At 35.3% G+C, this 144,179-nt stretch overlaps 2 protein-coding genes across 3 annotated transcripts in view; one reads left to right on the top strand and one right to left on the bottom strand.

The window, feature by feature from the left end:
* Positions 1–38,057: 38,057 nt before the first annotated feature.
* On the top strand, positions 38,058–131,168 carry APG10 (Aldolase-type TIM barrel family protein). Of its 2 annotated transcripts, none has more exons than XM_089793290.1 (8): positions 38,058–38,284; positions 38,362–38,432; positions 41,282–41,489; positions 70,273–70,358; positions 109,822–109,923; positions 116,264–116,397; positions 130,085–130,133; positions 130,277–131,168. In XM_089793290.1, the coding sequence occupies exons 1-8, from the start codon at positions 38,110–38,112 to the stop codon at positions 130,454–130,456; spliced, it is 1,005 nt and encodes a 334-aa protein (XP_089649416.1). In that variant the 5' UTR covers positions 38,058–38,109; the 3' UTR covers positions 130,457–131,168. The 2 variants fall into 2 exon arrangements, with proteins under 2 accessions (XP_089649416.1, XP_089649417.1); XM_089793291.1 differs by having other exon boundaries at positions 130,085–130,137; positions 130,277–130,439.
* An 11,794-nt stretch (positions 131,169–142,962) lies between these two features.
* LOC149550186 (alpha-humulene synthase-like) overlaps positions 142,963–144,179 on the bottom strand; it is a 2,752-nt gene continuing 1,535 nt past the window's right edge. The window contains exons 7-9 of the mRNA XM_089795040.1: positions 143,747–144,104; positions 143,355–143,606; positions 142,963–143,259 (exon numbers count right to left, since the gene is read on the bottom strand). Coding sequence (XP_089651166.1) covers positions 142,963–143,259; positions 143,355–143,606; positions 143,747–144,104 — 907 coding nt within the window. The remainder of the gene's footprint in view (positions 143,260–143,354; positions 143,607–143,746; positions 144,105–144,179) is intronic.

Below are 144,179 nucleotides of genomic sequence, written 5' to 3'. Positions count from 1 at the left end.
TGATATTAGTTGTTTGATATTAAAGATCTGATTAGAGGTTGGAAATACCATACAAAACCAGAAAAGGGACATTTCATCAATGGTGGCATGCAATCATCCATGTCTTCTTATGTTGCTTTATTTCCTCCTTTCTATCACATTGACGGTGATTCACTGTGTGGATGACTTAGAAACTCTGGTATTTATTTCTATCATCTTGCCAGTGGCTGTGCCAAAGTGTATGTTGGTGTGTATCTCAACCACTAACTCTAGACATCTTCCTCCTATTGCTTTCTCTTCAACTAGTTGTCACATATTTTGTCGAACATGTGTTTTTGGCCATCAATGACAATACTCACTACTTCTCTTACTCTTCATGTCAAAGATGCATGTGGGGCTCACAATCTCCCCATTTGGAATTGATGACAAAACATAATTTACCACTATGCTCCCCCTTTCTTCTTTTTAAAGTCCCTTACTCTTGATTTTTCTTGTACCAGTGAAAGATGTCAATAGGTGGACTTTACGAAATGTGTTACATCAAAATGTATTAGATACTTGTTTCACAATGCATGTCTCCCTTGATGTTCTTCACAACTCATATTCTTATTTTCCTCCTTTCATATATTCTCCCCATTTGATGGTCTTCCAATTTTGGTAGTCTCTTATTTTGATCACATATGCATTCTCCATATGTTCTTTCTTCTATTCTCCCCCTTTTTGTCATTAATGATGAAGGGTTCTTATAGCTAAAGGTTGTTGAATATGTCTTGATATTGTCCCTGTATGGTGGAGAGATGGGTGTCCCATGATGACTTAAAAGTTGTGAGAGCAATGATCTCACTCTTAATTTTTCCCAAGTGTGTTTCTAGTTCACTCATGTTGTAGCATGGTGTTTTGGTGATAATAGCCTCAACACTTGCAATTTGTGCCTGAATAATAAATGTCATTGGAGATAGTTTGCATTGTACCTCCATAAGCTTGAGTGCTTTCTTATCCTGTTCATCCATGATCTCATGAATGAGATGTAGCGACCCTTGTGTTTGTTACTATTAAACCTCAGATAGAAATAAACAATATCAGAAAATAATAGATCACACAGAAAAGAAAACAAGACACCAAGATTTAACGTGGTTCACCCAAACCCTGGGCTACATCCACCAAACAACAAATCCAATATTATTACGATCCAGTGATTACAACTTCATTACAATCTGTAATCCCTTACAACTCAATATCACCGCAAGAACCAATTTTCGCATTACAGACAATGAAACAATCTCTAACCCTAAGCCCTTTTATACAAGTAGTTTTGACGCTTTAGGGTTATAATTAATTACATGTCTGTCCAACGTCCCAATAAAATAGAGCCTAAATTTATTTATTTTTTGGCCGATGCCCCAAACCCCAAAGAATCTATGAAGTATGTATAGTACTTCCCTGATCAGTCATCATAAACTAACAATCTCCCACTTATGGACTAATCAGACTCCACACTAGACAAAAATCTCACACTTGGAGAGTGATCCTATAGTAATACCACTACCACATGGGGCTTCCACTAGATCAAACCACCTTGGACTATGTTATTCATTGATTCTTGTTCAGTCTAGAAGACCAACTGAAGCTGAAGAGGAATTTAGCTTCTCCCTTGTCACTACCTTTGTAAACATATCCATTGGATTATCATTTGTATGTATCTTGTCCAACTTTAACTATCCATCATCCAAAATGGATTGAATGAAATCGTATCGCAACTGTATGTGTTTTGTCTTTGAATGCAGAGCTAAATTCTTTGCAAGATGAATGACACTGTGACTATTTGTAAATAAATAATCATCCTTCTGAGGATGTCTCAATTCTTCCAAGAAGAACTGAAACCATATCATCTCCTTAGCTGCCTTTGTAGTAGCAACATTCTCTATCTATGTAGTGGATAAAGTGTTTACCTTATGTAACCTAGAAACCCAGCTCACGGTGACCCCACCAATAAGTAAATACATAACTTGTACTATTCTATTTGGTATCAATATCCCTTGCCAAATCTGAGTCAACATATCCCTATAAATTAGTAGTAAAGCCCCCAAAGTGTAAGCATTTTCTAGATGTTCCTCTCAGATATCTAAGAATCCATTTGATGGCATTCCAATGCTCAATTCCTGGATGACTCATATAACTACTAACGACTCTCATTGCATGTGCAATATCTGACCTAGTACATACCATAACATACATCAAGCTTCCTACAGCTGAAGCATAGGGTACCTTAGACATCTTATCCTCCTTTTCTTGTGTCTTGGGACACATCTCCTTAGTCAACTTCAAATGACTAGATAAAGGTGTGCTGACAGCTTTAGCATTCTCCATAGAGAAATGTTGCAACACCTTTTCAACATAATTAGCCTAAGATAGTATCAATTTTATGTTCTTCCTATCTCTACAAATCTTCATACCAAGGATTTGTTTTGCTGCCCCCAAATCCTTTATAGCAAATGCATGTGCTAATTGGCATTTCAACCCTTTAATATGATCCATGTTAGACCCAGATACAAGCATATCATCAACATATAAACATAAAATAATTTAGCTATTATCATCCAACCTCTTAAAGTAAACACAATGATTTGAATGACACTTGCTATATCCATACTTATGCATAAACCTGTCAAATTTTAGATACCATTGTCGAGGTGCTTGTTTCAAGCCATATAAACTTTTCTTCAATTTGCACACTAAGTTCTCCTTACCCTTGACCTCAAATCCTTGTGGCTATGCCATATATATCTCTTCATCCAAATCACCATGAAGGAACGCTATATTAACATCAAGCTGCTCTAAATGCAAATCTTCAGTAGCCACAATACTTAAAACAGTATGGATAGAAGTCATTTTGACAACTAGAGAGAATATCTCATCAAAATTGATGCCTTTTTTTGTGCAAATCCTTTTACAACTAACTTGGCTTTAAATCTTTTCTTACCTCCTTCCTCTTCTCTTAACCTATAAACCTATTTATTATGCAAAACCTTTTTACCCGCAGGCAACTTACATAAATCCCATGTCTTGTTTTTTAGCAAAGAGTCCATTTCAACTTTCATTTTAGACTCTCACTGAATCTTAGTATCCACCTATACAACTTCATCATAACATTCAGGTTCACCAACATCTATTAGTAAAATAGAATACAAAGAAGGAGAAAATCTTTCTAGAGGTCTACTCATCCTTGTTGACCATCTAACATTCACTGGGGTGTGTGGTATTTGTTGTTATCGTTGTTGCACATGATGAGGTATCCTTGAAACATCATCTTTTGGAGTATCATCCAACACTACATAATCATCTTCTTTCTTCTCATGTTGCTGCAATAGATCTTTGTACAACACTTTCTCATTGAATATGACATCCCTATTTCTTACAATTTTACGATTTTCAAAATCCCAAAGCCTATAACCAAATTCATTAATGTCATACCCAAAAAATACACATTTCTTTAACTTAGCTTCCAACTTGGTCCTATTTTCAAAATTTATATGAATAAATGCTTCATAGCCGAAGGTTTTGAGAAAGAATAACTCACCTTCTTACCAGTCTATGCTTCCTCTGGAATACCAAAACCCAAAGGAGTAGAGGAACCTCTATTCATCGAATATATAGCAATATTGACAACCTCCTCCCACATGTGTAAGGGCAACCCAACATACAACCTCATGCATCTTGCACACTCCATTATAGTCCTATTCATGCATTTAGCCACTCCATTTTCCTGTGGAGTCCTTCAAAGAATTTTTTGTCTATGAATACCATTAGTGGAGCAATAATCTTCAAATTCATGACTACAATACTCACCACTATTATTAGATCTGAGACTTTTTTTTTTTTACCAGTCTCATTTTCAACGAAGCATTTCCATTTCTTAAAAGTTTGAAATACATCGGATTTCTATCTAAGGAAATAAACCCATATTTTTCTAGTTGCATCATCAATAAATGTAACATAATAATGAGAGGCTCCAAGGGAAGATACTTGAGCCAGTTCCCATACATCAGTATGCACAAGCTCTAATTTCTCCCTTTTATTTTCCTTTCCAGTCTTCACAAAACTCACTCTCTTTTGTTTTCCATACACACAACTTTCACAGAAATCCATATTAACACATTTTAGACCTGGTAGAACTTTCTTTGAATGAAGTACTTTCATATCTTTTTCACTCATGTGCCCAAGTCTATTGTACCATAGTGTTGTATGAGAATTTATAGATGCTTTTTGTTCCCCTTGCTCAATTGTAGCAATTGTTCCTGAACATTCATATTTCTCTGAAACAATTAAAGTAGAAGGAATAATATGACTTGTACAAAGATATAAGGTGCCTACTTTCACACCTTTTGCTACTACAAGGGAACCTTTTGAAACCTTCCAATTTTTATCATTAAAAGTAACTATACAACCCTCATTACCAAGTTGTCGTGCTGAAATTAAATTCCTACTTAGCCTTGGAACATGTCTTACCTGATGTAGTAGCCAATGATTACCATTCTGCTGTAGAACAAGATCTAGTATGCAAAGAACATTAACAAATAAAGTAAACATTCACAAACCAAAAACTAAATTCACATATATGCTTAGACAAAGAAAGCAAACAAGAAGTGGAAACCTCACAAGATAAAACACTCCATGCTTTCTTGATTCTGTAGATGTGTCCTTTTGTTGTGGATGTATGCTCAAGATGCTCAAAAGCTTGCTTCAATGGAGATGGGTAATGGCAAATTGGTAGCTTTGTGAACTCTCAATTTGGCATTATAAGGGTAAGATTGATGGCTTTGGTTCTCAAAATAGCATGGTAACTTTTAGCTCAAAGATTGTTGATGAAATGGCTTGGGATGGGATTCAATTTATAGGCTAAGGGGTAGAGGGATGGAGGGCTTAGATGCAAGGATGGATGAAGCCTTAAGGAGGGCTAGGATGCACTCAAAGGAGAGCACATGGATTGTGCTTGTTTAGCACCAATGGGAAGGTGACACTTGTCATAAGGAGGATGAGTGTTAGAGGGTAGGGTAAAGGGTTGGTTAAAGGCATGATGAGTGGGGTTGAGTATGTAAGAGGGATGGAAGAGGAATGAGTGTGGAAGAGGGAAGAGTGTGGAAGATGGGTGTAAGAGTCATGAGTGGGCTTGTAAGAGTCTTTTATGTTTTGTAAGAGCACTCATGACTTAGTGGTTGGGTTTTTTGAGGAGAGACTTTGGTTTGGATTAGGAAAGTCTTAAACTTGTTTAATGAATGTGACAACATTATGGGGTGGATTAGGCTTGGGTTTAGGATTAGATTAGGGATGTTAGAGATGTGCAAGTGGATGGCATTAATGAGGGTGGGTGAGTTAGTGGCTAAGCTTGGTTAGTATGGGTGGATGGGGTGGATTAGGCTAAATGGAGGATTAGAGATAGGTTAGGGGTTTTTGAATTTGAGGATTTCATTTATCAAATAGATTTATTTAATAAATGGGGATTTTTGGAATTAGATAGGAGAAAAGGATTTAATTGATAAATAATAGATTATTTGATTTATCAATTAGGACTATAGATGATTAATTAAATTAATCAACTAGGGATGGCAAAGGATTAATTAAATAAGAATTTAATTAATGATGCCTTTAGAGATGGCTAAATTAGATTACCAAAGTAGTGTAATCAAATTTAGGTGTCTACATCTGCAACTTAATCTTAAATTTTCTCTTTCAAACAATTTGACAGGGTTCATTATCCCCCAAATAAGTAAGTCCAAAATCCCCTTGGACATAATCAATGAAATAACCTCGATGATGTGTAGCATGAAATGAAGCACTAGAATCTAAAACCTATGAATCATCAACACTTTCTAAAGACAAAAGCAAAGAATTCTCTTCGAGTTTTTTACTTACCACATTTGCCTCCTTATCTCCATCTAGTTTAACTCCTTCATTTTTCTTTCAAATCCAACAATCTTTCTTTTTATGCCCTATTTTACCATAGTACCAGCAGTTGTTTGGTCCTCTCGATTGAGACCTCCTTCCCTTTGACTTTCCTCTCGATTTCCCATATTTCTGGAATTACTTCCTCTCTCAGTCATTCTGCCTTGACTTTGTGTGTTCAAAGCACTTCCTGATATAGATCCACCTGAGGTTTTCATATGAGTTTCCTCACTCAAAATAACACTGATCACAGCATCATATTTTAGGGTATTAGATCCATAAACAAAATTACTCACAGTCATTACCATGTCACTCCAACTTTCAGGCAAAGAACACAAAATCAAGAGAGCCCTAATTTTTTCATAAAAATTAATACCCATAGAAGATAACTGACTAGTAATAGTATTAAACTCATTTAAATGATCTGCAATAGATCCACCTTCTGCCATTTTCATATTAAATAAATGCTTCATGAGAAATACCTTGTTTGAAGTGGAGGGTTTTTCATACAATTTCTTTAGGGTTTCCATCAACTCTTCAGTCCTCTTTGCTTTTGTAATATTAAATGCCACCGACAGTGCTAGGCATAATCAAATGCTTCCAAGTGCCTTTTTGTCTAAAAGATCCCATTTGTCATTTGACATAGATCCCTAATTCTTGGTTTTTCCTTCCAACGGCTTCCAGAAAACTTTCTAATAAAGATAGTCCTCCATTTGCATTTTCCATAACTAAAAGTTCTGTCCATTAAACTTTTCAACCCTCAGCTTACTCTCATCTATCATCGCTCCCACTCAACCATGAGACTCTTATTCAACTATGAGACTTTCCTACCGAGGATAACTGAAAAAACAACTTGGCTCTGATACCACTTGTTAGGATTAAACCTCAGATAGAAATAACAATTACATGCAAATATAAACAATATCAAAAAAAATAGATCACACAAAAAAGAACACAAGACACCAAGATTTAATGTGGTTCACCCAAACCCTAGACTATGTCCACCAAACAACAAATCCAATATTATTATGATCTAGTGATTATAACTTGATTACAATCTATAATACCTTATAGCTCAATACCATCGCAAGAACCAATTTTTGCATCACCAACAATGAAACAATACTTAAGCCTAAGCCCTTTTATACAAGTAGTTTTGTTGCTTTACGATTATAATTAATAATTACATGTCGACCCAAAACCCTGATAAAATAGGGCCCAAATTTAGTTTTTAGAATTTATGAAGTATGTACAGTACTTCCCTAATTAGTCACCATAAACTAATAGTGTTTAGGACAAATAGCTAGTTGTAGAATCAATGACTATATTGTAGTTGTCTTTCAGACTTTGTAGCTCTTGTTGAGCTTGTTGAAGTTTTTTCTCCAAATCCACTAATAGAGCGTGTAGATCAAATGACTTTTTTAGGATAGGGGTTAAGGCTTGTAAGGTTTCTTTCAAGTTTTCTTTGATTTCCTGTAGACTGGTTCAATTCTTTATCACTTGTCCTTGTCAAATACTCATTTGTTTAGTTTCAAGATTCTTCTCGACCAATGCTTCTACACTTCCTTGGTCATCTTTGACTTTATCAACTATGGAGAGTTGGTTGATGAGATTCGTGTTAGGATCATATTACACATCAAATGCTAGTTCTATAATGATGTTTCTTGTTATCATTAGTGTACTAGCTCATTGCTTCTTTTTGATTTATGCTTTCCACTTCCAATGTTGTTTGTATTCATTGATATCTTCTAGATCTATATTCTAAATTTTCTCTCTTTTTTCAGTAATAAGTACATCTAACTCATCTTTTCCTTCTACTAGTCCAACATCTTTTTATAAAATTCTCCTTCATCTTATGAGCTAGAAGATGTTGAGGATGATGATGCCATCATGTATTTGGATGGTTTTCTTCTTTTCCTTGTTTGTTTTCCACTTGTAGTTCTAGATAGGCTTGGTGCTCTCTTCTAACTGTCTAGTCTGTGTGTCTTGCTTTTGGATAGCTTTGATTGCAACAATTCAGGCGTAGTTGTAACATCTCATTTTTCCTTTTTTAATTTAGCTCCTCTCCTCTTGTCTTGAGTAGGGATTCCACATCCTCTTCCATAATTGGGGAATTTTTTTTTTCTTGAGGCTCTTCATCTAGTATCTACACTACAACAAGTGATTCCTTCCCTTATTCTTCTTCCTTTTTTGTTGACAAATCAATGAAGGTGATCTCTACCTTGATTGTTTCTTCAATCTTTTGTTGAGTTATACCTTTTGGTGACTCAACTCTCTCTTCCATTATGTGTTGCTTAGTCTGTATAACCGTTGGGGTGTTTTCCAATTGATCATCTTTCTTTGCTTCAGTTGCAAATTTGTTTGTTTTAGTTTCCTTGGGCGCTACCATGTTTTCTTAAGTTGCCTCTTTTGATTCACGTTCTTCTTGTTTTGACACATCTTCCTCCCTTAAAGGACTAGGATTTTCTTTCTTTTCTTTTTTTCTTCTCTCTTCTTCTTTCCTTGGGTGGGTCTTTGTACATATTTTCTTGGGTCTATCTATTCCCACACTTGTTTCACCTCCTATTAGTTGAGTTCACTTCAGTAAGCATAAATTTTTGGTGTTATCTCTTTAGGATTTTATTGATGCTCATTTTTATCTGGTTCCTTCATCCTATTGTGAGATCATTTACATCCCTTGCATTGTTGAATTTTCCTTTGTATGCTCCCATTGTTTAGTTTTTTTTAGATTGGCTCATTTCGGGTTTCATCTTCACTAGGGAATCTTCCATTATCTTCTCGTAATCCTTTTCTCTAGTGCTCCATTTGTCATTTAATAGTTTTCTCAAATCTTTGGGAAATTCCAACCCAACATCATATGGCCTTATGTCTCTTATTCTTAGACTAGACAATAAAACATTTCAACTTTTGTTTTGTTTTCCTTGGTGAGCCTTGTAAATCTATTCTTGAGAATAATGTAATCATGATTCTTTACAATAATGTCTACATCCTTACAGATAGGAATTGGTTTAGACTTTTTCTTACCTTTTTCCATGTGTTGGTGATGCTTCCTCTTCACTAGCTTCATTGCTTGCACCTAATCTAACTATATTAGCTTATGATTCCTTTTCTTCAACTTCTGGTTCCTCGAACAATGATTCTTTCCTTCTCTTAGATACTTGACTCCTTGTCATCATTGGTAGAGCAGGCTTATGTATTTCCCTTTGCTCCAGTAAGAGTTGGTTTTTGATTTCTACGTAGGTACCAAACCTTGGTATAATGCTTTCCTCAGAGGCTAAAAAGCCTTTCTATGTGGTCCTTGGTTTCCTCATCCTTTACTTTGTAGAGAAAAGGTGTCATCCACATAGATTTGGGTTGTGTTAAGCATACAACACACTTGTTTGTGCTTGCTAGAAAGCAAATCTTGTCCTTGTATCTCTCAAACAAAATTTTAGATTAAGGTAAAAATAGGTTTTAAAGGGACCCGAAACCCTTAACAGAAAAACAAAAGATGTTAAAATAAGCACAACCAGGTTTTACAAGGACTTGAAACTTGCAGTATGAAAGTAGCAAAACCAGGTTTTACAGGAACCTGAAACCACAAAAAAGTACCAAAAAATGAAACCAAGTTTTACAAGGACCTCAAACCTAGAGTTTAAACAAAAGGAAGAAAAACCAAGAAACCCAAACCAGAGACCAGTTACCAAAATCACTACTAGTAGCTACTGCAACTCCTTGATCCTTTTCACTACCTCCTTGCCTACCTCTGCAGTGTTTTGGATAATATTAGTAGTAGAGAACCCAGATCCCCTAGTTGCCTCAGTCGCCTTCTTCCTTGAACTCAATTTGTTCTTTTTCTTGGCCCTCTAGGAGACATGATTTCCTCATTATTTTTCTTACCCAAGCTAGCAGCAGCTACACAAAGGCTTGAAGTGACCTACTCCATCTTGTTACCACTCTCTCTGATCAAAAGATAGAGCTCATGTTCATATTCTTTTAATTTCTCTAGGATATTGCCAACCTAAACTTCCAGTTGGATGATCTTAGCCCGGTCAATTTCCTGGTCTTGCTATCTTTCCCATATATATTTTTTAGAGTCATTAACTCATTGTTCATCCAAGAATCACCTTGGAGAGAGGATTCTACCAACAAAGTTGTGGCAAACCTTTCTCATTGATTCATTTCTTTTAAAAAAATCTTAAAGTCATCCCACATTATGGCCTTTCCTTTTCCTTCTAGTCTTTTGTATAGCTCACTTATCTAAGCCATGACTGTCTGGCCTTCAATCCATTTGATCTGTGGGGATCTAGGGAATTCTCCCCTTAGATAGAAGAAAATGCATACCAGTATGGACCCATAACTCAAGATTTGATTATGATGATCATTCATTATCTTTCTAATATTCTCCAATATTTGTCTATTAAGGTATCCACATAGGTCAACCTTTGACTTTTTGTATGATATAAATAGTTGTGTAAGCTACATTTTGTGGAGTGTAGTCACTTTTACTAGTGTGGTACAACTCGTATCCCAACATCATTATAGAAAACTTTAATTTTGAGCTTGGAATGTCGCATATGGTGTACCCCAATCCATCTGGTGTTGTTCTTCCTCTAGTGAGTGAGGTTGATTGTCTTGTCGATCCAACATTCATGGACAAGTCAATACTTAATGCATTAAACCTAGTTACCCTTTCAATTAGGGATTTGATGATCTTATACAGTTTGTCCAACCAGATATATTGGTTGTGAGTTCTATAGAGAACAATCCTTACCCATTCATCATGAAAGAAATTGGGTATTTCCATTGCTCTTTATAGTGTAGATTCCACTAAATCTTTGTATTTTCCTTTTAGGGCTCCTTCCATACAGAATGTGTCATACAACTCCCTTTATCTCTTTGTCACCAATTTCTCAAATCTCGACTTCTAGATACACACTGACATCTTTTGTGAGAATGACATCATCATGTAAGGATGATAGTGCAATTCCTTCTTTGATATTTCTTCTTCCTACCATGATTCCTTAATACTCTAGGTGACTGCTTTACCTATTGTCAATTAGGTTTACCTTGTTGATTTCTTCAACCACTTTCTCTTCACGATTCCTTACTAAAAAAAATCATAAGATTTTTTCTTTGTAGATGATACTTTCACAATCTCTTTCTTTTGAGCTTTTAGGGTTTCACAGTTTGAAAGCACAAACATTTTCATAATGCAAAGTATCAAATAACTCTCGATCCTTGTATTTATGTCACCATATTTGCACCGTTAAGGTTGCAATGGTTGACAAGTGCCTTACCTACTAAAGGATACACCGAGACATTTTCAATAGTTACCTTTTCAGAGATTTGATCAACAAGTTATGCTTAATGTCTCTATTACTTCTCTTTCATCTCTATTGCTACATGTTTTGTATTAGGGAACCAATTTCTAATTGTTATCATAGTCTCTTAACCCCTTTAAGCTACATGAGATTAGTTAGTTTGAGAGGTCTCATCGATGACCGATGATTTTTCTACCTCAAGTGGCTTGGTATCAACTTCCTCACTCGTCTTCATCCACTTACTGGTAAAGTCTTTCTTGAGTTGTTCCACAGTCATAGTCTTCTCCTTTTTGACTAGGGATTTTCTACCTTATCTTCTACTACATCTACAGTCCCTTGTAAGATTCTAAATTTTGTGGCAAATATAGAAAGTCATTCCAGTACCCTTCCATGGTTTGGTGTTATTCCTTCGATTTATACTCAACTTGCATTGAGTTGTTGTTTGTCATTCATTTCCACAGGTCATGTAGATTAGTGTGGGAAACCTGTCACTTCCAATTGGACTTGTTTCTTTGGGAGACCTCTGATTGTCTCAAGCGTTGGTTCAAAAATCTTCCACTTTATGCCTATACTTTTTGCAATAGTAGCAATGTCTCTCTGTTATCTTCTCATTAAGATGAGATATGCATTATTGTGTAGTGCTGCCATAGAGATGGCACTTTTTAGAGTAACCTTCATAGGTACACAGCCAAACTGGAGTTATCTACCTAAACCAACACACTCTAGAGATGTGTCCTATTTGACCATAAAAGTTACAAATGGGTTTAGCAACACCCTTTACTTTTGGAGAATTGATTCCTGACCTTCTATTGTTTAGGTTCTTTGCTCCAGAGGTCTCTCCCTCTTTAGTCTTGCTGTCACCCTGGTAACCAAGACCAGTTGTATTTTTTTCTCCTTTGAACCTTCAATTTCTAATCATCTTCTTAGAGATCTCATTGGATCTCCTTAGCTTCTTATTTCGTTCATTTGTGCTTCTTAGCTCTTTAGTGAGCTTGTGCACTTGTTTGGTTAGTTCCATTAATTGTTCCATATTGGGACAACCACATTCTTCACTTTTCAATTCACCTACTCTCCTTGTCACTACAATGACTTCATCTCTTATTAAGATGGCAACATCTCGTTCGGCTTGAGCTTTAACAACTTCTTTGATAAACTCATCTCTTTCTTTGCTTATCTAAGCATGAGTTCTTTTTAGTTGATGTATCTTAGATCAAATATAACTTCCTTTGACTCTTTAGAATCACTATGTCGATGTTTAATGACTTCTTGACTTTCACTGAGTTTTTCCATCAACTTCTTCTTTTTAGCCGAGGACTTTCTTAGCTTTTCTTTAAAGTCCTCTATTGTGTCCAAGGAATCTTCCCACTATCTTCATAGTGATGTCATTTGATGTTCCATCAAGTTGGTAGACTTGTTGCAATAGGGATCTGAGCTCTAATACCAGTTGTTGGACCCAATCGATGCTGGGGCGGGTGGGGGGGTCAATCAAGATCGATCTGTAAATTGGTTATCTTTCTTTCTTCCTTCTAACCTTAACATGATCCTTTTTGCACTTCAAACATAAGATAAATGCATTCAGATCAAACAAGTTATTTCACATACACAAAATCATTCATCAAGTGACACAAGTATTTTGTACTTCAAAAGATGTGAGGATGAAAACAACAATGGGGATACTATACCCATTATAATGCATGTAAAGAGGTACTTTTCTAAGAGCTACAAGTGCTTCTTCTAGAAGCACATCCTGTAAGGCATGCCTATAACCTATAAGGGTTACTTAAGCTTTATTATAGCTACCTAGTTAAAGGATTTACAAATCTCTTTCTAAGAGACACCTTGTAAGAGGATTTTACAACAAGCTTACAAATGAAGTTGGTCCTATTAGGAACTTACAAAGCAATGCAATGGTAAGAAAGCATACTAAGCATTTGACTTGAATGTGGAATTGATTTTCCTTGTAGATCTTTGTTATATCTCCCTTGAAGATGATTCGATCTTCTTGCTTGTTTGACGAGTGATTTATTATCACATCTCCCACAGTTTCCTTCAAAAAAATTTGCTTGTTGTTTATTCACTCTATTGCTTGATTCTCCCCCTATAATAGTTACTCTCCTTCTATTTTTTTTTGTTTTTTGTATCCCCCTTCAACAAAATTTACACTTCATTGCATATATCCTTTTATTGATGTCATGGTACAATTACCCATAGCTGAATTGTCTCGATCATTTTGAATACCAGGTTTTCTCGGTTCATGAAAGACCCATGAACCCTACTCCTAGGATCTAGACTGATAGCTTTTAATAGCCTTGTCTTCTCATCAATAGTTGCATGTCATCCTTGTCTTCTTGCATTGCTTTATCTTGTCCTTTCTATCACATCGATGCTGACTCATTGTGTGGATGACTTGGATCAACTAGTATCTATTTTGATCATATTGTTAGTGAGTGTGCTAGAGTGTATGCTGGTGTGTATCTTGATTGGTAGCTCTAGACTTCTTCCTCTTGTTGCTTTCTATTCAATTGATTGTTGCATATTTTGCTGAACAAATGTTCTTGGCTTTCAATGACAATAATCACTACCTCTCTTACTCTTCATGTCAAAGATGCATGTGGGGCTCACACCCTCTTGGTATCCTTTTTTGAGCACTAAAATATTATTTAGGTCTCACTATCCCATGCATCTGTACAATTCTAAACCCTAGGTTAAGGGTTTTTAGGCTTTTCCAAGCTTACTTTGGTTTAAGGTTTCATAGGCCAATCAAATGGATTCAACTGATCTTGAAATTTTTTTCACTCATTATTCATACTCCAAAAACATGTTAGACTTATTGGATCGAGTCATTAAATCCACTCCTACAAGAACCCATGCTCTGCGACTTGTTTGCACCTAGTCAGATTATCACTCAATTTGCCTAGGGAAATACATTAAAATTCATAGCTTGAGGTTTCAAGGTTAAAACCAAATGATGTACATTTCCTCTTCCTTAAGACCTCCAATGGTCGTTACAAACAAACAATTTAGATTTAAGAAAGAGGTATTTTAAGAGCAAAACCCTGATTCAATGCAAATAACTTCACTGTAGGTTTTGAATGTATTTGAACAAAAAAAATTGTACACGCACACTCACTAAAACACACAATGGAATAAAATATGTTAATCTAACTATCTATGGTGAAAATTAACAAATTTCAATTAATATGTTACAAGATACTTGTATTGCAACAATATTGTGCAAAAAAATGCAAAAATTGTCAATGCTCTTTCATTCAAATTTGCACCACAATGACATCCAACCTTCTCACAATGACTTTGGACACAAGTTGCACTTTCCTATTCCAACTATTCCAACTATTTTCCAAGTATCATAACTGATTGGACACAAGTTGCACTTTCTTGCCAAGAGTAGTTAAGTGAGTTGACAAAGTTGAAAAAGTTGTCATTGGCAACTTTTTGCAACTTTTGACATTTTAAAAGAATTCAATCTTCCATGTAATCAAGAAGTGTAGAATGATTTTTTTTAGAAATTTCAACACATCTAACCCCTAAACAAGACTCCCTAACTATTTCATCCTGATTTTGCACATTTTACCCAATTTGGCACAATTGATAATATTTTGCCCAAATTAGAAACATCTTACCAAACTTGGCACAACTTCAAATTAAACTCACCAATCTAAACCAAAACACAAATTAGGATTCATAAATAGCCCTTATTCTCACCATGACCTATTTGAGGTCTCATAGACCAAAACTTTAAGGGTTTTTCATCCAACTCTAAGGTGCTCTTGCACCACTTGACAACAAATTTGAAAGTCTCTAAAGCCTTTTCACTTGCTCTGTTAATGCTTCCACATTTTGCATGCATATATACAAGGCCTATGATGACTACAACATTTGACAATCAATGACTGCATTTATTCTTATCATCTTTGAGAAAATGTTTTGATAATCTCAACTATGTTAACACATTTGTTAAACTATGATTTTTTATTAATTTGATAGGAGGAAAACACTTCCCCCTAGAAAGAATTCCCATATTTAGACACAACATTAGGTTTGGCACCCATTTGGTTGTTCAAATTACATAGTGTTGGAATTATGTAATACTAGAATTGGCCAATTGAGGAAGTTTTAAAATTGGAAAGTATTTTTAAGAATATAGATAGAACCATTGGGTTCACTTAGAAGATGAGTGAGAAGATGCATCTTTTGTGTTTCGTTCCTGAAATTGGAATTAAAATATGTTTTTTCTTTTTTTGGATATGGTTAATTCGTAGATTTTTTCAATCACATATTGTGGAAGATTGAAAATTTTAATGTCTTGAGCAATAAAACCCACAAGATACTCATAAAATCTCTTTGCATAAACACATGAGGGATACCAAATATTTTCTTCATTTTTTTAACAAAAAGGAATCACACATGAATATGGGATTGTCAGAAATTCAAAGGGTTTTTTCTTATTAGAACTTTGTCTTATGATTACAGAGAGTCACCAATAAAATATTTAGAAACCCATCTTCTATAGCCACAAAACAAAACATTCATACACGGTGAATATAAAGAAGTCACAACGTGTAAGTGGAAATTCTTAGTGATTTAACATATATGCACAAGAAAGAATTTAATTCTTTCCAAAAGTTACTAATAAAACCCTCAAGGTTTTGGTTCCGTGTACATACAAAGTACTTGTATATGCCTAAATCATGCCAGAATATGTATGTGGATATGAATTGAATTTTTGAGAGCGAATATGTGCATAAAAAATATAAGAAGGAATTAAAAGAAATAGAGAATTGTAGAAGCATAAAAAGCCAATTTCTTCATTAATTTTTTTATTTTTGAGTAGAGCTTAGGTAGTGAAGAGGAGAGGTCTCAAAGGAAGACTGTGAGAACTTTCCATAGAAGACTACAAAAATCTATGTCCCAAACAATATAGAGCAAGTCAACATCGACATAGAGCTCCAAAATAACAAATGAGAAAATGAAAGGAAAAGCCATGTCTCATTACAATGACACATTATAAATGCCCATATCCTAATGCCCTAGAATCACAAACTTGAAATAAGTATAAAATGTTGTTTACCCCAATTCACAAATAAATGAAATTTGAATTCATTTTCCAATTCTAGGTATTTATATGGAAGATTAATATCTTGGATTTGAGATAACATTAGAATTTGAAATTTCCAATTCTATTTTGCCCCATATCAATTCTTGTATACAAAAAAACCAATTTTATCCCATTTCTAGAAATCAAACAAACCTTAGATATTATGTCGACTTTGAAAAACATTATCTAGATCAAATTAAGTTTTGATCTACACAAGGCCTTCAAAATTATCTATTTTTTTTCTCCAAATGTTGGTCATTTCAATAGGAGATGAGTTGTTTGACAAATAGATCAAATTCCACATAGTTCACATAGGGTTAAAATTAACTTTTATGGGGTGGCCAAGGGAAAAACTAGGTTGACAAGGTGCGAGGTAGTGATTAGGAAAGATAGTGGAAAGTTATTTTTGGTTATGGTACTCTCATTGGGTTGTTAAACTAACCACATGGCCAAAGCCATAGGTGTCTTTAAGGGTTTTAATTAACCCTGACAACAAAATTTTAAATATGTGTGGTTGGAGGGGAATTCAAAGTTCTATTTCAATGTCTTAAGCATAAGCATAAGCTCTCATGGACCATAGAAAATTGGATTAATATGTCCAAGGAGATAATAACTTCAACTGATAAATGTTTTAAATCTAATGCTTATAGGGAGAAAAACATGGGTGTTGATTATTATGACAACAAAGACATCATTAGAAATTGGCTTAGCTAAAGGAGCACATATCCAAACACAATTCTATCTGATCATCTTCATCTTATTCAATGTTTTAGTGATATCCAACTAGACTTGATAGGTCTTAGTTGGTATGAAGTCATAATCCTTGCTATTCACTTTTCCCTTTTCTCTACAAGGGCATTCAAAATATTAATATCTTCCATAATAGCCCTATAATTTTTTTCTTAATGTAATCTTAGGTAGAAGATACTTATCTCTAAGAATGTGGTTATTGCATTCTTTCCATATCCTACAAACCACAAGTGGAAAAATGTATGCACCAAGTTATTTCAACACATGATTATCCAATGATGATCTCCATTGTAAGAAGTATATAACTGAGCCCAAGATAACCCAAGAAAGGTTCCATAACTAGAAAATATGACTTCGAATGTTTGTAGAAAAAGAGCAGTGGAGGAACAAATTTTTTATGTGCATCAACCAAATAGAGACACCATCTATTAGGAATATAAAAGCTTCTCTTAGATAAATTATTATTCGTAAGGATTTGATTTTGAAGCACAAGCCAAATAAAGATGTTAGTTCTAGGGACCAATTTTTATTTGAGTCTTAGCCCAACAAGGAGAAGAGAGAGAAGAGTGAGACATCAAAGCAACAACTAAAGCCATGGAGAACATGTTTGAAGGAGAGCCTCTCTAAAACATCGCATCATATTGTATACCATGCTCGAGGGAGAAATAAATTAAAGAATTTTGCAAAGGAAAAAGTAAAGGGTTGAGACAAGGGTCAACTCAACCCACTTACTGTTAACCCAATAATCATAAATAAAACTCCCAAGAGTTGTAATATAAACATCTTTGAAAGGGCCCGATGAGAGCCACTGACAACCTATTTAATGTCATATTTTAATCCATTTCATTTAGTTTCATACTCACTTCCCTATTTCATTTCCATCCCATTTCGTCCCATTTTACTGTTTTATATTGCATGTGATTTAATATATAAGTAGTATTTAATGATGTATTGGGATTACAATATGGAAAATACATTATTGATTTATTTTACTAATCTTTATTATTGCAGCATGTTGAGTTTTGGATGCAGATCTTCTTCCTTTCATTTAATCTGCTAGAACTTCCTGTCACATTTGGGGTAGAAACTTTTATACATGATTGATTAATTATTTCTTTCATTTCTACATCAGAAAATAATGCAAGCATTGCATGCCATCTCTATGTTGACAAGTAATCTCAAACACACAACAAAGAGGATAAGTGAAGTAAAATCGGGTATGAGAAATGTTATAAAAACCATAATTTGTTATGTATGGTACAATTGTAACAAATATTAGATGGAAATGGTATTTGACTAAATATTGTATGGACGACAGATGGAGAAGGGATTAACTAAATATCAACCATTGTTGTTTAATATGAGTGGTTTCTATGATCGGTAAACACGATCTATGTTCTTCTATAACAATGGTCTATGCCACAAATTCCACATGTACCATTTTGCATCAATTCACATGGATACATGCATGACAGGGATGCTAGGAAACACATGATAATGCAATCCTCATGTATTTTGTTTAAACAAATTGTTTCAATCTATGGAAGGTAATATAAATTATTATTCCTTCTAGTTTATTGGCCACAATTCAGAAACAAACCATGCTATTCTATGCCTCATTAAATAGAGTTCGTTATTATCTCAAAGTTGTATATTTCAGCTTGAATAGAGAATTTGTATGAAAAAATTTGATCAGAAATATAAAAATTGGCATGATTAAGACAATTTAAGATAGAAACGTTTAGATTTCATCACTTAGCAAACTGAGGAGGAAGGGCCTACTGCTCAGAATGCTGGTGATTTTTGCAGTTTGATTCTAGTGTGTGTTTACTATAATTCATTATTTTAGTATGGTGTATTTTGAAGTCTTAATTTCAAAACAATAGTTAGTTTGTATGAGTACTTTTATAGTTTGATTAACATTATAATTGAGAAAGATAGTGAGACAATTTACAATTTTTTTATTCATTCCACTGAACTAATTAATATTGTGAATTTCTAAATTTGAATCCATATAGGATATTGTCATTCTTACTATGTAGATTATTAAAAGTTTCCTATTTTGATGAAGAGACAAAACATTAAAGCTACATCAGATTTGCATTAGTAAATTATTGTATTAGATTAGCTATATGCATGGTGTTCTGTTGTTTCTTCTAGATTAATTTTCATTAGATTTGTGAATTGTTACAGTTGTTATTATTGTTGTTTTAAAGAAAATTTCCATCGGTAGGAAGTGATAGTTCCTATAGCCGAGATTTATTTGGTTTTCGATAGATTTACTTTCGCATGTTGTAGCTACATTTATAATCCCTCATCTCACAACTAACATCCCTTGATGACATATTGCCTGGACACCTTTCACAAGATTACACCCCTAGATTGACATGTATAGACCAAGTTGAACTTCATCATAAATTGTTCTATCTTTCTCTATTATTTGCCCCAGTGTTGGCCTATTAGGGCCATAGTTAGAGTTATTGGTTAAAGGCTCCTTGCTGATGCAACAATAATCCCAATAAAGGGTGTTCCTTCTATTGCCAATTACCCAACAAACCCTCGATTGATCAACCTTCCTCACTTTGATAACATTAGTCTAGAATGAAAATCCAACTGATAGATTATGAAAATGAGGGGAATCTTTTAAATTGTGAATATTGATGTAGTGTTCCTAAGCCATATGAGAAGGATGAGTATGGGGAAAAGATCGTACAACAATGTTTTGTGTATGAGGTGTATGGTGCAATGTAGAATGCAACCAATGTATGGAAAATATAGAGAGGTGTATGGGGAATGTAGAGGGGTTCTGTATGTTGTGGAGGAGGCAATAGTGTTGTACACTATTGGCAATGAGATTGTGGTGGAATATTGTACAGAAGGAGGGTGAACGCCATGCAATATATGGAAGTGTAGAAAAAAATGGTTATGACGAGTAGAGAGGGAGAAGTCGTATGTGGGGGGGAGGAGTGATGTGAGGTCGTATGGCTAGAAAGTTGCACAGATTGGAAAAATGACTCTTCTTTGAGGAGGGCTTTCAGGTGGGAGCCAATGATGTGGAAACAATAATGATTTAGTAAATGCACTCCATATTCACCAACTATAGATGCGTATGCCAAACACAAAGATAGAACAAATTGTCACTAAAATACAAAATATTATATTCTAAAATATAGATGGTGTTCTGATTTGCTAGATTCAAACAAGTAATACAAAGAATAAAATAGGGTGATGGTTGAATCCCACTGAAATTGTAATGGTCAAGTAGGGAACATCTGTCACTTTCGAAATGGCGAACAACACAGGACTCCAACAGGAAATCACAATATAATAAAATAACCAAATCACATGCCCAAAACAACCTACAAGATGGCCTTATAAATGGATTTGAGGAAGCTTCCTAAAGGATTACAACAAATGTTGATAGGTTGACAAGTTGTAACAAAATAAAATAAAGAGTGGGCCTGAGAGATAAAAAGATTGATTATTGGCCATATAACCAAAAAATATTATTTAATAATATCAGGGACATCATAATTGAGAAGATATTTACTATGCTTGAATATATTCCATTTACTCTTGTTATTAAATTGTGTCTAAACCTATATGCTTCTCAAACTAAGTCCATCTCTCTTTGGTCTACAAATTGCCTCTTAGCCCACAAGGGAAATCCTCTTTCCATCATCCACCCAAGACCAAAAAAAATACTCTTGAATTCTCTTAATTATGTCAACATACTTGGAAGGAATTTTAAACAAAGTCAAAGAATAAACATGTAGATTTTGAAGAGAGGCTTAAGAAGTTAAAACTTTATGAATCTCCCTAAAATAAAATATCTTTTTAGCCTACAAGTTCTCTCTAGAGTAAATCGAACATTCAATTAAGTCCAATAGAAGTCTAGAAGTTTATTTAATATAATTTATTTTTGAAACATAAAAAAATATTTGACTCATAATTTTTACCAAAAAAAAAAAATCACTTGGAGTTGGTTACAATTATTATATATAATAGCTATAAATATATCTACTGAAACAATTTAATTCTTAAAAAATGACCACTTTTTGAGCTTTTTGTAATGCCCCGCTCGGGAACCCAAGAGAAATAAACCTAACATGTTACAATGTTTACTGAACTATTTTTTTTTTTTTTTGAAGTTTAAACAACATCAAGATAATATTAATGCGGAAGCAATAAGAACATACACATCAAATACACATTTGCAATCACAGATATAGTTTCAATTCCTCAAGGGCTCCTTTACGCTGAATCACATTTAATAATTTTAAATTAATTAGTTTAAGTTTCAAGTACAATGTCTCATGAACATAAAGAAATAACAAATACATAATCGCATAAGCAAATACATAAGTATACTAATACAGTGAATGTACGTCCACTAAATAACATCCACTGCACATGTGGTAGGGTATGTGAAAATAGATACAATACATCAGAATACATGATAACATATATACATCATCAGAAAAGAAGTCTCCGAGATAAGAAATAAGAATGATAAAGGTACATCTTCTGCAACAAACATCCAATAGCTGGCAATGTAAAGGGAAACCCAAATGGTAAGAAGACACTACCTCCCGACCGCATGGTTACCTAGTTAGGCTTCCACTCCCATCATGCAGGAAAGATAATGAACGATCCACAAACGGCTATCAAACATAAAACATTCCTAGGCAAGGTAACCCTAATAGCCAAAGCTACCTCAAAGGTAACACATTCTACTCAAGAAGATAAAATAATCCAAGAGTAAGACCACTCAATCCAATACCAACAGCTCATAACCAAACATCATTCACAAACCAAGTATAAACCAAATACCAAGATCATAAGATAAAGTCAACGAAAGATAATCACCTCAAGTCAAAAACCACATATCAAGAGTACATCATCCATGAATCACCAATCATCCTCAATGAAAGTAATAACCACAATAAACACATCCAACAATAAATACACCACCAGAGGTATACAAAATCTACAGAGGAGACTCATGCTACATACTAGGGAGTGTCGTCACATGGCTACTTGAGTTGCCCTGGACTGATCTCTTAATAGACCCCAGACCCTCAAGCGTTGAGTTACCCTGGACTGGTTACTCTGAACCCCGGACCCTCAACATCACACATGTGGAAACTAGAAGCCCTCTCAAAAAGACGAGGCAAACATCCCATTCCCATCCTCAGTCTATACAAGCACTCAAGGCATGGGTGGATCAAATATCTCTAACTTATCTTTTTAGTGTGTTTCCCCCCAAAAGTTTTAATTATTAGATTATCACTTATTACATAACTTGCATTAGGTTACCCTGGCACTGACCACTTTGGGTCCCGGACCCCTACTGCAAGCCACTCCCAAAGTTATGTACCTAGACAACATTTCCTAAGAACATAAAACACGGTTGTGTCCCATACCACAACACCCATAAAGATCAAACTCGGTTCCTTAACAGGCAACCTGATAGTAAGATGGTTCTCCCATCCAAGTACACATAAATGCTCCACAAGTAAATCTCATAAATATAATCTCAATTTGAATCCCAAGACATATCATGACATCCAGCCACATAAATGGTGTAAAAGAAATCTCACAAAACCTCTGGTGTACAACCTAAACTGGTCAACACCTAATCGACTCTAAAATCCAAAAGCATAGATATTACAAACAAACAATATAGTTCATAGTTGGGTTTGATTTGATAATACACAATAAAGTCAAAAGTAAAGTTTCAGTTTTGTGTTCAATATATATTTCAAGTGTAGAAGATTCTCAGTTTATCCCACCCAATAACCCATCTGTTTATTCAATTTAAACTTATATAAAGTTACCCACGTTATTAGAGCCCATAACCAAAAAAAATAATAGTCAAAGAATAATTATTCATTTATTTAAGTTATAAAAATTAACACTCTACTAATTGTAAAAGAATCCCTCCAATTTTATTAGAATTAATATTATAAATTAAATAAATAAATTTACATCTTCGTTAAATAGCTTTTATTATTAATCATTCTTAATTAAAACAAATTTAATTAAGTTAACTAATAATTTGTTTAATTACTAATAAAACATTATTAAATAAGATTAGATTTAATATTAAAATTTATTAATAAAATGAAACTTGTTCATAATTATTATTAATTAACATATATTAAATTAAATATTAATAACAACCCAAACTCCATAAAATAAAACAACTCATATTATAATTGGCCGACGACATTCCAGCCGTGCGGTCTCTTTTAAAAAAACTATCGCAGGTACTGCGATCTGCAGTACTCTACGCATCACAGGTACTTTGTGCTGTGAGGTAAGATGGGGTATTCCCCAATAATAAAAAAAATTATAATATATTTTTTTAAAATTTAAAATTATAATATTTCGTAAAACGTTTTATTATTATTATTATTATTAAAAGATTTGTGTATTCTATAAAATTTATTATATAACTTTCTTTTTATCTCTCTCTCTCTCTCTCACACACACACACACACACACACACACACACACACACACACACATACATATATATATATATATATCATTTTTACACTATACTTCTTCCAGTTCATATTAAAAATATATATATATTTTTAATCCATGATTGAAACTTTAGTCTAATAGGAAAAATAAATCGAACCCTTTGAATTTTCAATCCTAAGATTTTCATTTCCAAAAACAAACCCTTCCAAATTTAAATTTCTTAATTTCTTCTTAATCCAAAACTCAGATCCCGATTTAATACTAATTTCTTTCAATTGTAGAACGAGTTTATCTAAATAGTTTTCCAATCTCGATTCCCAAAAGAAAACAAATAGCAAAAGATTCATAAGAAAGGTAGCAAGATTCATTCAATAAAATTTGAGAAAGCAATTTTCAACAAGCACGAAGAAGACAGAGATCTGTAAGTATTCCTACAATGGTTCACAAACCCTACCTTGATCTTATGCTAGCAATCTGATGAAATCCTTGCTAATCCAAACCCTTCAAAGCTTCCAAAGATTTCTTTGTTTCCCTTCTAAAAGTGTATTCCCTGAAACTTGTGTCCATAATAATGACCCAAAAACCCTCTAATATAGAATCTAATTACCTTTTAGGGTTTTTGTCACCACCAGTCTGAAATTATAATTAATTCTTTCATGCACAATTAATTCGCTTTTAATTAAAATATTATTTTATTTTCCTTCATGCACTTTAAGTGAATTATTAAATTACTTTATTTAATCTTTCCACTAGACTTTACTTTGATAAATTTATAACTTTAATCTCATGCGCACTTTATTAAAATATATTAATCATGTGCACATATTTTATCTTTTAATTAATTTCTTATATTTTAAACTCATTCATGCGAACTTAAATCTTTTTCATAATTTAATATCTTTCTCCTTTTAACATATTTTTGAACGTTTAATTTGATAAATATTTATTAACTTAAATAACAATAATATTTAGTATTAATTTAAAAAAATGAACTCTAAATATATTATTATTAAATTAAATAAAAATTATCACGTTCTAAATTTAATCTTATAGCTTTTATCTTCGAATTCAATTCTTTTTATTTAATTAATTTCTCAATTAATTAAATATAATTAGATATTCAAAATGTCATAATAATTTCCATTAAATTAAATCATTAAGTTAATCCTTTAATTAGACTTAATTAATAGAAAATTCACCAAAGACTCACAAAACAACATACGCATAAAATACTCACGGGTTTTAAAAAGGTAGACAGTCTGTTACGAGTCCTCCTTGCAGGACAAGTATTATAGGCTTATGGCTAGGATTGGACCTGATCATTATCTTCCCATTCTCACCATTTGAGTATTTGTAATAGGGCACACTCATCCTGGCAATTCAGGGAAGTCGATACCCGGTACCTGCATCCTGCATAAAAGACAAGCATGTACATGTATATAATATATCTAAACTAAACAGACAATGGCGGGGAGTGGTTCATTGTGTAGATCCCGACTAGCAGGTGACTACGACTCCCTCCCCTAACCACATCAAACATGTCAGACAGAAAGATAAAATAAACACGCACACCATACACATGCAATTATGGGGTAAGTATCGTAAAAATCACAAGTCTAACATCAAATGCATACATATAATAATGCATCTCTTTCAATACAACATAATCATCATTAAAGACATCATGTTAACATTTTTATGAAAGAAACCACATTTACTAACTAGGATCATCAAAATATCATTAACAACACATGAATGAAATCAACTAAGCAATAATAACTGATACATTTGTAATCAAAATCATGAAATAATATCATAATATTACAAATCTAGTATCTCTAAAACTAATCAATGCATAAAATCAACCTAAAGCAAATTGACAATGATAATAGAAATGTGAACCAGGGGCAGGCACTACACTTTTTCCCTTCATAAGAGATACATCTAAAACAAAAGATGATAAAGACTTAGAGAGGGGTCCCATCGGAGGGGCTTGGGCTCTATTTTTGTGGAGCAAGTGGCTCCATGATAATTTTTTAGGAGGGTTAAAAGTTTACGAATCTTTTCCTACAAAATAGGAGCCCCAAATTTTTAGCCCTCTCAATTTGAGAAGGTGAAAAAGGGGTGGGGCTAGATTCAAACCCACAAGCTTAGGGCCCGTATGGTTCATGGATTTGAGGTGGAATTAGAATTCTGTATTCTAATAACTTTTCAATCCTCTGTTTGGGTGTGCAAAACACGAATTAGAATTTGATAGAAATGGGATTCCGTATCCTCATTTATAGCCCATTTCGTGGATTTCGTCTTCCATCGAAATAGCTGGAATTGGTCATAAACCCGTTCTAATTCTAATTTTTATTAAAATGGGCATACGATATTTGTTGAAAGGCATAATTTTTTGCATCCACGAGGAGCTATTTCATTTCCCGCTGGGAAATATCTGTTGCCATTTTTGACCTCGCAGAATTTGAGGCAATTTATCCGGGCTACCATGGCCGTTGGCTGTTATTCAGAGGTCTTCATTTCCATCACATCTACCAGGGCTCCATTTCAAAGACAGTGGTGAAAATAAAATGTGTATGCTATTTAATAACCTACAGGGTTGTGTTTCTAGTGGCATGTTAGTGCATGTTGCAAGATTGTTGAAGGTCTCCAATGGTAAGCTTTGTTTTTTAAAAGATCGGTGGGATTTTCTCTCTCCAGGCCATGTGCTCGAGTTCCTAGTTATGTGTCTAGTAAGATGCAGTTTCTAAGTTGACTTTAATCACACCATTACCACATTTTAATTGGGGGAGGCTTGCTTGTTTTGTTGTTTCCTTACGATTCATTTTCTTCAAGTTGCAGAGTAGAGGAGGTGATTTATTGTAGTTGCAATCTTCATCAATGGGTAGGGCTTTCTTAGTGGGTAGGGCTTTCTTTTCTAGAAACGACGAGAAATCTGGTTGAGCATTTGTTTGAGCTTTATTGTTAAGGTTAGGGTTTATAAGTTTAAAATAGGTTGCAATATGTTTAAAGACGGTTCATGCTTTGAAATTTGTTTCCAGCGTTACAGAGAGTAATTTTTCACACCATTTGGCCATGAAATATTCCAATGGTTTAAAATGAACTGTTTGAACTGTCTTATTTGCTAACAATACAATGTTAGTAGTGTTGTTAACAATATTGCTAACTTAGCAATACAGTATTTGCTAACAATACAGTGTTAGCAGTATTGTTAGTAGTATTGCTAACACTATATGGAGAAGAAGAATATAGTGTTGCTAACACTGTCTTATTTGCTAACAATACAGTGTTAGCAGTATTGCTAACAATACAGTGTTAGCAGTATTGCTAACACTGTATGGAGAAGAAGAATACAGTGTTGCTAACACTGTCTTATTTGCTAACAATACAGTGTTAGCAGTATTGTTAACAGTATTACTAACTTAGCAATACAATATTTGCTAACAATATAGTGTTAGCAGTATTGTTAGCAGTATTGATAACATTGTATTGTTAGGTTATCCCTCACTAGTTACAAGATTTGAGTTTGTTTCTCTAAAACACTATAGATATTTACTTGAAAGAAAGGAAAAAGATATTTTAGTTGGGGGAGGGGTTTGCCTCTCTCAAACCTTGATTAATGAATCAACCTTAAAATGATTAATCATGTAGCGAGAAAGACTAATGCAAATATTCAGCTTTTTTTGTCAAATCTCCATGGATTGATTCAAATACACTGTCCGCTAAGATGTATCAATGCTTTTGTGTAGATGATTATGTAGGATGCCTTAACCAATGCAAACAAATCCACCAATCCCAAATTGTAGATCGATGAGTAAAGACATGCTCTTAAATTATTGAAGGATTAAACTCTTGAATGCTTCTTTATTACAAAAAACTAAATTGTAGAACATGTCATACAATATAGAGAATAGAACAAAATCTTTTAAAATTTGAAAATAGATTGCAACTGTCTAGTGCATAAATTGGTTGGGGAATTCATCTAAGCATCACATCTTGTTACTAGTATTGTTATCAGTATTGCTAACACTGTATTATTAGCAATACAGTGTTGCTAACACTGTCTTATTTGCTAACAATACAGTGTTAGCAGTATTGTTAACAGTATTGCTAACAATACTGCTAACACTGTATTATTAGCAATACAGTGTTGCTAACACTGTATGGAGAAGAAGAATGCAGTCCATGCTAACACTGTATTGCTCCTGATCATATAGATGTGTGAATGGGTGTACGCGCAATTATGTTTTAACATGAACAATGAACATTGTCATTTATATATTTGATTTAACATGAATATTTTTTTCACTCTATATGAATATGACAGTGCTAGCAATACAGTGTTGCTAACACTGTCTTATTTGCTAACAATACAGTGTTAGCAATATTGCTAACTTAGCAATACAATATTTGCTAACAATATAGTGTTAGCAGTATTGTTAGCAATATTGCTAACACTGTATGGAGAAGAAGAATACAATGTTGCTAACATTGTCTCATTTGCTAACAATACAGTGTTAGCAGTATTGCTAACATTGTATGGAGAAGAAGAATACTTGTGATAAAATGCTAGTTACTGATTGATAGATTTCTCGTTTAAACAGAGTATATATGTCATACACAGTGCTCCTTTATTACATATTGTATTATATTCAGCACTAACAAGTAGTTTCTCTCACCACTTGATAGATTTCCAGTATTTTGAGGTCAAGTGATTATGTTGGGTATTTTATATTCACCAGTACCATGTTCCTTCCCTCACCACTTCAGAAGTTTGCATTATTTCGGTGCATGGGATGTTGGGATTGCATGTGTTACAGTCATGGAGATATGGGAGAATATGGGAGATGAACAGTGGTGGGGATGTTAATAATGAGAAACAGGATACGAGGACAGGAAGTACCTATAACAATGTAAAACTTTTGTATTTTATGAATGCTGAATTCATGAATAATGTTTCTATAAACCCTGCTGGGGGCACGTCCTCCACTTGTGGCATGCCTTGTTTGGCACTGGGTTTCTTACAGTGAACCAATAGTGGGTGAGTGCGCTTATTATTAACCTTCTTCCTCCTACTTCACAAATGAGGTTAAGATTTGGGTTGCAAATATGATTTTGAGCTTTTCCTCTTAACTTCCTTGTTAATATTTTTTTCAAAAATACATTCTTGAGATTTCCCTTCCAAGCTTCCTATCTTTTAGGAGGCTAATATTTTCAATCAAAATATGTTTATGGAGAGCTTTTCAGAACCTCTTTATGAGAGAGGTTAATGAATTCATTGAAAATACAAAATCAGATTTCAAAAACTCTAAGTGTTGGATACATCTAAGTCATGTGAACTGTTTGACAGGATGCCTGATTGTAATGTGGTATAGCAGGCTTTGTTTCCTGTAGCCAACCAGAATGCTACACTTGTCACATTGTCATGACTGCTATTACTGCAATCTTATAGGGCATTTTGGTGTATTGTATTGTATTCTATTGTATTGCTGCAATATATTTTATATGCTTGAAGAATAATAGATTTATTTCTTGAAAAGTTATTAGGTGCAATATATTTTAATCCCAGTTCTATTAAAATGTGCAATTGATATTTTCTCCTACCATTAATCATTTCTTTACATGGGATTAGTTGTATTTTAGTAATTCCACGGATCTAATAAAAAGTTTCTCTACATTGGTTTTAGGGTGTTGATGGATGTACTCAAAGACAAACGTATTCTAGGGCACGTTGCTAAGAAGAGACGAGTCATTTGTGCTCTTGTAGTTAGTCTTGCAGCCTTTTCCGCATCAATAGCAACAGTTGCACAAGAAAGTAGAAGATCACTATGCAAACGCAAAAGAGGCGAGATTCCCTTTTATAAACATATTGTCTATTCAAATGAGACTGATTGTCATGATCAAATTCGAATGAGTAGACAAGCTTTCTTTCATCTAGCAGATATTCTTAAGCAAAAAGGAAGCATCACAAATACCATGCACTTAACTCTAGAAGAACAACTGGTGATGTTTCTCCATACTCTTGGCCATAATTTGAGGAATTGTAAGATTGCTCACAACTTTCGTCACTCAGGAGAGACAATCAGCCGATATTTCCACAACGTCTTGATGGCAGTGTTGGCACTCCATGAGAATTATCTTTTACCACCTGGTCCACATACTCCTCCAGAAATTAGCGGGAAAGACCGTTTTGATCCGTACTTCAAGGTACATACCCTATTGGTACACTTTTGTTTCCTTGACTCTAAATTCTATTATTGCATGTCCTTTTGATTATAATTTTTCCTAATGTAGGATTGTGTGGGAGCAATTGATGGAACTCATATTCCGGTCACTATTGATGTCGACATGCAAGCTCCATATCGCGACAGAAAAGGAATCTTGTCACAAAATGTTATGGGTGTGTCTTCATTCGATTATAAGTTTCAGTATGTCCTTGCTGGATGGGAAGGGTCAGCTGCAGATAGTCGTGTTCTAGCTTCGGCCTTGTCAAGATCCGATCCATTGGTAGTCCCCCCTAGTATGTCAAATATATTTATATACTAATGCATATGACATTTTTTAATAAAATATATTAATATACCTCATTTTATGTAGGAAAATATTATTTAGTGGATGCTAGATATCCCAATGTACCTGGGTTTCTGGCGCCTTATCGTTGCACACGTTACAACCTAAAAGAGTTCTCAAGGGCAAACCCAATAAACACTCCACAAGAGTTGTTTAACCACCGGCACTCATCGCTCAGGAATGCAATATAGCACACATTTGGCATTTTGAAGCAGCACTTTCCTATCCTAAGACATGGAACGTCATATCAAATTAGGACCCAAACAAAGATTATTTTGGCATGTTGCATACTGCACAACTTCATCACCATAGAAGACGGCATTACTTTTGAAGTTGACATTGAAGAGGAAGATGACCGTGAGGGGATAGATGTACCAATACTTGATACATATGGGATGAATCAACGTGATAAATATGATTGGGGGAGGTTTTGAGATGAAATAGCAAAAAGGATGTGGGATGATTATAGAGCTCAATCTTAGTTGTGAAAGCATAATATTTAGTACTAGTTGTAAACTCCATTTTTCATTCATGCATCTTGTTACAAAAATCAAGACAATCTTATTGTACCTCTAAATTTGAAAAATCATTTTGAATCATATTTTGAATCATTCCTTCTTTTTTCAAAAATTACATGTGCTATTAATCAGCAAATTGAAAGAGAAATTCTTGTGTTTTTCCATATCTCAATTCAGTACTCAATACCCTGCTTAGTTAGTATAAATATAGGAGCAAGATAGAAGTTATTATTTTTATTATGAATATTGATGGGCACTCAGTGTCCAATACAACAAGAACAACATATTTAAAAGATAAAAATGCAAGATGCACATACACAACAAGAAACCAGATTGAATAGACACTTTCTACAATAGGCTACAAAATGCAACAGATTTGGCATCATTTCTCAGCCACCAACCATTTCCATCAAATATTAAGAGGTTTTTTATAGAGATTCGCACAGGAATTGGTTTAACTCACATACATCATTTATGTTATAGGGCATTTCTCCTAAGTTAAAAAAGGCTTACATTGCTAGGAGATGGCTGGTGGCTCAAACCTCCAAAACATGGAGGTTCAAATATTTGAGATATTTCAAGTTTCAACTTTGCAATTAGATAAGTGACTCCAAAATGAAAGGGCGTATCTCTGATTTGGGCTGACTTGGTCGATTTAGACCAGTAAAATCATTTTGAATTAATCCTTTATTCATGCATAAGCCGACCTTGTTTGAACAGGAAATGCAAGTTTTCAAATTTCAAACTGTGTTATGCAATCTCCTTTTAACCCCTCACCGATCTAATTTTGAGCCCAATAATTCTTATGGAATTCTTGTGTGGAATCATATGCAATCTGCATTAGGAGCCATTTGATTTGATTGTTGATCATCTCTTGCTCAAGATTCTCATCGTCATTTTACCTCTAGTCTTCATTTTATCAAGTTTTGAATGATTGGGAGTTTAGAACGAAATTCTAGCATGAGTTGAGATTTTCATAAAGTGCTGGGCAGAAATATGGGATGTCTTGAGATTAAGAATCCCAAGAGGAGATCCGACTCAACCCCTTCCTTGGGATTATCCTTTTACCCTTTGAAATTCCCTAGTCTAGTCGGCTCAATATAGACTCCCAACTCCATCATTCTATTTGGTCTTGGTTTGATTTTATAATAGATTTGAAGTTTGTAAAACTCATTGTTGTTGCCTTAGACTTATCCTCAACTCCATTTCACACTCCAGGCTATGGATTTAGTCTTCGCCTTTCCTCTTCTGATGAAACTCGCCTTTCTGAATGGCAAATTTTTTTATTTATGCTTGGATGTTGAATCTTGAGAGGGAGCGGGTTCTGATCTCCTCTTTGGATTATCTCCTTGTTTCATTTAGTTTCACCGACTCCCATCCAACTTCATGTCTCCACTCATCTACTCTCTACCTCAAATTTCATCTGATTTGCATCATTTACTTTTTGCAAACTGCCTTTCCAAAATCATCAGTTTGTTGCACTTCACTCACTCTTTTCATCATTTCACAATTGAAACCTGCCTTGTGATGACTTGGAATCCATCTAGGCATGGGAGAAATTTTGGGGATTTCCAAGATGGTCAACCCTAAGGCACAGTTTTATTCTGACCTAGTGTCGAGATTTTCAATTTTGTTAGAGGTTTCTAAAAGGTACGTACTAGAATAGCCGCTGCTAATCCATATCATAATTAGCAATTACAAAACAAAAAATTAAAAAAACCAAAATGTGTAATCTTCTGATTTAAACTAGACTATACTATTTTGGGGAGAAAACTACAAGCGGCTGCTAGACAGGGGTGTTGATGATATGCAATAGAAGCTTAGGGGTATTGATGGCATTGATAGTATTTAGTACTATCTTTATACTAACTAAGCTAAAAATCTAACTGAGCAGAATCTTTGTGATTAAATCAATCAGATGAAGAAGGCAAAAGATAAGCATGATAATATTTAATGAAGTGGGTACTCTTAATTTTTGCAGAGATTCATACCTAGAAGTCCTGAACTGATCTGATCTTAGAGGCCCTCATGCACAATCTGCAAATATGCTAATAAAGTGTAGGCAGGATTATATTAATATAGGCTTAAACATAGTAAATTTATTGTTTGCTGCTATCCACAGACATATTTTCATTCACATTTATGCTTTCCATTTTCAGTCATGTTTGATATGGGATATAGAATCTTGGTGAGCTGCTACTCAAGCATATTTCCCCATTGAGTTTTTTTCTGTTCCATCCACCATAGGCTAACTATTTTTTGGTATAACTTTAGATGTTGCCTCCTTTCGAGTTGTCTATGAACAATTATGTTTTCTATCTTCAAATGAGTTTTAAAAGATTGTGTTTTACGTGTAATGACTTTCAAGACACTATAATACACATGTTTTTAACTTACCCTCTGCAAATTTACACAATAGTTGATGTCATATACAGTGCTTCTGATGAGCATGGATAATGATGACATTCAAGTCGCTGAAACACCACCTTCTATGAAAAAGGTATTTTGGAAACCATGTATGGAACGTAAACTTTTGGACTTGCTACATGAACAAGTCACGCTTGGAAGGAAAGGAGAGGGAGGCTTCAAAAAAGAAGCCTAGACAGCTATTGAAAGAAAGTTTAATGCAGATATGAACATGAGCTTGTCTAAGGAAAATTTCAAAAATAAACTAAAAACTTGGAAACAAGGTTACAGAATAATGAAGGAGCTGAAAAATATTAGTAGTTTTGTGTGGAATGAGTCTACGCAATCTATGGATGCTGATGAAACTGTTTGGGATGAGTTGCTTAAGGTAACATGTCCATTTGGATATTTTAATGTTATTTAATGACTAATTAAGTTATTATTGATAATCAAATGAAAAATTCCATATCTTTGACAACATGCAGAGGAAGGAATTTAAAAGTGCAAAAGTGTTTAAAAGGCAATCTTTCCAATACTATAATGACCTTGCCTTGATTGTGAGCAATGATATCATTGAGGGTGCCATTGCCGGCATTGCACAAGAAGCAGAAGAAGGACACAATATGGATGAGACAGTCGATCTTAATGATGATTATGAAAAAATTCATACACCTATTGGGGCTGCTGTTGATCTAGATGCCGAAGATACAAGTATTCCAACATCCAATCATTTTAGTACAACAACTGGGAAACATACTCGTTCAGCATCATCCTCAAGGAGGCCGAAGAGGATGAAGGCTAGTATGGCTAATTCTATGGACGGGATGTCTCATTCAATCGATAAGCTAAATGAGACCCTCCTCAAGTCCCAAATTATTGAATTGAGTGAAGAGCGTAAGACAAAAGATTTGGAAAAGGTCTATGCTGCACTAAAAGCCACTTGTGAACTGAGTATGGGTACTTTGATTACGGCGTTTGACACCTTTGTGGTTGATTTTGATAGAGCCAAAGGGTTCTTGATTATGAATGATGATGAGAGAGCAGAATATGTTCGAATGAAGTTTTTAGGGCTTTAGTTACTATGTTTGACATAGTTATGACAATCATTTTATAACAGTTGGATGTTGCTTAATTTTGGTGGTTCACATCACATTCAATGGATGTGACCAAGGATTTACAGATTTATAATCGTATGGTTTTATTTCATATAGTCCATATATTTATGTTGACATTGTTAATTATGTTTTGATGATCTGAATATAATCGTATGGTTTTATATATCCATCTATTGTTGGTGATCATTATAGTCATTTCTATCTGCTTTTGAAAGTCCTATTGTTGGAGATCTATTATTCAAAATCTGTTATTCTTCTTACTCATAGAGCTGATTCATTCTGGATGCCTCTAAAGAGGAATATTGTGAGCTCAATAAATGCTATTGATAGCACACAGGATAAGATCTTAATTGTTGAGGGCAAAACATTTTTACTGTGCAAAAATAGGAATGAAGCTTGGGCAGATTGATTTTTGGACCATCACATGTGCAAAGTGCTAAAACGTATACTAATGTGTTTCCTTACAAGATATTATGAGCTTTTCACATTGATCTTTTTTTTAACCGAACAAACTATGGTGTCAAGATCCTTACTTTTTTATAGTAACTTATCAAAACTAACATAAAAATAATGCTAAGGTGCTTTTCTTACATTCTGAATTGTGGTCAGGATTTGAATTACCCAGTCCAGAGGTTTACTGTTACATCCTTGAATTAGCAGCAACATGTTAAGCAGATTTTATTTTGAATACTTCGACAACTTTTAGTTCACAAAGAAGAGTTGGTGATTCTTCAATCTTGAGCCCCAATTATGCTATGTGTGTTCCGAATTTAACCAAGTAGCCTCAATTAGTAGTAAGTTAACTTTCCTTTCTTTTATGAAACAACTACAGTTTTGTACATAATGTTTGCTTATATGTTGATATGTGACAATTAGATTTGACCAGTTGGGTATGAGGCTTTATTTTGTGAGATATGGAGTGTGTGTTTCCTGTGCTTATTTAATTTAATTATCTTATAGGTCTAAAAAAAAAATTTCTAATAAAGTTTTATTATTTTGTGAAGTCTAAAATCTTCAAATAGTTCATTTAGACTGATCATATTATATATTTGGCTATTTGCATTGTCTACATACAACTGCAGGGGCTACTGCTCTGCTTATAATCCTATCTTAAATAAGTGGTTCTTCATTCCACTACTTTTTTGCCCAAGTCATTGAGAATCCCAATGGAAGCAATTGGGGGTTTCCTCCTTGTGAAGGGGAGTTCAATTGGGGGTTTCCAATATTTTGCAGTATGCAATCCAATCTCAAAGCAATGGAGAAACCTTCCGCCATTGCACAAGCCAAGATCAAGCAGATTCATGGAATGTGGATGGGGAGGTTCCTTGCGAATATGCTATGAGGTTGGCTCTATGGACACCCACCAATGACATGGTTTATTGCAATGGGACTATCTACTGCCTCACCTCAGCTAGGCCTTATAGTATTATTGCCTTTGATTTTGTCAATGGGGTCTGGAGTGAGGTCATGGTGCCTAGGGCACCATATTTGTTGTGTTCCTTCCTTTTTCAAAGAAGGAATAGACTTACTCTTGTTGGAAACGAATGAGATACTTATGTGACGCCCTTAATCTTTCTATCTTTTTGTAATCTCACTTTGGCGCTGAACTTTTTTTTTGTTGTACTCATAATTCTTTGTGGCTAATGTATGAATCACATTTCTTTTTCTATATCAATAGTATAAAAAATTCTATGCTCCATTGCATCATGTTGCTCATATTGTTTGAGATGTGCTGGTTGGAGAGCTGTTGTTGACATGTTGGTCGGATATAACTGTTGTTAACATGCTGGTTGGATATTAACTATTTTTTTAACATGCTGGTTGGATATTATATTTTAACTGCTGTTAACATGCTGTTGGTTGGATATCAACTGCTGTAGGTTCAACACAACCATAGATCAAATTCATCTTAAAATCACGTGGAAGGGTGGTGTTCTGTTTGAATTTCACTTTATTGGACTTCATGAAGTTTGCCATAGTTGAACCAAGTAAAGCTAAAACAAGTTAAGGTCATCTTAGCCACTTGATAAACATTTTATCTGACTATTTATTACATAATATTTATACATTAGTACGTATAACAATATAAATCCTCCTTGCAACTAATTTCTTGAATGTTTGTATGCTTGTTTGGCCTCTACACCAATTAAGACATGATGCATTGTTTTTTGATTTAGGATTCATGGATTCGAAAGTTGTGCCCATTTATAATTGCCCATGTGGTGTGGGGGCGTGCATATTAAAAGTGTCACACACAAGCAAAAATCCTGGGCGCGAATTTTGGTGCTGTCCTGAGAGTAAAAAGGTTATTAATTATGACATTTTATGTATTGTATGTTTCAAACTAATGACATGTAATAATATTAGTATGAACTAATATTTTGTATTGTAGGGGAGCGGAGGTTGTGGACATTTCAAGTGGTTTGACTCTACAACTACTCATAATGAAAAAAACTAGTGGAAAATGTGTAAGGCACGAGAGGTGGCAAGAGCTAACATTGGTTCAATGACAAAAGATGAAATGTATGATGAAATGTGTAAAATGTTTAAGGCACGAGAGGCTAAAATTATCTTTTTACGCTACCTTCTATGTGTAATTATTGACCTCTTATTCGGCCTTGTATTTTGGACCCTTTTTCGACAATGAGCTTAATACAGATAGAACTTTATTACATGTTTTGTGTTGCCTTTTGGCCTCTTACTTGACCTTGTATATTGAAACCTTATGCAAGAACAATTAAATAAAGATAGAACTTTGTTATATGTTTTATGAGTTGAGTTAAAAGAAAATTTGTAAATTTAATTTAGTTCCTAGTTTAAATTTTGAAATTATTAGACTTTCTTTTCCAAAATTAACAATCTCAAGAAAATTATATGAAAATTTGAAATATGAGAAATTATAAATAAAATATATTTTATGTTGTGTAAAAAATATTTGAAAAATACAAATAATATAAAGATGTTCAACAATTCTTATATATTCTAACTCATTTTAAATATTATTTTGTTTAAATATTGTACAATATTTTTTATATTTGTTTCTTACTACTTAAATTGTTCTAGTTAAATTAAAATATATTTTATATTTCACAAATGCTATTTTATATTTATTTCTATTTTTTTAACCTTACATTTTATATATTTGTATTATTAGAAGCGTACTTGCATTTTCTATTTTATATTAAATTTTGCAATACAAAATTTAGATAAAATTTGAGATTTCGTTGGTTTTAGATTCTACAATTTTCTTCAAAATAATAAGTTATAAAGCTATTAGAAATTAGTAGTATTATTTATGTTTAGCACTAAATTCACATATTATATAGACTTCAGAAAATTTTTACTTTTGTATTTTACATATAACTTAAAATTATCCATTTTAAATTAAATATTATCGATGCAATTATTCCACAATTTTGATGACAATAAATATAATTGCTTAAAAATATTCATATAATGTGTAATAATGCTAAAATGATGTATTAAAAATATATTTCATTCACATCATTAAAAAAATAATTTGTTCATGTCGGTATTTCAATTCCAATTCCTAAATGTGCAACCAAACGGAGGAAATGCGTATTCTCATATTGAATTCTCGGTGAACCAAACGGGTCCAAATTGAATTCCCAAAACCAAAACATAGATTTCAAGTTCCAAAATCCCAAATCAAAGATTCCGAATGCCAATTCTGATTTCATATTCCTGCAACCAAACGGACCCTTAGGGAAGAATTGTGCTATTTGTCAAACAACCTACACTTCATTTTTTACCAAAATGAAATCCCACCAAACAAATTTAATAATAATTTTTTTGAAAATTCATGAAACAAAAGATTCCTTGAATTTAAGAGCTAAAGAACAGGGACACCATGTTATGGGTTAACTCCGAAGTCAAATTGAAATGATGCTGTAATGTTGGCAGTGCCACGATTTTGTTCAAATCGGCTTTCAATGGGATCGATTCAAGTAGCAAGGGCAAATGGGTTGCAGGCCTGTAAGTTTGGAGATTCACGCGATGGTCGACTGACAATTTCAAATAGAAAGAAGAAGAGCATTGTCTCTACTGAAGTTTGCATTAAATCTGCTGGTATGTACTTTTTGTATAATTTTATCCTAACGTGTTTGGTTTTTGTTCGCTGTATCGAGAGTACTTCAATTTTGCAGAAGCATCATCGGCTATTGCGATGGCTGCTAAGCGCGCTGTTCGTTTCAGACCTTGCATTGACATACACAAGGTTAGCTTTCAATCTCGTAAAATATCAAACCTTATTTACAGTCATGTATTTGGATGGATTGGCCAAGGTTTTCGTTGAACCTCATTTGCAAGGATAAATACCTGGGAATGCCATAAATAGATTTTTTTTTCTCACTCATCGGGAACGGGGCAAAATGCATTGCGAAGTTTCTCAGGGACTCTTCCTTTTGTGACTTAACGTTGAGATGATTTCATAGCGGAGACATATTTGGAGAGAGAAGGGCTAATGAATCACGCTCATTCGCATTTGGCTAGAAAACAGATAATAGCAAATGTGCTGCCTGCTTAACTGCCAGCCATTTTTTACCACTGAAAAATAACGAGGCCTTAAGATTGAGGACATAATGTATAAAAAATGCCAGCATCGTATTGTTATTATATTTTGTGCTCGTGAGGCGTTAGGCGAGAGGACCTTTAGGCGCTTGTTTGTTGAATTAGAAAGGCCTTACGCCATGCCGAATATCGGTTGCTGACAAATTCTCTAGCAGGGGTTTTCCCCTGGTCTTGAGAATAAGCAATCTAGAAGTCGCGCCTGATTTGTGGGAGTACTCCTACTTAGAATAGTAAAAGCCCTATTAGGCTGGGGTCCCATGGGCACCGGCTTCCTTAAAAATATAGCGGTGCTGCTAAGATTTTTTAGGAATATTTATAGGGAAGCGGTCCCATGAATTTTATGTTGAATCCTTTTAAAAAAAGTTAGCCCCTAAAATAAAGGAATCTAGTTGTCTTATAAATTTTTAAAATAAAGAGATTATTTCATTTTTATGGGAAGTTGAAGAGCTTGTTGACAAATGGCAAAAGCCTTCTCTAAGCTGGTGGGGTTATTTCCAACCCCACCCCATTTTCACCCCCTTAAATTGAGAAGGCTAAAAAGTCAGGGCTCCTATTTTATTGGAAAAGATTCCAAAAAAACTTTTAGCCCCCTTAAAAAGTTGTTATGGGGTCACCCGCTCTACAAAAATAGAGCCCAAGCCCCTCCCATGGGACACCTGCCTTAGTCTCACCTTTATTTACCTGATTAGAGAGTTGGCCCTAAGCAAGTGGATATTCATGAAAGTTCATTAGTAGAAACGCGATTTACATATGAGCTGAGAAACTTTGTTGGTTCCTTCTTTGTTGCCATCTTGACGACGCATCTTAAATGATAACAATGCCTCAATATGTTTGTGGCCAAAGCCACTGAACTTATGTCAGCAAATCAAATTGAGATATGTTGCAAAAATTTTATGCTCTAGCTGTGAGAACATGTAGTCCAAGATTTACACCTGATCTCATGAGGAATTACCTACTCTTAAACAATAAAAGCCCTAATAGTCTTACCTTAATATACCTGACTGGATAGTTTTCCCCATTCAAGTTGGTGTGTATGAAAGCCAATACAAGCTTAGAAACTTCATTTATGCTTCTTTGTTGATATCTTGGCGATACATCTCCACTTCATTTATGTTTCATTTGTTGCCATCTTGTTGATACATCTCAGTTGCTAACAATGCACCATATGTTTATGGCCAAATTTATATAAACAAATCAGATTGCAATGTAGCTAAACAAAATGCCGCCACTGATTACAAAGCATACAGATAGTATTGGCTTCCAGTAAGTTTTTTGAATGTGACATATTTTGATAATTTGGCTTGGATGAGTTAGCAAGTACTCTCAATAACCACCAAATTCACATCAATCACTGCTACAGATCATTCTATCTGGATTCCTTAAGACAAAATCATATAGAAGACAGCATATATATGTCCCCAGAATGCACAGAATAAACTTAAAATGTAAATACATCAGTATCAAAGAGAAAGAATAGAGACAGCCGAGTAAATTTAAAATATACAAATGATAAAATGAAACAAAATATTGAGACAACAAAGTTAATTTCTTTACACCCTTTGTTAGCATGAAGTAGAATGATGTTTTAGGATAACAATGTGTGCTGGATGGGTATATTTTTGCAGGAAAAGCGATCTTAGAGGTCCACTTTGTAACTACCCACACTATTTTATTTTATGCAACATAAAGATATATATGCAATATCTTCAATGCTTTTTAATCACCTAGATCTCAAAGTGGGTAAGGTGAGAGCATATGGTTCTTCTGACCACACAGCTATTCTAAACGAATACAATTACAAGATGATTTGGTGTCACACCGATAGAACATGTAGGTGTTAGAGTCAGCCTAATTGGCACCTCTCCGGGAGACTGTAAATGACACCTAAGTGGCAGATTCAGTGTCTACATTTCTTTGGCAGACTTTTTGAATGCAATCCAAGCCACTAGCAAAATTCTCTGCTTGACTCTGATCAATGTGGTCAGTAATGCTAGCTTTTCAATGCAAAAAACAGCCTGAACGATATGCTATGGTGTTTGGCAGTAAACTGTTAGTCTACGGCAGTACTGCAATATGGAATGCATACAAAAGATAGTCTACAGTGTTACTGCAATCTGGAATGCATACAAAAGACAGTCTATGGTGGTTCTAATATTTATCACCTTGTTAATCCATTAATTTGAAATTATAAACTTCATAATTTTGCATGCACAGAAGATACAGAGCATATCGCCCTACTTTTTTGTAACTAACAATATGAACCTGTAGTGAAAAATAGAGACCTCTTCTGATTGTTTCCTGAAGGCTGTTTAATTGCTTGTCATTTGTCAGAATTTTTAATGCTTGTTGCATTTCACTAGCATATTTCTGTGTTTTCGATGTTACTAATTTTGCTTAAGATTATACAAGCATTGATTTGAATTGGTGCCTGGAGATTGATCATTATTTGGAGAGCATCACGATGGGCCTTTAACAAGATTTAGTGAAACATTTCAGGGGAAAGTTAAACAAATTGTTGGATCAACATTACATGATTCAAATGGAGAAAGCTCAACATTGATTACTAATTTCGAGTCTGAGATGTCATCTGCTGAATTCGCTATGTTGTACAAACGTGATGGATTATTGGGTGGTCATGTCATAATGCTGGGTACAGATTCTGAAAGCATATCTGCGGCTTTTGAAGCTGTGTCTGCATATCCTGGTAAGTTGTGCTAGCCTAGACCCTTTTTCATTATCGATATTTGGCTTCATGTTATGCTTTATACACTAGGCATTTACATTAGCTGTTAAAAAATCCATTAGACAAGATTAATAATTGATTTTAATGCTTGAAGAAGATTTGGGAAAAGATTGCTTCAAAATTTTTGCGTGTCACTTATCACACGTGAATTGCAATGATAGGTATGAACTTTTGTCTTCGTTAAACATTGTTAAAAATTGGAGTTGATTGTGCTTGTTGTTAGAAGCATGATTAGCATTTGTTTTTCTATCTTTTATTGGGTTGAAATTCTGTCTGTTGTGATGTGTTTTAGTCAAAATGTTGACTAGTCTTGTGATTCTTAAAATAGATCATATGTTTTGTTTCTCTAACAATGGGTATATTATTGATTTGTTCCTTATGTTATCATCAGTTATCGGTTAGAGTTGGTGGTTGTGTAAGGTCTTCTGATTATTGATGTCTTGTTCAAGCCTTTTTTTAGTGTTTTTGCATTAATTTCTTCTAAAAAGGATTCTATCCTTCTCTATGTGTAGTCTGGCATGTATGATGACAAGGAGCTGTTATGTGATGTATCAGATGATGTGTTGAATCCCTTTAGCATGTTTATATGGTAATCTAAGACAAACCAAGTACTATTGGCTCTTCTGGGTTGTTTTTCGATGTTACAAAGAGACTCAGTGTAGAGAGCAGGACCATGCATAATTTCTTCTGATACATACTTATATGATGATGACAAGTGACTTGTAAGTAATTTATTGTTCACAATTGGTTGTTTGCATCTAGTATTTGTTTTTGTCTATGTTATTGGCTACTAGTTTATTAAATATTTGTGACAACTTACAAGATGTAAGGCAGGTGTTGTTGGGGTGTGACCAATCCAAATATTTTACTCCTCATATAATAATTGAAAAGTTAAGGTACCGCCCATTTTATTTTTTGTTTAGATTATTTACATATTTTGTATATGCTTGTGTGCTTAGAGGAGGAATTTGGCTCTATTGGGTCAAGAATATGCCTTGTATTGTCTTATTGAACCACCTTATTACATACTAACATAGTGACAGAAAAAATGTAGAGAACCTTCTCAAACCAATAAGAGATTCTTGGATGCACATAGGAGTAACTATTGTATTTGATGGATGGAAAGCTTGCAAAAAATGTCCATTAATAAATGTGATTGTTCTCTCCTTGAAGGGGTCTATGTTTTGTAAGGCGGTAGACTATAAAGAGGACATAAAAGATGCTGAATTTATTTCCTGGCATCTCTTTTAATCCATAGAGTTTTATAATTACGTCTTTTGAACACCATGCACCATCCACTCCTCAAATTTGGTTATGAAAGAAACTGACACTCAAATTGAATGTGTGAAAAATGTATGTGACGTGGGTGAGGAGATCCACATGTTTGTGACAAACCACCATATGTCACAAGCAATTTTCAGAACTTTCTCCAACCTAGAATTTTTGAAGGTAAATTTAAAGTTCAATTTATTTAGTTTCATTTATCATTTTGTGTCATGTTTACATAATTGACTAAAATATTTTTTGCATTGTTTACATATTTAAAATGTGTTAATAACTTACAATTGACATGTTATTTTGTGGCTGAAACTCAATTTTCTTTACACTCAATTATACTTAGACGACTTGTGAGGGTGAAAGATGAGTTGTCCTAGATGGTTACTAGCAACTAATGGGATGTTTGGAAGCAATTGGCAACAAGAAGGGCACATAAGGTGAAGTGTTACATCCCAATTTTTGACCTAGATTGAAATATAGCCGTTGAGGTTCACATGAAGTCAATTGGTAGTTTAAGTTGATATAATCTGGCGAATTGGTAAGATAGTTGGTCATTATGATTTTCAAGTGAAGATGACATGTTAGATGATCATTAGTGGTGAATTCATGGAATTAAGATGAAAGGTTAACTGATATGATTATTTATAATTTATAATTTAATTATAGAGAAATTCCTTGTAGGGAGCATGTTGAAGGGGTGGAAGCATTGTCAAAAAAGAATTTGGCAGGGCATCACCATCACTGGCAGACGGGTAAAGGACGTAGCGATTTGAAACAGGATACATTTGTGGAATTGCATGAGTTATGTAAATAAATAATTTAAATAAAATAATTGAGTTAAAATATAAAATGTATCTTAAGGACTTTAATTTTTAAAAAGATTTTAATTTATCCTTCTTTATAAATGTATCACCTTTGAAATTATTACAATTTAATAATCAATTAAGTAATGTTGATTGTGCATATAATATTTTAAAAATGTTCGAATTTTAACAACATTTGAATTATTATTTTCGAGTTCTATTCTTTTATGCCTTCCTTGTTTTTAATCAATTAAATAATTGGAAATTAGAATCCATTATAATATTCCAACTTACGTTCTTGTTTTTAATTAATTTACTTTGAATTTATAGTTGGAATCAAATGGTTACTTTGGGTATGCAAATAGCTTGTAATCGGCTTTCTTTTCTTTTTATTTTATTCTCCTATTTTTTTCGTTGGAGTGAGACATTCGTATATGATCTTGTAACGGCAGGAAGCCGTAAGGCCAAGTTCAAATAAATAAGTATACGGGTGTTGTTGTCTATCGGGCACCTTGGGGATAGTCGACTCACATTCACTCTGCATTTACCTTGCTCATACCTCTTACCTTTGCTCACGTCTATCACCCTGCTCAGTTTCGAAACCTTTAACATCTGAACCCGTCTCCATATTGTTCCCAACGTTATCTTTTGAGCTTTCTAAGCTGTCGACAGAACCTGGGTAATCATCGTGATTATATCATCACATCCAGAAAGCTGTGGAAGTTTGGGAAGAAAGTGCTGTTACGGGAGTAGCAAGCCATCTTCAAAGCTTGTGTCACGTAAGGAAATAATTGTGCTTTCTTTTAATCTTTTTCCATTACCACGTCCAAGTTGAGTCGGCTTTTGTATTCTTTCAAAAAGAATTCCATATTTCTAGTATACAAGTAGTCTTCAAGAGATTAGAGCAAAACGTAAACTTCTTTTAAGTCTGTATTTAGCTCACGTGAACTGTAAATAAGCCAACACCTTTAGTTGGATGAAAACTTTTGGTCAAAGTAATACTCCTAATCTGCCGAATGTCTTGAAAGATAGAATAATCGATCAGGTGTATTACTGCCGAGCCTAGGGAGAAAGATTGGTATATTTGATGTCTTATACACCCAATGATTCACTGGCAGTCATTCTATTTTCTTAGACATGCTTACTACTTAATGAATATCTACAAATTACAGAGGCACAACCTTTTTCTTAGGACAATATTTCCTATTCTTAATAGATTTCGATTATGGTTTAAATTGAAATTATGGAGGCCATGTAAAGTGAGTAGATAGTTAACATAGTAAATTCAACACCTAATGCTTTTATTCATCAGGGCCATACTTGTCAATCGTCAAGTTTGTGCTAATGTCTTCTAACTTCCTTTGGATTTGGTTAGGCTTTTCGTGTGGAACTAGGTTATGAGAATATTACATGAATGCTTGAATTCATTATTTTCCAATCTAGAGACAAAAATTTTAAATGTCTTGGAATCTTTCAAAAACAAATCTGATGGTGCTGGCATTTCCTAGAAATGTACTTGATTTTGTATATGTTAAATTATATTGTATGAACATAGTTTGTGTAATGTTGGATACATGTATAATTGGCTAATTTGAGAATTTCATAATACCTAGAACTCACCCAGCTGTGAAGCCAAGAGAAAGGGTGGTGAGGTGAAAAAGAGGAATCTATGATAATTGAATCCGTAATAGCTGTGACATATCAATTTTTATCAATTAATATGAATCAATTAATAGCTTATGCATATTCCTATTATGGAAGATTTTCTACTGCCAAGATGTACGATGAGTTAATTACCAGGAAGTCCAATGGATGGTAAGATGTTCCCTGTCAATTCCAGGTAGGGAGGGCCTTTCTCGTTAGAGATCGTGTGGGGATATGTTGTGGTCCGAGGTTGGGTGGTAAAGCCCCTGGCAATGTTTCACCTCTCTTAAGATGTCAGATATGCGTCAAACAGAGATAAGCCATGAAATCAATTGTCTATCGGAAACAGGTATTATCATTTTTGTTTATGAGAAGGTAAGATTAAATTGAGGTATTTCATTGTTATCATCATTTTACTTCATATAAATGAATATTGAATATAAGTAATTATCTAATTTTGAGAAATTGTCACAGATAAACAATCGGAAGGAAAAGAAATCCGAAGCCCTAATTGATTGTGTGACAGTTGGAATCTTCATTGATATGGTGGTATTGGAAGCCCTAACTGAATCCGTGGTATCGGAAACCCTAGTTGAATCCGTGGTTGCGAAAGCCCTAAATTGAATCCGTCGTCGCGGAAATCCTAGATCCGTTGTCGCGGAAGCCCTAAGTGGTAAAGCAGTATCAAAAACCCTAAATAAACCGATGGTAATTGATGCCCTAATTGGTAAGATGTTATGCGATGCCCTAATTTAAGTTATATTGGTATTTAGTGGTATTCATCAAATGATTTTTGAGTTAGCAGTTGATTTGAGAAATTGTTATAGTATATTTGTGGACTAACCTGGGTGGTTGCAGAAGCATACTTAGAAGAATTTCAGTCTCAGTTTTTCTGAGGTATGTGATTTCAATTTTTGAAGTAATTTCATTAAAAGGTATTTCAAGTATTTAGTTAAGAAATTTTGTTTAACTGACTTTAACGGTAATCTTCTTCACATGAACAGGAATGATGTAACTGTCTTTTTATGAAGTCGAAGTTAAAACTGTATTCTATGCTTATGATAGATGTTAAAATTAGACCCGGGAAAACCAGTTGTTACATGAAGGCAATGATCTTAAATGATGATTGGTGGACTCGTGTGAATCATGTATTAGAATTTGCCAAGCCTATAACGTCTATGCTTTGGTTTGCCAGCATTTATGAGCCTTGTAAGGGATATCTATGATGCCATGGACACCATGCTAGAGAAAATAAAATTGGTATGTTTAATACAATCTTCTATCCTTGTTTCTTGAGGGATTATGAACATCATTTGACATCCTAGGTCATTGAGAAGAGATAGCATGATCTTGAGGACACCTTGTACAAAAAGGTGGAGTCAATTGTTCTTCATCACTAGAACAAGATGATTACACCTTTACACCCCTTGGCATATGCACTGTCTCCTAGGTATTATAACGTTGAGATACCTTCTATTTCTGGTAGAGTGCCACCATAGAGAGATCTTGAGGTCGTTAGTAGGTATAAGAAGGGATTCAGTAGGCCCTTTAGGGATCTTGAGGTGACATCAAATGTTAGGAGAGAGTTTGTGACCAAAGAAGAATGGATGGTATTACATGGTGGTAACTACATGGGCAAGACTTTATGTACCTCCAACCTCTTGCCATTAAGATTCTCTCACAAGAAAGTTTTTAAGTTTTGGTTTTCCCTTTTTTATGGCCACTTACAGTGTAGAATTAACACTCTAAATTTACATTGTATTTCTAGTTTTTTATATTATTTTTGTTGGTAGTCTCTTTGGGTTGTGAGCTCTTCTGGTGTTGAGCGAAATTGGAGTACACAATCTTTATCTACGCTATGAAGCGTTGTTAATGTTGTAGCTTCAATCGGATTGACCTAGAGATAATCCTTCTACGGTCATTGGTTAATCATCAATTAGTCAATTTCTTCTATATCTACTTATATATATATATATATAAATATAATGTGTGTGTAAATATATACAAACATATGCTACATATAATTATGTTTATATATATTATTGTTAATATGTTGTCTAATGATGATTAACTTATAATATACCATATAGAGATCTCTTCATGAGACATGTCTCGTCTTCTCATATTTATTTGACATTCAAATCTGCAATTGGAACACACATAAATAAATGGCTGTGTTATTACACTTGCAAAACATGATCCTATAAATCTAAAAAGGTATCAGAGCACCAGGCTACAAATGGAAAGGAACTTAAGGGAGGATTATTCATCACCAAGCAGACTAGAAAATAATCTGACACGATATCTTCGATGATAGAGACAATAAGAAATTATATAGATGGACTGAGAAATCTCCATTGATGTGGAACGTAACTCAAAATGCACAGAATATATCTAACATCAAATGGAACAATACTTATGATAAGGAAATGATACATATTCCTTGGGGAAATCAGAGTACAAGAGAATCAAACAAAGCATGAATGAAGCGAGGACAAAAACAACAAATGAGGAGGAAGACTATCAGTGGATACTTTAGGAAGAGTTTGATTCTTGGAGGTAGATGTGGTCATGATAGAAGCCTTCGTGATTTCTTTTGAGAGCGTTCTCATGTTGCCATATTTGTTATTGATTTCAAGATTAGATTGGAAATGATTGAAAGCAATAACTAGTATATATCTAGGAAATATTTCACAGAAGTTAATATATTGTCGGGTTCAAAAACAGGGCCATGTATTTATGCAAGTTCTTTAGAAGATCATGGCAAGTTCATAATTTGGTTTTGAAAACACGATGTTGATTGATTAGTATCAACCTTCAATAGAAGTATGATGGCTCAAATTCATTCATTTTCTAGAATCCGCTAATATATTGGCGATAAAAATAAAATAAAGTAAAAACTCCTTGCGATGCCTAAATATCTATGTTACCCCTAGTTTCCGGTACGGGGACGGCGGAGGATGATAGGACAGGTTTTCAGGACGACAATTTTTTTGGTGATTTTGAGGACGGAGGATGGCAAACGGGGACAACTATATATATATTTTAAAATATACATTAAAATTTGCAAATATACATGTCATTCATATGAAACTAAGCCACAAAGCATGTCATTTAAACATTATAGAACCATAACATACAACATTTGAATGCCATCTAGGAAATAATATTCGATTTCAGTACCTAATTGTCAAAATGCATATCAATATCAGTGAACATTAACAATATCATAATGTCATATTGATAAATATGATAAATCTTAAAATCAAAATCTAAGTATGCCCAAACTTAAAGGCTAGAGGGCTGCCATAAAGTAATAAGCATCAATGTATCATAATCATGTTCATGTTCAACATAACAAAACATAGAAAAATGAAGTAGACTGCTGCTCCTATTTTGCCTCTACCGCCACGGCTTCAAAATCAGAGTCCTCCTCACTATCATCCTCCACAGGAAGCGTAGTCTCATCTAATGGAACTCCAACCGATCCTGGTGCCGTGTTACATCCCAAATTTTGACCTAATTTGAAATATAGCCGTTGAGGTTCACATGAAGTCAGTTGGCAGTTTAATTTGTTATATTATGGCGAAATGGTAAGATAGATAGTCGTTATGATTTCAAGTGAAGATAACATGCTAAGGTGATTGTTAACCGTTATGATTAATTATAATTAAATAATTCATTATGATAATATAATTTAACTACGGGGAAATTCCTTGCAGGAAACATGTCGAAGGGGGTGGAAGCATTGTCAGAAAATAATTAGGCTGGAACATCACCATCACTGGGCAGATGGGTAGAGGACCTAGCGACTCAGAACAGGATACATCTGAGGAACCGCATGAGTTATTTAATTAATTAATTTAAATTAAAATAATTGAGTTGAAATATAAAACATATCTCAAAGGATTTTAATGTATCTTCCATCATATTATTTTAATTAATATTTGTAAACTTTCATATATGTATAAATGATTTAGCACCATTATAATTTAATAATTTAATAAAATGATGTTAATATGTACATATAATATTATAATAATGTTCATAATTTAATAACGTTTGAATTATAATTATAACTCTATCCTTTCCATTTTATTATTCCTTGCCTTTAGCCAATTAACACTTGGTTTGGAAATCAATTTAATATTTGGCATTTGGAACTATTTTATAATCTTTCCCCACTTTTAATCGTTTCCTCTCCTCTTTTTTTTTTGTTTTTTAATCAAATTTTCCCTAGTAAATAGGTTACGAAGCAAATTTTTAATCTTTGCTAAGCCATAGACCCAGGTCGGATACACTGCAATGGCTGTGAATATAAATGTTTCTGTACTCTTATGAAAGACAAGTATTATGAATCTTTTATTGAAACCAAGGAAAATTTAGTATAGATCTATAATCATTATACCGAAAGATATTAGAATAAAATATTCAAAATTTTGGAATCTCTAAAGAACATAATCATGTAATCACAGAAGGTGAAATGATGGATGTAAGTAATCATCTTGAATAATTGACAGAGCCGTCTACTTTGAGAATTTCGATTGCCTGGGACTCACCCGGTTGTGTGGCCAAGAAGAAGGGTGATGAGGTGAGAGAAAGGAATCATCAATAATATGTATTAGTATCAAATATGATAGAACAACGTTTATCATTTTTAATATGAATTAATTAATAGCTCATGGATATTCTTGTTATTGTGAACTCTAGTGCCAAGTCGTATGGTGTGTTTAATACTAGGATGCCCAGTGGATGGCAAAATGATCCTTGTCTGTTAAGGGTAGGGAGGGCCTTTCTCGTTAGAGATCGTGTGGGGATAAGATTTGGTCCGAGGTTGGGTGGTTAGGCCCCTTACAATGTTTCACCCCCCCATAAGTTATCGGATGTGCGTCAGATAGAGATAAAGTATGCATTCAATTGTTATCGGAAACATATATTATCACTTTTATTTATGAGGTAAGATTAAATTGAGTTATTTCATTGTTACTGTTATTTTACATCTAGATATAAGAGATAGATTCATGGATTGCTTTTCATTTATATGAATATCGAATATAAGCATATTTCTAATCTTGAGATACTGTCACAGTTAAGTAATCGAAAGGAAAGGAATCTGAAGCCCTAATTGATTGAGAGATGACTGAAACCCTAAATGATACAGTGGTATTGGAAACCTAATTGAATTCATGGTATTGGAAGCCCTATTTGAATTAGTGGTATTAGAAGCCCTAATTGAATCCGGGGTATTGGAAACCCTATTTGATTAGTGGTATCAGAAGCCTTAATTGAATCTGAGGTAGCGGAAGCCCTAAGTGAGACAGTGGTATCAGAAGCCCTAAATGAACCGATGGTAAATGATGCCCTAATTGATACAGTGGTATGTGATGCCCTAATTTAAAATATAGTGGTATTTAATTGAAATTATCATTTGATTTTAAGATAGCTGTTTTTAGATGATAGTCGTCATGTGAAATTGTTATAGTGTATTTGTGGACTAACCCAGGTGGTTGTAGAAGCATCCTTAGTTTGATTTCGATTTCAGTTTTTCCAAGGTATGAAGTTTTTGTAATTTCTGTAATAATTTCATTTGATGGTACTTTAAGTTTTTAAGTTAAGAAATTTTGTCTAATTGATTTTAACGGTAAATCTTATTCACATAAACATGAATGATATAACTGTCTTCCTATGAAATGAAGTAATATCTGTATTCTTTGAATATGTTAGATGTTAATTTAGACCCGGGAAAATCGGATGTTACATGCTGTGTCATCCTCATCTATCTGGGCCACATCCTCAGGCTCAACATCCCATCGCAAAGCTGGTGTCTGCCTATACTCTAGAGTCGGACAATCCACAAGTCGAAGAGCATGATGCACTGCACTAGCTTCTCCGCTCTTTTAGAGGTAAGTTTGTTCCTCTTGATAAAGTGGATATATGAATATTTGGACCAATTCCTCTCTGCAGCTGAGGAACTAGCAACCTGTGCAAGGAGGCAACTCGCAAGTATTATCAACTCAGGTGTATCTCTCCCATGCTAGGTCCACCATCTAATAGGATTTCTCTGTACCAAAACAACTATATTCAACCTTGCTTGTGGCTTACCCAAGTTTGGGCCATGAAGGTTGGTGAAGTCAAGGAATTGTGCATGAAGAGTAAAGGCATCTTGAGTTGAATATATCTTATCAATTGCTTTTGTGATGCCATCCAATACCTCAGGATCATCACATGAGAGGTCCCTTCCACCCAACTATGCATACCATTTGGGATTTAGAGTAAAGGCTGCCATATGAAGCGGGGTATTCATCGTGTTCCACCTCTGCATCACAATAAGCCTAATATGCTCCTCATAAAACCCCAATGTAGGATCCTTTGTTGCAACAATTCTCTTCATCTTCCCCAACATGCTGTCAATAGTTTCATAGAACTCTCCCGAACTAGGAGCATCAGTATCAACATATCTAATGACATCTACAATGGGTTCTATGATAGAGCAAATATATCTGCAAGATTCAAACAAAAATTAAAATTAAGATTAGAATTTTAAGAATTTTAAGACTGTTAGTAGTAAAATCAGCAAGCAAAAGACTAACATTAAATTTAAAAATCAGCAACTTACCTCATTGTGGACCACCAACTCTCATCAAAGATTCTTTGCTTTACCTCTTTTCCTTCAGAGGACTTAGAATTAGATCATCGTCCCCACTTTGGATTCACCATCATCAATTGAAGGGCCTCATAGACCTCAATCATCGTCTCCATCAAGATGAAATATGTGTAATACCTATAGCAACAATTATAATTTATGATTAAAAACATCACATGTAGTTTTGTAACACTTGTAAATAATTTTTTAAAATAACTTAAAGCAAACTAAAAGTAAACTCTAATTAAAATTGATATTCCTTGCCTCTGCTGGTTTGAGGAACTCCTTCTTAGAGAGGGACCTGAATAGAGCAAGTGAAGTGTGGTGGTTGCAAATAAACATTTGCACTTCTCTAGCTTCTAGCATCGCCTATTTCACCCATTCAATCTTCCCTATGTCCTTTAATGCGTTGTTCAAGGAATGAACACAACAAGGGGTCCAAAAGATGTGCCTATAAGCACCCTCTATCATCATACTAGCTGATTTGCACACAGGTGCAGAATTTGTGATAACCTATACAACACTAGACGACCCAATCTCCTCTATGGCGTCTCTCAAAATGGTGAAATGGAATTTGGCATCCTTCTTCTTTCCTAAGCAATCTATGGCTCTCAAAAAATAGGAGCTAGCAGGGGATGTGACAATGATATTGATGAGTGGCCGATGTCTAACATGAGTCCACCCATCCATCACAATAGAGCAGTCCATCCTAACCTAAGTACGTTTCATATCCTCAAATAACAAAGCAACCTTTGAGTACTCTTCATCTAGGATGGTGGTTCGTAGCTTATGCTCACCAGGGGGTACAAATGAGGAATTCATGCTCAATATATTTTTCACCATTTGTTTATAATAAGTGGAATGGGCTGCATGATATGGGATACCATTAGCAACAAAGAATCTACCAATGGATGCTTCACACTTTTCCTTTGCCTGTGCATTAAACATACTTTCCACCGAGCCCTTCTCATCACTACTCATCTTTCTTTGCCTTCTAGACTCAGTAGGGCTGTCACTAGTACCAATGGCGGATGACATATGCCTAAATGATTGTGAGTGAATAGATGGTGATGTCACCGTCAAATTGTGCCCCTCCATTTCAGCCTCTAAGTGCAATCTTTGGCATTTTAATTTTTGTTCATCAGTCAAGTGAGGACAAGCTTTGACTCCTTGGCATGAAAGACCTAAAAAGTGTGATTCACCCTTGTATAGTTGCTCCTAAAATCATCAAGACCCACACCCTAGTCCCTCCGGAATTCTCTTTATCTTTTGCCCTAGGTGTGATATATTGGAGAAGAGGTTTTTTCCTATTGAAAGGACCCTTTGCAAAGTTCTTCATAGTGGTGGAAGGGCATCTAAACAAATTAGATTTAGGATCGGCTTTTTTCTTAGTCCCACTACTAGCAACATCAACCCAAACCACATAATCTTCGTCATCACTTCTACTAGTACTCCCACTGCTGCTCATTGTGCTTTGTTTTGAGGTTTAAATATGCAATAGATATATGAGCTGAAACAATGAAAAAAAATTAAAAAATCAGACTTTGCAAGCTGCAAATCTATTTAAAAAATGATAAATGGAAGCATAAAGAGTTGCATACTTGGTGCACAAAATGGAAGATCAAACCCTTGGTCAAGCTCTTGGAAGCAAAAATATCACCTCCTCTTCCTGCAAAATGAAAACTCCAGCCAACTGCAACACAAAATGAAAACCAAACAAATGACAAAACAACTAAAATGTAGTGAGTTTAAACCTTTTAGGGCATTTGGAGGGGTGGGGCCTGCCTCGCCAACCTAGTTGGGAGGCTTGAAAATGTTTTCTAATGTTCAATTTTTAAATTTTTTGCATACAAAAAAAGGGGGCCGGCCGGTCGTACCTAGTAGGGTCAGGGGATGTCTAGACGTCCTCTTTCCGTACTGGGTATAGTCGACTGTTCCCTTTTCTCCCAAGTTGTCCCCGAGTTTCAAAGACGTCCCTTGCAAATTTTCCTTTTTTGGGGACAGTTGGGGGATGTCCCCATACTCGTCTCCCCGTCCTTGGGACGTCCCCATCTTGGGAACTCCTGTATTTTGGCCGGGTATGCATCCCCGGGGAACATAGGTAAATATACATTCGTCTCTATGTAACAAGTTGGTGTATAATTCTTTAGATGTATTTTTATTATTGAGCTTCCACTTGTTAGGATGGATTAATAAAGTCTTAATATTTATGTTGGTTACTAATCTACAAAACTCATATGTATCCTTATTCATTGAAACATTGAGGTGAGGGTGTTTCAGTGGTTTGATGTATACAAAAGGAACTATCAAAGATATTTAATTTTGACTTCTCTATAGGGAAGAATGCCATTACATGTAGTGAGAAAGGTGTGCTGCCGTGAAGAGTTATAGAAGTCGTCTGAGACTTATGTATGTAGAACTGAAAGATATTTTTGAAGAGTTTGTTGTTTTGAAGACAATTATGGAGGTTGTTGCAAACTTTCAGAACTGGTGAGTAGGACAACAAACAATCGAACAAGGAGGATCACGTTAGAGAGAACATCTTAAGTGTATGGAGAAGTGACAATGCCAGATAAAATTGCACTACAAGCATTTGTAATAAACTAGTGAGTAAATCCAATTTTCTTGGTAGTATTATCAGATGGAATAATAGTGATGTTCATGGTAGAATCTATCAAAACAAAAAGGGGAAAGAATACATGCCAATAGTAGACAAAAATTTAGTACCGCTGATAAGATGGAGAATATAACAAAAACCATTAATCATCAATAATGTATATGGGTAATATGATGGTATTAGATGAAGATGGATCAATATCAAACTACACTTATGAAGAGTTGTAAATGGTATAAGACTAAATTGATTTGGATCAAGTGATGATGATATTTAGAGCTCTTCTAAGATAATAGGGAATGATCAAATATAAAATATATCTTTCTCCTATGCCAAGAAAGATAAGTAAAAGGTGAATTATTTAAAATATCGACAACATTGAAGATTAGTGTTGTAGTACCCATCCTAGCTGGAGACATGATAGTAGAGGAAATTCAAAATTCAACCATTATGGATGCTTATACTTGATGAGTTGTCAACAAAAAACATCTGGTAGTCAACATTTCAAAAAGTAAACCATTATCCAGTAAGTATTGTATTCATCTCTCATGTAGCCAAGCCTGTGGATAAATCTATAAGTTCATTACATTTAATCATATTACTATGGAATCAGAGAAGTACAAGTGTGCATAAGAAATTGCTCTTGTGAGCAATGGTGCGATTATTGAACAAATAATCATGTGCCTTTAATGACAAGACCTATTTCAATAGATTTGAGTCTACTACATTTTGAAAAACAGTTACTCATCAAAATTGAAGAGTTGATGTAAAAGGAATCAAGAGAGTATGCTCAACTCTACGCACAATTTGGACTATGATGAACTAGACCTCAGCCCAATACTGTTGAAAAATTTAGACTCATAGAGAATTGAAGCAAATTCCATATGTAATATATGTGAATTGAAGCAAATTCCATATGTAATATATGTGAATTGAAGCAAATTTGGAAATTAGATAGAATCAAAGTAATTTCCTCAAGATACGAATTGCATAGAACAAAATTATCGCTCATGAGAACTAAATCACCCAACAGTGTTGATGGAATGAGTGGGAATCTTACATTGTGGGGGGGGGGAATAATAGTTAGTGTTCCATTCCCACTTTTGGAGGGGAGATGTTCCATTCTCAAGTAATCTAAGAAGACAATTCTGAATCTTCATGTGCATATAAGTATTCTTATTTTTCACATTGTATCTTTCTCTTATTTGTAATTTCTATACATACTATAAAGGTTATTTGCCTTGATGTTTTCCTTTATGTTTGAGGACGTTCTTACAGGAAAAGAAAGTTGGTACATTACACATGCTACCAGATATTGTGCAAACTCAACCTAATGATAGTAGCTCCAAAGACCCTGATGATCAAGATGGATAAAATGAGGCTCTTGAAGCAAACATCTTTGGTGATTGAGATTATGAGATTCTTCTACTAGTATGAAACTTCTTCAGGCAATGTAGGAGCTTAGAAGATTGATACTCAGAGGGAGTCTAAAAATACATGTATGTGACTGCATGATTTGATGGGCCTACCTCTATATACATCATGAGGAAATAATGACTTATCATTGAAGGTTGAAAGATTAATATCAGATTTAGAGAGAGTCCAAGAGGTAGCCTTGGGTGAAGAGAGTCTCAAATGGAGTAACTACAGGACCTAACTTGCTAGGATCATTGTTCAGAGGGAGAAATTTTGAGATGCAATTCTATGTGGATGATATCTTCTTTATGAGGAGAAGTCCTAAGTGAAATTCTTTGTAATGTGCTCTCCTCTATGAGAGAGAAGTCTGAGGTGGAAACCCTTGTTCCACCCTCCAGTAGCAGCTATGGTGGGTCCACCCTCTAACTTGGTTCATGGTGGATATCATGTGAGTTACTACATGATGCTGTTGTGATTATGTCATGAAAGGTGATGATCTTTCATTGATGTATATATTTAGAGGGGAGCTATTGAAAGGTGACGATCTTATCAATAGCTGGACCTATTATCATAATAGACTACATTAAGTTGTTGTCTCGAAGTGTCGGAAGTTATGATAACGAATAGAAGGTAATTATTGTAAGGTGACGATCTTATCAATAGTTGACCTATCTCCTAATACCAAAATGTGTGGAGCAAGTGTGATTTGGGTTCTTCGGGCCGAATTTTACCGGACACCTTGATAACCAACTTATCTTGGTTATTCGGGCCGGATTTTCCGAACACCTTGATAATCAACTCATCGTGGTTCTTCGGGTTGGATTTTGCCAGACACCATGCAAATCAATTTGTTATGGTTCTTCAGGCCGGATCTTGCCGAACACCATAACTTAAATCTATCATAGACCACACTTAAGGTGGTATTCAAATCTTGTATTATAGAGGGAGTGTTGAGAAATTTAGACTCAGTGAATTGAAGCAAATTCCATATGTAATATATATATATATATATATATATATATATATATATATATATATATATATATATATATATATATATTTGTGTTGATGGGTTTATGTTGATATCCTTTATATGTCATTCCAGGAATATCATACCGAGTTGATATCTCTTCATATACTTGAGAGCACAAGGTGTTCTACAAATCCTCCGTAGCTAAGAGGGAGTGTTTAAGTTGTAGCTTTAGTCAGATAAATTTGATCTGAGATTGTTATTTTTGGTAAATCATCATTTTCTATATATATGCGTATTCAAGTAATAATAAATATATTATTATATATAGTATGTAATATACTTATTATAGTATATATATATATAATATAATATAATACATATATATTATACATATACTATATACATATATATTATACTAATTATTATTATGAAATATATTTATTAATTAAATGATGATTAAACCTTGGAGTAAGATTTGGAATAAGATCAAGAAGGAAATTCGCACACTCTGAGAAACGACAATGACGAAGGATGATTTTCCCGTCAATGGAGTCATTAGAGATAATTCAGACATATCATTACAAGCTAAGTATGTACTTGACCCTGAGCATCATATAAGTTGAGTGGATGATCATGTTGTTGCACTTGCATTTGGTCTACAATTTCTTTAGACACTTTGGACTGATTGATATTTGAGGTTTACATCATCTAATTGTCGCTTCAAATATAGAGGTTGATGACAAACAAAGTTAGAGGTTGATATCATTCATGCATCATTGTCTCCAATTTTGGCTTGATAGTGATTGAAAACTCTATAAACAATGGAATATTTGGGAATTTACATTGTGGGGGGGGGGGTGTGGTGGGGTAATAATAACAAATGTTCCATCCCCACTTGAACAATCTTTAGAAAGGAGATATTCCACTCTCAAATGTCTATGAACCCTTATGTGCAGATAAGTATTCTTATCTTTGAGTTTTACATCTATCCACTCATTGTAGTCTCTCTCTTATTTGTAATTCTACACATACTATAAGATTTATTTGCCATGATCATTTCCTTTATGTCTTAGGATGTTCTTGCAGGAAAAGAAGGCTGGTACTTTACACATGCTACTGAATATTGTGCAAACTCAATCTTATGACAGTAGCTCCAAAGAAGATGAGATCTTGGATTCATTAATCATCCAATGATCAAGTTGGATAAAGTGAGGCTCTTGAAGCAAATATCCTTGATGACTGAGATTATGAGTATTCTTCTATATAAAGAAAGAGTCTGACACTTCATTAGAGGCAAACCTTGTACAAGGAGGTCATAAGGTTGATATCAGATTCAGAGGGAGTCTGACATTTCAATCAAAAGCAACCTTGAACTGAAAAAGGTCAACAAATTGTGAGAGAGAAGCTTGAGGTGGAAGCCCTTGTTCCACCCTCTAGGAGCAACCATGGTGGATTCACCCTCTGACTTGGTTCATGGTGGATATCATGAGAGTTACTATTTTTCATATGTGGTTTATGTCATGAAATGTGACAATCTTCCATTGATGTATTTGTGAGCTCGCTATTGTAAGGTGACAATCTTAACAATGGCTTGACCTATTATCATGATTGACTACATTAAATTGCTGCCTTGGAGTGCCGGATATCATGATAGATTACATTAAGTTGTTGTCTCAGAGTGGAGATGATGATGCTTGTCATGATGAAGAACATGACATTCAATTGCTGTCCTGAAGTGTGCCAAAAATCAGATAACGCATATCCTTTTAGGATGTAACATATTCTTTTGGTAGGCATCATGAACTTGATGCTAGTGCACATACCAAGAGAATACAAGTGTGATTGATATTTCTTGTTGAATCATACTTCAGATGATATCAAAAGATAACATCTAAGTTTATGAATATATGTTGATATCCTTAAATATGCCATTCCAAGAATATCATATTGAGATGATATCTCTCTATATGCTTGAGAGCATAATGTGTTCTATAATGCTAAGAGGGAGTATTAATGTTGTAGCTTCAGTCAGATTGAATGGACCTAGAGATAATCCTTCTATGGTCATTGGTTAATCATCTATTAGTCAATCTCTCCTATATCTACTTATATATATGTGTGTGTTACATATAATTATGTTTATATATTTTGTTGTTAATATATTGTCTAATGATGATTAACTTATAATTTATCATACAGAGACATGTCTACTCTTCTCATATTTATATGACATTCAAATCTGCAGTTGGAACACATAAAAATAAATGGTAGTGTTATGTTGTGACCAAATGTCACCCACCACCCACGTATGGGACCCCTGTTCGCAGCCTTGACAAGTCTCATACGATGAATCCACTGTGGTTTTTCTGGATGTTTTTGCATTTTTTTATGGCAAGTGTATAGTGTACTCCACCTTTGTTGGAGCGCTAGTCAACCCATCCTGTGGAATGGTCAAAGGAGAATCCACGACTGCCTTAAAAACCCGCTCTCCCAAGTTCTTGAAGCACAGTTTTGGAGTGGCGGAGGAATTTGCTTGCTGTGGACAAAATCCACGTCGCACTTCATCTTGCGTTCTCCCCATTTTTCAGAGCGCTTTTTTCTTGTTATGAGGAATTATGTCCAAATCAAAAGGAATCTAGGACACTCTTTCCAAGACACCTTTTTTTTTCTTGCACACATACCAAGGCACTGCATGGATTTTTCTTGATAATTGATGTGAAAAATCCAATTGTTTCTGACTTGTTGGGTAACAATGAGAAAAAATTTCAAAAATCACGTAAGTTTTTGAAAAGTGTAAAAAAATCGTGAAATTTGGAAAACATGAAAAATTGAAGACGTCCTAAAAATTCCAAAGGGAAGAAAAAAAGAAATTTGGAATCCAAATGATAAAGGTTTGGGAAAAGTTTTAAAACTCAAAAAAAATTCTCGAGGATGAAAATCCAAAATCTTGTGAAAAATCCCAAAAGTGTGAAAAATCATGAAAAGTTGAAATATTTGGGAAATGTGAGAAAATCCCAAATTAGAAAATTAAAAAGAAAATTGATCGAACTCAAAAAGCAAAAGAATGGAAAATTCTTCATAAATGAAAAGTTGGATTCAAAAAAACAAAAAAAAAAATGATTTTCTTTCAAGGAGATTTTCTGGATTTACATGGAAAATTAAATATTAATTTTATTGATATTTAATTTGGTTTTTTAAATAATAATCCAAAAAAAAATAATTGGAGAAAAGTTGGAAAGAAATTTGAATTTTTCATTAAAACATGGAAATTAATTAAATATTGATTTTAATTGATATTTAATTAATAAAAAATTAAAAAAATCAAAAGGAGATTTTTATGAGATTGTTGCCATGAGCTACTGAGATAATAAAGTTTTCATTGGAGCCTGGTGAATACTTGATGTCTCTTAGTGCTTGCTTGTTCTCTTAAATTCCTTCAATTAGATTAAGTTTAGCCTAGTTAATGTGGTGATTACAATGAAGAATATGATGGTGTATTGATGAATTCTTTTGGTTCATACTTTTGACGTTTTAGTGATTCTAACTCATGCAAAGTTAGCTTGAACCCCTTTCATGCATATGCTTAACTTCTATCATTCGTATACATTGTTCTTTATGATGGCATATGCGGTGGTATGAAATCTTTGGCATAACCCTTGAAGATTGCACCAGTTCACGTGTCGTTGTAGTATAACTTGGTGAAGCAGAGCTCGGTAATTTGAGGAATTTGTCCAATAGAGCACTATTTATTGTCATCGCTGCCCTTAGGATTAGAATAGAATTCTTGAACCCTATCCTATTTAAATTTTGCATATTTTGTGAGAACTCCAAAAGTACTTCATTGCAAAACCTTAAGATAGCTCCCACATCCAGTATGGCTTGAAATGAATTTGAATAAACACGTAAGGCCCCTTGTGATCATCAACAAATCACATCAACCACCGATCTCATCCACAGTCAAGACTTGGCATTAAAGGAACCTTTAAGTCATCGTATGATCTTCTAGCAATCTTAGCATACACGAGACTTTATTCAAGAGAGGATAAGATATTTCGGTATTCTATTCTACTGTTTGGTGGGTCATAAAACACACATCAACATGTTATTACACTTGCAAAAAACGATCCTATAAAATTAACAAGCGTAACCGGTTGGGTGCCAAGAAAGTAGAGGACTTGATATTCATTCACAACAACTTGCGCCTTTTGTCACACAAGGATCTAAAATATAGGAAGGGGGCAAAGAAGTTGTGGGATGTAGCACTTGAGTCTGCTGACTTGGATATGACCATCCAAGATCTAACTAGAGCTACCTTGCTGGATGTGGATGATGATGGTGATGATACAACACTGTTTGGGGCTAGTGGAACCATTTGGGTTTCAATGACGAGGATCTTGATTTATTTGCATCTGGGGATGAACTCATTGATCCCACATTTTTTGATGACCCCCTTGACTCTTGAAGGGCCTTGATACAATGATAAAGTATTAAACACATATCACTATTATCTTTATGTTTCAAACTTTATTATTTGATGAACTAGTCGATGTTTTGAAATCTCATTTTGCAATTCGGTAATTCAATGTATGATTTTCTTTAGAGTCGTGAACATGGATTAATAAGGGAGTATTCAATGTTTATCTTTGACATTTGACATGATCAATGATCAAACAACAAATATTCATGCTATGAAATGATTTAGTTTTGTAATTATGTATGTTTCTCTTTTTTTTTTTTTGTACACACACACACACTCTTGAACCCCCACGAATCCAAATGGATTTTTTTTTGCCCGAACCCTCATGTCTGTCCCTAAACCTGAACCAGCAACTTAGCTTATATGTTCTATTAATTTGTAATCTCAAACCATCATGGCGTATATTGTTTGAACCAAATAATCACATCTTTTTGACTTTTGAAACAAATACGATATTCAGGGCTGCAATCCTTCTATCTTTTGCTGTGTTTGACTTCATTCTTTTTAACTTGTAAACATCAGATTTAGGAGGATCGATCACTGATGAAAAAACAAGTAGTCTGTGTACAGGTGAAGACTTATGTATGGAAGTAGAAGCATACATATATATTTCACACGTCTTCTTTCAATGGCAAGAAGGTAAAAAATATTAAATAGATTTTTGGTGATTTTGTTGACTTCTATCTATGCATCAGATAATCGTTTCCTTTTTTCGATACAATGATTATAGAATTCCCGACACTTCCTCACATAGTAATCTGATAAACTTAAACAATCTTTAACCTTTCATACGTAAATAATGCTATACAATATTTTATAAACATAATTCACCACCTTTCATTATTCTGTGTTTGACATGTGTCACTTGATATATGTCAAATCTGTCATTCGCCAAATCTGTCTGTTTACGTGTAGATACTCAACAACATAGAAGTCTCCCGATAGACACACAAGTACCTCTTGATTTCTTGGTATGCTGGCTTCTATTCTTGTGTGCAGATTTCAGTCTTGTAAACAGATAATTGTTTCTGATATTTTGTATGATTTGATATCAATGACAATGATTTCTGACAGGAGAGAGCTGGTGTTAGGCAGGTGAATAGTGATCCTCCATAGTCATTGCTTTCTTCGTATTAGATGAGCTTATTCGTTTGTGATAATGGTGTCTATGTTCTTTTGATATTCCTTTTATATTTTCAAAGCTTCATGAGATTGTGACTGTCCATCAGGTTTGGCTTTACTAGTCCTTCTCTTTTGCTTTGCTTATTCCCAGTCTAGTTATCATTTGGTTCAGTTTGTTTCCTCATAAGGGAAGGCTGGTTAGGTTGGTGGTAGTACCTGACCACTTCAATATCTCTTCAAGGTGGTTCTTGTTGTCTAGTTTGGGGAAATGGTAAAGAGGGTCATGCAAAATCATATAAGAGTACTTTGGTTTAGGAAAAGAGTGCTGTTTTTCAGGAGGATGTTTCTTTTATTGAAGGTGGAAGGCCCAACAAGGACACTATTTTTTTCCAAAATAACTAACTACTAGTTCCTTTAGTATTATGCTACATGAAAGAGAATTAATGCTAGTGGAGTGGAAGAAGAAAGGACTAAGATTGTTGACATCTTCTTTGTCTATCTCAGTAAGGCTATTAACTTTTAAGCCTTATAGAATTATTTTTGATGACTTGATAATATCTGTTTGGGACCTGCTCATTTCAATATCTCCTCATGGTGGTTCTTGGTGTCTAGTTTAGAAAAAATGGTAAAGCGGACTAAGATTGTTGACATCTTCTTTGTCTATCTCAGTAAGGATTTTAACTTTTTAAGCCTTTTAGAATTATTTTTGATGAGTTGATAATGTTTGTTTGGGACCTGCTCATTTCAATATCTTCTCATGGTGGTTCTTGGTGTCTAGTTTAGAAAAAATGGTAAAGAGGGCAATGCAAAATTATATAAGAATTCTTTGGTTTCAGAAAAGAGTGCTGTTATTCAGGAGGGTGTTGCTTTTGTTGAAGGTAGAAGGGCCCAACAAGGAGACTTTTTCCCCAAAATAATAGCTACCAGTTCCTTTAGTATTACGCTTAATGAAGAGAGAATTAATGCTAGTGGAGTGGAAGAACACAGGATTAAGATTTTTGACATCGTCTTTGTCTATCTTAGTAAGGCTTTTAAGGCTTATAGAATTATTTTTGATGACTGGATAATGTCTGTTTGGGACAAAAAATTAGGGCACTATGTGAATATATGAAATGATACAGAAAGGATTGCTTTTTATTTGTTTTCAAAGTGATCACGTTTTAAAGACAACTGCTGCTAAATATTTTTGGCATGTTTTAAGTCCAGTTTTAGAGCCATTGCTTTGGATCTTGTCGTTGATCTTGTTGAGGCCTTTTTATCTTCTGCAATATGATTAAGGTTTATTTTATTCCCCCTAATGCTTGCTTTTGTTGCCCCATTTAAGGCTGTTTGAAGATGTGGTTGAAATTGAGGAAACTAACTCTTCTCTGTTCATGTGAATTGTAGGATTCTTGTTTTCTTGGATAATTCTAAGAGTGCTGATATAGTATTGTATTTCCACTGCATCATAAAGATGTCAAATAATTGGTCTGGGAGGTTTGAGCTCTTGCTTTTTTGTTATGAGCTAAGTTGCCGGATTCAGACCCTGGAGCTTGGGTCCGGGTCCAGATTCATCCGGGTCCAGATTTGAGCCCGGGTCCAGGCAGGGTCCGTGTTTTGGCTTGCAGGATTGCCTGGGTCTGTGCACCCTGCTCGGACTCGTTGCCGACCCGAGTGAATCCGGGCGGACCCGCGGTAGGTGGGGCCAAAAAGTGGCCCAAAAAAGCATTAAAAATATGGTTTTTTTTTTTTTTGCCAAACTCTAAAGTAAGGCCTATTAGATGCATTTCATTCATCTAATCTTTCATTTGCTTTGTCATTTTGCTCTCTCATTTTGGTGTGGCCATTTTGCAAGTTTGAAGAGAAGGTTGTAGAGATTGTTTGCGGAGTCTCAAATCCTTCAAATAATTAGTGCTGAGTGTTCCAGGTATGCATTTGATCCTTCTTTTTGCTTCTTTCATAGTTTGTTTTTAGTTTTTTTTTATATTTATTGTTCTAAACTTTTATCAAGTTTTGTATAAGTTTTGAAATATTTTTTTAAATTTGTTTTTATAGATTGCAAGAATCCAAGAATGAGTAGTCAGGGTTCAGTGGGTGGGGTGAGATCCTAAAGATTTAAAATTGATAAAGGCTCTCCTTTGTGGAAGTATACAACAAGAATTGAGCAATGTGCTGGTGGGGGAGGGTATATATGGAAATGCAATTTTTGCCAAAACCAATATAGAAGCTCTTATTACCAGGTTAAATATCGTTTGATAGGTCCACGAGGTCAAGGGATTTCCATGTGTGAGGGCCCCCCAAGAGAGAGGTAAAAAAGGGTTGCCGGCTCTTCAAATAGCAGGCATGTTAAAAGAACAACAAGAGGCTGATAGGTTAGTGTCAAAGGCAAAAAAAGATAAGTCAAAGCAAAATCCACCAACACCAACCTCTCAAACAATCAGTAGACCACATCCCTTCCTACCTACCCCATTTGTGGATGAAGATGAAATAGAAACACCCGCATCCCGCAAGAGAGGCCCATTAGATACGGCATTTGAAAATGACAAGAGAGAAATTGCTGACATAAAGATTGGGCGTTGCCTCATTACAAATGGTGTTTCATTCAATCTAGTGAGATCCCCTTATTGGAGAGAGATGGTGAAAGCAATACATGATGCACCTCATGGTTACCGATCCCCTGGATATGAAAAGTTGAGAACCACTATATTGCATAAGGAGAGAAAGAATGTAGAAAACCTCCTCAAACCAATAAGAGATTCTTGGATCCAAACGGGGGTGAGCATTGTCTCTGATGGATGGAAAGATTGCAAAACTGTCCATTAATAAATGTGATTGCTGTTTGCCCCAAGGGGGCAATGTTTTTGAAGGCGGTTGATTGTGAAGGGCAAGTAAATGATGCAAATTTTATTGCTCAACTTCTCATTGAATCCATAGAGTCCGTGGGAGCTGACAATGTTGTCCAAGTAATAATGGACAATGCTAAAGTTTGTAAGGCTGCAAGTGCTTTGGTAGAAGTACGATATGAGCATATCTTTTGGACACCATGCACTGCCCACACCTTGAACTTGGTGATGAAAACAATGGGCAGCCAAATTGAATGGATGAAAAATGTGTATGAGGAGGGTGAGCAGATCCAAATGTTTGTGACAAACCATCATATGTCACAAGCAATTTTTAGAACTTTCTCCCGCTTGAAATTATTCAAGGTAAATTTTAAACTTTATTTAGCTTCATTTATCATTTTAATTTTTGTGTCATACTTTACAAAATTTAATACATATCCTTAAATTTTTGTGTTATCAACTTATCATATTAACTTACTATTTGAATTAACATGGTAATAGGTTGCTGAAACAAGGTTTACTTCACACACAATCGTCCGTAGACAACTTGTGAGGGTGAAAGAGGCATTGGGTCAAATGGTTATTAGCAACAAATGGGGTGGATGGAAGTAAGCTGATACAGAAAAGGCCAAAACTGTAAAGGATTTGATCGTGAGTGATGATTTTTGGAATAGGGTGGAATATGCATTAGAACTCACCGAGCTCATCATGTCTATGCTTCGGTATGCCGACATGGATGAGCCTTGTTTGGGGAACATATATGATGCCATGGACTCCATGCTAGAAAGAATGAAATCAGTAAGTTAAAATTTTTATACAATACTTTATCCTTCAATCTTATTAGATTTCCACAATCCATTGGAGTATAATTTGTGCTTCTGGATTTGATTGTGTCAAATTTTTTAGCATCAACGTTTCGGATCACACTCTGTGATCCATCATCAGGATGAGAGAATGCCAGAATGAAAAAGTTCTCTCATCCTGATGATGGATCACAGAGTGTGATCCGAAACGTTGATGCTAAAAAATTTGACACAATCAAATCCAGAAGCACAAAATAATACTTTATCCTGTTTATTGAGAGATTTTGATTTTTGATTTTAATTAAGTTATTAACACTACATCAAGATAACTTACATGTACATTACATCCCAGGGCATTCAGAGGAGAGAGCAGGATCCTGATACCTTGTACACTAAGGTGGAGAAAATTGTTCTACATCATTGGAACAAGATGACTACACCTTTACACCTCCTGGCATATGCACTTTCTCCGAGATATTATGGCAGTGAGATACTTGCTATTCCGGGTAGAGTGGCACCATATAGAGATCCTGAAGTTGCTGTTGGGTATAAGAGGGCACTTAACAGGCTCTTTAGTGATCCTGATGTGTCATCAAATGTTAGGAGAGAGTTTGTTGATTTTGTCTGAGGCAAAAATGTAAAACTTGATGCAATCAATGACCAAAGTAGATTGGATGCCATTGGATGGTGGTACTTACAAGGGGAAAGTTACATGTACCTCCAACCTCTTGCTATTAAGATCTTGTCACAAGTATGTATTTAAGTTTTTTTCCTTTTCTGATGGCCACTTAGCTTGTTGAATTAACACTCTTAAATTCCTATTGTATTGTAAAATTACTTAGTTAATTTTTTTAAATTTGTTGGTTGTCTCTCTAGATTGCGAGCTCTTTTGTTGCTGAGTGGAATTGGAGTACATACTCCTTTATCCACTCAGTGAAGCGTAACCGGTTGGGTTTGAAGAAAGCAGAGGACTTGGTATTTATTCACAACTGGCGCCTCCTATCACGCAAGGATCCAGGATATAAGAAGGGATCAGAGAAGTTGTGGGATGTACTACCTGAGACTTTTGACTTCGATATGACTGTCCAAGATATATCTAGAATTGCCTTGCTAGATGTTGAGGAGGACGAGGAGGAGGATGTCGCTGCATCTGGGGCTAGTGGAACCGGTTTGGATTCCAATGATGAGGAAAATATCAATGATATAGATGAGGATGAAGGCATTGATCCCTCATATTTTGATGACCCATTTGCCCCTTGAAGGGCATTTGCATCTTTGATAAACTATGTTTAAACATTTATCATTGACTCATTGAGTCATTTATGATTTATCACCATGTTTCACAGTTTCAAATTTTATTAAGTCATAATTTATTAACTATCAATCTGATGAAGTAGTCTGTGTTTTGAAATTTCATTTTGCATTTTAGTAATTCAATGTATGATTTTATTTATAACATTAGCATAGATTAATGAGTGAGTATTTAATGTTTATCTTTGACATTTGGCATTGATCAATAATCAAGTAACATTGATATATTCATACTATGGAATGACTTAGTTTTACTTTTACAACTATGAGAGTTTTTATTTTTTGTTGCACATATATATATATATCATAGTTCCAAGAATCACGGCGATTCATGCGATTCACGCGATTCAGCGATTCGATTCAAGCCAAACGATTTTTTGTGAATCGGTGAATCGAATCAGCGATAAAGGGTTTATGAAATAAGTTACTCACTAAATTTCAAGGGTTTTTTAAATTTTCCGATTCATGGCCGATTCGATTCCGATTCATGGCCGATTCACGATTTGATTCGGCCTTGCCGATTTTGATCCGATTCCGATTCTTGTTACTTTGATATATATATACTCACGAACCCACCCACGAACCCAAATGGGGAAAATTTTTTTTGCCCGAACCCACGAACCCGAACCCCGAACCCGAATCCGTCCCCGAACCCGAATCGGCAACTTAGGTTATGAGCTCTTGCTTTTTTGTTAACAATATGGTCATCTTAGGATGAACTTCTACAATCTCAAAAACTGTGGTAATCATGTGAGGGATGAATAATAAGATTAATAAAATAGGGAACTCCTCTCCAATGGGTCCTTTTCATGAATGTGTTAACAAAGGGGATATAAGTGGTTTTCATCCAAACAATATTATTGAGAATATCCTTAATGAAAAGCATTGTATTTTTAACCCTAGTTCTGAGGTGGTTGATGATTCACTGAAAGGAAAGATTTCTCATATCTATTCCTTAACAGAGGCTTGGCAATATACCCCTAAATTGATTGATAAAGTTGCAGAGCAGTTATCTGTGTAAGGGCCTAGGCATTTTGTAGATTAGGTAGCGTTTAATCATATGGACCATGATGATGAGAGTACTAATGAATTAACAGATTTAATATGTATTAATGATGGACATAAAAATAAAAATGGAGCTAAGCTTTTCTCTAGTCTTAAGATTTTATGTAGAGGGAAATCAGAAGCCCTGCCAACCTCTATAATTCTAATTTCTTATTTTAATAAAACTGATCCGGTAGAATGGGTGAGGGAAACAGGCTTATGAGGGGGAACATTTGTCTGAGTTTTTTGTAAAATGATTAAGGAATTGATATTATGAAAAACTTAAATCTATTTGTCTTTTGTCTAGAATGTGCATTGAAATTTATCTGGCCCGTTTTTTTTTTTTTTGCTTGTGATCACTATAAAGTTAGGGGTGATACTGTTGTTTAAACAAGAGTATGGTAGTGTGTGATTGATTGTACCCCTGCTCTAGAATTGATTGGATAAGGTTGTCTGGGAATGGCAGATATTTTCCAATCTGCTTTATTTATGACCTTAATGGATATATTATAAAATCTTAGGGCTGACTTGTGGATGGGGTTCTGTTTGGTCTAACTGAAGTTGCTCGGATTATTGGAGATGATTTTAATTTAGTGTAAAACTAAAAAGGTAAATGTGGTATCATTACTTTTGTGTGGATAGAAATGAATTATTTTTCTGGTTAAATTTTGTTAGGAAATTTAATCTGGTTGACACTTTGAAAAAAGAGATAGTAAAGGTGGCTTATGTGTTCTAATATGCAAAATGTCTAGGTTATCAGATGTGCGCCCCTTGCCCCTGCATCCTGGTGTGGATGTGTTTGGGTACAGATGCGCAGGGGGTTGTGTCTGGATGCCTTGGGGATGAGTATCCACAGGGCATCCGGGTGCAGCTGGGATCAACTTTTGAAGGAGATCAGTGCCCTTTGCTTGGTTTATGTAATGTGTTGAAGTACCAAGTTCAGGAATGTGGTAATAAATTATTTATACTATTGATAAACACTTCAAGTCTGAACTAAAGAAGATCAATAATAATGGATATATTGTAGAGAACATCAATACTCAGTAAGTTAAGTTATAGCAACAAGCTAAGTTATGCTTCATGACAATCAGTCATTTTAGATGCTGTACACATGGATTGGTTTTTGCTATTAGGAAACATTGTTACATTGTGTCAACTTATTGTAATTTTCATAGTCAATCTGAAGATAGTAATCCTCATTTAGGCTCATATGCTGCCCTCATTAAGCTAAGTTATGCTTCATGACAATCAGTCATTTTAGATGCATGTATACATGGTTGTTTTTTGCTATTATGAAACATTGTTACATTGTGTCAATTTATTGTAATTTTCATAGTCAATTTGAAGATAGTAATCCTCATTTAAGCTCATATCCTGCCCTCTTATGTACCTAACCACTTGACTTCCTCTATCTAATTTGTGTACCTGAGATCAGATCGTTTAGCATTCTGTGAAAAAATGCTTTTTTGTGTGGATAATGTGTTTGGATGTTATCTAATCGTAAGTCCAATGGATTTTGTCAGTGCTCAATCCTGCACTTGTTTAGTACCCTGCTCTTTTAGCACCTCAGCCAAAACCACTAGACCAGCATTCAGAACAGAGTTGTGTGAGGATGAGGCCTGTGTTTTACATTTGCCACACACTGATGTCTTAACAAATAGGTAAGCCTGATGAAAAAACTAAATTATGTGTGTTCTTTAAAATGAATATCATACTTACACAATCTCATTTTGTTAGAATATCTTGGTTTCATTTTTTGTTCCCAACAGAGTTTTAAATTGGCATCATTGTTAGGTGGTCTTCAAGTCGGTGGAGGTATTAATGGAGGTAATGCTCGCACGTATCTTGAAGCAGGAGCAAGTCACGTGATTGTTACCTCTGTAAGTGAATTTAAGTTTCTCCGTTACTTCTGAGATTTCAATATTTTCAGATGTTTTTATGTGCATTAGAAGAGAATATTCTTTAAGTAGCCCATCCGATTCCTTTGAGGTTTATATGTAGCCAGAACGTAGTAATCAGAAAAATGTGTTCTATGATCTTGTGTTTATGTGAATTTGTGTGTATTGATTTTGGATGGAGAACATGTTTCAAGTGAATGTACTATGCAGAGGAATAGAAGAGTTCTTTTGTGATTGAAATTTGATACATAATCTAGTCTTCTTTGCTGAAGGCCATATCAATTTGCATTGCGAAGATTTCACGATGATTGATTTTAAAGCTCAGGTTTCTGAACTCTATTGTGGTCAAATAGTAGGCGATGTTTCATAACAGAAGGGTACAAATACAATTACCTTTTCTGTATAGTCAAATATTTGATATTATGCACATGCCAAAAGCACACAAATATATTGAAAAAGAGGTCTCAAAAACAAAATTTCTATATTTTTCAACTTGGTTAAGCTGAAATTGCAATTAATCACAGACTGATCATGCTGACAATATGATTCAGACTGGATTGCTTGTTTTTTTGTCTAATCCTTGTCATTTTTAAGGCAATTAAATCATGAATTGTTTTGTGTTTTTTGAAAAAAATGCATTTACATTTCAAATTTGGATTGTTTCCAAAGAGGATTTGGAGTTCACTGAATCAAAAAATCGTCAGATTGATTAGGGCACTTAAGAAAATTGATTCTTAGGCTAATATCCATTTCATCCTCTTCAGTTAGGGCCTACTTACTGTTGTGTGGCCTCAATTTGCCTGTTTGTTGGAAGTGGCTTCTTTTTCTGTAGTTACCTCTTATTTTCCTTGTCTACATGATGAAAATATTTAATTTACAAATTACCGGGGGATAAAAACCTGTTTCCATTTGTAATAGCCTCTTGAATTCAGGACATGTAATAGTCACATTCCTTCTCGAATCTCTTATTTTATCCCCCTGATGTAGTACATAATTAATTGTTCCTTGTGAATATTTGATTTTAGGGTTGTTAACTTACCCCTTCTGATGTATATTCATCTATCAACAAAGCTATGCTTTAATATATCAAAATAGCTAGTTTTAAATGGCTCTAATCTTTCGTGAAATCACTGAGAAGTCCATGCTAAGATTGTATAAACCCTTCTGTATTCTCACACTGCCATGCAAACAATTTGATCACTCTTCCTGCCAAGGCCAATTTTGACATCTGTTGTAGGCATAGTTTGCAGATTATCTGAGTACACTCCGAGTTGTATTAGATCACTGTATTGTTTCTTTAGTGGTCATCTTAGTTAGTCTTTAGTTTATTAGGTAGTTTCTACTTTCGTCTTTAGTTCATGAGTGTTTCTTTCGTCATTGTAAATCTATATCAAGAGCTTTCATCTTCTCTGTTTAATACAACATCAATTTACCATAACATGGTATCAGAGTAGGTTGATGGGATTTTATAAAATTTGACAAATTTTTTAAGAAAAATTTCAGCCTCGTCTGATTTGGAATTTTTTATAGAACTTTTGTGTTTGATTTTTTTTGAAATAAAAATCGTTGGAGATATTTAATGAAAAATCTTGTGGATCGTTTTTGAAGATTTTTTGCTGAAAATTGCGAGCCTAGTTGAGGTTTTGATAACGCAGATGTTGGGTTAAGTAAAATTCTCTAGTTTTCGAAGGTTGCATGTTTTTGCATGTACATATTGTGAGTTGCATGTACTTGCATGTAGATATTGTGAGTTGCATGTACTTGCATGTGCATATTGTGAGTTCCATGTACTTGAATGTTGGTTGCATGTGCTATTTTACCGTGTGAAGTGTCCTGTTTAGCGACAGGAAGGTTTCTCAGATGGGTTTTAATAAATTTTTCCTAAAAATTATCTGTTGGGTTTACTATTTTTTCCTCACAAATGAAGCTTTGTATTAACTTGATCCATGTTTTGGATTTTGTTGTCAGTTTTGGTCGATTTCAAAATTGTGTCTAGTTTTTCCAAAGTTTCTCCTAAAAATCTTGGCTTTTTGCAATTTGTTTTGAGGCGTAGTGCTCATCTGCAAAAGTTCTTGGTGAATCATCTTGCAATTTGTTTTGGGCTGTAGTGCTCATTTGAAAAAGGGGTTTGGCAATTTTTGTCAAATTTGTGATTTCAGTTTCGTGTCAGTGCCTCTGGCTACAGGTAGTAATGCCTTTGTTACCCAACATTAGATTGGATGGCTTCTTGGCCATTAACATTTTGCGGATCTAGGAAGGGTTGTCACAACCACAAAATGTTCTAAAGAATTTGTTACCAAAAGACAATAGTTAGATGATGACCATTAAGGGAGGGTATTAGAATATTGTATTGTTTATTTAATAATCATATTTATTCGGTATTTTCTGTTTTCGTCTTTGGTTCGTGATTGTTTCTTTTAGAAACATCGTCTTTGTAAATCTATATAAGGAACTTTCATTTCATCTATTTAATACAACATCAATTTACCATAACAAGTTACCAAGCACTCTAGTCTTCACAAGTATATATCTTGCAATTTTATTGACGCAAAAGAACGTGGGTATAAATGTGAGGCAGCTAAAACACTGGTTAACATGTGTTTTTCTTATGTTTTTTTAGAGAAATATGGGCAGAGTCAAACAAAAGCAACAATAATAAAAAACAAGATTATATGTACTTCCTCTTCATTTCATTCAAATACAATCTGCATATTTATATGATTTCTAGATCCTATTTTATGAGGAACAACCCAAACTCATATATATTGATACGACTATTCTTATAACCTCTTTAACAAACCACGTGGCTAATAATAATAGTAAGTTGTAACTCAACAACTTAATATTACAACACTTATTTAAAGAAACTCTAATTTTAACACCAATGTGAACTCTAATTCGTAGCACCCCCTTTAGTGTGAACATGGGGTGAAAGTACATCACAATACTTGATGACCACACATAATAGTTCATCATAAGATATGAGTAGGGACATACATATCCTACTCGTGGAACCAAGAATAGGGACTAACACATCTATCCAAGATCTTACATCAAATTTGGATAGGGAGAAACACATCTATCCAACATCAAGATTATGAATAGGGACACACACTTTTGCTCACAACAATAATGATTGGGGATAAACACATCCAATCATAATCATCAACTCTTGTAATTGAGGGAAAACACTAGTAAGCTCTCACATCATCCGATAAATGGGGATAGACAAATCAAATCACTAACACCCAAGAAATGTGCTTGGGGGTACACACATCCAACCACAAATTACATAGCTTCAGAAACAAGTCCTTGTTGTCGCTTATGTAGCCACCATTGTGGATCGTTGCTACTCTGATCACAAATGATATAAGACAGTTGCTGTTGCCTCCTAGAAACTAATCTTGGCAATAGTTGTTTGGCATAAGTTGTTTTGTCAATAAAACAATTTATGATCTCATTGCTAGTGACTAACAAGAGGTCGCTAAATGTCCTCTAGTCTCCGGTGCTTCCAACTTCAAATAAGTTTACTACATACTTAGCAAATTTGTGTTTGAGGCACATTTCACAATTATGAGAGAAGCATATATCCTCTCCCCTTGATGCAAACTTCTCTCTTACAAACAATGGTAGTGTTGGGTACAGTCGATCATGCACTTCAATCACATTTAAAAACATTTTTCGTAACATAGTTGCAAAGATCAAATAACGTCAGAGCACATTATATTTATGCTCAAGCAGAATGGCTTTACACAATCAATACACAGAACAATTATCTCCATTCAACAACAATAACAAACATACAGATTAAGGTAGGACAACAAAGAGTTCACGCTAATTGATCCAATTGGACTCAGATGTCGCTGGCTTTATTTGATGATAGTTTGAATTCAACAACCACCTTGCAAATGGCACAATGAGTGGCTTTCAGTTCTGCTACCTACCTAACAAGTATTGATTTGATGGTCTTAACGTTTTGCTAAGCATATTCACCGATGTAGATCTTTCAGTCAGCTTGGTAATCAGTTCACCTTTTTCTTTTGCTATTACCTGCTTTAGTGATATTTATAGGCAACCAATAAAGAAGGTGTCACGCAATCATGCCCGAGGGATGATATTGCTGGTCTGTTCAAAATAACACCTAAGAATGAATGTCAACCAAGATTATTCAATTCTATGCTTTGGGTATGGTTGCCAATCTTTATCTAGCTCTTTGTGGCCTTTTTAATCCTATAGGTCGCTCTATTCAAATTGGCAGAGAAATCCAATATCAGATTGTTAAAGAATTTGATAGGCAGAGGTTTCATCCTGCTTGTGGAAGATCTTCAAAGGGTTGCATCTCAAAAGTATCTTACATCTGCTTAATGCACTTGCAAATGTAATTTTTGATGCCTTCTTACTAATGTTGTGAATAGTGCATGGGCCCATGAACCGCTCTTGCCAATATGAACAAAGAACCGGCCAAACAAGAAAACTCCAACCACAATCTTCTAGAAAGATGAAAATGCTCCAATCACAACACAGACCAAAAGAGACCCACTAGGCATCAAAATGCTCAGCTAGAAGATGCGGTTACCTCTAATGACAAGCATCCTCAAAGCAGATAACAAGACAAAGTAAGAGAGGAAGTAGAGAAAAATGACCTCTGCACAAATCATTATCTTTGAATTGCTAAAGCTTCTAATCGTAAAATATGTTTCTTTCTGACCTATGCCAACACTGTTGCAGTGCCCTTTCTCTGTTAATAATACTGAGCCATTGCTTACTTTTTTCTCTATGCATGTGCACCTGTAACACGTCCGCAGACAGAAATGAGTCAAAAGGAGGCTTCTTCCTTTGATAAATGCACCAAAACAATCAGATTTGGAGCAGCAACATAGGTGGCCCTACTCTCTTATTAGAATGCCACTATATTAGAGATGCAAAAGATAAATATGCACGTAAAACAATTTAGCTCATTTTTACCTAAGAATAAGCACAGAGAATGATGCAGCTTTGATACCATATACGAAATATGGGAAGAATGAAACATAGGCTACAATAATAAAAAAATGAGATTATACATGCTTCCTCTTAATTTTATTAAAATACAAATACATATTTATAGGATTTCTGTATCCCATTTGATATGGAACAATCTAAACTTCCTCCCTATCAATAATGAGTTGTTAAAACAACTCAATTCTCACCACTATTCTCATAACCTTTTTAAAAACCATGTGAGCATTTGTTGAGTTTTTGTTGAATTGAAAATTTAGAGGTTGCTGAGTACTCTTCAAGTCTGAGTTTGCAAGCTATGGTTCTAGGCATATATGAATTTCTTCATTTGTAATTAGCTTGTGAATTTTCTCATCATATGCTTGTTTAATGTTTAATTGATGTCATTTCTAGGAGACATGGCTCCCCTTCTTGATGGGACATCCCTAATCAAATTTGCCTCTAAGCTGAATATAAATGATCTATTACACTTTATTCATTATTCTCACTTATCTTTTACTATTTTATTTTTCTATATTAAATATGAGATTATTACATATTTATTGTATATGGGGTTTGCTAGGTCAGTGTTCCCTCCCTTTAAATTGATAAAATAAAAATAAAAATCCTTCAATTGATCCAACATTATTGAACAAGCACTTCAGGTCCGAGTTTTTCATATATTGAGCAACATACTACAAATCCAAGTATAATTTCATGATTGTGATTTATGTTTCATTATTTTATTGCATTAACATTTGTGGTACTTACCCAAAGAACATTGCATCAACACCTTTATGTGAAACTTCATTAAAAGGTTTCATACCTAAGGTATAATCATTTCATTTTTTCATCCGCATTATTGTTTAGTCTAACTTTTGTCCTCCAAAGGACAAGCTCTCATTCACGTTAGTCATAACTGTTATGGAGGTGGGAACATCAACATAGGTTTGACTTTGGCAAGCCCCTCCCCTATAGTTTGTTTGCGCGTGTAGTTTCATTCTGACAGAAAGTGTTAAAAGGAGGCAAAGCAAACTGTAACAGGTTGTGGGAACTTTGAACAGGCAAACTGCCTAGACTTGGGCACTCAACATGTGTGTCCGACTGAATTAAGGAGAGACAGACCTTTAGGGCCTCAATTTGCAGTCCCAGGTCCCCTTCCGTGTTCTCTTTCCTGATCGGCCTATTGTGTTGATTTTTTATTTTAAAATTTATTCTTATTGTTGAAACTTGAAAGTCATCATTTTCTTATCATCAAACCTAGATCTTAAATATATTTATCAATAACAAATCCATTACAACTATTAATGATTTGTAGCTCCGGTTGGATTAATCTAATGAATGTAATCAAATGTATAATTGGACTATCAATCTTGAACATTTGACTCCTATCCTTTATTTATCTGATTATCTGCAACATCATAAGATGATTATGTTTATCATAATAATCTCTGCTATCTATGATTATAGTCAGTGATGATCACCAGTTATATATATATATATATATTTAATAGTAATTATATTTTTAAATATATATTGATATAATTGATGATCATATTGATAATAATGTGTGTATGGCTGCAGTAAATATCAATTATAATTATTGTTAATGAATGTGTGTTATTCTGCAAATATCAATTATAATTATCGTTAATGAACGGGTGTTATTGTTGAACTCAAAGTATCGAATCATGTCTTCCGTATAGACATGGCCCTTCGATAATATACATATGGAGGCCATTGTTGTTCTTGGAATGTACCGAAATCAATAAGTGCAGAAACAAGATACAGTGGCGATACTTATCTGAACAACAGTACTTTGCCTCAGTTTAATATTGACTCATAATCATATTGCAGTAATTTTGTGCTTCAAGACTGATTCAGAAGGAAGTAACATTGTCATTGTGAAAAAACCTTAGAATTAATCTCTTAATCCAAATTTTATTGAGCTAAATGAATTTGTACTTTAGTGCATTAAATCATAATAATAGGCAAACACCATGAAATCAAGAGAAACAGAACTCAATGCATAAGAATGTGACATGGAAAATCAATGCAGGAGAAAACCATAGTGGTAATAGCTGCTAGGATCTACTGTTTTAATCCAGCCTCACAAATCTTCACTTCTCCAACCTTAAGGAGCAACAACCCTTACTTAGAGCAACAACACTTCAACAATTTGAGCATCAACTAAAACAATTTGAGTACCAACCCAAAGTCAATTCACAGTTGATTTGAGAAACAAATTACAATAATACTGAAGTCATATTAGCTTAACAATAATTCTGTGATTTCAGTCACAATCATTCTGAAATTCTGATACAGAAAACTGATTTTTAAACAATTCCAACCTGAACCATTTACAGCTTTCTTGCAAATTCAATCAGACATAATAGAAGAGAAGAACTTCCCTCTTGCAAAATTGAAGAATATTGCAACTATTTCATAAATGAACTGAATAACATTTTGTCCAACTTATTCTGAAAGAATTTGTTATAAAATCTGAAATAATGTTTCCACTGAATCATGTGCTTAAACTGTAAAATAAATACTCGACTTCTGACCTTGAGTGAATGATATCAAAACAGAACCAAAGTAAAGGATACCTGAACTGTATTTCTGACTTTTCTCTGTGTAGCACAACAATGATTGCAATTTTTTTATCACTGCTATCACCTCTTTATTAACATCATTTTGTCCACATCACCTTTCAACAGATATACATATATACTTTGAACATTATTATTTATTTCAGACTTCGTGAATCCACTTCCATTTACTCATCTGTCTCACCTTTTTCTCCCAAACAAACAATAACGTTGCCTCAGTATATAAATGCAGATTAAAGGAGGTTTGAAGACCATTATAATAATTTTCTTAACCGCCAGCCAACTGGCTTAACTATCACATCTCTCATCGGAAGGAACATATTGTCTCCAGGCAATGTCTGACAAACATTATATTAATGATACTCTTGGACAGTGGTTTCCGATGATGTGGTTTTGAACAAGATTTCCAACTAGTAGAAATGTATAAAAGAAATCGATTTGTATAAGTCACATTGAAATTGTGAACAATACAATTTCTACCATGATATGAAGACTTCCTTGTTTGCTTGCAGATATTCTTTGGGCTAAACACAAAAATCATGAATTCCTACTTGAAACGCTCTCGACACATTATTTGACAGAAGCATTACACAAATATTTGAACTTGACGCAGACAACAAGGTTCTTGCCGCAAATAGAGATAGAATAGTTGATGTTGAAAACAGATTGATACAGGTATGAGAATTTGTTTCAATTATTGTTTTGTCAGTGATGTCAAACCTGCTACTTGCTTGTAAGACAACTGCTTAGTTGATTTGTGTACTATCATTTGTTTGATCAATGAGGAGGTTTTGATCAAATGAGATAACAATAGCAATGAGAGAAAAGGTCGAGTTATGGTATGGAAAAGGAGTACAAGGATCAGTTAAGACAGTGATGATATAGTGCATTGACTATCTACTTAAGGTTGCAAAGGATGGATATACTAATTATCTCTAGAAGAACAAGTAAGAAGAATTGAGTCTGCCAAGTTTGACTGAGTGGACAATAGGTGCCAAGCAAAGTTAGTGCAAGCCGAGCAGAAAGTTAGTTGGAGCCGAGCAAAGTCAAAGTTCAATGTAGGCCAAGTGATACAGTGTAAGCCGAGTAAAATTTAGTTGATGTCAAGCACCAGTAAAGTTTAGTGTTTGTCGAGTTATCTAGTGGAAGAACAATATGGAAGTCGAGTGACAACATATTGATGCCGAGTGCTAGCATTCATGTTAAATTGTGGATTTGACAAATCTGAGCCGACTATTTTGTTTTCTTGAATTTTGTGAAGCATGTGGAAGATAACTATGATGAGCTGGTGGAACAAAATTCATGGTAAACTGTTTTGAGGCAAATTCAAAGAGGATTGAAGGAGAAGTTTGTAGAAGGGACAAAAATGAAAAGATGGGTAGATTCATTGAATCCTCCCTAATCCTAGCTAACCCTAAAATGGACTATAGAGGATGAATGAAAAAAGATCTTAATTTTCTATTTCTAGTGATGGCTGGTCAGAAGCAATGGTTGTCATGTGCGAAAACCTAAGGAAGACAAGTACTCTAGGGTATTGCTTCATTTAGTGACCAAACAAAAAAGACTGCTATTGGTAAGCAAAGCAAGAAAGCTTAAGGGTATGAATACTTGAAGGGTGAACAAGCTATGAGAGCTAAAATGTGTTAAAGCCAAGTAGGATGGAGAACTGCAACAGTGATCTGTAATCTGCAAAGTGTGTTGTAAGTTGTTATCAGATCAAGCCTTACTGTTACTTTCTAATCATTGTACCAGTCTAGGGTAAATCCTTTGGATTAAGGTTGACCTAACAGTCATCTGTAAATCCTTTAGTTGGGTGACATTGCAAGTGAATGATCTAAAGTCCTCTAACAAAGCTCACTCCTAACAGTGTGCATTGTAGCATTTAACAGTGTGCATTGTAACCTTTAACAGTGTTGGCCTTTCACAGGGCATCACTTCAGAAGAGTGAGAAAGAGTAGCATGTTACTGGTGGTTTTTCCCAAAGTGGGTTTCCATGTAAAATCATTGTGTCAAATGTGTTATTTAATCTGTTATGTTTTATGCTTACATTTTTGCAAAGTTGATTTGACAATAACCTACAAGTTTAAGTGATTGTATGACCTATGTTTTATGGATATGGGTTCACTAAGTTGTGAAAAGTTTTATTTGTACATCTGGACCTTGGATAACTGATTCACCCTCCTCTCAGTTATTCTAAAGAATTCCAACAATTGATATCAAAGCCATCTGCTTAAGAGGACTAGTTTGAAGGTACTAGAATCAAAAGATCAAGATGTCAAAAATGGAGCTACCCAAGCTAAATAGAGATAACTTTCCTGCATGACAAAGTCTGATGAAGCTACACCTAGGAGCTCTTGAAGATCATGCACAATCTACTATTGCTATTGAGCATGTCAATCCTATTGGAGCCCTAATTGCTGAAGATCTGAAAAAGAAGAAAGAACACATTCAGGCAATGCTGAAGATTGCCTTTGCCCTAAGCCAAGCCGAGTTCGATGATATCAAGGGTTGTGACTATGCAAAGAAAATGTGGGATGCCCTTCACACCATCTATGGAGGTGACACAAATGTTTTGAGAGCCAAAATTGAAAGTCTAGAGGTAAGTTTGATGATATGAGAATGCAAGAAGGTGAGAATGTTGCTCAATATTGCTCTAGGATAAAAAATGTTGTTAATGCAATAAGAGGATCTACTAGTGTTTTAAGAAAAGTTTTGAGAACACTATTGCCTGTCTATGCTATTAGAGTTTCTGCAATACAAGAATTGAGATGTATACCAGGTTCTAATCTGACTATTGAACGTCTGGTAGGTAGGCTCACTGCTTTTGAGCTATCCAATTTTGATAACTTCAAATCTAACAATGTTGAATCTGCTTTCAAAGTTAAGCTATCATTGAAGGAACCTAATGAGAAGAAGAAGAAAAAGGCAAATATGTTTCCAGTGACAGTGATACAGATGAGGAGGATGTAGAACAACTTGAAGCACTACCAGCAGAGAGATTTCATAGAGGTAAAGGAAAATTCAAAGGTAAGTTGCCTATCATGTGTTTTAATTGCAATGAGGTTGGTCATATTGTTGCAAGATGTCTAGAGAAGAACTTCAGAGGTGGAGACAAGTACAAAAGTAGAAGAAAAGAAGACAACAAAGACTACAAAGACAAAGGCAAGAAGTCTTGCCACATTGCATAAGAGGAAACCAAAGATGAATCTGATGATCATGATGATGAATTGTTGTATGTTGTAATGAAGGATGATTCTAATTCTGATGAGGCAACTGCACTAGTGTCTTGTGTAAACAAGAATGATAGATGGATCATTGACAATGGGTGTAAACATCACATGACTGGAGATAAAAATCAGTTCATTACCTTGAATTATTATGATGAAAATAGTGTAAGGTTTGGTAATGATGCACCTTGTCTAATAAAAGGAATTTTTTTTATCAAACTCACAGAAAAGATTTTATGTAACAATGCTTATTATGCTGAAGGACTTAACTATAATTTGTTGAGTGTGTCACAACTGAATAGCTCAGGTTGCAAGGTTGAGTTTGAGAACAAGATTGCTAAGATATATGATATTGATGGAAAACTAATGGCGAAAGGTGATCAAACTAGAGGTAGTCTATTCTACCTTGATATGGATGATGCTACTTGTCCAGTTATAGAATTTGATGATGTGTGGTTATGGCACAAGAGGTTATTCATGTTAATTTTGATAACTTGGTTAGTATTAATAACATGGGAAGAGTCAGAGGTTTGCCTAAGTTGAAGAAACGTGACAATATAATTTGCAAACAATGTTAGTTAGGCAAAATGACAAAGTCAAGTTTTAAGAGTAAGACTCATACCTCTAAAGGAATATTGGAGATTGTTTACACTGACTTGTGTGGCAATTGATGTGCAAAGCTACAAAGGTGATAAGTGCATTATGCTATTTGTTGATGATTATTCTAGGATGATGACAGTTATGTTTCTGAAATAGAAATTAGATGCTTTCCAAATGTTTAAGTGGTACTTATCAAGAGTTGAGAAGGAAACGAGTAAAAGTCTGAAATGTTTGAGATCTGACAGAGGAGGCGAATTTACATCAAAAGAGTTTGAGATGTTTTGTAATGATAGAGGAATCAAAAGACAGGCATTTGGCCCTAGGACCCCTGCACAAAATGGAATTGCTGAAAGGAGGAACAGATCTGTAATAGACTATGCTAGGACACTCATGATGAAGAAGAATGTTGCTTTGAAATACTAGAGAAAGGCAGCTGTAAGTACAACTGTCTATACTTTGAACCGTGTGCAAGTCAAGAAAGGTACTTACTCAACACCTTTTGAACTATGGTATGGATACTCATCCAATGTGAAATATTTTAAGGTATTTGGAAGCAAGTGTTATATTCTCAAGGATTTCAGGAATGGTAAGTTAGATGCAAAAAGCGAAGAAGGTATTTTCCTTGGTTATTCCACAAGAAGTAAAGCTTAGAAGTGTTTAAACACTAACACTTACAAAGTTGTGGAAAGTACAAATGTGGAATTTGATGAATATACAGAAGTACATGAGGCTGAACCTATGAAGGAACTAGAGGAATACTAATCATTTGTATACTTTTATGAAGGTATGCTTGCTGATGAAGAGGATGAACCTATGAAGGAACTAGAGGAATACTAATCATTTGTATACTTTTATGAAGGTATGCCTGCTGATGAAGATGTTGTAAATCAAGTTACAAATCAACAACAAGTTTTAGTGATTGCAGAGTCACATACTAATACTATGAATGCTGAGTTGCATTCAGGAACCGAGCTACATTCAGGGGTCGAGTTACAGAATGAAGTTGAGGCACATTCTGATTCTAAGTTTAGTGTACATGAAAGAGATGTTGAATTACCTAATAGAGAAGTACATAGTGATTCAGAAGTTCATAGATCAAATGAGGAAAATAGAGCAAAACCAAGATTGTCAAAGTATGTCAAAAGACATCACCCTGCTGTACAAATTATTGGAGATAAAGATGCAAGACCAATGACAAGGAACAAGTTGAGAAATGGTAAATGTTTGTTTGACATGCATGAACCTAAAACAATGAAAGATGCCTTAGAAGATGTGGACTGGAGTAAAACCATTAAAGAAGAGATTAAACAGAGTGAAAAGAATAGGACATGGACTCTAGTTCCTAGACTAGAAGATAAAAATGTGATTGGCACCAAGTGGGTGTATATAAACAAGTTAGATGAAAATGGTGAAGTCACAAGGAATAAGACAAGATTAGTTTGCAAGAGGTATGCACAAGAAGAAGGGATCAACTATGGAGAAACATTTGCTCTTGTTGTAAGATTGGAAGGATTAAGGTATATTCCTTGGCTATTTTGCAAGAAGTAAAGCTTAAAAGTGTTTAAATACTAACACTAACAAAGTTGTGGAAAGTACAAATGTGAAATTTGATGAATATACAAAAGTACATAAGGCTGAACCTATGAAGGAACCGGAGGAATACTAATCATTTGTATACTTTTTTGAAGGTATGCCTGCTGATGAAGATGTTGTAAATCAAGTTGCAAATCAACAACAAGTTTCAATGACCGTCGAGTCACATACTATGAATGCTGAGCTGCATTTAGGAACCGAGCTACATTCAGGTGGCAAGTTACAGAATAAAGTTGAGGCACATTTTGATTCTGAGATTAGTGTACATGAAAGAGGTGTTGAATTACCTAATAGAGAAGTATATAGTGATTCAAAAGTTGATAGACTAAATGAGGAAAACAGAGCAAAACCAAGAGTGACAAAGTATGACAAAAGACATCACCCTGTTGTACACATTATTGGAGATAAAGATGCAAGACCAATGACAAGGAACAAGTTGAGAAATGGTACATGTTTGTTTGGCATGCATGAACCTAAAACAATGAAAGATGTCTTAGAGGATGTGGACTGGAGTAAAGCCATGAAAGGAGAGATTGAATAGATTGAAAAGAATAAGACATGGACTCTAGTTCCTAAACTAGAAGATAAAAATGTGATTGACACCAAGTGGGTGTACATAAACAAGTTAGATGAAAATGGTGAAGTCACAAGGAATAAGGCGAGATTAGTTTGCAAGGGGTATGCACAAGAAGGGATAGACTATAGAGAAACATTCGCTCTTGTTGCAAGATTGGAAGGAGTAAGAACTCTGCTTGCTTACGCTGCATATAAAACTTTCAAAGCTTATCAAATGGATGTTAAGTTTGAATTTCTGAATGAGACATTGGAAGAAGAAGTTTATATAGAACATCCAAAAGGATTTGTTGATACTAACAACAAAAACATGGTATGTAGACTACACAAAGCTTTATATGGTTTGAAACAAGCACGAAGAGAATGGTATGAAAGACTTAACAATTATCTTGTGAAAATTGGATTTGAGAGGACTGATGATAACAACAATCTGTACTTTAAGACAAAAAATGGCAAAGGTATTTTAATATCTGAAATTTTTGTTGATGATATCATATTTGGAGGTCAAGATACTTTATGTAAAACTTTTGCAAATGAAATGAAAAAAGAATTTGAGATGTCTATGTTTGGAGAGATCAATTTTTTTGTGGGTTTGCAAGTACATGAGATGAAATATGGTATATACATCACTTAGTCAAAATATGTAAAGGAGATATTAAAAACTTTTGGATTGGAAGATTCCAAGCTAGTTAGCACACCTATGGTGATAGGACACAAATTGTCTAAGAATGATGATTCAGCTGAGGTGAATCAAACATTGTACAGGTCTATGAATGACAAATTGCAATATGTAGTACTAGTAGACCTGATATTGCATTATTTGTTGGGATAGTTGCAAGATTCTCTGCTAATTCGAGGAAGAGTCATTTGATGGCTGTTAAGAGAATAATGAGATATCTAAAAGGAATAGAAGATTATGGCCTATACTACAAGAAAAATGAGAAATTTTAATTGAGAGCCTACACTGATGCTAATTGGGCTGGAAATATTGATGACAGAAAGAGCTCTAGTGGAGGAGCATTTTTCTTAAGAAAAAGGTTGGTTACATGGACTAGCAAGAAACAAAACTGCATATCTCAATCTATTGTTGAAGCTGAATATGTTGCTACTACAGTAAATTGTACAAACATTGTATGAATCAAACAACCTCTCAAAGGTATGGAGGAAATCACTGAACCAATGGTACTTTATTGTGATGATACAAGTGTTATAAATATATCAAAGAATCCTGTGATGCATACAAAGAGTAAGCACATTGCAATCAAGTATCATTACTTGAGAGAATTAGTTCAAGATAAAGAGGTGGAGATGGAATATGTGAATACAAAAGAGCAAATGACTGATATCTTCACAAAAACATTATCTAAAGATGCTCATTAGTATCTAAGAGGTAAACTAGGGGTGATACCCCTATCCAAGGTTATTTAAGAAGCATGAGAAGTGCCTTGCATCAATTGAGATGATTGACATATGTTACACATTGATGCTGTGGATCTTACTTTAGGAGCTGCCTAAAGTAATCAAAGAACTAGAGTTGCGGATTAGTCACAAGCTAGGTGACAGAGGGAGAAATTGAAAATGTTCATATCTGCATATTAAGATGATAAGTCTTTGGCATTGTTGTCAAAGAGGGAGAAACACAAAGAAAGGGAGAAATCCAAGGGAGAAATCTATCAAATCCAAAATGGGAGATAATGTACCTAATGATTGCATCTATACCTAGTAAGAGGGAGATATGTTGAAGGAGATATAAGAAGTGATTAAGAGGGAGTCATAAGGATGAGTTGATTGTCTATTGATCAGAATAGGATTTTGTAACCTATACAAAAGATGAAAGATGTTGATAGAGGGAGAGATTTCAATACAAGGAACTATTTTCTTTTTGGTATTATTGTACTGGTTTGCCATCAATGCCAAAGAGGGAGATTGTTGAAAATAGATTGATATAGGTATGAGAATGTGTTTCAATCATTGTTTTGTCACTGATGTCAAACTTGGTACTTGCTGGTAAGACAACTGCTTAGTTGATTTAAGTACCATCATTTGTTTGATCAATGAGGAGGTTTTGATCAAATGAGAAAACAATATCACCTAAAGGAAAGGTTGAGTTATGGTATGGAAAAGGAGTACAAGGATCAGTTAAGATAGTGATGATATGGTGCATTGACTATTTACTTAAGGTTGCAAAGGATGGATAAACTGACTAAGTCTAGAAGAACAAGTAAGAAGAATTGAGTTTGCCAAGCTTGATCGAGTGGACAGTAGGTGCCGAGCAAAGTTAGTGCAAGCCGAGCAGAAAATTAGTTAGAGTTGAGCAAAGTCAAAGTTTAGTGTATGTCGAGTGATACAGTGTAAGCCGAGTAAAGTTTAGTTGATGCTGAGCACCAGTAAAGTTTAGTGTTTGCCAAGTTATCTAGTGGATGATGAGTGGAAGAACAATATGAAAGCCGAGTGACATCATATTGATGTCAATTGCCAATATTCATGTTAAATCGTGGACTTGACGAATTTGAGCCGATTATTTTGTTTTCTTGAATTTTGTGAAGCGTGTGGAAGATAACTATGATGAGTTGGTGGCATAGAATTCATGGTAAACCTTCTTGAGGAAAATTCAAAGAGGATTGAAGGAGAAGTTTGTAGAAGGGACAAAAATGAAAAGATGGGTACATTCATTGAATCCTACCTAATCCTATCTAACCCTAAAATGGGCGATAGAGGATGAACGTTAAAAGATCTTAATTTTTTATTTATAGTGATGGTTGGTTAGAAGCAATGGTTGTCATGTGCGAAAACCTAAGGAAGGCAAGGAGTCTAGGGTATTGCTTCATTCAGTGACCAAACAAAAGAGACTGCTATTGGCAAGTAAAGCAAGACTGCTTAAGGGTATGGATGCTTGAAGGCTGATCAAGCTATTAGAGCTGAAGTGTGTGAAAGCCAAGCAGAATGAAAGATTGAAAGAGTGATCTGTAATCTGCAAAGTGTGTTGTAAGTTGTTATCAGATCAAGCCTTACTGTTACTTTCTAATCATTGTACTAGTCTAGGGTAAATCCTTTGGATTAAGGTTGACCTAACAGTCATTTGTAAATCCTTTAACTGGGTGACATTCCAAGTAAATGATCTAAAGTCCTCTAATAAGGCTCACTTATAATAGGGTGTTTGAAATCCTCTAACCAGGTCACATTTAACACTGTGCATTGTAACCTTTAACAGGGCATCACTTCAAAAGAGTGAGAAAGATTAGCATGTTACTGGTAGTTTTTCCCAAATTCGGTTTCTATGTAAAATCATTGTGTCAAATGTGTTATTGAATCTCTTATGTTTCATACTTACATTTCTGCAAAGTTAATTTGACAGTAACCTACAAGTTTTAAGTGATTGTATGATCTAATGGGTACATGCATGATGAATATGTTTTATGGATATGGGCTCACTAAGTTGTGAAAAGATTTATTTGTACATTTGGACCTTGGATGACTGATTCAGCCCCTTCTCAGTTATTCTAAAGAATTCCTATAGTTGTTTTGTTTTTATTGCTGTTTTGGTCTGCACTTGATTTTGTAGATGGTATGATATACAATGGCGTATGTGTCTATTGATTGGTCTAGCCTAATAGTTATGACCTCCTTAGTTGTTGCTTGCTTGTCTTTGCACATGTCCAGATCAGAATGAATAACTTAAGACATATTTATATTACTTGAACACTTGTACTTCTACGCTTATCCAAAACATAGCAAGAAGAGGCCTGATACAAGTCATATGCTATTTGGAATTCGTTGTTATAGTCTTATAAATCATTGATTCTGATCAATCATCATTTCAGTTTGAACTATATGTCCCTTTATATGTGTAGAGTGTGATGGAGCCCAAAGTTTTGCAAAATTTAGGGCCCCCATTTATGAAGTAATGTTGGAGATAATGAAAAGGTTATCGTTAATCTCATTTATGTTTGACAAAGCTTGCAGAAGATCATTAAAAGATCAGTAAAGACACGAGGTTGTAATGTCAAACATGGACAAACCTTACTCAAATATGCATGAGGCTAATGACCAACGTGCTTCAGTATAATATTTTCCTCAATCTGGCCACATTTCCAAGAGAGAGCTTGATGGGCTTATCATGGTAAAAGGAATTGAAATGGAACACAATGGTTGTCTTTGATATATAGAGTTTCTTGTTGTTTCAAAGCCGGATTGATACTCTTCTAGCTTTGTCTAAAGAAAAAAATTTAGTTTAAGGATATTGTGTAGGACAATCTCTTCATAGCGAAAAATAACTTCAAGTACACGTCTCTTTAAAAGGAATCTTAAACATACCCAAAATCACCCTAAGGTTTTTGGATTCACAAGTGTGTAGTCCTGCCTCATTTAGAGGGTACAATGCTAAATTTGAACTACATTGTTTGCATTATAAATAAGCGTCAAGAGGATTTATCTGTTTAGAAGCACAAATTTAACATGATAATCTTGAGTCAAGTCCTGGTTCAGCGGGAATGAAGTAGTGCAGATATAATCAATGATTTAGAATTTGGGGACCTGTAACATAATGGGACAAAACAAACAGGAAGACTATTATCTTAACGTCTAGCATCTCCTATGAAAGATACATATATTCATCAGGGTGTAAAGTGAAAACAGACTCTATCAAAAATATAATCACCGTCGCATGCCTTGAGTTTAGACCACAAAAATGTATAAAGACTCCACTCGACGTCATTTGGATGGCGAGCGATGAATATGTAAATTGAAGTCAAGATGGATGACTTGGGAACTAGATGCTGACAAGCTCTGAGTCTGGCCAGGAGGAATAATATAAAATAATAATATATAAGGAGATCTGTCGCCAAATGTGAATAATCCCGTCATCATCTGAAATATTTATGCTTGCGTTCTTCCTTGGCATTGAACATGTCTTTGCAAACAATTTATTCAGTTGACTTCAATCAAAGGATCAAAAATCATGTCTCAAAAGGAATCAAAAGCTAGTGACTCTAATGTTGTAGATCAACACTGCTTAGATTATTTACAGCCTCGATATTACGAAATGTTCCTTGACATACTTAGAGAAAATGATGCATCTTTAATGGCCAATGCAGGCGTGAGTTTTGGCAAGCAAGCTTTAATCTCCATTCACAAAAAAGCTTTCCCGTATCTCACACATCCTTTAAGTTGCAGAGATCTTACGCATGTAGATCTGGGAGTAGCAGATATGCAGATACTCAAGGATACGGGGCTGTATTGGGTAGCACAACAGCCACATGTGAGGTTCCATAGAGGTATTCTTTTAGCATCGATGGAGAGATGGGTTGAGACTACATGCTCCTTCTAGTTATCAGTGGGAGAGATGACAGCCACATTGGAGGATGCATATTGGATTCTATGCTTGCTAGTTTGGGGACCTACAACGAGACCCCGAGGGAACCATGAAATGGAAGGCCTGGAGAAATAGTGAAATGATATTTAGAAAATATGTGGTAATAAAGGAGCAACCTATAATCATAGTGCATAATACCAAAGGATTATAGTTATCAATCAAAACTCACAAGAGTCACACTTTATGAGCTTTATTAATCAATTTGGAAGTTGATTTGTTTAAAAAATGAAGTGATTTGATGAGGTGCCCTTGTCTTTTAATTTTGAATAGACACACCCATACATGGGTAAGATATAAAAGATAAATCATTTGTGTAAAATTCAAGACAAGAAACAAAGACATATTTTGAGGAGCAATAAAAATTATTGACATGTATTCAAAACTTGTAAGGAGGAATATGAATTATAAGGTATGACTTGTATTATGAATTGATATATTATATTATAATGATAAACCAAACATCTCTATTTGTGTTTATTCAAGGCAAAGAGAGTAAAATACAATTTGGATTTGTCCTTTGTGATCAATAAGGCGATTATTGGATTATTTCCAACAATGCTCATGTATTAGATTTGTCATGGCATTCTTTGTTTGATAATCAGGTATAGTGTGAAAATATATATGTATTTCCTCTTGCATGACTAATTGGGCTTCCCACCAAAGAAGTTCGAATCCTTTTGGACTAGCATTGAATTGCATAGGTAATTTATCGTTTACATTTAGAGCACATGAATAATTGATGATATTCAAAGTGTATTGTCTCATAAAGTTGTACATAAGAATCTTCATTGTGGTAGACTCTATTGCCTGAATGAACAAGGCACTGGTCTTTGGAACCTTCGAAATATAATTAGTGGATTTATAGAAGTTAGTGATTCTCTTCTGTATTTCCTTCTTGCAAGCATCATCTCAATTATTGATAAAATCTTATATAAACATTTAATCATATCAAAGCATTCATATAACTTTATTTTGATCAAGTTTAAATATTTTGCCAACTAAGAATTCATAAGGTCTAAATTCACTATAGAAAAGCTTTGAACCAAGTCACAAGGGTTTAAGGAAGGTTTACTCGCCTGGGTTTAACGAAGCCTAAAGTGCAGGGGAATTAAATTAGGAGGTTATTCCTGTTCGTTGGTCAAAACTGATTGAGTACTCCTCTTAGAGAATTGGCAAAGTTCTTTGATTTCCAATTTGTGGTTTTGGGAACCAACAGAGTGTTGACCTTGTGACTGCTTGAACTTGAATGCCGTGTGAACTCTTCTTATCAAACACTAGTAATCATTCACTTCATTGACGATTCTACAAAAGGTATATACATTACAGTGTTACACAGACTTATCGCCATAATAACATGGTGTCAATATACTTAGGAGACTCCACAACGATCAAAGATAACAATTTAAATTTTTAAACAAAATGCTTAATGTTTTCTTGTTTTATAAACCAGCTGGGTAGCTCATGATCGTCCAACACACATTCTTGCCTATCTAGCGGATCTGACTCACATCTTCATTTTGACATCGATGACAAATGTATGGCCTAACCTGTTATGCTTGCATATCTTCTGATTTAATTCATGAATTTGACATAATCTAATTGTCTGCATTCTCATATGTGATTACATTGTTCTCATGAGATAAATCAGGAGGGGGCCTGAACTCATGCATCAAGCCAGCAGGCAAAGGAAAAGGGAGGAGCTCACGAGTAGTGAGACCATTAAAACCAGTAAAGAGAAATCTCTTTACCACAGCAAATGCTTTTGAACAAAGCAATAACCAGTGGGAACAAGGGAGATCGACCCCAAAAAGATCACATGTTAGAAACAAGAACAAAGGAGTTTAGGTAGTAACCTTGTACCATCAAACTATAAAAGCCCACAAATCATTGGAGGAATCCAAAAAATTGTGGGAAACTCAAAGGATTTTGAAAGGCATCCCTAAACCTTTTTCTGGTCAAAATCTCTGGATACATAATGATAACATCATGAACCACCTCAATAGGTTTGTTATCAGCAGAACCACTAAAGACAATCAATAGGTTTTGAAACAAGGGATCCGACCCCAAAAAGATCACATATTAGAAGCAAGAGCAAAGGAGTTTAAGTAGTAACCTTATACCATCAAACTAGAAAAAGTCCACAAATCATTGGAGGAATCCGAAAAACTTGTGGGAAACTTAAAGGATTTTGAAAGGCATCCCTAGTCCTTTTTCTGGTAGAAATCTCTGGATACATAATGATAACATTATCAAACACCTCAATAGGTTTGTTATGAGCAGAACCACTAAAGAAAATCAAGAGGTTTTGAAAGACATCCTCCAACCTAAAGTACAGGAGGTTTTGAGAGGGACCCTCCAACTTTTTACAAATAAGATTACTGCAAACAACTAAGTTTGTAGAAGACAAGAGGTCAGAAAGTGGTCCAACCCCAACCAAGAAGATTCAACTGCAGACAAGGTAGTCTGGCCCGCCTCAATAGGTCCACTATTAGCAGACAGAACCTCATAGACCACCTCAATAGCAGCCCCAACCTCAAAAAGCTTGACCTCAAAAGGAGATGAGGGAAGAAGAGCTACCAAAAACAAAGAAGATACATCAAAGGAAGCAGAAAGGAAACAACATCACCCACACAAATCTATTAAAAAGAATGCCGAGCCCTCTAGTGCCACAATAAAGCCAACACATACCAAGGTAGTTCTGCAAAACAATAAATCTCAACGCATAGAGAAACCTCAGCATAGGCACACAAAGTTACCCCCAACCATACCAGCCCTGGAGCTAAAAACACAGTCCCTTCCACACGTAGGAAGAAGAGACTAAGAATAGCATTCACACCACTAGGGTCAAAAACAAAGTACTTCAAGTGAGAATAGCAGAAAGAGAGCTCCATTGAACCGAAGCTACCCAGGCACAAAGAACCACACAACCAAAAGGAGAGAAAAGGTTGCCTCTCTGCACACCCAAAGTCCACTACCACAGATGCAGCAATGCCCATTCCAATAGGAGCCCAACCAACATTGGAGAAAGTGAGAACAAGGAAGGGAGAAGCATTGTCACATGAAACGCCACAATGCTCCAAACTGTCCAAGCCAAAGGAGTCAATAGATACATGCAAAGGAGGGAAAAGGATTTCAAAAGAACAGCAATCAGGGAACCCTTTATTGTCCGATTCAAAGGCAGGGCAGAAGGGCTGAAAACCAGAGGGACTTGATGGCTGTTGAGGGAAAATGAATCCCTGATACGCAGCAGCTGAAACAGGACCAAAGGGTTGGGAGCATAGAACATCACCAAGAGAAGAACCAGAGACTAGCATGAACAGTGCTGCCTCTAGATCCATAGCCTCAAGTTCAATGACCAAAGACGACATAGAAACTCTAGGGAACCCACTGTCGCTGCACTCACTGCTCCCACGTCCCATCACTTCAAGATTCACAAAATTTGTATTTTATACATCTGATTACATTGTTAATTAGTTACATTTACAAATATCATTTGTTAGAAAGAGGCATATTTCATTTCATATTATTTGCATTGATCAATAACGTTTTTATTTATTTCATAATAAAAATTTCAAAGATGTGTATAACATGCTTTTATTTTATAAGGGCTTTTGTAAATGTTTAGTGAAAACAATCCCTGATGCCCAGCAGCCAAAACAGGACAAAAGGGTCGGAGCTTAGAACATTCACCAAGAGAACTAGAGACCAGCATTGAGATCGCTGCCTCTAGATCCATAGCCTCCACAACCAGAGATGACATATAAACTCCGGGAAACCCACTGTTGCTGTACCCATTGCTTCAAGATTCACAAAATTTGCATTTTATACATCTGATTACATTGTTAATTAGTTACATTTATGAATATCATTTGTTAAAAAGAGGCATATTTCATTTCATATTATTTGTAGTGATCAATTGCATCTTTCAAAGATATCACATTTTCACAATCCATTATAAGTACATTATAGGTTTTTGTATTTGTTTGTGTATGTATTTTTAGCATCAATTTTTCGGATTACACTCAGTGATCCATCTTCAAGATGAAAGAGAGCAAGAGATGTATAAAAATATAAATTGCAAATATGGACTAACTCACAAGATAAAGAGAAAACAAGAAAAGGCATGCAAAATGAGAAAAAACAAACCTTAGAAAATAAAAAATAATAAAGTAAAAACAATAAACAAAATTAAAAAAAAAAAAAAAAATTGTAAAAAATAAAATAACAAACAACAAATGATCGAAAATGAGTAATAAATAATAATAAAAAGAAGTCTCTCTTTTTCATTCTTTCCTTCTTATTAATATTTATTTCTTATTTCTTATTTACTGTTTTTTATTTATTATTTATTTCCTATGGTTTGTTTTTTCTCATTTTGATTGACTTTTTTTTTTTTTCTCTCTATCTTGTGAGTTAGTCCATATATGCGATTAACATTATATACATCTCTTGCTCTCTTTTATCCCAATGATGGATCATAGAGTGTGATTCAAACTGTTGATGCTAAAAATTCAAACACGACCGAATCTTGAAACATATAATTTTTACAAAGTAATTAGTAAATATTTGCTTGTTATTAACAGAGACTGAGAGTTCTATATATACAAAAGAATAAAGTGACGTTTCCTTAGGAAATGATCATAAAGAATAGAAATATTCTATTCTAACTAAAAGAAAGCTAACAAATAACTACAACTAAGTTACTAACGAAATATTAGAAACACTCTAATATTTACAATAGATTACAAATAGATAACCTTTAACTAATAATAAAAGCTTATCTATTATCATAATACCCTCCTTTAATAGTTAATCCATCCACAACACCAAGTTGTCCTTTGAATTTGACGAACTTATTAGGACCAAGAGGCTAGGTGAGAATGTCTGTAGTCTGATTATGGTAGGAACATACTGCAAGTCTATTGTCCCATCTTCAACCGTCTTATGTAGTGACAATGAACATTCACATGCTTGGTTCTTTCATGGAAGGCTGGATTCGTGCTAACTTGATAACGCCTTTGTTATCAATAAACAAAGTGGTCAGTCCTGGTGATGACATCTGCATATCCTCAAGCATCCGATGAAGCCAAACAACTTCACAAATTGCCTTGACTGGTCCTCTGTATTCGATCTCTGTAGAGGAGAGAAACTATTTGTTGCTTCTTATTGGTCCATGTGACGACACCTAATCCCAATTTGAACACATATCCAAAAGTTGACTTTTTATCGTCAACAGAGCCTATCCAATCTGAATCTATGAACTCACTAAGCCTAGGATTAGAACTTCGAGAGTAAAGAAGTCCATAATTTGAAGTGCCTTTCACATAACGAAGCACATGCTTTGTGGCCATCCAATGATCAACCTTGGGAGCTGTCATAAAGTGTGAGATGTAGTTGATTGCGAAGTTGATGTCAGGCCTAGTAGTAGAGAGGTAGATGAGGCTGCTTACTAGTTGCCTGTATGTAGTATTATCAGCGGGAGAAGAACCAAGCTTGGATGATAACTTGAGACCTTTCTCCATGGGTGTAGATGTAGGTTTGTAATCCTGCATATAGAATTTGTCTAACATAGCCCTGACATATTTGGTTTGAGAGATGAATATACCAGAAGATTGTTGCCAAACCTCAACACCTAGGCAATAATGCATGAGCCCAAGATTCGTCATATCAAAAGACTGGCATAAATTCTGTTTGATTCCCTAAATCAAAGATGCCGAACTGTCAGTAATGATCAAATCATCCACATAAATAACTAGAAGGATGATGTCACTGTCAGTAGTCTTGGTGTAAAAATTTGAGTCTAAAGAACTCCTTTGGGAAGCCTTCATCACTAAGGTACTTATCAATTTTTATGTCCAAGCCCTAGGGGCCTGCTTAAAACGATAGAGAGCTTTCACCAATCTGAGAACCTAATGGTCTTTACTAACAGCCTTGAAACTAGGAGGCTGTGTCATGTAGACCTCTTCGTGCAAATCACCATTCAGAAAAGCACTCTTGACGTCCATCTAATGGACCTTCAGCCAAACTGTGTTGCCATGGCTAGGACTAATGTGATGGTGCTCATCTTTGCAGTAGGAGCAAAGGCATCTTCATAATCAATGCCCTGACGTTGAGAAAATCTCTTCGCAACTAAACGAGCTTTGTATTTATCCAAAGTACCATCAGATTTCTATTTGATTTTGTAAACCCGTTTGCAGCCAATGGGTTTCTTTCTTGGTGGAAGATCAGAAAGGACCTAGGTGTTATTCTTCAGCAGGCTCTGGTGTTCAGATGTCATGGCCTGTTCCCACTCTGGAATTCCTTTAGCCTCGGAACATATTTGAGGTTCAAACACACTGTGAGTGTGGGCTATGATAGAAAAGTTAACAAATTTTGTAGTTTTGCTCTTTTTCAGAGTAGTTCTCCCATCAATGAGCTCATCATCATGAAGATCAGCAAGTGTCTTAGCTCACCACTTAGGCCGGAGAGGAGAACGACCAACATTAATATTAGGAGATGCTTGGTGATTAGGGTCCTCATCAAAAGAATTTGAATCAAACTCAGGCGAAGCATCTACAAATTGAGGTGATCATGTAGGAGAAGTTAGAGGTGTCTGTACAGGGATCATAGGTATAACTGGAGCTCTAGGAGCTACTAGAGCCCTCCCATTAGGTGAACCTAATGGAAGCCTAACTCCAAATCATGAGCCTTCATAGGCTGGCCTACTAGATCAAGAACAAGAGAAACATACATGAATGGTCCTCCCTGCTTATCAAAGTAGTAGTATCATGACTGAATAGGAGACGAGATGTCTCAGTGTCAATCAAGCTGTAGGCTTTGTGAAGACTACTGTATCTAGTAAACATAAGTTTCTGACTCTTGGCATCCAACATGGTGCGTGATGCATTAGGGATCCAAACAAAAGCAAGGGAGCCAAAAACCTTGAAGTGACTGATTTTGGGCTTGCGACCTAACTAGGCCTCTTTCGGAGTTTTATGTTTGATTGCCACTATGGGTGACCGGTTCAAAAGATAAATTGTAGTGTTGATTGCTTGTGCTCATAACTTCTTCGGAACATGTCTGTGTTAGAGAATGGATCAATCCATCTCGGTGCTTGTTCTGTTCTAACATTCAACTATACTGCGCTGTTGTGGTGTTTGGGGTGTGGTTAATTGGCATTTGATGCCATGAGTATCCAAGAAGCTAGAGAATTCATTAGAATAAAATTACCCCCCATTGTCAGATTTAAGATTAATAATAGATTTCCCAAACTCGTTTTCAACTAAAGGTTTAAACTTCTCAAATATAGGAAATGCATTTGATTTCTTTTTAGGAAAATACAACCACATTTTTCTACTGAAATCATCAACAAACAAAAAAAAATACCTAAACCCAAAAACAAAAGGAGTGGCCATGGGGCCGTAGATATCGGCATGAACAAACTCCAAGCTGCTGAGTTTGAATCTCTGCCAAATCGAGGACAAGCTCTTCCTGAGCAAGCTGGGAGAGATAATGCATATTTAAGTGCCCATATCGTTGTTGTCAAAGTGTGCTGACAGAAGACCGCCGAGCAACTATAGCTAAGTCCCTAGAATCACCAGAATCAATAAGGTAGAAAAGACTATGATCCTCAAGACCCACTGCAACAATTGACTGAGTTGCCCGATCAGTGATGGTACATTGATGTGAATTGAAGGTGACATCCAATTGTGGAGAATGTCGTAGTAACTGATTGATTGAGAGTAGATTTAGTTCCATCCCTGGAATGTAGTACACAGAGGAAAATGAGATTCCTCCCAATAGATTTAATTTGAATGTTGCCTTTATTGACAACGGTGTACTCTTCTCCACCACACTAAATAACAAAATCTGAGTAAGGCTGGTAGTCAATGAACTAGTCTCCGCGGTGGGTTAAATGACGAGAGGCACCTGAATCAATATACCAGGCAGACGACTTTACATGATCTACAAGTCTTTTAGCCATGAAGTGGTAAAAGACAGATTTTGTTTGCTCAGTGTGTGTGCACTGTTCGCTTTGGGCTACGAAGCTGATTGCTTAGATTCGGCAGCTAAGCGTTTTCGACATTCAACCTTCATGTGACCAAACTTGTGGCAGTAATTGCATTGAATGTTCTTCTTTAGGGAGCCTTCTAAAGCTGGAGCAAAGGACTTCTGCTGAGAAGACTACCGAGACTTGCTTTTATCCTTTTGAAAGGATTTAGTAGTAAAGGCTTGCTCTGTGGAGGTGGAGCTGGGACTACTTCCAAACTGTTGTTTCCATCGATCTTGCTGAAGTAGAAGTTTGCAGAGATTCGTGAACTTCAGATCAACACCAAAACACGTGATGTTGAGAGTCGATAAAATGCTTGTAGGAATTTGGTAAACTCCGGAGAGTGATAACCACAATATCCTCTTCCTCCATCTTGCGAACAATGGCAAGCAAGTGATCACGGATTTTCGGAATCCTATTCAGGTGAGCCTGGAGCGATGTTCACTCATCCATGATAATATAAAATAGAGTGTTCTTCAAGAAGAAAGCTCTACTTTTGTAAGAAGTCTCATGAAGATTTTTGAGATGTGCCCATATCTCGACAATTGTCTTGCTAGATGGAATCTAAGAGAGCTGATCATCAGCTACAGATAATTTGAAAAACATCACCGTGTCCCAATTATTCAAATCCCATGTATCTTGATCAGCACCAGGGGTAGTCAGACCCTTTGTAACACCCAGAACAATTTGATTGGTATTTTGATTTAAAAAAATTGCTATTATTTGTTGCTTCCAAGTGTTGTAATTTCGGCCATTGAATTTGGAATTGGTCTCGAGCAGAATATTAGTCAATGATGCCATAGCACATTTTTCAATGAAGAAGTGTAAAAATTTGTGAAGGCATGTTCTTCGAGGAAAATAACAAAAGACCCAAAAAATTTGAAAGGTGACCTAGAAGAGAGCTTGAAAAACCCAAATAGAATACATTTTTCGATTTTTGGATCCCTTGGTTCTAAAAATGAGGCGCAAAAATTGGGGCACAAAAATCGAGGCACCCACAAAAAATAGATAACCTAGTTGAGATCTCAAATAACCCACCGAGAATCTATAATTTTATCTTTGATTAGGTAAAAAAAAAAGAGGGTTTTGAACAAAAACAACCTTGCTGCAAGAAAACCGACAAAAAATAGCGTAAATGTGCTGAATAAAACAGACGACAGTTGCAGAAAAATGGTTATAAGAAGCAGCTATCACAGAAAATAATTTTGAAAAATATTGCTCTAATAATTTTGAATAAGAAATTATAATATTTTTCTAAAAAATTCAGAGAATTGGCTCTGATACCATATTACGAAGTAATTGGTAAATATTTGTTTGTTATTAATAGAGACTGAGAGGTCTATGTATGCAAAAGAACAAAGTGATGTTTCCTTAGAAAACGATTGTAAAGAATAGAAATATTCTATTCTAGCTAAAATAAAGCTAACATATAACTACAACTAACTAAATATTAGAAACATTCTAATATTTACAATAGATTACAAACAGATAACCATTAACTAAAAATAGAAGCTTATCTATTATCGTAATAATAATGTAATTGCATCTTTATTTGTTTCATAATAAAAATTTCAAAGATGTGTATAACAAGCTTTTATTTTCTAAAGGCTTTAGTAAATGTTTCATGTTCTTACATAATGAGAATGTGAAAGATGCTTATGACGTTTTTTTCCTTCATAAAATTTTTGGTAGATGTGTCAAGTTGCACCTTTGATATTCCTATAATGATGATGAGACGAATCATGTTTGTCCCTCTCCCAAAATTTCCTTATTCACAAGGATGTTTTGGTACAAGAAGAGGATATCATTAACATTTTATATCACTAACACTTCTTTCAAAGAAAAATGATGATTCTTCTCCCAAAATTTACCTCCCTCAAAATGATACTTTAGTGCAAGAGGAAGGTGCAATAAACATTGATAATCCAAATCTTAAAACATTAATGGACAAAGATGCCTATTCCTCTGCCAGTGGCTGTCTTATTTATCAAGATAATTTAATGCAAGAAGATTTATCCATTTCCTTAATGACAAGTCAGTTGAAATCATGTTAGCTAGAGAGGAAATATTGTATAATGAAAGCAATTCCCCCCATCCATACAACCTGATAAAAGATAACTCTTTTACCTCCCAAATGACTTGAATGATGCCAATAAAGATGCGTGTCTCCTCATAAGGATTGATCATTACTCATTTACTCATCCTTATAGTGCTTCAAAAAATGCTCACACATTACAGTGTTGGTTTTGAAATGCTTTCTATACAAAAAGCATATAATGGACATTGCCTTGGACATACAGAACAAGGAATTGAGGTTTTTGTAGAACGCACACCTCATTATCATACATAAGGCAAATGGTCCATATTTCTTGCTTTCCTCTACTATCTCCTTCATTACCTTCTAACACACAAAACCACTTTCCCCCAAATGAGAGAGGAAATCTACCGAATCCCTTTTTTTTATCTAGGGAAGGTAAACTCTCAAAAGACCACTTGATCACTCTTCCATCTCTAAACCTTTCTGTTACCTAGAGAAGGAAAAATCTTGTTACAACTCTTTAAAGGCCACTTAATCACTCTTGCACCTCTAAAAAAGTATAAACCTCAACAAGGTGGACAGACACAACTTTTCTTTTGTGCGTACTATTGCATGTCTGGGCATACCACTACTGATTGTGGAATCTTCAAGAGTGAAGTTGGAAAACTCGTTCATAGTGGTTCTGTTACTGTAACACATGATATTGACCTTTTCATTCAATTGGTTTCTCGTGTAACTTTATAATTTTTTTTTCTTCTATCTATTATGTTGCTCCTCTGTATGTCACATTTGTAGCTCGCCTTTTGTGTGCTTATTATCATTCATGGTGATAGTTTGGGGGTTAGGAGTAGTTTTAAATACATATCTTATGTGGGGATCCCTTTTTCTTGTTGGAGATGTATCTTTTATAGAGATTCCTTCCTTGCATAGAATTTATAAGTACAAATGAGGATTTCTACCTAATTGGAAATTGTGCACCCTTGATTAGGACCTCTTTCGTGTTTGAAAGTGTGTATCTGTTACAATCTCTCTTTTCACCCTTCAACAAGAATACCCTCTCCTAAGTCCTCCCTCTCATTGTTGAGCCTAAAATGATGCTCAGAGTAGTTCAGTATGGGATTGGGAACCTAGGGTGAAGAAAATGGTACATCATGCCCCTCCCTTTGTTAGACTAGCAGTTGGGCAATGTTTCTAATAGCATTTTTCAGATGGTCACGCTGAGAAAAAATCAATGATCTAATTCCCTTGTGACAATAAAGTCCATTCTCAAAAGAGTAGATAGATCATGCTAGGGTATTACTAGGGACCCATGTGTTCAATTGTGGTTCCACTTTGATTTCAAAATGCCTTCCGTACTTGTATGATAAGATAAGATAAGATAATAATATTAATGTCCAACAAAAAACCACAAGGGTTTATGGGACTGAGCATACAAACAAAAGAGCTGGCCAATGTGAGAGCACCAAACGGTGACTGAGAATAAACAAAACAAGACATAGAACTAGAGAAAGAAAAGGTAAGGACTAAGGATCCTTCCTTGTTACAAAGAAATCAGTAATAGAGGGATATAACCGTGGACGATCTAGAGTCTTAGAATGTCGCCGAGAACCACTATAGGAGTGTCGCTGCCTGGAAAGACTGGTGCAGTGTCTGACTGATCTAGAATGAGGATACTGGATGGCCTTTTCAAACCCCGTGGTGGAGATAAGGGAGAGAAAGGCGGTGATGAGCTAGTTTGAAATATGGCCTTGAGTTATGAATGACTGTAGGGTATTCTCCCGAAGCTGGGTGGCCTCTTGAAGATAAAGTGCAAGACACCGCTGGTCAATATAGCTGAAGAACGCTGAAAGAGAAAAACAATCTCTGAATAGGTAGTAAAATCTCCCTCTGATCTCACAGTAGATAGGACTTCAAAATATAAAGTGGGTCTCAGTCTCAACCTTGGCCAAAGTACACAATTGACAAATTCGATCATCCTTTTCCATATGGTGATTGGTCCGAACTTGAAGCCAGTGAGAGCCAACTCTGAAAGAGCCCAAAGAGAACCTGAAAGAGCCCAAAGAGAACCGCAGGGTGTGACTCTAGTGCCGATAAAGATAAGCAGGGTGAACAATAATACCATTCTGAATCTCAAGAAAATGCTCAACGTAGAAGGCCATCTTAGGGTGCAATCCTCCCAGGGGATTATGCCAGGTAGTGGTAATGTACTATCTATAGATATCCTGTCTGACATGCTCATTCAACTCTTGACGTGAGGGGAGGAGGTGAGTAGGAGCATCCATCGAAAACTGGTATGGAGGAAGACGATCAATCTCAATCCTGATCGAACCCAACAGAGAGGTGGCCTGGGCGTACCAATAAGGAGATCTAGTACAAGTGTCGGATCTCATAATCTCAATAGAAGAGCAGTATGCCAGATGAGAGTATTTGTGCCGGTCGACCTCTGACTCCATAAAACCTCGAAGCCAATGAAGAAACTAGATCAAGTAAACAATGGCTGCGAGTTTGAAAGGATGAGCTCCAAACTCGGCTAAGACAGTGGTGTGGTGGGTGAGTTTGTGACATCTATTGATTTGTCGTAAAAGCAACGTTTGAACACGCTCAATTGAGGCCCAATCAGAAGCAAGAAGAGAAGGTCCCCAAACAAACAAGCCATAGAGAACAGTCGGTTGAACCAAGGAGTCCAAGAGGGACAACTTGGACGAAATATCCTGAAAATGATGTCTGATATCTTTCCAGCATGGCCAGGGAACCCACGCCCTTACTAATTCTAGACTGAATAGCCAGTCTCAAGCTGAAGCGGGGCCTTGAAAACTTCACGCCGAGATACATGTAAGAGGAAGTAATCTCAACCTCCTTACCCTGAAAAAAGAAATGAAGATGAGAGGTCTTTAAATAGTTAAAGATCATAACCTGAGTCTTAGTCAAATTGACAAGCTGCCGTTGATCACAAAAAGAAGCTAGACCATCAGGGAGTCTCTGTAAACTGTCGGAAGAAGAGGCCAAGAGAACCACATCATCAACGAAAGGGAGAATGAAGACCAAAACCTGATGTAAATAACACTTGTCACCATGTTTCAAGGAGTTCACAAGGAAACCCTCAAGCTTGTCAATATACAAACTGAACAGTGTAGGAGAAAGAGGGAAACCCTGCTTCACCCCAATGGTACTCTGAATCGGAACAGAAAAGCCCTCCGGAGTCCTAAGTCTACCAATCACCTCGTAAAGTCTCATAATAGTAGTCTGTAATGTATCTAAGATCCCAATCTCATGAAGTCTCTGAAATAAGGCCATCCCAGGGACAAAATCCAAAGCCTTACAAAAGATCACAAAATAATAGTAAACCTTCTGAGAGAGGTGTCTAGCCTCCTCAATAATAGCTTGCAGCATGAAGATATGATCCATAGTTTGATTGTTCGCCCAAAAATCGGCCTGCCCTTTAGCTCTACAACCTCTCCTGTCAAGCTCACTAGATAGCATGGTGTTCAGAGCAGTAGCATAAAGTTTAGCAAACGTATGCCTGATCATGATAGTCTTGTAATTACCCGGGTCAGAACCAGGCCCAGACTTATGAATAGGGTAAATCACATGTCACAACCAGGACTCAGGAAACCGAGTACAAACCACTCTATTAAAGAGTGCAAGAAGGTAAGATCCAAGGACCGAAACACCAAGCTTAAAAAGTTCTGCCTGGAAACTGTCTTCATCCGCCATTGTACTGCATCTCATAGATCTAATGGCCTCAATAATATTGGAGTAGGTGAACAGATGACAATAAGAAGGTGGAGTGGAATGAAGAGGTGGCTGCCCTAGAATGCCATAAAGCGTAATAGTGTGGGAGGTCAGAGAGTGGAAGTCAAGGATGGAGGAAGGGGGGGAGGACACAGAGGGAAAAGGGTACGCCAAAAGATCTACGGATTTTGAATAAGCTTGGAGCAAAGGGATTTGCACTGAGAAGAGACAAAAGAACGTTTCTTGTGGCAAAGAAAACGACGGTAAGAAAGGTGCAGATGGGTGAAGGCAGGAGATTGAGTCTCAAAAGCAGAGTGAACAGAGTGATGAAAGAAGAGCAGATATCTAGATGGCAGAGGCAAGTAAATCAAACATATCAAAGGCTGCATGCGACTCATTGAAACTAGCTGGTGTTAGAAATCTACTAAGATGGGAAGAAAAGAGCGCACCACCTCTCTCAGGGTAGTGAAAACGAGTAGGGGTACAGGTCATGCCAGCTGGGAAGTAGGAGGATGTAATGATCTGGGCTTAAAATGATAAAAAATAGTTAAATCTCCACTTGGGGTATTTTATCAAACAGTTGGCATGTAACCCAGGTCTGAAACTTCGATATTGTTGCCAGTAAATCCAACTCTAGAAAATGCAGAAATGTGGCAAAAGGAATTTGCAAATAATGTGAAAGTATTAGAAATAACAGTCCCGAATTTTTACTATCCTTCAACAATAGATATAATAATGCTTACAAAATAAGAATGCACCAGATGTTCAAGGAGTGGTTACGCTAACAAATAACAACATTAATTTGTTTGTCATGCTATGCTTATTAAATAACACATACATGATGATAACCAGTACAGTTAAGATATTATAGTCTCAAAACTTTGCATAACAAATTAATGGTTAGATAATGGTGCACTTGTAGTGGCCGGTAATAACCTCTGTTCCCGTGCTAATACCCAACATCTGTAATGGATTGATGCTACCACTATGTTAGAGCGGAGATGGTCTGATTTGTTGTATAGACTACTGCTGCTGAGAATGCATGTACAGGTGGAATACTGACTGCAGTAAGAGGTCTGCTTGATAATGTAGCTGTAGACAGTTGCACACTGATTGTGACCTCACAATGTTTCTGTGCAGTTCTTCAAAATCCTTGCCAAGCCCATGATTGCCTGATTCTGCGGCTCAATACCTGGTCTGTTGTCTCAAAGCGGAGCATCCACAACAGTTGGGCCTCCTTTCCTATCCTCCACACAATGTTACCAGTGGTTGCCTCTTGCCGTGAGGCTGGAAAAGACACCTGTTGTTACTGTCTACACTTAATACTCCGGCCACACTCGTTTAGTATTCATCCCTTGACTGAGACCTTGCGACTAGACTTACTTCAGCTGGGTCTGTCCTGGCATTTACTAATCTCCTTATAATCAAAATTTAAAACTACTGTACTTACTTCTTAGAGGCTGATTCGATTAGTAATTAAGTCCACCATACAGCTATACCCTGAAAGTGAAAAGTTACCAATGAGAGGCTGGGGCTACGTCCAAATCTCACTCTTGCCTTTAAGGAGTTTCGTCCTCAAAGCAACCAGTCACACTTAAGCAACCTTGTATTTGAATAATATCATATATTCATCATGTCCATCCCAATGTAGCTCCACACTTTTATAACCTCGATATGAGGGAAGACACAAACAACTAGGCAATGCGGGATTAAAAGCCAATTTCGTCTTTTAGTCACTTAAGTAACTCTATAACTTTATAATATTAAAATATTTAAATTAATCACTTAAGTCACTTGAACTTCAATATCTCTTGAAATACTTGTCTAATTGCCATGCTGTTTGAAATATGAATCTCTCCTCATAATTCCCCATGTGACCAAATACATTTTCTAAAAGTAGAAAAGGTCCATCTCTATTGCCCCTGACTTACTATACATAGTAAGTATGGAAAATGGAGTCCGAATGGCATCGAACGAAGGCCAAATCCATAAATTGCTGAATGTTGGAGATGAATAAATCCTCAGAAGACCCTCTAACCATCCTCATTAGCCTACAAGGGTCCAATATTAGGCTAATCCTTGAAATTTTGATGCTGGTAACCAATGGGGACATTACAGAGGACTGGAGAGACGACAACGAGTGGGGTGAAACGCATGTAACAATAGTAAGAAGAGCATGGTCAGCAAAGGGGAGATGAGAAATGGTGAAGCTACGAATGGAGGGAATGAAGGAAGAAGAGGTGATGACATAATCCACAACCCTCGCACCACCACAGTGTGGCTAACAGGTAAAGAGGTCAGATCCAGGGAAGAAGGATAAACCGTTCAGAATCAACAAACTAAAAGACTCATAGAGCTGGAGGAGGTGGCGGCCATAGCAGGAGAGCGGTCCAAGAACATGATCCGAGGTGCGCTAAAGTCCCATACTTGTCAGATCTATCTCACAAGTGCAGTTCGAATCAAAACCACGATTGTGTAAAGGAGTTTGAAGATTCCTGGTCCATGTGTTCAAGTCTCCAAGAATAATGATATCACCCAAAGCAACAAACTGTGAGATGCTCTGTTGAAGGTCACAAAAAGGATCCCCATCCTCAACATCATAAATGGCATAAGGGGAAGAGGTTGGTGGAAAATAACAAACTGAAAGAAAGATGTCCCTCTGCTGGTATTCCGACGACCAATACGGACCTACATGAATCTGGCAAAGGTATCAGAGTGTACAAATGATGTGAATCTGAAAATATCATCTCGAATCAAACAAGCAACACCCCTAGATCCACGGACCCTACCAGAAATAAGGACCTCATCTCTGCAAACTGAGAACCACTGGTACCCAAGATATCCTGGAAGACGACGCATGGGACTCTCACGAGTCTCTGTAACGGCAAAAATATCTGCGGACCCCACTGCATCATGAAAGAGACCAAGTAATGACCATAAAGAGCCATTACCATTCTAGCAGTTCACAAGAAGAGAAGGGGACTTCCTCTTGTCAGACTGCTGTCGAAATCGTCATGTGGGTTTGGAGGTTGTCCTCGCAACCCATTTAGTAGGAGGAGAATCACGAACCATAGCTCTAAGATTCCTAATAACAACCCATTTTACAACCTGCCTAGCATCTGCCACAATTCCCCGAGCATGTTTCTACTCTATAACTTGTGCCTTAGTAAGATCATCAAGATAAATTTTAGAGGGGAGAGAACAACTTTCTCTTCGCTCTAGATGAAGCCTATTTGAAAAAGAGAAAAACCTTATGAAAATGGTATCTCTCGTACCAAACCAACATCTGTGCAAGGTAATATCAGAGATACCAAGGTGGTCAGAGAGAAAAGAATGCCCAACAACAATAGGGTCAGAAGTGCGTGAGAGACCTCAAACACTCAAGTTGAGCTCATGTGCACACTGCACACGCTCATCGTTAATCTTACCTTGGACAATCTTGTCTATACTCAGCCGGGGTGCAGCAGTATTTGTGTTAGTGCAAAAAGAAGCCCATGATTTCACCTTCTATTTAGTTTCTGCAATCAGAGAAGAGTGTATTGTAGCCATTTCGGTTTGTTGTTCCTTGATTTTATCCAGCCTGTCTAGTTGTTCAATAACAACCTCTAAATTGGATTTTAGCACTGCTATTTCAGAGGTGATGGTGTCCGAAAAATGTTTGATATTCGAGGTGTTTGATTCTATAGGCTGTTTGAGGTCTGAAATTTCCGCTATCAATGCAACAACCTGTTCTCTCAGCAAGGTGTTGTCAGTCTCCAACTTAAGCACTCTATCACATAACATCTGATATGTGTTTAATTATGGGGAGGACAATTATCTCCCGTGGTCATTGCAACAATCGACAAAATCAGAGTTTGGAGCTGTGAAGATACAAACCCTTAAACCTTGGACGTAATAGAGAGAACATTGGCAAAACCCGAGCAATAAATAGACAGCTGCGCTTTATCCCTGATTGTACCAGTGAGCACACACAACACAACAACAAATCTGAGTTTATTTGAGGTAGAACATGCAGGTCCGATAGAGTAAGGAAGAAGCTGATCACGTAGGCAGTATGAGACAGAACCTTGCAACACGATAACGTCCATAAAGGATCACGCATAGGAAAGAGAAAGAACGAAAATAACCCATAGAGATGTGTGAGAACAACCACTGGTCCTAGCACAGACGAGAAGCGCAGTGGACTGAGTAATAATAATGACGAGCTCTATCACACGAAGCAAACACCCACGGCCGGAAGAAAGTAGATTAGTTTGAGCACGTGAAAGATGTTGTAACCCGTGAAGAAGGAAAGTTCAAGTGCTAACACGAGAGAAGAAAGAGAGAAAGACAAAATGCAATGAACAAACGAAGGGCACGAAGGACATCCGATCGAGGAGGGTGAGAGAGATCAAAGAAGGAGCCATACGAAGACCGCACCACAAAATGCAAAGGTGTGGGAGCGAAGATGGTCACAACAGGCGGAAAGATCACCGCAGGAGGTATCCCGGGAGCTCATATTCTTAGTGTATCTTGTAGGTATCGTGAGAAGCCTTAGAGATTGTCTTAGAATAAAATGTTTTCAATTTTTTTCTCTACCTTACAAAAACGGAATTGGTGGAAAAATTGTAAGCTCAAGATTGTGATCAATTGATTCTTTCTCCCCTACAAGATTTTGTTTAGGACACATGATAAAATGGTATGATGGTAGCAAAAAAGTGATACTTGTAGTGGTTAACACATAGATTAAAGAGCATACGTAACATGTATTTCACAAACCTCTTGATCAAATTGAACAAAGTTAGTTATTGTCTTAGAAAAACTAGTTGAGTGGCTTACAATCCATAATCTTTCTGAATACAATCTTATTGGGAACATTTTCGATTAAATTTCTGAAATACAATGTTCAATCTTCGTGGACATAAACAATAAAGTCAGGAGTTCAGAATGCACTTGCCTGTGATTAACCATTATCTGCAATAATAATTATTTAACATTATAGAGTGCCACATGGTAGTTTGTGTCATTAAAGTGGCATATCTAGACAAAATTGTGGGAATTTCTGAGGAATAAAGTTTTAATTATTTTCTAAATTTCATAGTTTGCATTCTTAGTGCCCTTTTGGAACGGATTTTGCTTGGGGAGTTGGCTGGAGGTCTACCACAGGGTTGCATACACAACTATTGCATACACAACTATAACAGGGTTGTGTAGCTACCTTACGCCACCTCTGAGGTTTACAAAACATGTTAGGAATGTAAGAAGCAGAAAATTATTGGCAGATAAGGACTATGGTACAATGGCGTTTACAAAACATGTTAGTAGTATATGAAGCAGAAATTTATTGACAGATGAGGACAATAGCTGGATATCATCTGTTGGTATGTGGTTATCTTTGTGGCGCCACTTGTCAAGGTCATAAAGTTATCTTCGAACAATTTTGGATGTTGCAAAAGATTTCTCTAGGATCTTAGGGTGATTTGGACAAATGCCTAGGCTTACATGCTGCTCAGCAAGGCATCAAAATCATAGAAATTCCAACAAATAATCAATTTTGGGAAAAATCTTTGAATTCTGTCTAGAACTGGCACTTGAATAACTCAGTGCTGCAACATGAATCATATTGAACTTGGCCCATGTCATGCGAGCCAACATTTTCTGGGCACAAGTTGTTGAAATAAGGAATGCATTTCTTTTTCTTTGTTGGGTTGGGTTAACGTCACTTGTGTTTTGTCTTTTTAATATCTATTTAAGGAAGCATTCATTATAAATCTTAAATACATTCACAACTGTCCTGATTGACTTTTTGTTATGCATTTTGAATCCAAAAGCTTTATGCAACAGACTGTGGGATCTTCAGGTTTTAAAAGCATTCAGATGACAATCACCCAAGGGAGATAAATTTAGCCATATTTGTTCTTGAGTAAGTTGGCCAATCAAATTTTTATGGTTATTGATGGAATTTTATTGTTTAAGTTGGCTTCTTGAAAGATACTTCTAAGGGCATTGCAAAACGTCAAATACTCTTTTCATAAATGTCTACAAAAAATGCCTAGAGAAAGGAAGTTAAAATAACAATTTAGAAATACAGAATTTGTAATTTTTTTAATCTATAAACTACAAATAATATGTGGTATTTAAGCTATAATTAAATGCAATTTTTTTTTCTCAAATCGCCACAATTTCAAAGTATTCTCCTCTAAATCCCTTTGTCTAGGTATTCTGATCACTCTCCTTTCTTTTACTTCGCTTAGAATTATGTGCAGTAGTATCTCAAACACATAGGAACTGTTCTTTCCACCAAAGTAAAACGCCACATATCACCAAACTAACTACTACTGGAGACTTAGTGTAGGTATGTGTCACAGCTGGATTCTGACATTTATACATTGAAACAAGCACATAGTTTCATGATTTCGTCTGTGAAAGTAGAAACTATTAGTCTATTACATTCGCTTAGTACATGATTTATACATTTGCGTGCAGAATTTTTTTCTTTATTCTTCCCATACATACAAAGAAAGTAGTATAATAATAGAAACACCTTTTTAATTTGATTCAAGGAAGTTTTAATGGAATGAGTTTCTTAAGACTGTTTCTGGGCACATAGTCTTCAATGGTATAGGTTTTTTTTTGAGGTTTCTACTGGATCTGTAGTCTTTACTGATTTTCACAAAATATTTGTCTTAACTAAAGCTTTTTGTTTTTGCTTTGCAGTATGTCTTTAATAATGGCAAGGTGGACATGGAGAGGCTTAGAGATTTGGGGCTACTGATTGGAAAATCAAGGTTGGTTTTGGATCTGAGTTGTAGAAAAAAGGTATTGAAAATTGAAATTATTGATTGTAATTTTCTTAATTGATGTAGCGGTTACATGGTGATTTTTTTTCTATACCACATTTTCATGAGTGGCTTTTTTCTGTATGAAATGATCTCAAAGCTAAACAGGCCTATCTTTCGCCATAGCAATGTTGTCGGTTATGACCCTTCTATAGGTTGACTTGATCTATTCCACAGATTTTCAACTTTATTTTTGTGCCATGTGCAAAGATTCAGCTAGAATGGTACACCAAATGTCACTTCCCTATATTAGTTCCCCTTAGATCTATTCTCCTAGATTCCATTTTCACATACGTCATATTTTGGAACATTCATATTTCTTATTTCTACTCAATTGTGGCCATTTTTAAATTAAAACCTAAGTTACCGTCTTGGGCTTAGGTATGGGTACAAATACAAGAACCCAGTTCATGTGTGTGTGTGCTTATATTTATGTACATTATATATATGGGAAAAAAAGAGAAATATACATAGTCGTAAAACTAAATCATTTCATAATATGAATCTCTAATGCTTGATCGTTATTAATGCTAAATGTGAAAGATAAACATTAATTTTTTTAAATGATTGAAATGTCAAATCTGTTTTTGTGGAAGGTATTTGACACTCCGCAATTGAATACAATCATCTTATTTCAAACTTGCAAGATGGAGAGAGCAAAGTAAGAGAGCAAACGTAACATACCATTTTTACTAAGCTGAAAGTAGAGAACATATTCTAAGATTATAACTGAATATCATAATGGAATAACATAAAGTAATTTAAAAAACCATTACATCATACAGAAATGAAACTATTAACTGAATTTGTTATACAAGATATATAATCAGAATTTAAGCAACAACTATATCCATTTCATATGAAAGACAACTAATTTAACTTACGTAACTAACTTCTACGATTACATTTTGAAAGAAACAAATCAATTTAACTATATTTACAATTATACATTTCAAAGTAACACAAAAGTATGTACAGTGAAAGATATAGAATTCATGCATGAACTGAAATAACTGTCGATGAGTTGTGCAAGCTTCGACATTTGGTGAAGAGGACAAGCATTGACATAGGCTTAACCTCCCAACCGTGGATCTTAACATATCCCCACACAATCTTTTACGAGAAAGGCCCTCCCTACTCTGGGGTGGCTTGGGGCGCCATAGTCCTGCCATCCGAGCATTCCAACATTAGAGTATTTGCTAAGCAGCAGACAAGGTTGAGGAATTCCTCCATCAACCTTTCCTTTGTAGCTAGCACTCCTAACCTCTAGCGATCAATTGTGGCAAGCATGCCTCTAATCCACTTTGGCCAATGATTTAGATGGGCAAATGAACAACCCGATCACCAACACTCGACTTGACAAATGAACATATTTCTGTAACAAATGGTTTTTCATATTGAAAACAAAGACAGTTTAAATAAAGATTACCCAACATTCATTGATAGATAACTGAAAATCCTATTTATATGACATTAATTGTTTTAACAATCAACTGAAATAACCAGAAACTGAAAATAATTGTTTTTATGATCATCTGTAAATAATTAGATTAACAATCAACTGAAAATAATTATATTTATGATCAATTGAAAGTAATTGTATTTATGATCAACTGAAAATAACTAGATTAACGATCAACTGAAAATAATTGTAGTTATGATTAGCTGAAAGTAACTGTATTTATGATCATCTGAAAATAACTAGATTAACAATCAACTGAAAATAACTATACTTATGATCATTTGTAAATAACTAGATTAACGATCTTCATACAAGTAGGTAAATGCTTAACAAGAAAAGAAGAAAAGAACATACAAGAATCATCCAGAGGATCTTTAGCTGGTTCTGCAAGCCTCGGCTTTGGTGAGGGGAGAAGCATTGACATAGGCTTAACCTCCCAACCTCGGACCATACTTATCCCCACACAATCTATTGTATTAGAAAGGCCCTCCCTACCTCGGGATTGGGCTTGGGATGTTCTTAGTTCAGCCACTTGAACATCCTGGTGTTTAGAATGTCCGCACAATTATGAAACGAGCATGCTTGCATAACTGGCGCCATTGACATCAAGTCATCATTAGATGGGAAACATGCCTTTTAAACTACCTTGGCCAAGGATTTCAGATGGGTTCAATGACCCGATCACCACCGCTCGACTTGACAACAGGTTACATTATTAGGGATGAGCACGAGCTATTAAGTAAGATTTATTTATTTTGTTTGAAAGTATCAAGTCTGATTTTACTCTCTTATCCTTGCAGGATTTCATCTCCCCTCTTCACCTTTTCTGTGGCTTATCAACTGGTGAGTCCTAGGTGTTCAGAATTTCAGAGCATCCGGCTCTTATTGATTCATGAATATTGCAATCTTTCAGCATTTCACAATCTTCTTTTAAAGAAAGAAACTTGCATAAATATTTATCAGCCGACTTTAAAATCTATTGGCAAATATTTTATGAATCCATGCTATAACACATCAATATTCTTATTGCTAATCAACTCTCTAGAGTTATTTAGTTATAAGTGATGGTACACTACAGCTACAACTATGGAAATTGCTTGTAAAAACAAATAACATGCAAATAACATGAACTGGAATGGTTTCCACATGACCTGATATAAGTTTGGGTCTATCCTAAAGTATTTGCAAATCGTCTTGGTAACCAACTCTCCTTCAGTTGCTGTGGACGTATCCAAAATGTAGAGATACTTAGACTTCAATGTGATCAAAACACATACGACAGAGTTTTTATGGCGCTGTTTGTGAATGGAAAGTGTAGATTGCGATAACAGAGAATTCGGCACAAGAAATATATGAAAGTCGGGTGTTATGGAGGGCGGAGAGAATACTGGAAAACGTAGCAAAAGAAAGATAGTCGGGTGTATGAAATATGATGTCTGCTTCTTCTCATGGCTTCCATATTAAAAGAACAAATCGTGACTTCTTGGCTTCCGCAAGTTAAAAGATTATTTGTCAATTTATCATGCCAAGTGTTTAATCGGTTAAAAGCAAAGAAATATTAAAAATGGAGATGGTTGGAAGATTATAATTCGAATATTATTATAATTCGAATGTTATTATATTTTGAATATTATTATAATTTTATATTTATATATGTACGTATAAATATATTAATGAGGTGACATCATTTTATTAAATCATTATAATATATGGTGCCATTTCATTTTTATATCTATATGTACATATATACATATATATTATAATAATATGGTGAAAAATTATTTAAAATCCTTTGACGTACATTTTATATTTTAAATCAATTATTTTATGTTTCTCAAATTATTTATTTAAATAGCTCATGCGGGTCTCATAGATGTATCCTATGTTCAAGTCGTTAAGTCCTTACCAAAGAAGTTTAAGATCATACATATCAATCCTGTTAATTGAACTAAGCGAGCATCCCATTCTGATTATCCTGTTTAGCAATGCTTCACCCCCTCATCTTCTCCTGCAATCACCCATGAAAACTTTCATAAAAACATTTAAAAGACTTCAAATTATTAATCATAATTCCAAAATCAAGCAACTGCTAACATCATATAACAATTAATGGTTAATGACCATCTTCATTAACAGTTAATACAACGGATATAAATAACTACCTACTTCACATGATCATGAAAGAAAAATCCGTTAAATCCAACGATTATGAGCAAGTTTAAAATTAGGTCAAAAATTTGGGATGTAACAATTTCGGACAATCATGAGTTGACTTGGACTAAACAATATTGTTTTTAAAAATGTTCATGCAATTTAGACACTGATTAATAGTTTATTCTTCCTGCAGCAATACCTCTCCTCTTCACCTATTTACACTTAGCTCTACTAGCCTTGGGTGCATCCTAGGAGATTGCTGGTAATTATGAGATCCGTATCAATTAGATTTTGTGAATATCATTCTGATTATTATCACAGCTGGTATATAGCAAATACTAGTGTATAAGTCAGAAAAATAGTTTATGCCAAATGATGGAACAAACCTTATACAACGTACAATATTATACATTAAATAATTGCTGAGCATTCAGTCTTAAGGAAACTATATCAGTCTAGTCCCTACGGGTATGCACCCGGTATGCATAGATAAGAAACTAGTCATAAATAAAGAATGAGCAGGGCCGATGCTTCTTAGAAATTCTTACTACGTTTGAGCCTTGGTTATGGCCTAGATACGTAACCAAGCTCGTGATCATGATATTCCTTCATTTGGCAGTGATATATAAAGAGAAGTTTGCATTGAAAAAGGCATAGCATGAAATAAGGACTTGCGAAATGTTTCATGCCCTGAGAAAACAATTCAATCGTTGATGTGATCTTGAGGCAACAACTCCACTCGATATTGCTTCCACTAGCGTGGCCCAACACTGCAGATCAAGTATGGTATTATGTTCCAGAATACAAGCGAAAAGAAGAGAAGATACTTTTGGTTTAGAGTAATTGCATGACAAGAAGGAAGTGAATAAAAAGAATGACCCTTTAGCCGTAGGGAAGGAAGATAAAACCTCTTGTGCTTTCGGTTACAAGAAAGAGCTTGATATCGGTTACATGTAAGTGCAATTCATAGATATTACCAGAATATACAATGTTGACCATTTCAACAGTCTCAAAATAAAAGAGAGATAATAGTTATGATATAAATGTTTAATATATCTCTTGTTATAAAAATTGACCAATTAGCTCCTGATTGTCCAAGGTATACTCCGTTGCCTAGCCATTATATCCTTCACCAAAGTAGTTAGAAACCATACCTGATGGTTTTATGATGGACTAAACTGGAACCCCATTCCTTGAATCCCATTTAGCAATGCTTCCCCCCTTCGTCTGCTCCTGCAACCAAAAATGCATATTCCACAATAATAACATGTTCCTCCATTTAAATTGAAATATCAAGAAAACACAATAACTGATAACTATCACAATGGCTAACCACTGCTAACATTTATCTTAAAATATAAGGATTCATTTTTAGTCGAAATAACAATAATCAACTAACAAGTCATTTACACATGAATCAATTCGGTTAATCATAACTTCCCTTTAACAAGATCATGATATCCAAGAGTTTAACTAACCATTACAGTGGCTATAATATTATTTTAAAAGATAAAAATTTGGGATGCAATAGCAAATGCAAAAAAAAAGTGTTTTTGGATGCGCTTCATAATGTCCATCTAAGGGTTGAAGCAAAAAAATTAAAATGCCTTTTAAAATGTTTTTGGACCAACTTTTTGAGCTGGATGTTGTGGGTCCTCAAGGGTCTGCACAGATCCTTGCTCGGTGTGCTTGATGGGTTTGGGTAGCGGATCTTGCCCAGACCATTCTACGAATCCGAACTTGATTTACACCCGGACTCGATATATGGGACCAAGTTGTGAACCTGGTTTCTTTTTTGATGATATCTACAATTTTATTAAACATTGTTTCTCGTTTTTTGACCTATGTATTGTTGATGGGCATTTTATGACTTCACCAACAACAAAATAAATTACCAAGGTGTATCTTATCCTCTCTTGAGCGAAATCCGGTATATGCTATGATTACGAAAGATCATACAGGGGACTCCAAGGTTCTTTACTATCGGGTCTTGACTTGTGGATAAGCTCAATGGTTGTGATATGTTGGTCTCACAAAGGGATTACCTTATGTCCTTATAGGACATTTAAATAAAAAAACACTGATGTTTGGATGTCTTTGTGATGGCGGGTAGGGGTCCAGGCTCGTCTTTGTCAAACCTTGTTTTCTTGCTTGGATTCCCTTTTGCTTCTTCATTGGACATTGCCTCTATATTATGTGCTTGGCTTCCTTTTCCACATATGTTTCTTCACCCCCATCTTTCTTTCCACTTGAAGCACATGTTTGTCCTTTTTAGGTCATCTCATTGCCTTTTAAGGTCTTCTTGACTACAATTATGCCCATGTACCCAGTTTTCTTTATAATGGAAAAATGATTTTCCTTTCAAAGTTCCTTTTGGTCGTTTGTAGGGGGAAAGTCTGTTTTCTGCCAATTTTACTTATAGGGGTATTTGATATGTGCGTTTGATGTAAAATTCTTAGTGTAGGGCTTGTCTTTTGATATGGACAGGCCTTATTGGTGGCCTGACTAAACTCTGTGTTGCATATAATTTTGATTCTTAATGGATGAAATTGCAAAATTTGGTAACTGAGTGCCACTGTGTAAACATTAATTCACATTTTGTCCAATTTCTGCAAATGATATTTCAGTTTTGTGTCAACTTTGGACCATTTTTCACACTTAAATAGTTGTCTGATCAAAAGTGATTATCAATTGTTAGTTGCAGGATGGAAAGTATACTATTGTGACAGATAGATGGCAGAATTTTAGTGACGTCGTGCTGGATGAGGAGGTGTTGGATACCCTTTCGTCCTATGCTGATGAATTTTTGGTACATGGAGTTGACGTTGAAGGAAAAAGGTGATTTCTGCATAAATTGCTTCGTTTTTTCCCCTGATTAATCAGCTTTACAGAAAAGTCTATCCTAATTGCATGGCTGGCCTAGGTAGGCAAAATAGTGATGTAGGCTAATGACTGAATGATTATGGCTTCTAGGATATTACTTAATAAAATCTGTTACAGGGCCTTCAAGAAACAAGTTTTTGATTTCTCAGATCAAATATCAAAATCATTTGGCGCTTTATAAATCCCACAAACTAGTCTCTTTTATTCAGAAAAAAGAGAGCAGAATAAAGTCAAAATGAGCAAAAAGTTGAAGTTTACAATCTTTAAAGGGAAATAATGAGGTAATATTGGGAAACGATTGGATATCACTATATCAGCTGATATATTGGATAATCCTACTAAAACAACTGGGCAAAATATCAGTTAACAAGAGTTTACGAAATGCATGTTTTTAGTGAAAAAGTTGTTCATCTGAGTTTGTGAAACATTGCAATTTTTTATGATATGTATTTCTATGGTACTACCCGTATCCATATAAACAGCATTACCACTTAATGTTCACAGCAAACCGAAAGTATTTCTCTATGCTTCCATTGCTCCCTACCTTGAAGTGGATTCAAAATTCCTGGAAAAAGCTTGCTTCTAGTTTGCAGCAGCTATGTAACCACTAACTTGAACCACTGTTGTGCTATCGTGCCTCTCTGATGCTTTTTATTGGAAGGATTGCTCAAGATGAAAGGAGTGGGTATTTGTTGTGGATTGTTGTGAAGTAACAAGAGCTGAGATTCTTGCCATAATAGCAATAAGTAGCGGGAAGTAGAGTAGAGTTCTATTATGTGAAAAATTTATTCTGATAGCCAGAACAGATTGTGCTCTCGGTTGAGTATGGACATATTTAAAGAAGTCATTTACCAGAGATGGCATCCTATAAAAGACCATCTATACATAAATCTGAGACAGAAAGAGGCATATCAATCTCCAAATTCACAAGAAGCCTCTCAATTGCAACTTTAATATCAGACAAGCAATTACTTCAGATAGATCATGACAGTGGCTAAAGAATAGTAGTAACATCGTTGCATCATATACTTGATGTTAGAATTACTAAGGGGATGTCAAATATGAAAACTCATGTCTGATTAATATAATGCATGTTAGGCTTGCATATTGATGTCATCTAGATCAGTATACAGTTGAATGAGATAGCTTAGCAGATATTCAGATAATAATTGCTTTAGAGATAATAATTGCAATCCAAGGTCTTTAGATATAGAGATAATAATTGCAATCCAAAGATCATTACCATCATAATATATTTGGCACACAGAGATTAAAAAAAACAAACATACAATCATGACACAGATAAGTATTGAAGATAAGAGAAGATAACTGATAGAAATTTGTAGTAAGATTGCTAAATGTGAATCATTATTATATCACCTTGATGCAAAAACCATTACTTTGGCATCTCATTGAACAAACCCATAAAGATTTTGTATTGACTAATAAATCTCGGGAATAACATCCGGAGATCAATATAAAGGAGGTGGCTGATAAACCTATGTGGATGATAAATAAAAATATGACAGAGAGAAGAGGCAATCCTTACAATGACAGCAACACGGATTAATAGAAAATATTAGGAAAGACGATGGTACTCAATCAATATTGAATTTATGGTAGAGTTTATCCAAATTCGGGGGGAACAAAATATGTATTTTACTAAGACTTGACGGAAAGGATTTATATATAAAACAGATATATATACAGAGAAACTGGTTCAAGGAGATAAGATAACACATCGAAAGGGAATAAGAAGCACACCCTGACCCAAAAATTAGCAAAGTTAGATAACATCCGATTAAGAAGGATCTAATCCCACCTTATTTGCAAATGGATATTGATAGTTGGAATGTATCGTGATAAGGCATGACCAAGCAATGATTAAAGCAGATCATTAAAAGAAAATAACACTATAAGAATGGTGCCTTTGCTATAAAATGAAGTTTGAAAGTCTCTCGTGGATATGAAGGGAGATGCAATGTAAAAGGAGCATGTATTATATCAAATCTTGAGAAAGCCGGAATTATATGAGGAGGGTTTAATTTGATCATTATAGGCTAAATGGGTGTTAAATAAGGCTGTAGAAGGAAAATCATTCCCAAGGGAGTTGCATGGTATATTGAGGGAGAAAATGAATTGGAATGAAAAGTAATTTTTACTTTGGGGATATTTTTATTAAGGAGAACAAAACCTTATAATTTGAAGATAGCGGGTGGGGCCTATATATATATATATATATGCACAACCTCATAGATGGCGGTGATGAAAAATATTCCGTGCTAGATACCTATGGATTTAGAAGATATGATTCACATAGGAAAGATGCGATCACTTGAAGCAGCATTGGAGTCGGACAAATATTATATGATTATCAATGATGAAGCAACATTTTAACCATAACCAATTTTAGGAAAATAATAAAGCATGCTTTGCAAATTTAAGATCTCAAAGGAGCTGAAGGAGACCATGAAGGGATACAAATTTTTGAGAAGCATCTCTCCTTGAAAACTCAAACCTTTGCTAGTGTTATAGCATTTTGTAGCATCAAGGTTAAAGATGCACATGTTGAGCGAGTCCATACAAAGGTCATTAGAAATAGATCACAACAAGAAGCGGGAAGACAAAAATTAGTGGCAGTGACATTGCATACGATAGTAGTGATGAATTGGAACATGATAACATGACAAAATTGAGCATCAAGTGATGTGACTTACAAGAAGCCTGGAATCTAACCTTTTATGTGGGTGTGCAACATAAACATAATACCAAGAATATAGATCAAAGTAACGTGACTTGTGACCCGGCTTGAACTCGACAAGGGTAACTTGACTTGTGACCCGGCTTGGACTCGCCAGTGACTTGGCAAAGTGAAAAAATCTCGAAATTTTGAGATTTTTTTGGATTTAAAGAACATTACATGTACACATTATTGAATAAAGCTTAAATACACAATAACATCATTAAATAGAAGGTAATTTGATCACAATGCACATACTTAAAAGTTAAACATACATTGATTACATAAGTACAAAGGTAAATTGCTAAATACTAAAATTTAAATAGTAGCTGAAGGAAATAGAAAAGAAAAACATAGAATCATAAATATATATAATGATAAATCCTTGAAATCCAACACATCAATAGTCATCATCAAATGTTCCAAATTTGATCATATGTTAAGTTAAACAAAAAGTTAATACAAGACTATAGCTATGGTTCCTAGTCCTCATCCTCATCCTCATCCTCATCCCCAACCTCAACCTCAAGCTCAGTATAATCTATAAAATGCCTCTTAGTAAGGTGTCTAAGGTAGGTCTTGGATGATTGATTAGCCATAGCATCAGCCAATGAGGTGCCTCTAGGATCAACTGTAGTCTTTGCTAGTGTCGCTGAGGTGCCACTATGAACAACTGTAGCTCTCTGGTCCTCTGTTGCCATAGCCACGGCCTCAGCCTCTCGATCTGCCTCGTCAATCCACTTTAGGTCCTCATCATCAAAGACAAGATCAATAGCCTCAGTGATCCACTCAGACTCTGGATCAACCTCCTCTAGAGTAATCGAAGAGGTGTCACTATCCAAAATCTCCCTAGTTCTAATGCGCATGTTGTAATGCACAAAAACTAGCTTATTCATTTTCTCCATAGGCAACCTGTTACGCCTCTTCGAGTGGATGTGCTTGAACATGCTCCAATTGTGCGCTTCGAGTGGATGTGCTCGAACATGCTCCAATTGCGCTCACATCTAAAAGTGTTAGTTGGCTGGCTCATTATGCAGCTGGCAATTTGTTGAAGGGTTTTTGTTGAAGGCCCAAACATTTGCCACCATCTATTTGAATTTTGAAAAAAGGAAAAGAAAAAAATATTAGTCTCATTTCAAAATTTGAACTTTAAAGCTAGAAATTTAGAAACTAGATTGTATAAGGCTTAAGTTGCAATTTTTACCTGGTTGCAATTTTGTACAACCTTTGCAAATTTGACTTGAAAAAATGGGCCTTGTTGCATTCTTATAGGCATCAAGCAATATATCTATGGTATTAGTGGCAATCTTCGATATCTCAGTGTACAGGCCACTAAGAACCTCTTCATCTGCCTTGAAATCTTCACGGAAACGGTATGCTGGATTGAGGTAGTAGGCTGTTGCGTGCATGGGTCTATGAAGCTGATTTTGCTATCTCCTATCAATTATGCCCCAAATAGGGCCATACTTGTCCTCAACTCCTACATATTTGGCCTTAATAGCCTCCTTGGCCCTATCCATGGCATCATATATGTAGCCCATAGCGGGCTTCTCCCCATCAACAACTCGTAGGAGGGCTACAAGGGGCTCAGTGATCTACAAAACAATTAAACAAAAATATGTATGAGATAAATTAATCTATAAAATTTTAAGACTTAAGCTTTTAAAATTTAAATTACCTCTACAATCTTCTTACATGGCTCCAAAAAACCTTTTTCATATAAATGCATTTTGTTGCATCTATCCCTGCAGGGGTGGTGGCAAAGGAGGAGGAACTCCATTGTGGACCAACAAACATGCACCTCAAAGCTAACCTTGAACTCAACAAGGATTTTAGTGTGATAAAATTAGAGACAAATCTTGTGATACCAGGACAAGCCAACTCCTTTCCCTTCGTGTATTCCCTCATAATGCTAAGGACTAAGGAATAATTATAGATGAACTTGCAAAGAATTTTGGCCTTAGCAACACATGATTTCACCCATTCAAGCTTGCCAGTATCCTCTAACATGAGGAAGAGGCAATGGGCTGCACATGGAATCCAAAAGATTCTTGGGTGTCTCTCCATCAAAAGTTTTCCCGCAGCAATTTTAAATTAGTGAGTAAACAATTAAAAATATAGATATGTTAATTTTCGAAATTTTATGAAAAACTAAAATAATTTTTTTTAGAAGTTAGAATTTTACCTGTAGCAACATAATTAGCTGCATTATCAGTCACCACTTGGACGAAATTCTCTTCCTTCACCTCCCTTATGACCTCCTCAATAGCCTCACATAAGAATTTTACATTTTTGACATGTGAGGAAGCATCTATAGACTTCAAAAACATGGTGGATCCTGAAAGTGAAAATTAAACAAAATAATTATCATTGAATAGTCAATAAAACAAAATTTTAGTTATTCAATCATACATTAAATTTTAGACTTTGAGAAGTAGAGGATGATGAATTACCTCTGCTACAAACAAGAAAATTAAGGAGAGTCCTATTCCTCCTATCTGTCCATCCATCTATCATAATGGTATACCCCCTTTGGCTCCAAATCTTTCTATGGTCCTTCAACTCAAGTTTCATCTCCTCAACCATTTCTAGTGAGAGAGGGCCACTCAACTGATCCTTAGTGGGGGCTTTAAATCTTACACCATAGATGGAAACCACATCAATCATCCCTTGCCAATAGAGAGTCTTGTTACATTTGTAAAAACAATTTAATTAACATATTTCAACATCAAGTTAAAATTATAAAATTTTATTTCAAAAATCGAATTTAAAACTTATAACGTAAAACAATCAAATATAAATGAAGTTGAAGTACCTGGCTGCTATAAATGAAATGTTGCAGAAATACCAAAACTTGCAAATTGCTCTTCACCTAGCTTCATGGATATCCGTATTTCAGACCAAGCTCTCAAGTGAGGGTTGTGCACCAGGAGTGGAATGTGGTACAAAAAAATTGTCCAACCTAGATTTTCTGACTCTAGGACCAAAGGTAATGCTAATACTACTAGCAGGGGCAGCGCCACTAGTAGTGCAAGGAATAGATGTAGAAGTACAACTAGCAGAAGCACTAGGACGATGGGGGGAAGGGAAGCACCTTCCCCAACACAACCTATTGAACCTAGGGGTGTAAAACTAGAGATAGAAGCAGTGCCAGATGAGCGTGGAAAGGAATTGGAATCAATTCGAGCTAACTCTGCTGATTGTTTTTGTTTTAATTCCTTTTCTTGTTCATATTTTTCTAAGGCAACACAACAAAAATGTTTAGCCTTAGGTCTAAGGCAACATAACAAAAATGTTTAGCCTTAGGACTTGCAACTTTACAAAGCTTAGCATGATGACTACGTATGCCAGTAATATGGTATTTCAATCTATTTATCCCCTCACTATTAATGACCTTACAAAATTGGCATTTTGTTTGAGTTCTATCTCTACCTGAAAATTCTATGGTGTACTTCCGACACTCATATTTTTTATTGCCTTCAGAGAGCTTGGGTTTTTTAGCTGGAGGAGCCATTATGAGTAAGGAAAAATGTTAAGGTTGCTGCAATAAGACTTTTTAGACCAAATATTACCATTTAAGCATTTTATTTTATGAAGATCTAAAGTGAAACAAAACCCATAAACATACCAAAAAAATTCATCCAAAAAACCCATAAGTATAGAGAAAAAAACCATCAAAATCCAAAAAATCAACTCTTACCTCTTTGAAATAAGTTGAGAAGTGTTGAGAAGAGCTCCTCTAAACTCCTTGATGATCTAAATGCAAGCGTGTAGTTGCTCTAATGTCACAAATTCAAGCTTTTCTCCTCTTCCTTTCAGTTGGTTGCAAAACAATGGCACTTTATTTCTCTTCTTATTGTCTCTCTCTTTCTTTTTCTCACAATAGAGTGTTATGAAAGCCCTTTTAGGGTCTTAAGGATAAAAATGAACCAAATAAAATATTAAGAAAAAAACATTTTTTTCGTTTTGACTTGGATTTTGACTATCGTGGCTAGGTCAACCCAGTTGTGACTCGTGAGTCACACCTTGACCCGTCAATCACGCGAGTTAGGTGAGTCACCCTCCCTGACCCATTGAGCTCGAGTCATGGGTCATTTTGACCCGGCAAGCCCTCCTTGACTCGCTAACTTCGGAGACTCGCCCGACTCATGACTAGTCTTGTTACTCTGATTTAGATGATGTTATTAGTAGTTTCATACATTGTGAAGATTAAGCATGAAGAACAATCAAACACCCTCTTAGCTAATTTAGATGAGATGTTTTGAGAGAGAGAGATTGTATTTCTTCATTTGTTGGAAACAAAGGAGTGAAGTTGGTGAATAGACGCATTGAGCAAGCTTATACTTTGCATACATTGTAACGAAATATAGATTTTGTGACTTACAAAGTCACTGTTCATGCTCAAATGCTAATACGGGTGTTGACCAACTGAAGACTCAACTTCCTATTGGTTGATGAAAATAATATATCAATCACAAGCCCTTTGTGGAGAATATAATGACAAACCAAGAAGTATAAGAGATTGCAATCAAGGAAGAAAGAAATTCATGTATATTGTCATGGGACTAAAGAGTGACGGAAAACCTTGTAAAATGGAGTAAGTGGGAATTTTACATTGTGGGGGGAATCATAACCAATGTTTCATTCCCCATTATTTGACAATGCTTGTATGGAGATGATTTTCTGATTTGTTGCATATGGACTTTCACTAGAGCAACTTGTATGAATAATGTTTATGTGTAGATAAGTATTTCATATATTCGAGTATTACATTTATCTATTTGTGTTTCTATACATACTAGCTATTTGCCTTGATCTTTTCCTTTATGTCTAGAATGTTCTTATAGGAAAAGAAGGTTGCTACTTTACACATGCCACTAAACATTGTGCAAACACAAAGAAGCTTTGATTCAAGAGTCATTAGGTTGGATAAAGTGAGACTCTTGAAGCGAATACCCTTGATGATTGAGAGAATGACTATTCTCTCATTAAGGAGTCTGACACTTCTTCAAAGGCAATGTAGGAGCTCAGAAGATTGATACTTAGAAGGGGTTTAAAAATACATGTGTATGACTGTATGATTTGATGGGTCAATTTGTCACTTGAAGGTTGAAAGATTAATATCAGATTCAGAGGGAGTTCGAGAGGCATCCTTGGGTGAAGAGAGTCTCAAAGGGAGTAACTATAGGACCTGACTTCCCAGGATCATTGTTCAGAGGGAGAATTTTCAAGGTGAAATCCTTTGTGAATGATATCTTCTCTATGAGGAGAAGTTTTAAGTGAAATTCCTTGTAATGCATTCTTTTATGTGAGAGAGAATTGAGGTGAAAACCTTTGTACTGCCCTCTGACATGGTTCATGGTGGTTCCTATTTCGCATATGATATGTAATGAAAAATGATGATCTTTCATTGACATATATAAACAGAAGGTAACCATTGTAAGGTGACGATCTTATAAATGGTAGACTTGTTATCATGACACTCCATTAAGTTGTTCTAGAGTGTTGAAGTCATGATAATGAAAGTATCATGATCAGACAAATGGTAACCATTGTAAGGTGTTGATCTTATAAATGGTAGACCTGTTATCATAATGGACTTCATTAAGTTGTCCCAGAGTGTTGGAAGTCATGATAACAAATGTATCATGATCAGACTTCAATAAGTTGTTGTCTCGAAATCTAGAGATCATGATACTTGTCATGATAGAGACCATGACATTGTGATTTCTTATTATCTGATAGACTATATTAAATTGTTGTCTTGGAGTGCTGGAAATCAGATAACTCATATCCTTCTAGGATATAACATATTCTTTTGGTAGGCATCAAGGATTTGATGCCAACACACATATCAAAAGAATATACATATGATGAAATATCATATCATTGATATTTCTTGTTGAATCATACTTCAGATTATATTGAAATATGACATCTAAGTCGATATCCTTAAATATGCCTTTCCAGGAATATCATATTGAGATGATATCTCTTCATATACTTGAGCATAATGTGTTCTATATCAATCCTTCCTAACTAAGAGGGAGTGTTAAGTTTGTAGTTGTAGTCAGATTGATTGGATCATGAGATACATTGTTGATGGTAAATTATCATTATATATATATATATATATATATATATATATATATATATATATATATATATATATATATATATATATATATATATATATATATATATATATATATATATTACATGTATTATATTATATATATAATAATATATATATTATACATATGGTTATTAATATATTATTATATATATAATAATGTATATACTAATGGTTATTTATATAATTAATATATTAACTAATGATGATTAACTATAGAGACATGTCTCCTCTCATATTTATGAGTCTTCAAATTTGCATTTGGAAGACATCAATTACAATGGTCATGTTAATACATTTGCAGAAAATGATCCATTTGCAGAAAATGATCCATGTTACTCTAACAAGAAAAATTTCAATTTTTTTCTAATAATCATTGTAGTTTGTCTCAACTTCAAGCTACTGAGTTACTTTTGGTAATAATTGTGCAAGCTTCTGGATTGGTAGTTGCACTTGCCCACTTCTCTTTTTTCAATTTGAGAGCCAAACAAAGGCTTTTGATTAAATCTTAATTCACGTTCTCTACATTTCTCATAATTTTTATACATGGGACAACTATCTACGTATCATATGTACAACTGGGGTACTCGTATTTTTGTAGAACATTCTTTGTCTTAAGCTTGTATGGAGAAAGGAATTCACATCCTTGAGACTGATTGAATCTCAAGGGACGAGTCAGCCTAATGCCACCTCACTTCTACTAGCGCTCTGGTGAGCTAAGGTGATCAAGAAGACTAATTAATTTAGTGGACATTAAAAGCTTAAATGAAATACAATGTGAATTTAGAAAACCAAATTAACTTGACTATGATAATAGATATAAATATTTTGATTCCTAGAAATAGAAAGACAAAATGGTAAGACTAATTGCTCGATTTTGTTAGCTCATTGTCATCGACACCAATATTAGTTTGAGACCACAACATGGATACAAGATGAAAGCATAGTGTACATATGTCCTATATGGATAGTGCACATGAACTTGAACAAAATAGTTAAAGACAACTAACTAAACAAAAAAGAAGAGTAGTCTAAGAGCAAGTTACACAAGTGTACACTATGTTACAAAAATAACTTAAAGAGAAAAGAAATTGAAAGATAAAGCTCACAAAAAGAGGTAGAAGAATCCCAAGTTTCTACTGCTCCTTCCTCTTTTGGAACCCATATACAAACAAGAAGAGAAAAATGTTGGGGTTGTTTGGAAACTTGCTTCAGTCAAGCCCTTGTTTTGTTGTTTCCATCTCAACAACAACCAAATAGATAGACAATTTTGGTGATAGATAACCAATAGATGGTAAACAATAAATGAGTCAACAAGAATATGATTATTATAGTACGATATGCTCAAATGATATGAGGCAAGGTGAGATGAGATGTACTCCCCTTTGAAGCCATGATGTGGGAGCTTGATGGTGACAAAGATGGCAGAGTTGTAATGTGAGAGCAACGTTACAGGACTTGGTGAGTTTTAAGGCAAGGTGGGAAAAACGAAGCAAATTGCCTTTGGAATCGGACTCGGCCGAGTTTTGGCTAACTTGCCGAGGCAGTCGCCTTGACTGACTTGCCGAGTCTTGCTGGTTAGACTCTGCCATCAACCAACGAAAAACAATAAGTTTTTCAGCTCAAGGGTAGGAGGATTTATACAAACAAAACATTTAAGTTTAAGTTGCATTTATTGTCTTTCTTATGTAAGTTATATTTGTATAAATACTGTCAAGATGTTTGAGATAGGTGTCAACTTCATAGGAGTTAAAATGCAGATTCTAGATTTTGTGGGTTTTCAAAAAATTCCAGGCTTAGCCAAATTGCAGGATTCAACATGCCTTCAATAGCGTTATCTCGTACATCTTGTCTTGGCTATTCGAGGTCAAATTGAAGCTGGAAGTTGATGATCCTGTTTTCAGTGATGGACTTGGAGTAGGTTGATTAGGTGGATTAAGAGGCAGTGGTGATGGCAGTGGAGGAGGCTAGAGCACGAGGAGACCCAATGTAGGACCCTGAGGCCAAGAGTGATCGATCTGACTTTGATGATACAAATTATGAGGATGAGGAGGATGATCATGATGAGGATGCCACTGAGGTTCAACTTCACACACAAGGAGAGATGATGGCTCTAGAGTCTTCCATAACCTATCTTAGGCATAGTTGTAGGAGAACATAAGCTATTATGAGCCTTTATTTTGATATATATTTTGAACTTTTGATCCAATGGATTGCATATTCCATCAATATTTATAGACATTTGCCAGTGACACTATATTTCTATTATGTTATTCAATTTAACTTTAAGTAATTTCTTCCAAAAATTTGCATTTATACTTATGTGATCTATGAAAAGTTGTGGATGTGTGCAAAGTAGCTTCAATTTAACTCAATTATTGTGTATTTGATGTTAATTGGCTAAATGATGCATGAAAAAAAACTTAAAGACCTAAAAAATCTTTGAATTTCATGGGTTCTTAATTGCTGAGTCCGACCGCTGAGTCCGAGCCCGAGTCCAAGCCGAGTCCAAGGCTAGTAACACTGCGTGAGAGTGCCAAGACGCTGTGAAAAGTTGCCTAAAAGCTAAGAAGAGAGACCAAAATGTGAGAAGACTCAAAAGGCTGAAGAACTGTCCAAAGAACATTAAGAAGTGTTCAAGAAGGTCAAATAAAGTTCAAAAGTGGATTTTTTGGCTAGCTAGAGGATTCCTGATGTTGATGGATGGTGAGAAGAGGCTTTACACTTCAATGATAGCAGTTGTAACATCCTAATGGCCACTTGTGTATCTGCAGATTTGCAAGACAAATGCATGCACTGTTGACGTTCACATGATGTACACGCATCCTAAGTCAAATAGCCCATGTGGTCAAGATATCAATCAGGAAAGTGACAAAGTGGATGGACATGGATGCTTATGTGGAATTTCAATTGTCGGCTAAGGTAGAGACGGTTTGTAATGGATTCGAGATGCTGATGCTGTATGACAGACATCACATGATTAGGAAGAGACAACCAAAGGTTCTTTTTTTGTGCGAACATGTGGCCAAGATTCACTCAAGAATTAGGACATCTTACAACAATCTCAAGTCGAATTCAAAATAAATTTTACCCTCAGCGAGCATCTTTTCTTTTTTTGATGTTGGTAGTTATGTCTGGATTCACTTGGCAAAAAAGGGTGTCTAGAAAAATTACCACAAATTGAAACCTATCAGATATGTGCCTTACACATCAAGCAGCTAGACATGGTGTTATTCACTTAAAATTTTCTATGTTAGGGTGCCATTAATTTTTTTCAATTGAGCAAGCGCAAAATGTACAAGCCAGTTCACTTGTAAACACAGTGTTATTCAGTCAAAATTTTCAACTTCGGGTGCCATTATTACTTTAAATTAGCAAGCACAAGATGAACAAGCCATCTCACTTGGAGGATTTTTATTACTCATCATAAGGTTTTCTTGAAGATACTTTGCTTGATCTTTGGACTTGCAACAATCATAAAGGATGAACCAGTGCTTACTAAGTCAGCCGCAAAGACACCCTATTGACACAGACCAACTGGTTTTTCTAGTCAACTTTTCCAAAGAAGCTCCCAAATCCAATGTAGAAGGTAGAGACAATTCTCATAAAGCAGCATGGAAATTATGAGTAATTTGGGGTGTTGAAGCTTATCTAATCTTACATACATGAATAAGTGAGCTTACTTGTGGATAATCTTGTAAAATAACTGATAGGTGGTTTAATAACCTTCGACCATTTTGTTACTTCAACTTTCTAAATGTGGATGCTAGAGTCAGTTCCATATTCACTTAGACATGTTTTCTCACTTCGATATAATATTTGAGTGTGCTTACATAGACATCTTTGAATTCTCGTCCTCTGTTTTTTTCAAGCTTCTTTTCTATAATGAACACTTCCACCCAAGACATGGGATAGAGATCATAGATGGCACTGGTTTTCCCTCCAGGAAAAATGATTCAAAAGTTTAATGTTAGTTTCTTTTGGTTTTTTGCTAGAGCTCTACGTATTACTGACCTCCCAAATATCCATACATCAAACAAGCTTCTAGAGTTTTGATTTAAATGGTCTCACCATAGGATAAAAAATTACCTTTATTCTTGGAGATTTGACAGAGTTAAACAAAGAGGATTACTATATGGTAAGTAAGAGAAGATGCTTTCAACCAATAACCATACCACAAGCAAAGTATCACTATATGCTAGCCAATTAGAAACGAAAAGTTTTCTCAAAAAGAACTATTAAACCCGAACCATTTGACATATTGAAAATTACACTATTTTGCCATTTTAGAAAAAGCAGAAAGAGTAAATTATTTTTAAACGTAAGAACAAGCTACCTTCCCCTGTCTGGAATCCACCATACACATTATCATAGGTTTTTGGGTCTTTCATCAGACTTAGAAAGGTGTATGCTTATGTTGCCATCTAACTTTCATTCTGTGTTTATCCCACAGAATTAAGCCCAATATATCACAATCTAAATAAGCCATTAGCTCTGAAAATAAAAATGTAGAATTCATTGTATTGTTATACGGCGTACCTATCATATGTGGCTGTGTAGTAGGTGCATAACACAAAATGATATTACCAATGGTTGGCAAAAGTAAATAGTTTGTCCTTTAAGGTTAGCATATTTGAAGACACACGGTTCTTACATCCTATAGAAGCCTTTAGGATGTTTAATATTGAATGATACTGATTTGTTTTTATTTCCAACAAACTGGAATTCTTATTAGAGTATTTGATTATTGGTTTTGTGTCTTTCTGTAGGTTAGGAATTGATGAAGAACTTGTAGGCTTTCTTGGCAGGTCATCTCCTGTAAGTATGATGTTTCCTAGCCACATCTACTAGACGTATCTTTTGCATGTTAAAATTGAACCTTTGTCATGATCTGGTGTCAAATCGTCTTGTTTTATTTTCCTATGTTTTTGAGGTATCTGTATTTTATATTAATTTTTCAGATACCAGTTACATATGCTGGTGGGGCGACTAGTATTGAAGACCTGGATCGCATCAGAGAAGCAGGTGCTGGGTGTGTTGATGTCACTGTGGGTAGTGCCCTTGATATATTTGGTGGGAGCTTGCCTTATGAGGAGGTTCTGTCATGGCATGAAAAACAGCAAATTGGATTAGAAGTTTAAACCTTATTCCAATAACTTTTGTTTCTGTTGAGACTTGCTGGTAGTTGAATCCTCTTAACCAAAGAAAAGGTTTGGGATTGTGTTAATTGTCAAATGAAGTTGCAGTGATTTGAAAGTCCAGAAATAATTCCAGAATCAGAATAGGGGATTTTATAATTCATGGGGAATTGGTAATGCTTTCCCACTTAAACTAATTTGTAGTTTATGTGTATTTCATTTCATAGGTATATCATTTTAGTGTTTTTTTCCATATGCAGATAACTATTTTATGCCAGAGTTCCATAATGTAGGATGAACTATACATGTTTGCAGTATTGATTAGAAGAACTATTTCTAGTGCTATATTGCAGGTCTATATTGAGATTCACTTTGTAGCTCGCTTTGAGGGTCCAGGGAATCTACATCTAACTCATGGTGTAGACTGTAGACATGAATTTCTTGAAAGCCTACCACAAAAAAGCAATTAGAAACACAAGCATGGATTTGGATTATAGTGTAAACCATTCATATTATTCTTATAACTTTCTGGTTAGACATGACACGACGAACATTTAAACTAGTGCAATTGAAAGTTTATAAACTTAATATGTGGAATGTAATTATACAGTTGCAAAATACCATACTAGAACTTTCTAGGGATGCATGATTTTACAATATTTGTTAATCAAAGAGAAAACGTGGCATGCTAATAGCAGACTGTTGATGAGAAGTCTAAAAGAGCTTTTTCTTCTGTTGAGACTTGCTAGTAGTTAAATTCTAAAGTCCTGGTAATATGGAAGTTCAGAAAACGATTTAGGGTTAGAATGTGAGATTTGTATCACTAATAAGGATTTGGTGTCATATTCCCACTTAAACTAATTAAAATTCATTTGTATTTTCATTTTATAGGTTTATCATTTAGTGTTTATTTCCATATCCACATGACTGTTTTAGGGCCTGAGTTCTGTAAGGTAAGATGAAATATGAACAATTTTAATATTGAATACAAAAGCTATTAACAGAGCTACATAACAGTTGTATATTGAGAATCTCTTGGTGACCCACTTTGAGGAGGATCAAGCGAATTACCATTAATCCATGGTGTAAAAACGAGTTTCTTGAAAACATACTACAGATATGCAATTTGAAACAGAAGTGTTGAATTGATTTATGCCATTGAAGCATACTTTTTAAAACTTTCTGTTTATGCATGACATAACAAACATTTAGAATAGTGCGCATAAATTTTATAATATTAATGTGGAATGCCACGAAAATTGGGGATGCGTCCTTGAGCCTAAAAACCCTGTCCACTTATTGAGGATGTCTTGGGGACATGGGGGCAATTGGGGGATGTCCCTGCTGCGTCCCCAATTTTGCAAAATGTCTAGGAGGCGTCCTGGAAATTCAGGGACAAAGCTCATTAGCATCAGGGACACCTCCTGACCATCTTGGGGATGACTGGTCATCTTTGATGCTAGGAGACAGTATTTTATATAGAAACATAGTCAGCTTTTAATTAAACACATTTTCTTTGTTCCTTTGTAAGCAGCACATTTCAACTCATTTAATTATTTGTTTGATAGGAATAAAAGAAGTGGCAAGAGGTTTTGAAGCAAGCTACTAAAAGAGGTGCAACATGAGATAATAGGAAAAGAGGTTCAATTGAGGGCAATATCCTATTTGAAGCTTGGAAGAAGTAAGTTCTATCCTAACCATATTATGTTTTCATATTTCTAGAAGCTTGAAGCATGAAATGCCTTTTTTTGTTGTTGTTGGGTTTCTTCAGTATTTTTTCAGTTTAAGGTTGCATTCAATCTATAAAAAAGGAGCAACAATGAGGGTGATAATAGTAGTGAGAATACAGTGGAAGCGAGTGGTGGAAATATAAGGATGAGTTTTCGGGGTGGTAGTAGACGACAACTAAACTTATTTAAGTGCCTTTCAAGAATCATGGAAAAATATGCAACTGCCTTTTTCAACATAAAAAATGTTTTCTCCAACATGGTACATCTAAGGATTGAAGAAAATAATTTAATGGGTGAGTAGTGTGGAATTGTCAAGTTCGCTTAACTGATTTTAAAGGTAGCTACACATGGGGAAGGTCTCACTTTTTTGGCTATTGCATGCCATGGAGTTGAAGTTTGTCCAAAACTAATAGAAGAGGAGGATAGTGTCATAGATTGCGTACGGATGCAAAAATGGGATTACAAAGTGTGGCAATGTCGACATGTCTTTTGCAATTGTATAACCTTCTATGCCTATTTCATCCTCTATCAGTAGTAATCAAGTTGGCACAAGAGGAAAGAGGGAGACTAGTGGTGGTGACAAGCAAGGGCCAATTCAAGTTATGTTCATCAAATGCTTCCATTGCTAAATACCTTTTTGCTCATGCCATCCTATTTTAGGTGGCTTATTCCTCTTAGTTAAAACTAATGTTCAGAGATATAACCCTTATTGGTTCCTCATATATCCTCTCGAAGATCATAAGCTATAAACATCTCTCCTAAGCAAAGTATTCTATGATTAATGTGCTAATGGGGACATGAGGTGAACTTGGATGGAATAGGTGGTCATATTGTGTAATGGAAGAGGACGATTTTTAGACATCTATGAGTCATCAATATCGTCACATCCTATACATGTATCTATTTTCTCAAATTGTTAATTTCTTTGGGGAGTATAAGGACACAACCTCCTAGTTTACCATTTTGAGAGATGCCATAGAGAAGTTGAGCTTGCTAATTTTTTTTTATAGGTGATCAGTGGTTCAACATGTATGTGTAGACCAGTTGGTTTGATAGTGGAGGGTGCTTACATCGATCTTTTTGACCCCATCTCGTGTTCAAGCATTCAAAGACCTAGAGAAGATAAAATAGGGGAAGCGAGTGATGGCAAACATAAGCTAGGGAAATTCAAGCGTTCATTTGCAACCACCCCACCCTACTTAGTCTGTTTTGGTCATTTTCAAAGGGCTTCTTGAAACCTGTTGAGACAATGTACACCGCTTCATTTTGCTTTGAAGTATGGATTTTTTTAAAAATAAAACGAAATCAAAACATCAAAATTTTGTATTCAAATTACAATGAGCCTTATATTGCTTTTATTAAATAGAGGTATGCCACTTCATTTTGGTGGAGAGGATATTGGAGGTGCACAAGCCTCTAGAATTGATGACGTTGAATTCAAAGTGGACTAGATTACCTATTCAATCTCAAGGAATCTCAAGGAACAAACACAAGATTGTTGACGACAAATGCTCATCCACTATGAGATAAGGCATTGCTAATAATATTATTAAATTGTTGATATTATTAAAATCAAATTAGATTGGTGATTTTCATTTTGAATCTCAACTTCAATTATGAGTTTTTTGTTTGCATTTTGTAGATCTGTTTTCTCTTTCATTTCCCTATTGTAGACGTCATTAGATATGTTGATACAAACCCTCCTTATCTTGGAGAGATATATGAGACATTTGGTAATATGCTTATGAAGATACATAAAACAATTTTGATTAAGGATCCTATTTTGTGGCTATATGAGCAACATATCAGGTAGATTGTGATGCAGAGATTAAAAAAGCAAGAGAGACAAAATGGATAAGAACAAACTATATTCTCATCAACGATGCAATAATTGAATCAACCAAATTCAATAGATAATGAATAGGTATAATGTAGATGTGCTTGCTTATAATATAGGCAAGACAATAAGAGATCATGATATCTAGGAGATAACTTATCACCCACACAACTATCAACACATGAAGTGAAATTTATCCTACACCACATGCAAAACTTATGATTGTATAAAATGTAAACTATGTATGCATTATCCAAAGTCAGATTAAGTGTAATTATGTGAATAGTTAATTACTCCTTCACCTCCTCTTAAGCACAACTTAGAGAAATGGAGACTCAAGCTAACAATGTAAGATGAGTCTAGAGTACTAGGCTATGTTAGGTACCCATGTACAATATGTAATGCAATCTCTCACATTGTGAAGAGAGGGTGAAAAGTTCCATTGAAAAGAGAGATAAGCACACAATTCTCTCAATGATGGATGGGAGAACAAAGATAACGAAGCCTTATCAATATGAGCCATGCATTACCAATGGTTTATTTGTGCATTCTAATCTCCTCATGCATCAAATCTCCTCATGCATCAAATCTCACAAGATAATGGGCATAGGAGGATTAAATTATATATTTAATCAAAGGGAAAATACAAATAAATGATGTTTCATATTAGTTCATGTGCAACATAGCTCATTGAAGAGCACACGACATAACAAACTTACAAAATAGGAAACATTATGATGCCACAAAGAATGATCTTCTAAATAGTACAAAAAATGTGAGTTTTGGTTACATGATGTTGCGTAGGAAAAAAATAGGGGAAGCAAAGTGTCCCACCTACCCCCTTGGGAAGCAAAGTTTTGATTGATTCAATGACTTGTGCAATAGGTTTCCTCGACACCTTTTTTCTAACTATTTGTATTTTCCCCTTGATTAAATATATGAAGTAATCCTCCTATGCTCATTATCTTGTGAGACTTGATGCATGAGGAGATTAGAATGCACAAATAAACCATTGGTAATGCATGGCTCCTATTGATAAGGCTTCGCTGTCTTTGTTCTCCTATCCATCATTGAGAGAATTGTGTTCTTATCTCTCTTTTGAAATGACATAGTGGAATGTGATAACAACTATGAATACATGAAGTGAAATTTATCCTACACCACATGCAAAACTTATGACTGTATCAAATGTAAACTATGTATGCATTATCCAAAGTCAGATTAAGTGTAATTATGTGAATAGTTAATTACACCTTCACCTCCCCTTAAGCACAACTTAGAGGAATGGAGACTCAAGCTAACAATGTAAGATGAGTCTAGACTACTAGGCCATGTTAGGTACCCATGTAAAATATGTAATGCTCCATCCACTACTTCTTCCTCCTCTTCCTCTCACTTGAGGCTTGATTACCGCCACTTTCTTCGCCATAAGAAACAAAAGTTCACTTTACTGCAGTGTAAGTCTCTTTGTGCCATGTTCTTCCAGTCTCCAAAGCTCTATTAGTGCACCATGTTTCCTCCCCCCACCCCTACTTTGGACCTTCACTCCCTTGCCTCCCTTGCCTCCACCCTCTATGATATTCTTGGCTAGCCCCCTCTCCATCTCATCCTCCCCCCCACCTGTTGTCACCTCTTCTCCTTTTCCCACATTTGTGCTCGGTAGTTAGAGTTGTGAACAATAGCAGAACTCTAGATGAGGAAGGATTTCAAGCTGAATTTTTCAAGTTGGGTATCTTTGTCTTGGGTCCCTTTCTTACAACGCTCTTTAATCGAGTGGTTTGCATCGGCTTCCCTGACTCTTGGTCACAACGTATTATCTATCCAATCCATAAATTTGGGCCAACTTTTGACCCTGAAAACTATAGGACCATCATGGTTGGGCATACCTTCGCCAAACTCTATGCAATTGTGCTGAATGATATCCTGTCTAGTGAGCTCGATCAACAACATTGTCAGGTTCAAGGTCAGTCTGGGTTTCGTTCAGATTTTTAGACCACTTATCACATTTTGACTTTATGGGCCATCATTGAGGAGGCTCATCACTACTTAGTAAAAGTTTATTACTGCTTTGTTGACTTTCGCAAAGCCTTCAACTCTGTTCCTTGGGTGGCTCTCTTTTAGCATCTTAGCTATATTAGGATCTCAGAGATTCTTCTTACAACTATTACAAGTTTATACGAGCTCGTTGAGGGTAGATTCAGGACTCCACAGGGGTTCTTTGATCCTATCCAGGGCACTATCGGGGTGAAACAAGGTTGTCCTCTCTCCCCCACTCTTTTTGGCATCTACATCGACGAGCTTGAGGCATTTCTCCGTGATTGCTCGCTCCCTGGCGATGGTTGTTATTTACATCAGGTATTGATATCTATTCTCCTATTTGCTGATGATGTGATTCTCTTAGCATCTTCTCTTGATGGTCTTCAATGGCTCCTTGATGGCTTGGCCTCTTTCTGCGACTCATGTGAGCTAGTTGCAAATCTGGGCAAGATTTGAGTTATGGTCTTAAATTGTTTGAGGACATCTCATCTCCATTTTTACTTCTAGGGTATCGAGATCGAGATTGCATCTTCATATGCTTACTTGGGGGTTAAGTTTTCTGGACCTCTATTCAACCTGAGACCAACCATGCTTCCCAGAGTCAACAAGGGACTCAACTCCCTCGCTATTCTTGAGCAATAGTGCTTTCAACACCACTTCTAGGACACCACGACTAAGATGTCTCTTCTTGACTCCCTGGTCAAGTCGACTGTCCTATATGGCTCTACTATTTTGGGTCCCTCCCTCTTGGAGTCTGATTGGGCCTCTGTTGAGAGAGTCCAAACTCTTTTTCTTCGGCGTATTATTAGATGTCACTGGTTCACACCACACAACATTGTTCTAGCTGAGTTTAGTGCTCACCCTTTCAGATTGGGGACCATTTTTGATTTAGTTTGGCTTCTTCACCGACTTTGGAGCTTTGTTGATTCCTTCGACGATCGTCACAATTATTCCTACTTGACTTACTGTTCTTCTATGGAGATTGTGGGTTCAGACTCTAGTCACAGGTCTTGTTGTTGGTACACCCAGGTCTTTGCTCTCTTGGGCTCGATTGTTATTAGCTTGGATTGTCTTCCCCCCTTCCAGTTTTCTCTAAATGCTCCAACCCATCTTCTTCCACCTCAGCAAGAGTTGAATGAGCATGTTAGACTTGACATCTATAGACAGTATGTTATCACGACTTGGAAGATTCCCCCAGGTGGGCTACGTATACGCATGGCCTTCTATGCTGAGCACTTTCTTGATATCCAGGATGGGATCATCTTATGTCCCTGGTATCTCACTCGTCATTGGACTCATGCTCTTCACATCTCCTTGGGATCTTTTAAGGTGGGATCTCACCGACTACCTACTTAGACTGATCACCAGATTGGTAGGGAGGTCAGGATTTGTCGGCTTTGTCACCTCGGGGAAGTCGAGACCGAGTATTACTTTATTTTTGGTTGTCCCATTTACTATGAGATCCGAGGGAGATTCTACTATTTGTTCAAAGAGTGTCAGTCCCTTCCCTCATTCTTAAGATATATTGACCAACACTGTCTTGCACTATACCTTCAGAAGACCATGCAACTTCACGAGCACACTATACAGCTCCAACTTTGCTTGACATTGACCCCTATGCAACACATCACCTCTTTCTTCAGTCCTACAGTTCCTACCCGAGGATCGAAGCATCCTTTTTGCACTATCTCGGTTCACACCAGATCTGTGAGACCTCACAAAGAGTACACTCGGCAACGTCCCTCTAGTAGACCTCAGAGGCGACCTTCCAGAGTATCTGATTGTCCTAATGTCCACCTTTCCATTCTGGACTACTTCTCGCCTGTGAGAAGTTCTTAGCTGTTATTTCTTTTTCTTGGTTTTTTTGTTGTTTTGCTTTCAAGCTCTTTTTTCGGACATTGTTTGGTGCTCCCCCCTGTTGGCGTTTTCCCTTTATACTGTTTCTAGTCCCATAGACCCTCGTTGGTCTCTTGTTGGACATTAATAAATTTATCTTATCTTATGTTCCATTTTTAAAGCTATTGCTAATTTTTTTTGACACATCCTTGCCACTTCCCTTAATATTTTTCAAGTTGTTTATATTGTCGTCGTAAAAATTTCCCATGTTGCATCATTCTTTCTTGCACACTTCATCTTCTAAATAGAGATTATCTTAAATTGCCACAAACCATTCAACGAGGAGATCTAAAAAGTGTCACTATTGGATGTGTGTAATGTGTTTTCGGGACAACCACACATGTACAAGCATTGTGCCATCTAAAAATCTAGGCAATGCAATATGTTATGAAATTGGGTAATGAAAATGTTAGGGAGCTAGGGAAAGTCATTCTTTAATTGCATCTCTCATTACTACAAAACATGGTGTAGGCATTTAATATCTCATAATAGTAGTCTTTCATTACTTTGACACATGGTTTATGCATTTAATATCTCAAAATAGAGCCTCTCTATTACTATGATTCAATGCAAAGGGACAAGGTCGGTCATACACATACCATTTAGATGTCTAGTAAATTACTCTTAAATCCAAAGATGAACTATTTGAATTGATAGTAATACCTTTTGGGTTGACTAATGTCTACCACTTCCTTGAGGATGTAGAATGACATATTCAAGCCTTTTGTTGCCGCTTATTTTGGTCTATCCAGATGACATCTTTGTGTTTGGAATAATACAACATGAATATTTCCAACATGTTGAGAAAGAGCCCTAAACATTGCAATAACAGAAACTCACGTAATAGACAAAAGTTCCTATTTGGTGTAGAAAACATTGAGTAGAATTGTGATGAAGGGACTTTGTAGGGTCATAAATTTTGATTGGGTTGTCTTATTGAGACAAAATTTGATGAGGATATGTATTGTGGGATACATAATGCAAGGCATCAAATATGGCTCACTAGCTTATAAAATTTACAAATCAATATTCACCACAAAAATGGACTATTGGTGTATTTTATTCTTTTTCTTCATATTCTTCTATCTAGCCTTCTTTGTTTTAGTTATACTTGCAGGTATAGATGCCGGAATTTGCATGCTTATATTCTATGCAACTTTTCTTATTCTATTTGATATTAACTTTCTATAGTCAGAGAAATTGTATAGGACGTGCCATTAAGTGCAAGTTAATGCAAAGTTAAGATAAAATCCCATGAGAACTAATACTTCTAGAGGCATTCCTAGGACCAAAATAAACATTGAAATAGGACCCACTAGCGAGCTAGTTAGGTAAAATATCTTATTCCCACCTACACCTAGTTTGTAATTGTATGCAAACTTCTTTGTTAAATGAGTGACATATAAGTTCTTATTAGAAAACACATAACAGTGATACGGGAAGTACATTAGAGGCAGGTTAAAGGGAACTTTGGACAAGGTAGACATATTTCTATACTTGAAAATATTTTTCAGTAGCCTGAAAGGTAACATGATGGTAACTTGAAAATATTTTCTTGCTACTCGCTTGGTCTTTTTGAGGCTGCCCCTTTTTGTTTTGGTTCTCTTGGTCTCATTGGCTTGTTGTCTTGTAGATTGACATGGGTCTAGATTAAATGTCTTCTTTTGTAACCATGGGGTTTCAGGATCTAGATTAAAACTTGTTTAGGTGGTAGTAGAGCACTGTGTTATCTTTGAGGCCACCCCGGTCACCTTGTTTTATCGGGCGACTTGTTTCAACAAAGGTTTGTTGTAATTATGTTTGGGGTTCATTGAAAATTATATGATATGTAAAGGGTTCCAAGGACCCTTTAAAACTTGTTTTGCTTAATAAAAAACATGATGTTATATCGTATAATTAGTAAAGTTATATAGGACATTTCATTGACAATACTTTGAGTAATAAGCCCTTTTTCTATATACCCTTAATACATTTTATAGGCCTTGTACATTAGTTTTTTTTATATAATGCATAGGTATCCCCGCGACCCATCCCAGTGCTCAGAAGAGGTGAGGCTAATCCTCTACGGGTGGGGCAACAGGCTCGTACTATGGTCCCACCAGAGAAATCTGTAGAGAGGTTTGAACCTGAGACCATGGGGGTAACCCACAACCTCAGGCCTTTTACTTTAGTTGCAAAGGATTTCATGTCTAGCCTTGCTACTTGTGACTTAGCCATGATTACTTTTATGTTGAGTGCAGATAGATTTTAGAAAGTGGGGATCGTGGAAACCTTGATGAAGAGGATCACAATAGAAGACACTTACACGATTCTATTTACCCATGTTTGGTTGACTCTTTAATGTTGTAGAGTATCATTGCTTTTACAGATATATAGTTCTATATAATTACTTGGTCTACAGTTAGGGCTATGATAGTGAGATCACAGAGTTAATTACATTACATCCATAGATAGATAAGATAAGGTGTTCAATTAAATGGTGCCCAATATTCTATGGATGTATCATCCCAAATATCACTAAATAGTAGAAGAGAGCTTGTGATACACAAATTTTTTTGGTCATGCAATACGCAGCTCCATGGGGAATAGTATCACTCTAAATATGTCTAGGATGCCTACCATTGGTTCCTTTAGGTGATGTTCTCCTAGCCAAAATAGATGAGTCATTGCCACATTTGAAGGAGGTAGAAAAAGCATCCAGTTTCGTTGAGAAGATTCATCACATTGAACAAGTTCAACATTTACTTTCGCACACCATCCAAGAGTACAACGAGCAACATGAAAAACATTGTGCACATGCCATCACTCTTAGTTTGATGCCAACATTTGGCTTCATCTCCAAGATGAGGTATTGGAGGGAACCGTAGAAGAAACATCACACTCATTTTTTTGGGCCACAAAAATCCGTGGGAAGGTTGTTGGGAGCGGTTTTGAAATTTATTTACCATCATCCATAGGGATACAAATTATTTTCAATGTTGTTTTCACCTTTGTGAGATACCTCAATAATTGCTGAGAATATTTAGAATGTAGACACAAATAAAAAGGATAGATTATCTTTTAAAATTGATTATTTTATCTATGTTCATGTGAAGACTTAAAAAGGATAACTAATTTCACTCTATCACGTGGTTTGTAAGTCTACATTATCATGCCTTGCAAGACCTATAAACCAAATAATCAGAGGAGGAGCCAAAACAAAATTCATCAATGGATAGAAGAGAAATAGTGGGCCTATGTGGAGCTAAAGAAATTATTATGCTAAAGACTAATATTACAAATTTTTAACATCCTACAAACTTTTTTGATTGAAATAAATTTCTCATGGTGGAGAAGGTAGAAAGTGACATCTTTTGGGACAACTAGTATGCATGACAAATAATTGAATTTAGAATTTGAAATTATTTTATTTCAAAAGACCACGAGATATTAATGATTAAAATTAAATGAACTTATTTTAACTAGGTTTGGGAACCTCCCATTTATTTAGAAAGCACCTCGCCAATAGAAGGAAGCCATGGAAGATAAATCCCAGCTAAGATGTACTTATGGGGAATCCAATTTGGGCCTCCACAATGAGAACACAAAGTCTTAATAGATTAAGATCAACAAGTTGGACAGCTGTACCATAAATTTATAGTTTGGCATCCAGATGACGGTGTCACTAATCTTTTCTAAACTTTAACTAGATCAAAAAGAACTTTGAACACTCGTTGCTTGACTCCCATATCATGTTATGAAAAGCCATCTACATATACGCAAAAGCTTTGAACTCCTCTCCCAGGATTGAAGTAAAAATCATCCCGTTTGGGTAACACTTTGCTGGGATATAAATATTCTCCTGTTAATTCAGTAAGAAGTCGAAAATAAAGGCTATTGATATGAGCTAATGCATCTTCTTCTGAACATTCAGGATGATCCTTCATATATGAAGAAATTGCGGACGCTGTTTGTCCATGGAGCTTGTCATCCTTCATAAGCATATAAGAAAAGGTTAATATTGTACTCACGATTTAAAAGTTATATGTATTTGATTTTCAAATTAAAATGTAAGAAGACAGACCTGAAAGTCATGAACATCATCAACTAAGCGGCCGGTCAACCATAAGAGCTCATAGAATCTTGATTTATTGAGAAATATTTTCTCGATATCAAATTATGATATATGTAACCCGGAAATTGACTTAGCCAATCTCAAAGAAGGGTTTTAAGAAATGCATTATTTTAGGGCAACTTGTGACCATCTTTTAAAAGTAGACGTTCGTAGAAAAAATAAAGTTCACACGTGGAATGCATTTAGAAAGGTGTATTGCATGATTAAATTCATAACCATACATATTGTGACTTATGACTTAGCCAATCTCAAAGAAGGGTTTTAAGAAATATATTATTTTAGTGCAACTTGTGACCGACTGTGAAAGGTAGACATTCATAGAAAAAGAATAAAGTTCACGCGTGGAATGCATTCAAAAAGGTGTATTGCATGATTGGGTTCATAACCATACATATTGTAATTTATGACATAAATTACTAACGTGGTAATATGTTTTATGTAAACTTCTCCAGCATCAGATAGATTTGGTACTTGAAATATAGTGGCAATTATAAAATACTTTCATCGGATATCGATTTCAACATTTTGTTAAAAGTGGTATTCCATGCCACTCTGAGTTTAAAACACTGATAAAGTGTCGTGCCGAGAGAATATTGGAAAAACGGAGTAGAAATATAGAATTTGTTTCCCCCAACTGAATATGAATTATGATAAAAACACATTAGAATAAACCCGAGAGTGAACTCTTCAACGAAATCCGCTTTTATTTAGAAAGCACCCCGACAATAGAAGGAAGCCATGGAAGACAAATCCCAGCTAAGATGTACTTATGGGGAACCGAATTTGGGCCCCCACAACGAGAGCACAAAATCTTAATAGATTAAGATCAACAACTTGGACAGCTGTACAATAAATTTATACTTTGGCATCCAGATGATGGTGTCACTAATCTTTTCTAAACTTTAACTAGATCAAAAAGGACTTTGAACACTCGTTGCTTGACTCCCATATCATGGTATGAAAATCCATCTCCAAATACGTAAAAGCTTTGAACTCCTCTCCCGAGATTGAAGTAAAAATCATCCCGTTTGGGTAACACTTTGTTGGGATTTAAATATTCCCCTGTTAGTTCTGTAAGAAGTTGGAAATAAAGGCTATTGATATGAGCTAATGCCTCTTCTTCTGAACATTCAGGATGATCCTTCATATATGAAGAAATTGCCGACGCTGTTTGTCCATGGAGCTTGTCGTCCTTCATAAGCATATAGAAAAAGTTAATATTGTAATCACGATTTGAAAGTTGTACGCGTGCATTTAATTTTCAAATTAAGATGTAAGCAGACAAACCTCAAAGTCATGAACATCATCAACTAAGCGCCCGGTCAACCATACGAGCTCATAGAATCTTGATTTATTGAGAAATATTTTCTCGATATCATCATCTTCCAAACCAGGAACTGCTAGGAGGATGGGGTGCAATGATAATAGTCCACTTGCTCCGGTCGTCGAGGCAACCTTTATGTACTCATTATAGTTTGGAACATATTGACCTTCTTTCCATTGCGCCGTCTTTAAACTAGCTTCAGCGTATTCGGCCCACTGAAACAAAATATTCATATTAAATACGGAAATAAAAATAAATGTTTCTTTCTTGTAATACTACCCCATTTCTACATAACGTATGAATTAAGATAAGATTATAATTTCAACTAGAACTTATTTAGGGCAAGTATGCATACCGCTTTTGTAATGAACTGCATCATGTCACGTCCTTGGATTTGAGTTGCCTCACTTGTCAATTCACGTAATGTTTTGAAAATAAATGCCACAATTCTCTTGTAATTGTCTGGAATACTTTGTATGATGGAAATGTTCCAACCTTGAACGATAGCCTTGGTAACGAGTTCAACTTGCTCAAGTGTCAAGTAATCATCGAAAAGATCATCTAACAGAGAGACGAGAGTTGCTGCTTTGGCCAAAGCTATTCTGCTGCTACCAAACTCTGCGTTATCAACAGCACTAACTGCCAACAGATAATATTCAATTGAGCGCTCCCTCACTGCAATCAATTTCGAGACTCCAGAATTTTGCCACCAACTGCAATGAAAAATAATCAAATTAATTTGTACTTTAATTTCCAGTTGAATTGGAATCAAAACACAAACGACCATC

This window comes from Cupressus sempervirens, chromosome 7, assembly GCF_028749045.1.
Source record: "Cupressus sempervirens isolate cs-2001-9-10 chromosome 7, ASM2874904v1, whole genome shotgun sequence".
In the NCBI taxonomy this organism is placed as follows: Eukaryota; Viridiplantae; Streptophyta; class Pinopsida; order Cupressales; family Cupressaceae; genus Cupressus; species Cupressus sempervirens.
Note: the sequence above shows the minus strand (reverse complement) of the source record. Positions and strands in the feature narration are given on the sequence as shown.

Excerpts from the sequence above, each read along its gene's own strand:
- APG10 (XM_089793290.1), top strand. The coding sequence starts at position 38,110 with ATGTTGGCAGTGCCACGATTTTGTTCAAATCGGCTTTCAATGGGATCG. Across the intron at positions 41,490-70,272 it reads AGCTGTGTCTGCATATCCTG|GTGGTCTTCAAGTCGGTGGA; the intron begins GTAAGTTGTGCT and ends CATCATTGTTAG. Across the intron at positions 130,134-130,276 it reads TTCTTGGCAGGTCATCTCCT|ATACCAGTTACATATGCTGG; the intron begins GTAAGTATGATG and ends TTAATTTTTCAG.